The following is a 143,412-nucleotide window of genomic DNA, read 5'->3' as shown; positions in this document are numbered from 1 at the left end:
ATAGGGAATGGGGGTAGTTCTGCATTAAAAAACAGGAGGACTACAGATGCACTGTAAATTGGCTTTTTAGCTTTGTTTAAGAGCTGTGCAGTGCCAAAATGGGCAATTTACAAATGGATGAACTGAAGGGATACAATCTGGTGCCTCTTTACTCAGTTACACCTTAGGAATGCTTTTGAACGCTGAAGAACACCTTTCTTCACACAGAGGACAGAAGCAGTGATATCAGCAAAGACTGTTTTATTCAGGACCAGGATGAGGTACGTACAATGATGCATCATTAATAATGAATGGGGAGCTCATGCAGATTTGGCTGAAGATAGAATAGTCGCAGGCTGTCCATTGTTTTCTCCCGGGCCTGTGGCTGTTTTAAGTAGGACACAGCACTGCAAAACAGGGAGTGGGGAAAAAAATCTAAATTAACGTAGTCTCGGAAATGTATAGGAGTAGAACCCAGCTCTGCAGAGCTGCCCAATGGTTTTAAAAACAGTAATATTTTAAGATAATCTGCAAGCTTTCTCTTACTTTCCAGCTCAGTGCTGATATAATTACATTATCATGAAGATGGACAGTACGCAATGCTGCAGGAATACAAACTTCACACGAGTCTGTAGTACAGAATAAAAAAGCAGTTGCCCTATCCTATCCATCTTTCTGTGCTGGGGGGAAGGGGGAAACAAACGTTGCCAGGGAGAATGGACTGTGGGGTGGAGGGTGAGACTTTCGGGGTGCTAGTCCATTGCAGGACTAGGGTCAGTTTTCAGATGGGAGTTAAGCTAGCCAGCATGTCTTAGGAAAAGGGCTGGAGCATGGGAACAGCACACAGGGGCCACACAGAAGGCTCCTGAGTCTGGAATCCAAACCCAGACTCAAGAGCTGTGAGGCAGCAAAACTAATGATCCACCCAGAAATAAGTCAACTTTTTATTTTTGCTCCACATCCATCTGAGCAACACGTATTTAAGCAGCATACATCTGTCCAAGATGGACAAACTGGACAGCTGCTAAGTATCCAACTTTACTTCCTTACGAAAATCGAGGCTTTTGCCCCCCCCCCCCACCAAGCAGAAATCCTTTTGCCTCAAGGATTCTAGAAGAGCGGAAGTGCTTCAGTTTTACCCTACACTATTTTAGGTTGGCGTCCTTGACCGGAGGAACGCTGGACTCTCTTTCATCGCTTCGGAAGACATCGCGGGCACCCCCGAGGTAAATGTGGGCTGGTTGCTGGCATGGATTTGAGCTGCGTTTGGTTCAAAAAGGGCAGCCAGCTCCTGAGCACAGAGTCTGCTTCTCACTGCCAAGCTGGCAATTCAATCAACTTTTGGTTTTGATCCTAATCTGCACCCCTGGATGGGTCCCCATATTTTGACCTTTTGTAACCCCTATGTTTAAAATTCATTTTTGACATATTCATCCACATACAGTACATATACACACTTCATGCTATGATATGCCTAAGCAGAGCTCTGACCTAGAATTGTACGTGCAAAACTCTTATGATCCATTACCTTTCAAAATGTAGTCGGTTAATAAAGTTGGCACTTTCTCACTGTCTTCCTTCATTGCATAAAGGACTAAGGAACGAAAACAAAACATGAGGAAAAAAAATTGTCACATCTGTGGATTCTGTTTCCTTGCTTTAATGATTTAGGTGCAGAAATAATTCTGAGCTTTTTATCAATATTATAAACATTCATGCATTTTCTGTTTCTAGTGACTGAATTTCACTCCACCGCAACCCAAATAAATGTTGATGAAGGGGGCACTGTGGCTTTAGGCCCATGAGATGTAATAAAGGTCTTACTTTTTGTGAGCATCTGAAGGTCTTCCACTGTAGGAGGTGTGCTTCTTTTCTCATAGGGAATCACTGTGTTTAAATACTGAAGAAAGATGGGGTTATCGTTATGGTATACGCTGTTCAATAAAAGAATGAAACCACACCATGAAGTGAATAACTCTCTGCTCCAAGAGTCTACAGGCCTGTATAGAAAAATGACCACATCGGCATCCACTAACACACTTAATTTGTCATTTAGGAATATGTTTATTCACAACTCCTGAAAGAGTGGTTTGATAAAGGGTGGCGGGGGAGTCCTGCCAACCTCAAGCGCACTCCACATTTGTGAAAACTTGGAGAATTCCAGTGAGCTCTTCCTTCCTCTCCACCTTCGCATGCGGTCGCCAAAACAGCAGTTGATAATGCAAAGCTTTTCAACTTCTAAAGGCCATGCTTACATAATCTTTAAAGTCCTAACGCTAGTGTTAAATAAACTGAAATGTGCACTGTGGAAGGCAGTACAGAGGATAGCTAGGCCCCTGGAAAGGAATAGATTAAGTTCAGGTATTACCATATGTGGAGCTGTGGTAGGTCAGATGACAAGGTTGTCTAGCTCCTGACCCAAAGGTCCCGGGTTCAATCCCAGGTAGGGGCAAGTGATGTAGTTAATTCTAATTCCTTCCAGGCGGCTCCACATCACCTCCACCTCTAGTGTCGCCTTTGCCCCCCATTCCCCCATGGGCCTTTATGGCCTGTAAAGGGGCCTACCTATTACCATGTGTGCTTGTTAAAAACTGTCCTGAGTCCTGGGTTTGGGTACATTTGGCTACACTGCTCGTGGAGATAAGAGAGAAAGTATTTACCTGTTTCTCTGTCCCTGAGTTCCCAAATGTCTGTCTGATCCCTGTTTGCAGAATGTTGGAAAGCCCCTCCATACTGAAGCGCTGAAATTATCAAACCATGAACATTAGTAGGAGGTATTGACTAGTGGTGGCTGTTCCTCTGGACTTGTAACTAAAAGGCTGTTGGCCCAAATCCTGGGTGGAGTACTATTGTGAAACCCTGGAGCCAGATATGTCTCCTCGATTGCTTCCCTGAGCTGCCTTGTGGATTCTCAGATCATTGTTTTAAATGAGAACTTGCTCTTCTTTTAAACATGTAGTTAAGGTTAGGTTTGCAAGGTATTGGTGTGGAAAAAATGGTTCTTGAAAGATTGTGAACTTGACTGTATGCTATAATGAGACGCGGCTGAAAAGGCTTTTATGGGTCCAATAATAGGTTTGATACAATTGGCTTCAGTTGCTATAGAGATGTGACGTAAAATCAGAGGAAGTCGGTGGCATTATATCTGCATTGCAAAAAGTTACATTCACAGGAAAATATTGCTTTTAAGCAGGGTTTTACTGTGCTCGATGCTCATTTGTTTTTCACTTATTGAGTAATTTGATTTTAAACCTTTTTAAATTGCTTTTTGGTGAAGGGAAAGGCTGTTTTTTTTTAAAAAAAAAAAGCTGTTCTTTTAATGTTTTGTTTAAATTGGAGCAATGGAAGAAATAAATGTGCTGAAAGCTCTATGCAACAATAAAACAAAAAAATATTAGTGTTTCTCTGCCTTACAGTAAAACGTCTGCTTATCATCACTTGCGTAATTTAACAAAACACTAGTTTTCAGAAATAGCCCCTATATTTTACTTTATCTAATTGACTCCCTGAGGATATTGTGGGAGATGTCCCCCGTAACCGATGACGATGTGTGCTAATTTTTGAAAGGAAGTAAAGGATGAGATTATTCGGCCTCACTCTGGAGCAGCCATTAGCTCTGTCATCTTCAGACCAGAGGCTCATGGGTTTGATTTCCAGGTATAACGTTGCAGGTATTTCTTTAAGTAAGGTACTTAATTCAGCTTTCTCCACTGAATGTACCGCTACTGTATATAAAGAGAGATGAGAGGGAAATGAGAATCTTTCAATTGGCTCATCTTTTTAAAAATGCGTTGATAAAATAAACCGCATCTTAATCTTCCAAATCAGAACAACTATTATATAATAAAAGAATCTGTGCCATTAGTTTGAGAGATGCACCAAGCCTCTAAAGCTAAAAGCATTTCCCATTTCTGTTTTTGTTTCTATTGGTTTGTTTCCTGTAAATGCAGTTCAAGGATAAGGCCATCTCCTCAGTCCATTATCTCTCCCAGATGATTCCTTTAATTTTGCTGACTGTAATAGACCATTGCCTGAACAATTACAGTCTATTACAGTCTATTAGCATTACAGTCTGCGTGTATTCTTATTTCTACCTACCTGGTAAAACAAAAGTTCCTTCACTTCAACCTGCTGCTATTTGTGATGAAGTTCAACATGGTGATCTTTGTACAGAATGGGTTCCCGTCAGTATTCGCATTTTCATAATTTGCTTTCATTGGGCCTTCTCCTGTCTGTACATTTTATTGCAAGGCTATGGCTCGGCACACTACACTGGTAATGACTTTATCAAAGCTCTGACGTGGCGAGGGTACTGAGATCAGGGCAAAACTAAAGAACGGCATAGTGAAAGTGGTGCAAATAAGTGTCAATTGAAGAGTTAATCTACAGGGCAAAGTGCAAAAATCAATTATAATAAAGATAAGAGTTCCTTACACTTATATAGCGCTTTTCTGGACACTCCCCTCAAAGCGCTTTACGGGTGCTTAGTGCCATAGTGCCATAGCCATAGTGCGCCAGTACTCTCCCCACACACCAGCTCTCAGTGGGGAGGAGAGCAGAGTGATGAAGCCAGTTCAGAGATGGGGATTATTAGGAAACCAAGACTGGTAAAGACTTGGGGGAAATTTGGGCAGGACACCTGGGTAATGCCCGTACTGGTGTAAAGCTGTAATAATATGCATGTTTAACCCCAATGAAAAGACTGCAGGGACCCAATCCCCTCTCCCCTGCTCTGGTGCTACGGCCCTGACCTTCACAGGCATAGATCCGGCCTTGTCCGTCCTGGCTGTCCCCTGCAGGCTCATGCCTTTCTCCCGGCGCCGGCGCTTGGTCAGGTCCCTCTGCTCCTTCTGCCGGTTCTGCACCTCCATCAGCGCGGTGATGAAGGCGTTCTTCACCTCCTTCTCGAACTCCAGCTCCTCGCGGCGCGCCAGCTGGGTCACCAGCTCCTCGGAGAACTCGCGGATGGTCGCCTCCACCCGCTGCAGCAGCTCCGACAGCGCGGAGGTGGGCATCAGCTGCAGGCCTGCCCAAACCCCCCCCACGGGGCACAGGAGAGGGAGCCGGTGAGGGGCCACGTTCTCCGCAAGGAGAGACAGGAGGGCTTCGTCTTTCCCTCCTCGACACATCAATGAAACGACTACACACAAGAAGATTTCCTACTCTTTCTCAAAGCTTCACAAGCTGCTCACCTGCCACCTCTGTTCTGCTCGCTTTACCTCTGAGAGATGCGGCGCTACTCGGTCTTTATCGAGTGGTCGGCCACCTACCTGCCCGTATCATGTACAAGTAAACATTCGCTCGTAGGAGACAAGAAAAGATTGGTCGAGTTTTGGGGGATTTGGGACCAACGGCAGAATGGAAGGGTGCTAAGTAAGGCTCCTTGCAGAGGGTGAAGGCTGGTACCTTCATAAGAGCAGTTGTTGTTGGAGGCGTGAGAGAGGACTCGGATCTCCTCCAGCAGAGAGGGGTTGGGCGGGGGAGAGGACTGCAAGCTCTCTTCCTCCTCCTCTTCCTCAGTTTCCTCTGGGTCAGGGGAGTTCTCCATCATCTCCACTATCTCCTCGATCACCTGACGCATCAGAACAGAAATGTCACCGGTGGGAGGGGTGACCCTCATCTCCTTCCTCTCCCAGTCCTCCTTTGCAGACCACCAAGCTTGAAAAGTATTTACTCTGGATGTGTGCCAACGTTTGTGCAAGGTCTGCTCTGCACCAGCCATGTGAAAACTGAGTAACAATATTTTTCTAATGATGTTCATGAGATGTGGCCTCGTTATCTGGCCTTTAAAAAACTTAGCGACGCCTTCCTTTCTAAGCAAGAAATGTAAAACCCAAGAAATGTGGTTTACCAAGGGGGAAAAAAACAAACTCTCAACAAAACAAAACAAAACAAATCAAAACAAAACAAAACAGTCTTCCTTTTTCATTAGGCATAGTGAACGTTTCTTAAATATCCTCTTTTTAATCTGTAGTTTTAACTGTCAGAATATTCATGGTTTATACAGTAGTGCCGACCCAGTCAATTAAAATGATAACAGGAATGACAACACACACTGAAACTGAATTTAATAACACTGTCCAGCTGTCTGTAAATAAATGAAAATCTCACTAGTGAATATTTAGTTCTGGATTTGTGTTGCACTGGATTTATCTGCAGTGATATAGCTAGCAGCATGTTTCTTCATTCCTCAGGGGCACCTTTAGGTTGAAGTGCACAGCCCTGCTGTGCTCGTGACCTAATTAATGTTGCTCCACATTTAGCTTGCAGCAACCAGGAGATGTCAGACAAAATATCAGACTTTATATCCTGGTATCAAAGCAGGGCACTCTTCTGAATCGGATAGAATTATAAAAGTAACACAAACTGGGTGAACTTATTTTCAAGATGAATGGTTCTGGCAAAATTAAACTATTGTCTTTTAAGTCCCCGATTCTTGCAGTGAGTTGAAATAAACTTGATAAAGTTGCATCTTGGAGCAAGCAGGGGAAATCTCACAGCTGCGAAGTAGCATTTTTCATCCATGAGACAAAAGGACCTTGAGCTTACCCTTCCAAATAAGCAGCTGTACTGTAGACATGCAAAACATTGCACCACATTTTGTCTTCTCCATAATACTGCAGCCTAGCATTTTCACAGCATTATACCCCATGAGTACAAGGAGGATTTATCATGAGTTTTTTCATTGGTGATTTTTGAGAGAAAGTGCAGCTCAATGTCTGCTTTTATTAGCCAGATATTCAGACATCTAATAGCATAGTAATGATGATTCCCGAACTGTAAGTTCTGTGGCCCCCAGTCTGTTTTCCACTATTTCACTAAGTCACCTGATCAGCAGTAACAAGAGGTTCCTCATTCAGACAGTTGGTGTTGTCATTCTTCTCATTCATTTCTTCTTCTTTTTCGTGGACCTTGAACAGAGGGAAAAGTACAAGTATTGTAGTAAATATGTGAAACATGCAAGTCAGGATGGTTAAAAGAGCATATCGTTTACTAAGCCTTACCAAGCTTTACCAATATGCCAAATTATAAAGGTATCAACTTTGTAACCATTCATGTTTTTTTAATAATTGCAGTTGAGGCTGCATTATCTCTCATCTTATCATCTCAGACTAATGTCTCTCATTTTGTTATCTGAATAGCCCTCTATCTAGACTATTTTCTTAGTGTTTCCATTATCTGGAAATACATTCTATTCAGTTATTCCTGGTTGGAAAGTCTCCTCTATACTTCCTTTCCCATCACTCCTCCTCATGTTTGCACTGTGTGTGCTTGACAGCATCATTGAGATGTACACCTAGGGTGGAGGAAATTCTGGAAATCGTACAGCTGATTTTCAACGGCTGACTGGACTGAGTGAAGTGGGGTTGGTTTGTCGAAAATGATCTCGACCGATCTTTGAGTCTGGAAAAAAAGACTTTGATCTTAGAGGAATTTACAAGTTCAGAACCGTGTGAGTACTAGCTAACAAGAATGTAACTATATGCAGTCTAATCTGTAAGATTTAGAGCTTTTTCACTGCCTCTTACAGTACAGTATATATTTACAGGATATATTTAACACATGTTTTGATCCTACATGTATTTCCACAAACCTAAAGCACTGGTTTTATAATGCCCTGCTTCAGATATTTTTTTTGCTTGTTCTTAGATTTACTTAGCGGATCTGTTCACAAAGAAAAGAAAATCCCTCCCTCTGGTGATCTATACTGTTTACTCTTAATTGCAATTACCAGGTCTGGAATTGGGTGCACTTTCTAATTTTGAATATCTAACAAAATAGTAACTTAAAAAAAAATCTGGGCTGTTTCGGTTCATAGAGTGAATATCGCTCTTGACAGCTTGATGAACATTCCTGAATTAAAAAACATACTTGAGAAGTTGCTTTAAAAACGGAGGCATTTTGCCACCCTTTTTACCCATGAATGATCATGCCCCCTTTCCCAGACACGTGCTTCAGCCTCAGCTGTTTCTCCCAGCTCCTCAGATCTAATTGCTTGGACAAGTGCCCTTCCACACCAATCCAGTTCTGAGAAACAGATTACGTAGTCTCTCGGTTTAAAATGCAATGAAGAACTGGCAATGTCTTTCCTGTTACGCTCCTTTCCTTTTAAGTGCCAGGGCCTGCTTCCCAGAAGCCTGAAATGTGCCTGAATCAATGGAAACTTGATTGAGCCCATTGGGTGCTCTTCCTTCATTCATCCTGCCTGGTGCCTCTCAGACTGAGTTTTCCTTTCCTGACACTCCTCTGAGAGCCCAGGGCTTGAGAAAGCTGCATACTTCACGCACAAACACGGCTTGTGTACAGACTCCTGGGCCCCTCATTCTCTCTCTTGCAGTGTCCTGGCCTGAGAGCAGCTCTGTTCAATAACTATAATGCAGCCCGAGAGAGCAGGAGCGTTCGGGATGGATGTGGTTTCAAATTCATTAATCTGCAGCTGCACTGAAGTCTGGAGAGCAGAAAGAAGCCAATAACTAAATCGTCTTGCTTCCAAACTTTGCAGCGTTACTGTTATTAGTGATAAGTAGCTGTGTACCTTTTTTACCTGGTTCAATTTTAGAAAAGCAGGACAATGGTCATTAGCAGGTGATAAAAAAAACTATTCTGTCCTTATTCTTTCTGCAACATCTTCATAATTTCTTCTTTCAGCCGAAGTGTCACTTTGGGTGGTGATACCTTGGACAGTATTAAACTACAAAGTATGTTCAGAATCCTGTAGCCTGATTTTTATTTTAAACATTTTTGTCTCAGTGTACAGACTCTCTCTGAAATGTAGAATTGATTCTAAGGTGCTCTTGCTTCCATACAAGACATTGAATGGTCAAACTCTAACTTATATAAAGGACCTGTAAGGAAGTATAGTTCAACACACAGTCTGATACTGTTTATTCAGATGTAGGATCTCTCATCTTAACTATACTGTACCTGGCTCAAAGCTCAAAGATTTCCCTAGGTTGTGAAATTCACTGCTCAGATGCTTCAGAGACTGCAAAAGTGATCTTTTTAAATCACATTTAAAGACCTACTTGTTTTACTGTTGCCTTTAATGTTTCATGTACTCGATGATGTACTTTCTACTGTACATGTTAAGTGTACAACTCAGTACGCTGGAGTGTTTGTAAAGCAGCGAGTAAAATATTGTTTTACACCCAGTATGGGTCAATTATCAGAGTGGCTACAGCTGGGAAGAGGCTATTAGACCCATCAACATCATCTGGCTCTGTTTTTCCTTGGTCCCCTAACCAGTACTTTTAAGTCACAATGTTGGCTTTTTGTTTAGTTTTACTGTTACAGTTCATCACTCTTTCAGTACCTTGTGCAGGTTCAATTGGTTATTTTGTCAAATTAGCTTTATTGTCTCTCTCTACTCAGTGCGCTTTTATTGCTCAAAATGAGATTGTGTAGGACTCTCTGGATTCTAGCAATTTGGTCAATAAATTCCCGAGGATGCCAACACCAGGAAGAACCCAGTCTGACCGTGTGCCTTCAGGTTTCGTTTCTGAAAAGCGACAGAGGACTGTGACAGTCTTCTGTAAAAACGCGGGGTCACCGAAGAGAGAGCGTACCTCCTGGTCAGAGAGATTGCCGTTGAGCCCCTCTGTATTCTGGTCGTCCCAGCTGGAGCTCGTAGAAGACGCGTAGTTGTCAGTCAGAGCATCCCAGACCCTGCGCACACGGCGAGCAGAAGACAGAAGGGAAGAATTTAGGTTTTCTGCAGCGACTTTGAGCTGGTTTCTTGTGTGCGAATCCCCCCCCCACCCCAGACACATCCTTGAGCCCTGTGGGACTGTTGCGCAACAGAGAGGAACTGAATGCACGCAGCTCTCACAGCAGGGGCTGCCCTTGTAAGGCGCAGTGGGTTGCCTGGCTTCCTTGCCAAACCAGCCGGAAGTCTTGAACAGGAAAGCAGAGAGAGGCTGGCCTGAGTCCTCAGCGTGAACGCTTCGGCTGTGATGTGTGCTAACCACTCTCCTCACTGCAGCCAAGCTGCGATTCTGCTTTTGGCATGGCATCATATCGAAAAAGGCAGCTAGATGATGAAATGAATAACGAACGTCGGCTATTTTGTTAAAAAAAAAACAATTGACAACAATCTTTATACATTGAAAGGCATTAAAATGCAACCGGTGCTATTGGTTCCAGTACTCTTTTTTTGCCATTTCAATGCCTTTAAGTAGACATCCATCCTTTATACATTGTATTTGGTTAGTAAAAAATGTAACTATTTATGTCCTAAAATTTTCTATTTAAATTCCAGTGATAAGATATCAGGTTTTATAAAACTGGCAGCGTAATTCATGCACCTGGAAAGAAAACGGGCAATATTTGATATTGAACTGGGTTTTTTTGTAATTTTTTAAGTATACACAAAACATTACTGCTAGTCAGAAAATATACCGGTATAGAACAGCAGCATATTTTCTCATTTTAATTCTTAGTTCACAAAACTAAGAGTAAAAGTAGTGATGTACAAAAAGTGCTCAGAAAAAAAGCGTTCTGAACATATTGTAAAGGTGGATCAAAACACTCTGGAACTCTGTCAAAATTATTAAAACAAAATCTTCTGTAAAGTACAGTTATTCCTCAGTTTGGGAAAGGACACAACACCATATACAGTATAACGTCAATTATGCGTAACAAAACGTTCAATAAAATATTGATACGCCTACATCTGAGAAAAAAAACACAATATAGAGTCACTCTCTGTTAAAACTAGCTTCTCTGTAAAATACAGATCTACCTCAATGAAGTTGTGTACGCCCCCATCTTCACTTGATGCGTCTTTAAGTACTCTGTTGCCTTGTTCTGAAAGCTGCATGCCTCTCTCAGTGAGATCCATACTTGAATATGGACAGAGAGAGGGAGAAAAACCTTTTGTTTTTCCAGTCCCATCCCATTTAGTGGCACTGCCAAGCACTAAAGAGAACAACTGTCTGTTCTTTAGCACTTTCTCAACTGTTAGCCTCTCTTGTTTGTGAGCGCTCTCTCAGATGACTGGCGCTCGCTCGTACCATCACTTTCCATCAGTGTGCTCGCTTACCATCTGACAGACCCGAGAGCCTGAAGAGCAGAATGCAGGACAGAATGGAGGCCGGGACGAAGTTGAGAAGTTAGTCTAAAGCTCTAAAAGCCCACGCCCTTAAACCAGGCTGACTCCCAGTGCGGTGGTGGTCTTTGTGAAACGGGAACGTAACATTCTGTAAACCAAATCCTCTTTCAATCTACTCCTTCAAGGAGGTTTGTTTTTTTTCCCAAAAACCTTCACCTTTCGAGGTGGTTTCTACCCTTTAGACAAGGGAAAGCATGGAATTTTGACAAGGCATAGACCTGTAGACACAAATCATCAATCCTTAGGATTTTTCTACCTGTATAAATTCTCAGATTCCAGTTAATTTTTTCGTGCTGGTCATTTAATCAAATTGAACGATCTTTAACAGTGAGTCTTGGAGAAACTCAGCCAGCATTTTTCCCCATGATATCAAGCTAATCTCTCACACCCGCAGTGCCCTGAGTTACTCTGCAGCACAAATCAGACAGATTAACAGGTCGTGCTTGTATGTTTTGTATTTTAATGTTTCCTCCCTTGAACTGGCAGTTCAGCCAAAAAAATAAATTGTGGTTCAGGATCTGTTTAGACACCCTGTGGTTTTGGCTTATGAATTCCACATATAAATAAGGTTTGGAATGTCATCAATACTGAGGCCACGTTTGACCTGCTTCAGAAGGGATATGCATTGATTAGAATTACAATACCCTCAAGCCACTACAGCAGTGTTATTTTTAACACAAAGAGCTATTATTAGATGATAAGAAATTTGACTCAGGACTTTTTGACCTTTGCTGAAGTGGTGGCTTACTGTATATAATCAGCAGGACACAGCCAGGGATGAGAGAGGGAGAGAACTGAAACACGGAGAACTGAATTCGAAGAAAATCTCAGAAAATTACTGTGCACAGATTTTTTACACTTTTATGTTGCTCTGGTGGTTCACGGTCTTGAAAACTGGTGTATAACTCCATGTTGATGAGGCAAGTATTTAGTGTGTTCTTCACCATATTCTGATGTTGCTACTATTTTATTTATCCACCCGACCATTACCAGAAAGCCGCGTACCGCTGGCAAGGCTGACCATAACCCAGAGCCTATCATGGTGGAACAGGGATCAAGGCGGCCGGGGTCAGAGTCTACCACGGCTCATGAGCACGGACACATGAGGACAATTGTCCATGCCGACTTGATTCATTGGCAGAAGGAAACCGAGGCACCTAGAGATAAACCAATGTGAATGGGGGAGAACATGCAAGCTCCACGCACAGGGAGTGTGTGAACCGAAGAGATTGAGTTCCTTTAACCTGCAGTGTGAGACTGGGAACCACTCTTGATCTTTTTTCAATGTTTTCAAAGGCTACTGTACGATCGCCTTTATGTCGTTTCGTGATGCAAATCGAGCACCGTATCCCAAACAAGCTCTTACTGAAGTATCACGAGCTTGAGCACCCTTTTCCTTGATTTGTACTCCCCACTTTCTGCTACACACCCAAGCATCTCACTTGCTTTCTTTACCGCTTTCCCACACCGTCTAGATAAAAAACCCGGAAGAGTCCGAATAAGCCCCCCAGATCGTTTTCGTGCGCGGTGTCCTGCAGCTCAGAAGCACCCCTGTGATACGTGTCGTAGTTCAGTCAAGCTCTCGAGCTGGATACCCCTGCCCCCCCCCCCGCCCCCATATGAGATCGGCACTCACTCCTCGTCCTGGAGCAGCTCCTCCTCCTCCTCGATGTGCGTCTGGCTGCGCACGGGGGCCAGGCCCTCGGTCTTGGTGTTGTAGTTGCGGAAGCAAACGTTGAGCTTCTCGTCGAACTCGTTCACCAGGTCCTCCATGGACTTGAAGCTCATCATCTCGGAGAAGTTCTCCAGCTCGGAGAACTCCTCCCGGGCCAGGGGGGCGGTCCCGGCGGGCCGCGGGGGGAGCTGGCTCCTCTTCTCCACTTGGCAGGGTCTCAGGTCCTCAAAGTCTTCATCGAGGCACACCAAGGGGGCCTCCATCTTTCCTGACTCCCTGGCTGGGCAGATCCCGTACGTGGACGCCTATGTGGGGGGGGGGGGGGGAGACAGTTGTGGTGTATATATGAGAGAAAGCTCAAGAATTCCAAGCTTGTGCTGGAACCTTAATAAACCCTTAAGGATAATTTTGTCCCAAAAGCATTTTATTTGACTGGTTTGCTCATAGATATCTTTAAAACCCTCCTACAGTCCCTGTTCTCATCCTACCATCCTATGATGTGCTCATTAGAGTACAAGGGAGTACAAAATGAGAATAGTTTATGTGGAACGCCCACTTACAGCAAGCTTCCCATTTCATTTTTTCCTCCACTGGCCCGCTGGGAGCCAAAATCTGTCGCCTTCGTTATCACCCTGTTTTTACCTCATCGATCTTATGCAGCGACACTTCTTACATCCCCCGATTTCTAGGTTTTAATCGTGCTCGTACGGTATGTAAAACTTGTTTCTGAAGCGTAATTCTTTTTCTGCTAAGAAAATAAAGCATTAGAGTATCATACTGGAGAGAGGTGTTCTGGAGATTAATTGCTGATCAAGCAAGAACTAAAGCGCTTCCACATATTTTAGTCTATCGGTGTAATCACTCATTCATACAGATATATTTTTAGCAATAATGCGAGAATAGGAATGAGACAGTCCTGTCAATGTCTCTGCCCCAGGGATCCAGCCTATTGTTCATACCAAGGAACTCATTAAAGAAGTTCTAAGATAATTGAGGGAATCAGAAATTTAGCCACATAATGTAATGATGAATCTGATCTCCCCTAATGAGATATTGCAAGCTCTTTTGTTGGTCTACATGGTAATCATATGAGTGCTTGGCAAACGAACTGAGTTTGTTGATGAGGACTGTAATTATTTTCACATTATCAGTAAGTGTGTATGCTTAGTTCTTGAAGACCTTTTACGGAATCAAAAGTATTCTCATCTGGTCTTCCTTTCCCAAATACTTTCACCAGTGTTTTTCCTTCCTTACTGTGAAAAGGTACCTGGTACATTTTTACCCCAGAGCAAAAGGCAACATTTGAAGGTCTGTAGTAACTTAAAACTTAAAACCTAACAGAGTGTTTTTACGAGCACAATTAAAACAAAACTTCAGTTGTACTTATCCTAAAACATAGCTCTTCCCAATGTCTGGATTTTTTGTTACCTTTTCAATATTCTGCTATCTTCACTCTTTGTGTTGGGGAATCTGATGGTCTGTTTGATTATGATTCCTGTAAAATATTTGTCAATAGTCAGACTTCTGTCCTGTGCAATTCACCAGCTGTAGGGGTACCATACATTTTGATGCCAAGATTTTTAGAAAGGACGCTTACTGCTTACTTTTTGTTCAGTGCCAGATGCAGAGTAGTCCCTGGAGTGAATGTTGTTCCTTCACATGTAACTTTTTTTTTTGCTGAAAAGACCCACAGTACTCACAGCTTTGCAGACATAATACAGCACAATTCAAAGTATTGGCTTTTGTTCTCTTAAATGTACATCACTGACGTCTACTCTGTGCTGAAGTAACAATATATAAATCAGATTGAAGGAAAAATGAAGATAAAAAAACAAAGGAGATATTTCACAATTTAAATGTATGGCCAGGAGAAGCCAGGGTTACTAAAGTCTTGAGATTATACAACAGATCCATGACCTGACAAAGTTCGTATTCACGTTATGGAATACAGAGTAAATGAACTAAAAAATAAAAAAAGTGTTTTTTTTATTTCTTTATATTATTAATGTTAGTTAAATTATAAAATCATCGCTACTGTATGTACTGCGAAGCCTGGAAAACAGCCTTACTCGGCCATAAATCAAGGGATGAAACCCATTACTTGATGTTGTAAAGCTATTTTACACAGTGAGGTACAGAGTGCTGGATTTTATGAGGTCTGTAGAGGCTGTATCAAATTCCTGGAGAGACTGAGAGCCTAAAGCTGCTGACTTGTCTACTACCTTTACATGTTGTTAAGTTTAGCAATATGCAGTTTTCCAATGCTGGTTTTGAACCCCACACATTTTATTTGAACATCAGCAGAGCACAAATGGACTGATAGAAAAACAGCAGCAAGATGGAATATTCCAGGACTTGTTTATTTTAACCATATGAACTCAAATTGCTTAAACATCTCCTCATACCATTCAATAGATGTTCCAAGAGGTTGTTTCAATGACAGCCTTCAGAATGGTTAAGCAATAAAGTAATAACAAGTTTGCCCCGTTACATTTAAATTTGTTAACTCCTAAAGATTGCCTCTCAGGCTCTGAAGGGGGAAATAAATGAATAAGGAAAATCCTTTCTGAAGATTTTGTGAGAGTATCTTACAAAATAAGTCCTCATTATTGACATGAAATGAAATCTGTGTCTCTTTCTCCCTCTCATTGAGGCAGATTTCAGGCCAAATGGATCTGACAAGGCTATTAAACGGAAGAGCATTCCTCAGAGCAAATCATGAGGCTGTAAATTAGTCAGGGACTATGGAAAAAAAATATTTTCAAAGTAGGGAGGACTATTTTACTGTAATTGGCTAGGGAAAGAAAATTCTGTGTCTCCTTCGTGACGCAATCTTGCATTGCAGTGGTTTTAACGAGCTATTTTTCGGTCACTGAGAAAGTCCAAAAAAATGGGTTTCATATTGATGAGGACGACCAAAAAGTTTCTGTGCCGTGAAAGCGGACCACTGCTGTCGAGCACGGAGGACAAGAGGGATGTGCGAAGCCTTCTGGCGAGGTGCCGTTGAAAAGGATCGGTTGAAGGAGACGGTATTCGTGGTGCCAGAGCCAGACGAAAAAAAACAAATCCACCTCCTTTTGTTAATCTCGGCAGAGACGTGCAAATCTGGGATCTGGGGGCAGAGGGGGAGCAGGCAGCAGACACGGCTGTCCGTGAGGGTGTGCTGGCATTCCAGGGAAAACCATTTAACCTTCACCTGGGCCTGTTGTGTGTTTCATCATCACCTCCTAACCCTCTACTCCCTGCTCGGTCTCCCCCTCAGCGCCAAGACCAGCCCAGAGTGGGGAGTATGCAGGGAAAAGGAATAACTGCCCCCATTTTAAATGAAGACAAAATACGTCAGAGAACAGACAAATGCCTCCAATTCTATCAATATTTATATCGTGGTCATTTAATTAAAAATGAACAGCGATTGTAACAGTTTAATTTTGGTATGGTGGGTCTATTACATTATCTGATATTTATTATTAGTAAATACCACAGTCATGTGCATGTTTGTGGCCCTGAATACAGAACTAATATAAATCTGTGTTCAGTTTAGTGATCTACGTTAGTGCTGTCATCACAATCAGCACTTTCACGCATATTCATCCTTTCGAAATATGGACCACAAGCAGGTTTTCAGCCCAATATGTCATCGGCAAATCTCACTGAACACACACATCGGGGTTTTACAAGCTACTGAGAGACACGGATGAGAGACATTTGGAAAGATCGCTACAGTCAAATGAAAGGACTTTCAAAACATCCACCTAAATTGGGAATATTCCCAGGTCAAATCATTTTAACCGCAAAAACCGTGTGTATAAACAGAAGGTAAATAAACGGGTGGATATTGCAAGTGCAGGGAGGAAAGGAGGGGAGCTCTGTGGCTGTCAGAAGTGAACCAGCAGGGATGGAGGGGATGAAAAACAATGGAGGCACACTGAGACAGAGAGGGGAATGGAGAGAAGGGATACGGTACCTGCGATGGATGTGTTTTCCGTTCTCTCGCCGGGGGAAGAGCCCCTCCTAAGCAATGCAGATCTCAGCTGCGCTGCCCGCGTCTGCACATCTCAGCACCAGCGAAGCAGAGGCAGTCAAAGGCATCCCCCCCTCTCAGTGCAGGAATGAAGGGAAGACAATGCGAGCGACGTGTTCCTTTTTTTTTCTCCTTTTCCCCTTCTCTTCTCTTTCCTCAATGTGCCGTGGCCCCCCTTCTCAGCGTAAACCTCTCTCTCTCTCTCTCCTGAGCCTGAGGGGCAGCGGACGGTGTTTTTGAATCAGTGGGCAGCCAGCCTCCACAGCAGCCCTATAGCAGACGTCTCCGCTGTGGAGCAATGGAAGCGTCACCACGGCGACGCAGAAGATCAGCATCCTCCTCCCCCCCCCCAATCACTACCACTCAGGGCTTTCAATATTCATGAGCTCGGTGAGCTGCGGATGTGGGGCCGCTCGGTACAGCAGCTGTACAGTGAGCCAGGCCTTGAAACGGTTCTGAGTAGCATCGTTAACCTTCCTAGCTGGAATTGGAATTGAACGGCTGTGAGGCATAATGTCTTCCCCTTTATTTAATTCTCTGGAATGCATCTGTGGAGGTCGTTTGCGTTTGCAAGACGGAACCACTGAACCGCAGCAGAAAATACAGATGGCACCCCGCTGAGCACAATGGACCAGTTTTAAAAATAAACTGTTGACGGACTGACTCACTGTCTAACGCTTTATAAGCACTATAGCTGAACGTCAAGACAAGCTGATAAGCACATCCACATCATTTAGAAGTGGTTTCAGAAAGGGACTCCGTTCACGGTTCGAGTGAAGAACAGCTCAGCAATAAGATACTGTAACAAAACAGTGGGTAGTAAATAACTCGAGCTTTCTGTGGCACGTTTGTTCTTTTTAACTGAACAAAAATGAATATTTTTGAACAATAACTTGAACAACTGCACAATACACTCCACACCCCACAGACTTCCAGAATTCCATCCCTAGCAGGCCAAATAGAGAGAACCTCTTTCTTAAGAAAAATTAATCCTACCCAGGAACCCTATACAATTGCCTTCCCTAAAAACAAGTGAATGGGAAACCAATTTCCCTGTTTTCACAAAAAATGGGAGAAAATGTTTTTAGCTTAAGGATTCCACAATACAGGCGTACAGAAGGTTGCAAGTCCTCTTATACAAATGCTCAGATTACTTATTCAGAATCTGGTTCCCAGTGTGTTTAGAAAAAGGGTCTCTCCCTGAGAGATGAGATGATGATAATGGTGAGACATGATCTTTGTTCTCCCTTCCTCTTCTTTCCTCTTTCCATCTCCTCTTTCCTTTCTTCCTTTAATTTCCTGTAATTATGCGGTGGTTCTTTCCAATGGAGTCTACCTCAATAATTTCCCTAGGAATGGCCCATTATTGTTGAATGTTTCAATCAATGAAGTACATCATCAGGAACCACTTTTGATCAGCTGTGTCCATTACTTTGTTTACTTGTCTTTTGGCCCCATGACAGCTAGGTAAACTCTGCCAAACAAAACTTGTTCAAAAAACCTTTGGAGTCGGGCAATCCAGCTGGAAAGTGAAAACTTTACCCCAACCAGACACAACAATTCAATCAAGCGTGCCAGTAGAGCACATCTCAGTGGCTATCGATTTAGCCAGCTCTGAAATGTCATTGTCAGATCGGTCATGTGAACAGCATGAGCTGCACACTGCATTCTCTTTCTCCTTTTAACATGCCTTTTAACATGCATTTTCCGGTTCAGATTGTTGAGCGACAGCATTGGGTGATCGTGCAATAGCATCTTTGGTGTAGCCAACTACTCAAACCACCCACAAAAAAGTACTTATTTGTGGTGCTTGTTGAGGCAATGTGGAGCCTAGGCTAGAAATATGAGGTTCAAGAATGGACTGGTCTTCATGTTGCATGTTGCCCCTCGTCTCTACGTCTTTGTCTGTCTCGTGTTGTGGGCTTGTGGACATTGGATCGAGAATCTTTAAACTCAGTCATCCTGGTTTCTCACTTTTCTCCCCCCTTCCCTCTGGCCAGCGTTATAGGAGCATAAAGATACGAACTTCCAGACTCAGAGACCAGTTTCTTCCCACAAGCCGTCAGATTACTGGACTCTACCCCTACCACTGGCTCACACTGAGGTTTTGTTTTTAAGTTGTAGGTTATTTAACTTGTTGTTGCTCCTGCTGCTGCTGTTCTGTGTTTATGTTATTTTGGTGATTCCTTTTAATGTCTTTGTATTGGAGCACACATGCAAATAAGCATTTCATTGCACTTGTGCAGATGACAATACACTGAACTGAACTGGATGGAATGTCAGTGCATTGCAGGAACATGGAGGTAATTCAGAAATGCCAATTACCGTAGCTGGCTTGTATTTGGTAGGTAGGATGAACCTAGGAGAGGTTCATACAGATGGTGCCCCTAGCTGCAGTCAAACCCCTGACCAAAAGCTCTAAGGCAGCACTGCTAATCACCCAGAGACCATGCCAGCCCTAATCAAGTCAGCTGGGCCGCAATGCTGAGATGAAATGAGATTAGAAATCCAGTGTTATACAAAGTGACATGTAAAAACAGACAAAAGATATTGATATGCTAAATGTTAAGAAATGAACGGATGCCCTTCATCCTTTTCAACCCTTGTGCAAACTGTCAAATCGGCGAGAAAGCACACACCTATCATGTTGGGGCACGAATGCAAATGGGCTGAAGATGCCCTAACCTAGCAAACGTAATGATTATTTTTACATTTAGGTCTCATCTGATAGGAAGGATTTGCTTAATCCTTCACTAGACTTAATCTTTGACATGGTGGCAAAAATCCTGCGATTTTATATTGTGAGATACTATGTCACCCTCTTTTTAAAGTAGCACAATGGTTAGCATTACAGCCTCACAGCACTGGGGCCCTGGGTTCAATTCTGGACCGGGGGTGCTGTCTGTGTGGAGTTTGTTTGTTCTCCCTGTGTTTGCATGGGCTTCTTCCCATAGTCAAAAGACATGGTGGCAGATTACTTGGCTTCTGGGATCTGTGGTCCTGGTGTGAGTGCGCGTGTCTGTGTGTGCCCTGTGATGGACTGGCGTGCCATCCAGGGTGTGCCCTGCCTTGTGTAATTGGATGGAGTGGCTAGAAAATGAGTGGATGAATAGATAAAATACTATATTATATATCTAAAGTCCTATTAAAGTAGAAATATGACAACCATCGTAACACATATGACTCAGTTGATTAGTGGGCTTTAAATAAAGCCATCGGCTGTTAATGTTTTAGTATTTGAAGTAATCTGAGTTATTGGTGAGGTATGTCAATTCATGGCATGGTGTGTTCTCTTAATTGTGCATATTTTATTGCAATCACAGACTATCCTTACTTCTAACATTCAGTGACTGTAGCACCACTTGCAGTTTTACCACTAATAAGGAGTGGTTTTATGCCTTTGTTGTATCTCAGTACCATTGAGAACAGCAAACAAGCACTTGTTTTTCTTATTTCGATTCATAAATTATTCATGGATTTTTGACCTAGGCTGAAAGGTAGATTTATTTTCCACCATAAAACACCCGTTCTATGATGATAGATGTTGAGCTGATGTGTGTAAAGGTGAAGACCTTGTTTTATGTTAATTTAAGAATTTGGTTGCTCTACACACCCATCATACCATCGATTTTATGAATTCAGAACTGAAAGAAATTGTTTCACTGGCTTCGGTGTGTCCTAGAACTGAAATATTGTACACAGATCTTCCTGCTCCTCAGTATTATGGAACAGGGTAATGTAAAATAAATGTATACATGTACCTGTATAAAGTATTCCCTTTATACAGAAAAGGGAAATGCTGAGAAGCATCTAATATTACTGTATATGAATTCAAATGACCATTTGTCTGGGTATTTACACTGAGATTTTTGATGTCTCAGGAAAGACAAAGTGTGTTAATGTATGGCAAATATCTGGTCTTAGGTCTACATCTGTATTCTGATGCTGATAGCTGAGCACACACTAAGGCATGCAATTCGATTTGACCTGAAGGCACGAAATGCATAAAATATTGTAATGAATTCAATATGTTTTGCATGTACTGGATAGGAACAATTATCCAATTATCTGAAAAGAGAAAATGTAACCCACCCAATGCGTCTTGTATTATTGCTGTGAGCATGTACTCATCAACTACACAGGAGCTCATCACAACTACCTCTGCAATTACGGTCACCTATAGCTGTTTTGATTAGAGCTGGATGTCTGTATATTAATGGACTGCCCTTAGGTGGATATAAATGCACTTGCCTATTGTATGAGGATAGTCTGAGTGCTTATTAATCCAGCAGTGTAAACAGTACAGCGCAAACTGCATTAAAAAAATTGTTTGATTTGATTCCACTGACATCAGAGGGGAGGCACTGGAGCTTTAAGAAAAATATGCAGTTGGACAGCAAACATAGAGCTTAAAAATGTAAATTGGGTTTGCTGAGCTATTACAGACCTCTGGCTATCAGTGTCATTCTCCAGGTGCTGCTCTGTCTTGGCCTTTGGGCTTGTGCTGTAAAAGCACAAGCACAAGCCTGCAGCTGGTTTTGTTCGGTATGTTTTAGGAGAAATATTCATCTCCGCACCTTGGTTTGCATTGTGAACATGGGGAAGCCAGGAGCCAGGAGGAATGAGAGGAAGGACAGAGAAACAGGCTGATGAGCTGGGAGGGAGGGACTGGGCTACGAGCTCACAGCCAGAAATGACTTCATCTCTTCAGAGGCTTTCAGTTCACCTGCAGAGAGAGAGAGAAAGAGAGAGAGAGAAGGGAGGTGTGATGTAATCTTTTTCAAAACGAAACACTGATTGTGAGCTTACCTCTCAACAAATAGACTAAACCGGGATGTGTAGATATTTAATTATTTCATTTCCAGGTAAAGGCGGTGTTTTGAAAATGACTAAACGAGGTCCCCGCTGTGTCTCGGCTGTTGGTTTTAGTGGGATTCACGGGTTTAGATTTGATGACTTAATGGCCCTTTAATCACAATAACATACCTTCATAATGTATTGTGTGTGGATACCGGTATCAATTATTCATGCAGCTTATGAAGCAAGAATCAATTTCCCTGGATATTCAAAGGTTGACATCAAGGTGTTTGATTCAGTGGGCCACTGTAGTCATTTCTGTTAAAGATATATTAAAATAATAAATATGGTCTTAACACTTCTTTTGCATAACAACTGGATTTCATTAGATTTTGGAATCGGCGCATGTCATAGAGAATATGGAGAGCCTGTTTCAGAAAGTGAATGAGAGAGCATTCGGCAGAGTCTGACCTTTCAGACTCTGATGTAAATCACACTTCCTTCACAGATGAATGACCTGGTTTATCTAAATAAGCCCACTCCCCTCACACACACACACGTAAGCACTCACCACCCACCACAGAGAACACTCGAAGTGCTGGAGAGACCTCGTTGCCGTGGCAACTTGGCCTGCACTGGTGAATGTTGCACGTGAAGCGGTTGCCGTGGTAATTAGCGAAGGAAGAGGCTCAATGGAAAAAAGGAAGCAGCCGCAGCTTGGTTCTCCGTCATCCTCTCAAGTTTTCTGCCACCGAAGGAGATGGGTTTCGTGGGGGGGGGGGGAATAAGTGTTATGTTTAAATTGTGAAATTTACCATTTCCTTCTTCTGGGCTGTTCAATTAAATGGCTTATTCACTTGATGAACGACTGCGGTTGCACTGTAGAAAATGGCTGCTCCAGAGCTTGTAAATTGCCACCCTCCCCCCTGGTGTGTTCCAAGACCTGCTTGTTTAATTTGACTTAAATTCAGGTTTGAATCCAGGCAGAGTGAACATTTGTTTTCAATTGCTCTTTCCATGCTGAAGAGCCACACAACATCTCCGACTCTTCCTTGCTGCTTATAATCAATATGGCATGAAGCCTCTCTTCGCTCGAAGTGATAAAGGATCTCAGACAAAACCAATTACTGGCAGATCAATACCAATAATCATTACAAGCAGCCTTATGCATTTCTTCATCGTGTACTTCAACCAGTATGTCTGTTTTTTCATCATTGTGTTTTGTATCATCAAGGTTGTTTTTTTGTTGTTGTTCAAGAGCACTTTTTTAAAAGACAACCGGGTCAAAATCAGATCATTTTAAATCTGAAGCAGTAGCTTACAGTAGGTATCTGGAGCCACGGAAATAATAATAATAAACTGATAATAACCTTTAAAGGTGGCTTCTTAAAGCGCTTTACAGAATAACAACAAAAAATAAGAATAATACACAAGATAAAAACACAATTACGATATACAGAGGAGACCGTGGATGGTGGTACTAAGAAAAGCAGAGAGGTGAAGAATGGAACCAGGTCATTTAAATGTCATTTAACAAGTATTCCCCTCCTCATGTTAGTGTGTCAATGGTGTGTTGCGTGTTATTTTTGCCCATTGAAGAGAGTCATTACCAATGAATGGGATACTACAGATGAAATATATTGTGTGACAATATATTTGTCTTACCAAACATGTCCTCATTATTTTATTTACAGGCTGGCGACTCCTGCCCCAGACAAGTCGGTTGAGAAGGCACACAGTGGTAGCCATAGTAACACAAGAACATAAAGTCAGAAATGAGAAGAAACTCTTTGACTAGTGTGCTTGCAGGTAGCTTCATTACTGTGTCTTGATAAAAGCCAGGATGGAGGCCTAAACAGCATGGCCTGGGGCAGGTTGTTTCAAATGCCTGTGAGGCCTTTTAAGTGAAGAGGAAAACCTTCCTGCAAATTCCTAGACATTAAAGACAGAGATTGTTGATTGAAATCAGAAATTTTATTTTAGTGTGAAACCATTCTTATATCACAACTTGTTACTTTTACAGGAAGCACTTTGTACAATATGTCTGTCAAATGGAAATACTTCACCGTTATCATGGACAGAGCAAGTGGTCTAACATAAATATTAAAAACTGTTTGCAGAAGAAAACAGTGACCCTTAGATGATGAGGTATCTATCAAAACAAAACACCAATTTCTTTCATAAACAAACGTATCACAACCCAGGAGAGGGCATGAGGTTGCAAAATGAAAGATGGTGCCCATTTTTCAGTTTTGAAGGTGACGTGCTGGATTTGATCCTGGGAGTGTGCTCAAGCTATAGAGGTTTATTGGTCCATCAACAGATTCCTTGAAACAATCATACGCATCACTTCATTGGTGCCTAAAAGAAAAAAAGAAAAGTTGGGGATCAGAAAATTGATCCTTTAACATGGACCCAAAGCAGACTGATCAGGCCTGATGAACAACTGTTGCACTGCTTTCTTCATATTAGCGAAATGGATGCAGGAACAGTAATATTAGACAAAGATTGTTTGGCACCATTGGAACATGTAGTAGAAGAAAATGAGCAGGTTAAAAGTAAGTTCTTAAGGAGCAGTTTAAAAAAAATGTTGTGCTGTAAGCAGTTGATAAATTTGGATATGGGCAATGGACCTGTTGAAGAACGTAAAAGCTCTTGGATTAATGAGGGATCCAAAAATTTCTGTTTTTGCTTTATGTCATTTTCAGACATATTATTCTCCTAAAGTTAAATTGGTCTAGTCCAAAGTTCTGCAAGATCAAGATCAAGATCAAATAGCACTCATTGGTTTTGCACGCAGTCATTTTTCATAAAATTCCTCTTCATGGTCTTTCTCCTGATTTAAACTGTTCCCTCGAACATTAGAAAGGCAGTGAAGCAAAACCAAAGGCAGGAAGGCATTATAACATTCGCCCAAAAGGGAAGTGGTTATTCACACTGAACCAACTGGGAACCTGCTCCGGCTTCCACCAGTTCAAACAAATTGCATTCGCGCACCTTCTAAAATCTGATGCACTCGAATGTCCCGGACGAACTGCTGCACAGCATAATCCTTGAGGTAGCCATATCCTCCGTGCATCTGTAGTGCTTGATTACAAATCTGCATGGAGATGGGGAAGAGAAAAGGCAAGATCCTAAACCAGCAGGGTAAAACCTACAAACAACGATGGGTGACTCACTGACCACTGATCTTTCTGTTCTTTCTTCTGTGCGGACAAGCAGACTTCGATAAAAAAAAAAATGATAGTTATGTCTGCCCTACAAACTTGATGAGAAGGATCTAGAAAAGTGAAGACTTTCTGGAGCCTGATACCCTTTGAAACATTGTCAAAAGGCTACATGCTAGTCATCACGGGCCTGAAAGAACATTGCTATTCATAGAGGAAATGAACACAGGAGTGCAGGAGCGCATGGAAACAAGCCCTGCAAGTGGCAAGATAGGAATCTGGAATATGAATCTGAAAACTGGCAGCGCTCAGACGGGCTTGCGCTCAGCGAAACACCAGTCGTATTACATGAGGTGACCACAAAGTCCAGTAAACCCCTATGTTGGACTTGTGATGAAGAACGATTCAACAAAAGCTCCAGAGATCTGTTTTGCTTGAGCCTGCGAATTTAAGAACTGGGAGATGTCACTGAGAGATGTTTTTTTACGCGTCTCTCCAGCGCTTGCTACTACACCCCCTGGGTAGAGCACGAGACCTGTCGAGGCCTCCTCCTGACAGGCTCACCTGGAGAGCCCAGCAGCGCTCCAGACCACGCAGGTTCTGTAACGCCTTACAGCAGCGTTCATGCCGGACGGAGAAGCTGAAGCAAATCTGCTCTCGGCGCACTGCGGCCTTCGTCCCGGCAAGCTCACCGCCCGCCCGAACGCCCCGCCGGTGGTGCCGTGCCGCGGAGATGACAGGACTTCGGCAGATTCCCCGAACGCTGCCGGTTGTGGCCGCCAAAACTCACCGAGAAACACTCGTCGGTGGCAAAGAGCTTGGCCATGGAGCAGAGGGACACGGCGTCGTCCCGGTCCTCCTGGAGGGCCGCCGCCGCCTGCCGCACCATGAGTCGAGAGGCCACCAGCTTGGTCGCCATCTCTGCCAGCCTGAACTGCAGGAACTGGAACCAGCAACGAGACACTGAGGCTGGAGCAGAAGGAAGGTGAGAGACAGCCAGGGGACATCGGGCTCATCGTACTGAGCTGAGGATCTCATTCGGCCACTTCTGGAAGAGAAATGGCTTCAACGACAAGGCTGGGCAGCTTGATCCAGCCCCTCAGCCATGCCTTGTGGGAAGAAGTACCTTCTTCAGGGCTAAAGGTAAACAGCCTTTTTTATTTATTCACTTTTCTAAAAGATTTCCACACTTCCATTGACCCAAAACCCCCAAAACGTCGCCCCAAAACATTATTCCTTCCTTCCTAATGGCAGGAAATGGGTAATTTTGGTTTTTATTTTTATCGTTTTTATCACCTGTTGCTTATCATTTTTGTATCTCGCAACGACTAAATTCTGTTGGGGAAGCCAGGGTAATTGAGCAAAAGTGAAAAAGGTTGTTAAAAGGCTCAGTCTGGGCCTTGTGTTGGACTTGTGTTCCGTCGAGCATGTGGCCCAGCCTTGTGTCCTACACTTTACATTTTGTTTAACTTTTGAAGTTCTCTTTTCTTCCTGCTAGACTAAACTAAGATGACCATGAATGGGGTGCAGAGTAGTATAACGGGTCATTTCTACAACACATTTCTACATTACTGCTAAGCCACCCCTCCTTGTGAAAAATAAATGACACAAAGCTTCCTGCCGGGACCTTACGCGGATGTAACATAACATGGAACCTTTCAATGCAATAAGAAAGTCATGCTCCACTATTCAGGTAGTGGATGAACAAAAGGAGGTTCTACACCAGGGTTTATTTCGCTCTTCAATATGAGTGACTGTGTCGTGTAGATATTAGTCAGTCTTGCCTGGCTGTTGGAGAGTGGTTCCCCAAACTGCTTGCGCACTCTGAGGTGGTCTCGGGCCAGGAGGACACAGGCGTGGGCTGCCCCTAGCGAACAGGAGGCTGTGAGGAGTGCAAACGAAACAGGGGTTTACAGACATGTCTGTATAGATGGAGTTTAAAATGAGAGTGATCGTTTAGAGAAAAGACAGCCTGTGATTTGATCAAGCGGAACTGGCCCGTGGGTGGAGATGAGGTCGGCAGCAAGCTCACCGATGTTGATCCTTCCCCCGTTCAGCCCCTTCATGGCCATGTTGAAGCCCTGGCCTTCCTCCCCCAGCCGGCTGGCTACGGGGACCGCGCAGTCCTCGAAGATCACCGCGCGTGTGGGCTGGGAGTTCCACCCCACCTGGGGAAGGCCATTTCCAAAATAGGACACAATGCGTGACTGCCCTGCACCTAAAACTTACTTAGATCCTTAGAAGGGCTTTCATTCTTTATTCTTTAAAAGTCCGCCTCCTGGTGGACACATTTCAATACTGCCTTCTTTGATACATCATGTAAAAGCTGGTGAAAAAGCCAATGAAAAATATCAGACTTATTTGATTTTTCTTTTGTTCTCCATTACTACCCACGTGGCTTTCTTTACTTAAAGGATCAGCATCTGCCTTTTACACGTGGGAAGAAAGTTCTGCCCTCAGAGCAATTACTCTGAAGATGCCCCAGTATGAAGAAACGCCACAAGCAGAGATGAAGGGCCTGTTTTTTTTCCCCCCTGGAGTCACGAAACACAATTACCTTCTTTTCTTTTTTGCCAAAGCTGAGTCCCGGTGCTCCTTTCTCCACCACAAGGCAGGATATTCCCTTTGCTCCCTTCCCCCCAGTCCGACACATGACCACGTACACGTCCGTATCGCCGCCCCCGCTGATGAAGGCCTGACAGCGGGATGACAAAGAAACTTCCGTCTGAACTCCGTACACTTCACCCAGGCGCTTACAGCTTTCCCCTTTGCTGTGCGCACCTTCGGCATTAAAAACGTAAAGCTCTCTGGGAATCGTCTAAGCCGGACATTAGCAAGAACTACACTACCAGTAACCCACGCGGCTCACACGTGAGGTCACAAAATTGGACTGGTTTAGATGTTCTCGTTACGTCCCTTCAACTCCTTTAAGGGTGTCTGATGCTCTGTTTCAGAGCTCCCCCGACCGTGGCTGCGGTGGATTATGTTATTTTAGAGTTACCCCAAATCAAGATGGACAGCTCAGGTATGAAAAGGCTCGAGCTGCCCGAGCTGCTTCGCCTGCTGTTGAAAGGGCTTACCCCACTACGTACCTTAGAGCCGTTTAGGATGTAGTGATCGCCTTCCAGTTTCGCTGTTGTCAGTAATGAAGCTGCATCACTTCCACTGCCTGTGGAATGTACTGAACTGTTATTTCTAAGTCGCCCAGTGAAAGCATGAAATCAGACTTTGTTTTACTCCTCTTTAAGGAAATGACGGCGATATTCATGTCGGTATTTGTAAAACAGCACAGAAAGCTCTGGCTCTCATAATATTAGCAAATGAATGACTGGATAAACAACAGACTACACTGGAGGAACACATTGTGAGCGGGTCAGCTCATGACCAACAGCTCTGCGAATCCCTGAATATGAAAACAGAGCTGTTGCTGCACGTAACGGAAGAACACACTTTGTGTCCAAAACACCCAATAAGCAATAAGTAGATCTTCAAACAATGGAAATGCCGTTAGCAGATGGTATGTTCTCAGTGGTGAATTCATCCTAAACTGCTTATCTTACTGGGATTTGGTACAGTCTCATCTGGTTTTAACACATTTTGGATTTTGCTATCCCTTTTACAAAGGTGAATTAAGTAACTAAGCAGTACACCTGCGTTAGACCGACCTGGCTCCGTCAGGCAGTAGGAAGCAAATTTTTCCATGGTGCACAGCGCAGGACAGTACTTGTGCCTCTGCTCGTCATTCCCGAAGGTATCGATCATCCAGGCACACATGCTGTGTTAACGAGACAAGAGTGGATTGAGAACAAGCTGACTGAACGGTTCTTTCTCCTTTTGGTCAGGAGGTCTTTGAATCATAAAGTTAGGCCTTCTACAAAAGAACATCTGCCCACTCATGAATCTCTATTACAGTACACAGCTGTTAGTGCACAGGGTGCTGGACCAGTGGGACCAGTCCAGGTGTTTAAAGAGACCGACCAGCTATAAGGCATCCTGTAAGTTCAATGTAAATTACTTCAGTAAAGTGCGTTAGACACAATGCCAACGCAGACTTGCATTCAAGAACAGTTTATTTCACACAAAAGCAAATTTAAAGGCATGGTGTTGAAAATTAACCATCCACAATACAGGATTGTGGGGGGAGCCGGATCCTATCCCAGCAAGCAACAGGCGCAAGGCAGGATACCAGTCAATCACAGACACAGACCCACACGGGGGCCAAATTTCCCAGAAGCCAGTTCACCTACCAGTATGTGTCTGAACTGTGGGAAGAAACCAGGGCAGCCAGAGGAAAGCCATGAGCACATGGGGAGAGCGTGCCCCGGAATTAAACCCCGGACCCTGGGCCGTGAGGCAGCCATGCAGACCACTCTTCCACCCTACTGAAACTGACGTCAATCCAAAATGGCTTAAAAAGTGCCTTATTCCCCCCCCCCCCGTGTCCAACAGAACCACACAGAGGAAAAGACCGGGCCTTTCTCTCTTACTTGTGAATGCTCATGTAGGCGGTCGTGCTGACGCAGCCTGTGGACAGGGCCTCAAAGATGACGGAGGTGTCCAGCCGAGTCAGGCCCGAGCCGCCCACATCGGGCCGAACGTAGATTCCCCCAAAACCCAGCTGGGCAGCATTCCTCATGGTGTCCACTGGAAATATTTCCTGACGTGGGGGTGGAGGGGGGAAATAAGAACGCGTGAGCACTTTGGTGCGATGCGCTTCTGTGGTACTGACTTCATGCTGCGCTGCCTTGTGAATTATTTCAGGCGCTGTGAAGGACGGCCAGCATCTTCCATATCTACCTTTTCGTCCCATTCTGCCATGTGTGGCGCCATTTCATTGGCAGCGAAATCAAAGGCCACTTTCTGAAACTCCTTCTGTTCATCGGTGAGACCCAGGCTGGCTGGAGAGAAGAAAAAGAGAGGAAATTTTACAGCCAGCAACACAGCACACCGCCTTATTGGACTGCAATGCTATCCAGTCAGACAACTGGTATGTATAAAATACTGGTTCCCGTACGAAATTAGGCTATAAATCTTGTACGTTCGAAGGTCAGGTCACTTCTGGGAAAAAAAAATTCAAGGCACTTTTTAGACGAGGAAAAAAAATCTCTTGACGAGAATGCAAAACAATTCTAGGAATTATTTTTTGTCCAGAAGGATAACATTGTCACAACCTGACGTTTTTATTTTATACACAGTTAGCAAGCAAAGCAAATAAGGCAATTCCATAACACAGCTCCACTAACCCCCGACTTGTGTGATGTTGATGTAAATCATGTAAACAAGTCACTGTGTGAAGCAAAACAGGAAACAGTAACCTTTTTAGCAATTACCTATTTTAGCAAATACCTATTAGCAAACAAATGGTGATAGCTGGATTTTGTTGATCATAATACACGCACCACTGTATAAAATGCGAAATGAACAAGGTCAGGAGAGCAGGAGTTACTGTGAACTGCGGCCAATGGGAATACTGAAATAACACCTTCATAGAGAATATTTAAAAAACACGAACGAACAATTTAAAAAAATCGCTAGAATAAACCAGTTAATTCTCTTTGCTCATATCAATTCTGTTCTGTAATATCTGTTGAAATCTGCAGGACAATTAAAAAAAAAAGTTATGTAAAATATGTTAATAAGAGATAAACGTCTATCCATAGAGTAAGGAGTGCAAGGAGTCAGGGCAAAATTATTCTAGGAACCCTGGAAAATAACGTTAAAAGCACTGCATCTAAGCAACAACTGAGGACCATCAGGAATACATTAATCGACAACGAGTGTAAAGATGCGTGGTATAAATATGTCAAATCAATCGATCGCATATTTAGGCTGAGAACACGATGCAATGAAATGATAACCCAGCTTTTCAACTCCTAACACAAAGGTTAAATGACGATTGGCACTTGGCTTGCAATGCAAGCAGCATTAAAATAAACTACCATCTGTCAAAATGTAAAAAAAACACTTCATGGTAACAATGACCGAATCGTTCCTGATTTGTATAATGCAACAGGGGAGAGGACAGTGAGATGGGACGTCAGCAGGCGCAGTAGCTGAAACTTACGATCAATGCAAGATACTACACTTCGTCTGTGTGTCCTGTTTAATATTGATCGACGCGTTCTGCAAACACACGACCCAAGCCTGGGTAAGAGCCCGAAAGTCCGAGTCGCTGTCAACGCCATGACCGCTACAACGTGTCTGTGCGTCGAGAACCTAGAAAGACACCGACATGAGCATAAGGGTTTCTGGGTAATTGTAGTTTATTTTTATTTTTTGCAGCCTTCTTTTACTGCAACTACGGCTGCCTGCAAGCCGTGCCAGTGAAAATCTTTCAGGAGTAGAGATTTCCAGCCAGTAACCACGCATTTGTATGGCAGAGGCAAACGTAAAACGTATCAAGTGGTTCCAGTCGTTAAACCTGCACCTTCATTTATTTATTTATTTTAATTGTCGTGCTCTTTAGTGTCGCGCAATCTCCAGATCACGTGGCGGTGCCCACCTGATTTGGAAGTTCGGCGGCTGTTGCGTGATAAGGGCAGGTAGGGCGAGAGCGAGTGTTGTGACGATTAATGCAATGGTTGAAACATGTTGTTCGCTCATGGGTTATAAGAAAAAAATTACATCACGTGTAGAATTGTGCAAGCCGGGGAGGAACAGTAGCAACACCAGGTCTAATTCCCCAATGTCAGGAAATTGATCAAAACGTTGACGCTTGCCCATTACTGTTAGAAATGCAGTGTGTTGTGTACTTCTTGCGTGTGAAGGGTGATTTTCTGTTAAATTGATTTCTGCCAAAGGTGGTGAAATCTCTCTTTTTTTTTTTGGCGTTGTGAGCTCGAGAAATAGGATTTGGCCTATATTTAAATAAATCCCACGTACAGTGCTTACAGATTGTTTGAAGAGCAGAAGTACAGACGTGAACGGACGGCGAGTTGCCGTCTGATGTGTTGCACAGTAGTCTCAAATAAAGCTGCATGGAATTAGAGAAGTGGTTACAGGAACCAAGCCATTTTTGTCAGTTTAAACAGCCACTTTTCTTTCTGCCACAGATACTGCCAAAGGATGCCTCCTAAAAAGAGAACACGAGGCACGACAGTAAAATCAAGTAAGTGTCCAGACTGTACGATCCGAGATATATCCAGATGTGACACATTGCAGACGCCTGATGTTGAAATATATAATTGCATGCAAATCGATAGAAATCTCAGGTTAAGGATAACAATTGCCCGTGCATTAGTAGCAACAATTATATGACTTGTGATTCTATGACAGTATTTCGTTTCAGACGTTACAGTATGAGCTGCTTTTCAAAGCGCACTGCGTGTTTCTCATAACTGAAAAAGGCAATTCCCTTAAAGTACAACCAAGCCATATTTCAGGAAATATTAGGAATAGATCATTCCCATTTTGGGTTTTAACATAAAACCATTTTTACTAATGTTATTCTAATTTTCATCTAACTTCAGTACATGTGAGGGTGTTGGTGTGTTCAGTGGCGTGTTGATAAGGGGTATCTCTTATTATAAGATTAATATACCCTCATCTGCCTTCCCCCAAACAAATGTTAGAGGTGTGAAACTCACTTTGTAGTTGTCTGGGTGGCAGCATCTCTCTGAGGTCAGTAGGAGAGTCAATTAAATGAAAATTATCCAAAAAGACTGCCTGGTGGTAGTGTACAGTATGTGCTTAACATTATACCCAGTCACCATTTTTCTTCTTTTCAACTTCCAATTCTTGTCTCTGTCCCTTTTTTCCCCCATTTTGATACGATTGTATATTTGGACACGAGACAAGAACACAACAATCAAGACAAGAAGCTCCCACTAACGAAACCAATGCTGCTGTATCCAACAGCTGTCGATTCATTTCTTCTCTTAAAGAAGTACTCTTAATCAAAACATGTAACATTTGAAAAATGTTTAATTTCTGTTCTGTATGGTAAATCGCCTCGCCTACTGAAGGTCCCATTTTCTGCACGCAGAACATGAAGAGCCAGCTGCTAAATTAGCAAAGAAGGACGATGATGAAGAAGACTCCTCTGCAAAGGGTGCTAAGGGAGCACCAAGGAGAAGAGGAAAGCCGGAAGCAGGGAATTCAGGGATGCAGGAGGACAAGGGTGCAGCAGCAGCCCCCGCTGGTAAAGAGGTCTACTGCCATTGGCTGATGAAGTCGGAACCAGAGAGTCGGATCGAAAAGGGGGTGGATGTGAAGGTAAGAAAAACTTCACTGGGAAAGTTCTCTAATCTCCATAGGCTCCATAAAGTCCACGAAGCCTTCCCGTGGACGTCTAAGACTCGGAGGTGTACATACTGGCACCCTGTGAAGTTAAAAGCTAATTTCGCTCTAATGTCTTAACACGTTGCCACGGTGAACGCGTTCCCTAAACATTGGTATGACGTCACTGGAAGAATAAGTATCATTTATTATTTATAGGGATATGAATGGGTAACATTTGCAGGTATAGGATGTTAACAAGGGCAGCATGGAGGCTCAGTGGCTAGCACCAGTTCCTGGGGTGCTGTCTGCGTGGAGTTTGCACGCTCTCCCTGCTGTGTGGGCTTCCCCCGGGTGCTGCTCAGGACAGGCTGCGCCCCCCCCCGCCCACCCTGTACTGGATAAAGGGGTTAGAAAATGGACCTTAACACTACCCCTGGAACTGCATACATAACAGAAAACGTTTTGCTGTCATTTAATAGATGATCTAAATAGCAAGGCTATTTTACTTTTTTTTTGCCGCACATTTCAAGTATTTTGTTTTGAACGCTGCAGTTTGGAATCGAGGACCTGAAGGCTCTGCCCAAACAGACCGGGTGCTGGGATGGAGTTCGCAACTACCAGGTAGCTTTGCGGTGCAGCACCCACGAGGCGTGTCAGAAATGGGAAAAACGAAATATACACTGAAATTAACCTGCAGCTGTGTCCTGTTTCACAGACATCATTCTGTTTCCCTGCGCTTGTGGCAGTATAGGGCTATAACAAAACTCGCTTTGTTGATAGTACTGCCTTGTGGCCGATGAAAATTTCAGTTCCACTTACACACAAATAATCAGTTTCATATCAAATTACCTTTGATAAAGGACGGAGCGGTGGCCCTGTGGCTCAGGATCTGCGCCTGTGCCTGGAAGGTTGCCGGTTCAAATCCCGCGGCCGGCAGAGGAATCCTACTCCGTTGGGCCCCTGAGCAAGGCCCTTAACCCCAGCTGCTCCAGGGCCCCGTATAAATGGCTGACCCTGCGCTCTGACCCCAAGCTTCTCTCTCCCCGTCTGTGTGCCTGTGTCTCTCAATGAGAGGAAGCTGGGGTATGCGAAAAGACAAATTAATGCAAGAAATTGTATAGGGCCAATAAAGTGATCTCTCCCTTGTTTCCCAATAGGTAATTGCAACATTGCTTGCATGTCTAGGTAATTTCTTACTGCAAAGAAGTATCCAGGGCTGTAAAACCCATAGAAGTAATAATCCTGTAGAAAGGATGTCATTAATTTTTAATTTTAAAGATTTGTGTTACTCCTTGTGAATCCAAGAGGCATGAAATCTCTTTAAAACTTCTTATGTTACTGTACGTCCATCCACCAGGTTTTTAAAATTCTTTACTTGAACACTGAATTCAGTAAAAGCCAATGCATGTACTTTACATGCACATTTTCTGTATTTCCACTAGAGTTTTTTTCTTTTTTTTACAGTAATGGTTATGGATACTGACCTTTAAAATTCAAACAATAAAGCTTTACACAAAAAAAAAAACGAATGGGTTTTTGCCAATAAATCTTTGCTACATCCGCCAGGCTCGTAACTTCATGAAGGACATGAAAGTGGGGCACGAGGCTTTTTTCTACCACAGCAACTGTAAGGAGCCTGGGATCGCAGGACTCATGAAGGCGGGTTTGATATTTTTATTTTCTTCCTTGCACCCATCAGAATCCTGCATTTTTAAGTGTTTTTTTTTTCCCTTAAGGACTTGTATACGACCGAAAGCCTCAGTCAGAGTCCGTTCTGGCGTTCTCACGTGTACAAATGTTCGTGCTTCATTTCTTAAGATTGTCAAGGAGGCCTATGTGGACCACACCCAGTTTGACAAGAAGGATGCCCACTATGACCCATCCAGCAAAAAGGACAACCCAAAGTGGTACATGGTGAGTACATAGCTGTCCTTTATTGGGGTGCAATCCAGTATCCCCCATAAAGATTGCTGATTAAAAGGGCTTTATCCCAGGTTTCTACTAAAATTCCTTTTTAAATCTCCAGTTATAACGGGTGTCCCTTCATTCTGAAAGCAGGGCCGGTCCCAAAACGCATACCTTTTTTAACTAGGGGGTACCTTTCTTGAGCTGCTCATGTTGCTCTCACGCCCAAGGAGCACTTTACAGGGGAAAGAAAAATAAGGGGCAATTTTCCGGAAAACCTTTTTGGAAAAGCTTGTTTTTAAAGAATCTCTCTTGAACTGCAGGCTTACTTCAGTGTTTTGTTTTGTTTTGTTTTGTTTGCCGTGTCTTGCGCGGCCTTACAGGTGGATGTGCAGTTTGACAGAATGACCAAGAGGTTCATCCCCCTGTCTGAGCTGAAGAAATATCACCAACAGCACAAATCTAACGGTGGCGTGCTAAAAGGCTTGGCCCTCTTCACCAGAGCCAGGCTTTCTGTGCAGCCTCTCTCCAAAGGTGAGTGTGTGAGGCTGTGGGAGTCCAGCTGTGTGTGACCATGTTTGACTGCTGACAACGGTTTTTGCTTGTTTTTTTTCCCCCCCTCCACGCTCTTCTTAGCCTCATTTTATTTAAGCCTGATCCGTCTACAAACAGCGAAGAACAAAAAAAAAGTAGTGAATATCACTGTATGTTGCTATATCTTCTGAGAAGAAGTCCTTTAGGTTGATTGTGTACAGTATGTGAAGGCACTTTGTAATGACTTTCGTCCTTTAAATAAAAAAACAACAACCATACAAATACTTCAGGGCTGAAAAATGGAGCTCATACCGTGTGTCTAAAGAAGCTGCAGTCTTTTGCGTTTTAATTTACAGTGTAGGTATGGAATGGCTGTTATAGATCTGTATTCTACAGGTTTCCTCTTGTCAATTCTGATTTTCAGAAGAGTTTGACTTTGTCCTGAGCTTGGAAGACAAAGAACCGATTTAAAGACTTAACGCGCTGGTGTTGGAAGGTCTCCAGGACAGTCTGATTGACGAGGTCATGGGACACAAGGACATCAGGTGAAGACCAAACATTCTTTGCATGAGAATAAATCTCTGCTCACAGCTTCATCTTGGGATACTATAATGTGTTGTAAGCCTGGATTTACGCTTATTTCTTCAGTATCGTTAACAGAAACAATCTGCTTTGTTTTTTTTCATCATTAACTAAGAACGGGGATGAATTGTTTAATTTCTTCCATTGTTTCTCATATGAATAACAGAATGAGATTCTATGGCTTGTAACAAGGTGGTGGAAAAATAGTTATTGGTTGGGACAGACTGTTTCTAATTTAGTAATGTTGGTGACAATCTGTCCTAAATAATGCATTGAGGGAAAAAGAGAAATAGTCCACAGGATTTCATGCCAACGCTATAGTGAGTTTTCCATCCTGTCCTTGTAGCCTTTTTTTTAAAGCAGCAGCCTATATTGATATATATTTTTTTTTTAAATGAACAGCACTTCAGTTGTGAATAATTCAAAACTACTTTAGTGTTTTTCATTCTTTTGTAATTTATGTATTGTTTTAATTCACTTGTAAAGACCACAGAGATGGTTTTGTGCCCAGCCCTTGTCATTAAAAACCATTTGGCCATTTTTTGTGACGTTATTGCGTTGGACGAGATGGAGATCCTTGTCAGAACTACATTCCCCATAATGCTGCAGGGAATGAGACACTGCCCTCAGTTGCTTAGCCAGTTCTGACCAATTGATCAGGTGAGAACTTAAAAAACCAGGAAGATGAGGACAGAGGGCAGATCCTTTGTGGTGCAGAATCAACCAAGGAAGAAGTCTTTGGAAGTGACCGACGTACCGACGAAGAACCGTGTGGGTTAGGGTGAGTATCTTGAGAAGAGTTTTGTGCATGGTCTGAGCGACATGTATTTGGAAGCTGTTTGGGAAGCCAGTAGTGAAAGACGTTAGATATCTGGGGCAGAAGCTCAAAGAGGACCCATGTTTTTGTTTTGTGGTATTTTTATTTCCTCACACTGTGAATAAAAAGCCCTGGTTTTATATCTTACACCTGCAGTTTGTCCTTGGCCAGCCTAGTTTAAAGATCCATTATGGCACCCCAAGCATATTGTGTCACAGTATGAATACATTTCAGGGCGAATAGAGTATAAAGTAGTCTTAACAAACCCATCTTTTGGTTAATTAAGTAGTTAGAGCAGTCCAACCTCGCTTTGAGTACTATAATAGTAGTTACATTTTATTAAGCCTAACATATTAGCTGTTTGGACTCCAGGATGCATAGGTGGCAGAGATGAAAGTTGTTTACTTTCTTAAATTTGGAATAGCTATTAATTTAACAAAATGGGTTTAACAAGATGGGTTATGGTCTTATTTTTGCACGAGTGAACTGCAAAGGCAGGTGGTGGTGAAAATTCAGAATGAGTGCACACACTTTTTTTTGCCAGATTCGATTATAATAATTTCTAAAACCATCTTCTTCTGGTACAATCCTGGGTAATAAGATATAAAGATGAATCCTTAAGCGAGAAAGTTCAACCCACCATGCTTATTTCATTGTTCAAAAACAGTGAAAGCACACAGCAAAACAGGAAGATGGCACACCACTCCAAGAAAAAGGCTCTTAAGGTAGCTCTCTTTTAATCGGAGAAATAGGATTAAAAACAAATTTAAAATACAGAAATGCATAATACAACTATTTAAGAAAGAAACCAGTAATCAATGTACTTTAATATCCCGTATTAACATCTAGACGTTTATTACCATATACTCTTTATTTTTGTGCTGAAAATGTACAAATTCCCTTTCACAAACAGGCTAGTACCTTACAACTTACTATTAAAAGAAATATAGTTAAGATCTATTTTGAATCATATATATACCTACAACTCTGTAAATATATATTATGTGATTACAATTGTAAAAGGAATGTTGTCTCTATCGCCATTTTAATGGTCTATTTTTCTCTGTTAGCACAAGAATGTTAAGGGACTGAACTGCATCCCCTTAGAAAGCACAGAAAAAATTAGTTTTTAAGGACAGAATTCAGTTAATAGTACATAAACGCACACATAAGCTGCATAACTCCAGATGTGAGCTAGCAAAATCATACATATGAATTGAGTTCACAAAACCTTTCCAGGTGGAAAGATGGTTGCTTTTTTTTTTGCCATATGACCTGTTCACAAACAGCTTGCACACAAGGAAATGAAAACCTATGTAAACCTCTACTAGTGCTTTAAAATGTGCACCAGAGAATATAAGTGCTGCTTACATTTCAGTCTTCGCGTATTTAAAATTTAGCATGATGTTAGAAGATAGCACACACAGAAACTAGGCATTCATGTAAGCAAGCAGTATTTGACACACTTTCCATGTTATAAACTGTCACCATTCAGGTAGCATTGAGTCCTAAAGGTCAAAACCCTTTTATGGTTCAGACTGTGCTGCTTGCCAAGTCATTTGAACATTTCTCCAACCCTTCGGAACATGTGAAGTCTTGGCTCAGGTGAAATAGAGCTCGAGAGAGTGAATATCTACAGGTCTGCAGATCTTTAGTGCCCATAATGCTTCCTGCTTGTGATGTAATGTCACTTCAGGGTGGTTGGGCGACAGTAGTTGTGGCCAAGAGTGTTACGCAACGATACAGTCTCCATCGTTACTGTTACTTTTTATATATCACTGCTAACAGCTGAATAAACCATTTTGTGAAACATTTTTTCAAACCATCTAGCCATCGTGACCTCTGCAAAAAGCCAGCGTATGCATCTTAAGGGACAGAATTAAAAAAGGAACATCATATTCTGCTTATGTCCCGTTGACCTTGTTAGATAAAATAATCCACAGAAGACTGTTTTCTGTACCATTTATGCTTTCTTTAAAAAAGGTTGGCATAGAGACCTGAACACACTTAAATGTGGAAGAACGACGCTCAAGTCCTGAAATAGTACAACACAGGATGGTAAAAAGGGACACTATACGCTATAGTATAAACCAATTAGAGGCATTGGACTCAACACATGATTTTTGGCAGATGCTTACACTGATAGGCACAATGTCAGGATAAAAAAAACCCAAAATAAAGGAGTGTATTTGTATTACACCTTAAAGAAGTGTCGGAGCCTTCAAGTTCATAATCACATGCAGTTTACAAGCAACGAAAGCAGCTATTGTTCATTCCACAAGAAAGCAAATTGCTGTGAATTACTCCCAGTTTAAAAGTTAACTTTCAGCATGTAGCAAAAAAGCAGCATTGTGGCAGTAGTAAGAATTGTGATGACAGTTTAATAAAATCTGGGCTTTCCAGTTGCTAGGATTCAGGGAAATACTCTGAGGCTTTTGCTATCTTGGTTATATTATGATGATTTTCTGTTATAACACTGACATTTATTATGGTGGAGGGGGATGTATCTTGTAATTTAAAGAGGAATGAGGCATATATACAGTATAATGTACAAAAAATCATCTACTGTTAGCATAGTTCCGAATTGTTTTTTTCCCCCCTAAGGGAAAAATAAAGCCTGCACAAAATAACTTGGAAACAACTGGAAAATGTAAGAGCTACAGTATGCCTCCTCAAATGGTTTTCTTCTTCATTTTTTTCATTCCTTCTTTTCCCTGATACACACATGTAAACTTCAATAATTACAAGACAAGAGATGACCACTTGCTGGGTCATTTTTCCTGCTTGCAGACAAACGCTGTTTAAGGTAAAAGTTCTTAAAACAAGAAGGTGACAGGCTGTACTCTGGATCCCCTTGTGCAAGCTCAACCCCTGCTTTGTGTGCTCTCCGCCTTATAGCCCTGCAGTTTATCAGCAGCTGCACTTGATTTTCGCAAAGTGTATTTTGATCTGATAAACAGGAAAAGCATTCCCCCATCCAGCCTCGGCAGCTGCACTGTAATTTACTTTTATTTTCAGATTTCCTCTTTCAGATTGTGACGTCTGTATCTCGGACACGGCTTCAGTCTGGATTTTTCTTTGGAATGAACAACAAACCCCCACTAACACAGCTGACAGCAGTACAGTACGCCCCCCACCTGAGCGTGCAGTTTTTCAGCACTGCATTTCTCAGACTGTAGGCTACCCCCATCCCCCATGTGACGCCTGCGAGCAATGGAAGGTACAGAGGTTAAGTAAAGGAAATGTCGGGTGTATTCTGCAAAGCACGGTATTTCTTATATGAAGCTTCTGTGGTGGCATAGCCTTTAAAAAAAGTAGATCACGCCATGTATATGTGATATTTTTTGTCGTTTGGGGTTCCAAAGTACACATCATCTCCCGGAAGTCTGCTTTATACTCCTCCCTTTCTGATCCCTTCTTTTATCTGCTGTAATGAAAGGAGAAGGTTCTCTAGCCAGTGTTGTTGGTGGGTTGTCGGGCTGCAACACATCCTCCCTGCCGCCTCTAGACTACGCACTCACTCACTCACACGCACGCATCCAGTCTCTCGTTTTCGGAGGCGCCGGGGGGTGCGGACGCACGCGTTAGTCGTCCTCCTCCTTGGCCTGGGCAGGCACCTTGTTCTCTGGGTTGGCCGAGCCCTCGAAGCGCTGCGAGGCGATGGCGGCCTGGTGAGACATGCTCTTCCTCACGATGTCCCCTTTCCTCCAGAGCGTGATCTCCTGGAAAAAGCCAGAACCGGCTGCTGACTGGCCCCTTCAGAGGTAGAGTCCCACCCTGCGTTCTCTCTCCACCACATTGTTGTTTCAGTTCCAGTATGAAAGTAATGCTGGTCTAAAGTTTTAACGTATAATACAAAACTATAAACACTACTCATCTTGAACGTAACCATTGCTTTGGTTTTTCTGGAATGGGGTTCTGGAACAGAGATATCGCTTCGACTTACTACTGATACACCCCGTGTCCTGAAGCAACAGGACTCTGAGGTAAACAAAAAATGAATAAAATATGACATTAACAAAGATTTCTTCTCTATAAACAAGCAAACAAAAGTATAATTAACCTCTCGCGTGGCTACCCTTCAAATAACCATAACAAAGTCTGCTATTAGATGTCTAACTTTCCAAAAAAAACAACAGGTAATAATAGAGCACACTGACGCACAGAGCTGGAGGCACGGTGAACGGAACGGCCTTGTAAGCAGTGTGTTTTTTTTTCTACCTGCTGTTTGAAGTAGCGCCTCTCCTCTTCGTCTATGAGGACCAAGTTGAGGTAGTACCGCACGGAGAACTTCTTGTTAATGTCTCGCATGGTGGGGGTCAGCTCATAGCCTGCCAGGAACAGTCTGATGGGGATGGACTCTCCTGCGCACACAGAGGAAACGCACATCGCATTTGAATAGCTCCATCGAAATATTCTCTTTTCTTTCCGTCTTGTAGTCGTCAAAGAGTTTCTCACTGGTATGCTACGCAGAGCAAATCGGTATATATGCTACTTTCGTTTTGTCCGCAGGTGAAACGGGCATCAGGCTCGTGAACACGATCAACGACAGCAATACCAAGGCAGAAATCTTGAGGAATTAGAAATTGGAGGACCAGAGGGACACATTAAGGGTAAGCTAGGCAATGTGTGTTTTTATGTCTGGTTTTCTCAAGGGAACTCAGAAGTGCTTTACACAGAGTATGGGGCACGCAAGCATTTAACAAATTTGCAGTACTCACCTGGGTGACACATGGCAGTCATTAAACACCAGCAGTCCCACTACACATCCGTTCAAGCAGAGAAGGGAGAATTTGCTTTGCCAATTGAATTAAGAGGGAACTTTAGGAGGCCTAGAATGTACTAGCCCAGAATCGAATTTAGGTTAACACCCCTACTCTTTTAAAAAGCACCATGAGATCTTTAATGACCTGGGCCTTGTGCTCCTTACCACTGTAAATCTGTCTTCCCACTATACACGGTTATCCAGTATTTCAGAGCTTGTATCTGATTTACAGCCTGAGGGGACAAGGAATGGACACACTGGAGGTGAAGTTATTATGGAATATAATTCTGAACTCAATTAGTAAAGACAATCTTTAAGCTCCTTGTTTTACTGAGTGATACTCACTGCACTGCCACTCCGACTTGTTCTCTTTATTATGGCACATCTGTGACTCAAGCCACATGGCATTTAATGTGTAAGCTACTAAAAATTAATTATTAACATACATCATCCTTTACCTCTTAGCCTTTTTTTATGGCACCTACAAGTGTTTCAGGTTCTGAAGGAGTGTTGCTGGTAAAATACAGAAATGCCTTTGCGTTTAAGACCTGAGCTAGGTTGAATCTATAACCAATACAGTGTTATTAAGACAACACAGAATACAGTACTTCCATGCAATGCACACCAATGTAAGAGAGAACTCAATATCACGAACTGGTGATCCCAGTGTCTGCTGGTTTTTGATGCAGCTGATGTCTTTATTACGCAGTCGAACTATTAACTGAAATTCAAACTTTTCAGCTCATAAAATGTTACAGGATTAGAGTGTTGCAGGATTACTAGCCAATTAAGTTTTGTAAAAATAACAAGTTTTAGCAGCTGGAGAGGGTGACAAATGCTGAGTTAAATCATTAGTTTTAATCAAGCAACAGAGAGATGAGCTGGAACACAGCACCAGAAAGTATTCAGCATTGGTATAAAATGAAGAATAATCTTAAAAAGCTCAATTCTTTTATATTTCAATGCTGTTATTGAATATTATATATTTAATATGTACCGTATACTATATTACATGAATTGCATGCCTGTTGAGCAATATTTAATATTACTTATAATATTAAGCGATAATTACTTAATAGGCATGCAATATGAACATTTTAGTCATGTGAATACAGTAGATGCGTACCTCTCACTGGTGCCCCATCCATGATCTCGTATTTGGCTATGGTATCGTTTTCGTGGTACACGCTCGGACCCGTGCCCGTTGTTTCCCGTTTGATGATGTCGATTTCCATGTGCTTGATCTTAATCCGGACCAGCAGGAAATAAATCTTCCCCACTATGACGTCTTTTAGGTGGTACCTAGGGTTTTCACGAACACACTTCTTAATGATGGTTTCTTGGTATTCCCAAGTAAGATTTTTATTCAACAAAGACAAAATAAAAAAAGAAAAAGAGCTTGTTTGCTGAGCTTTTGAGCCTCTGCTAAGCGTCTCAAGTACCTTATGTGCTTTTTTTTACCCGGTTGCATCCGAGCGACTTACTTTGATTTGTTGTACTCAAACTCGATGTGCAGGCAGTCTTCAATTCCCACCTCCATCTTGATAGACGAGTTCAGCTCAGGGTAGGTGCTGAGAGTGTGAACGACAATGTCCATTTCCTTGGTTATGTCATTCAGTCTCCGGCTAATAGTTGCCCGAAGAAAATACCTGGAAAGGAAATGGCACACAGCACTGTTTGAAGAACTCTGGGTATGTTGGATGAAAGCCACCCTCATCCTTTCGAAGCTTGATTTTCAAACTGCATCTTTGCTTACTAATCAAGGCTTAAAAGACCCGATACTGTGTCAGATATTTTATTTATATCCTAGAGCGGCTTCCATAATAGTACTTTGAAGAAGCCCAATAAATTGACTTTTAAGTTGCGAACAGAACTAAAATACGTCTTTTTGAATATAAACTGGCTAGAGGAAATTACAGAAAGGCTTCTGGGATTAAAATGGCATGAAAGAGGCCACATTTATTTAAAAAGAAAAAAAAAACCTGTAAATGTTTAACTTCTTCAGAATTTGTTTTTTTCAAGTAGAATTCACTGTCAGGCTAAACTTACCCACGCATTGGAAGGAACACAAATGCATTTCATTCACAACTTTCCACATCAGTTTAAACTTTCATGAGATGTACTCTTCCGCATTTGAAATACGACCCATTAAATATTAATTTACTTGTCACCGTTTGACAGAACCCTTATGGTTTTAACTCAGCATATTTCATAAACTGAGACTGCAGTGAGACACTAAGACACTGATAAACTGGACACTACACAGCTGTCTAGATGTGTCCATTTAATAAGGTTTATGCCTTTGCTTGTGGTGTAGTAGATTTCACCATTGTTCATGTGGGCTGGTGGAGAGCCAGAAGATTACCACAGCAAAAATCCTACAGCCCTTTTATGCAAAAAATGAAAAACACTTAAAAACCCAGTATTACGACACTTGAGTGAACACGAATAAGCAGTTTAGTATAATAGTAATTTAGGAAGGTGGATATGGTGTTCATCTTCAGATGCAGCACACGCCTACACAAACAAAGGCAAGTCTCGTCTGAATAAGAAAAGGCAGACAATTGTAAAGGTGGCTACATGACAGAAAAAAACATCTTAACATTTTCTTTATGTAAAAATAAATCATTCTGAAAAGGGAGATGTATACAGTACAAGGAAGAATGTGCAAAAGCTATTGCAGAAAATAATGCCAAAAACATCAGAAAAGATGGTGATTTCACTTTGAATGAAGAAAGTTCGCTTGACTCCCACTTACATGCTCAAAGCAAAGACTAATCCATGCGTTAAAACGCCACTCAGCAACTGAAGAGAGTTGGAAAGGTCACCAGTATTCATCCTAGGTATCATTTAATTCTGGGCAAAATGGATAAGTAATCATTACGGGTGCCCCCACTGCTTTCCCATTACAATGACACTGATTTACCCTTGATTGCAATAGATTGAATAGCTATTCAGAAGGTAATACCGTTGCCTTCTGAAACAAGATCAAAGTCCACACGGGTTGTGTGCAAGTCAGGCAAACGCTGGACAAGAACTAATCAAGTAAAATTCCAAGATGCTTGATTTATTCGCACTTCAGCAGAGGGTGAATTACTTTCCAAGTCTCCGACAGATGCAGCAAAAGGAGTTAAAAAAAAAGTGTCTTCACAATACAGCAAAAGTATTAGTGCTTTAGCTTTATCGATTTACTTATGGGGACATTAGTGACATCAGTAACCAGCAGGGAAGTTTTAATTCCATACCTTTCAAGCAGCATGCAGACTGATGATACAGAAGCAAACCTGTGGTCTGGCGTTGCCACAACCAACATGTGCATCAAAATAATGAATACAGAGGGAACTGTTTCCCAAAGATGATCATTCTACAGTAGCCCAGCTTCCAAAACAGACTAATGGATACTTCTGAGAAAGAAAAGAGTTCGCAGTAACGGACTTGGATAAAGGAAGGCTCAAAGAGATGTTTCCCAAAATAATTGCACATCAGATTGCAGGTCAGGAAACAATGTTTTTTATTTCCATTACTCAATAATCCCCCCTGAACAATGTCTAAAAGATGCAGTTCTAAAAGATGCTGGCAGCTTCTGTGCTCTCCACTTACCGCAACTTGACATTCTGGCCTGTGTAGGACTCGTACGGCTTCTCCACGTGGGTGAACTCAAAGTCAAAAGTCTGGGACTGTGTTAGTTCCCCCGGCCTCGCCAAGTCCTTCACCAGAGAGACGAACTCGTGGTGGTTCCCCCTGTCATAGTACAGCTCTGTGCAGAAAGAAACGTTGCTTTTTAATGCCATGAATATAAAATCAGTAAGTTCCACGTAGGACGTTAGCCACTTGTTAAAAAGAGTTGCCAAAGGACCATAAGGGATAAGCAGTCAAATACTGTGCAGAAATGAAAAGGGCCAGCATTCCCCCACAGCTTGATAAACCCCTGAATTGTCCTCATACAGTGAAGTTCATGTTTACTTCACCGTTGTCAATGGTCACTGTCTGGAGAATCGCGTGTTGAACTACCCACTGCAACAGAAAAATTAAACTCGCTTTGTTTTAAAATTGCATGTTCGTTTCATATGGTTTAGTTTTGTCCATATCTGCTTTCCGGGTGGGGAAATTCCCTTTGGAATGTAAATTGGCATTATATATGAAGAAATTTGCAATAAATAGATGATTTATGGCTCAAAGCTTTCTGAAAACAAACTTTTTACGAGTGTTAGTTTACCTACTCTTTTCAACATAACAGGCCGGTATACTAAGGAATTAGTATGAAAAAAGTCCTTCTCCCAAAAAACTGGATTGATGCAAAGATTCAATTCTAGCAGGCATGCGTTCAGATGATGGGGGCAGCGGTGTGAAACGGGCTGGGCTCTGGACTGATGAGAGGAGGGCTGTGGGCTCAAACCCTCTGTGGGGATACAGCTCCAGTACCCTAGGTAACCAAGATGTTATTGTGATCCCTGCCGACTCATTCTGGACCATCCAGTTTAATGAACAGCACGCCAATGCCCACCAGCACAAAAATAAAACAAACACTGCCTGAATGGAAATCGAAAGGCTTGTGAAAAAGCAGAAGTTACCACAGTTCCAACCGCTTCTGTGGGGACCGAACAGAATACAGTGCCTGTTGACTGGCAGGCTGTAAAGAAACCAGTCTCTGTAAAAGAACAAGTCTGTCTGCACCTTCAGAGGCACTAACAGGAGCCTGCGGTCAGCAGAATCTGACCAGACACAAGGCAGATAGCTCTGATGAAAAAAGTCCTTTTGGCTGGGTATGAAACAGTAGTGGGAACAGAAGGACTAATATGTGTCATGCCTTAGATCAGAGAAGTTGTTTGAGTGAATCTCTCTGGTCCCAATAGGAAATTTCTTATCATTCTCTTACAGTGAAAATAGTCTACAGAGAGTCAGGTGATGGGTTTGGGCACTCCAAATAGCTTTAAGCCTCAAAGCTTCAAATAGTCTACATAACTGAAGGCTTGCTTTGGAGTGGGCTTTAGACATAGAACTGATCCTTTGTGGAAATGATTAAACTTTAAACTGCAGATGGAATGGTCAGTGGACAAAAAACATCAAGGTTTGCAGATATTATAGGGCAAACGGAAATATTTTAGAAATGTAAAGGAGATTTTTTTTTCTTAGATGCTCTATTTTATGTGAAACGTTGTATCTAGCATTCTGTACGGCTAAACTGTGTGGCGTTCAACTGCCAGAAAAACTGGCATACAGTAATGTGGTATATCTCACTTTTAAATCCTAATTTCTGCAGAGAGGAAAAATAAAATGAAAAATCGTGCTGTTGACCATTTCAGAACATCATTTACATGGATTTAATTCTCAAGGAATCTCTGTTCATTCTGCCTTCACGCAAAAATAATATTGGTCTTGTTTCAAAGGTAAAATAATCCAGTGTTTGTCAATCAGGTAAATTACAGCTACAGCACAAACCACTTGAAATGCACTATTTTGGATCTCACCCAAGACTGTTTTCACTTTTAGCAAAACATTACAAACAAATAATCTTTGACATACTTGGAAATACTGCTACCTGTGTGCACAGTGTGTGTACAGAACATTTCACCCAGACTGGTACCTTGTCACAGTTCTGAAACCAAGACAATACAGTACCTATTCGTTTTCTGCAGGCTAATTTGTAAAATAGACATAGATTTGCCTCAATATTCGTTTACCTGTTGCACATTGAACCCGTGACCTTTCACATATTGTTCCCTGAACATTTAAGTGTGTATTCTGCGTCGTCTCTGCTAAAGTAACTATGCATCTCTGTAAGAAACCATATCAGATGTGCGCAGACAATATCTAAATAATATTTTAGGTCCACAAAAATGGTGGTGGCATCTGATACACCCATGTACACACAAGGTGTGTAGGGAAGCTTTTGTCTGCCGCTGAAAGTGACACCAGGAAGAAACAGCAAGAACAACAAGACGTTATTAACTTTTATGTGGATCTTTTATTCATAAAATTTCACTTTGGAACCGATACCACGGTGCTGTCACCAAATCAGCACTCCCTTAGGGGGTACAGTAGGTACTGTATCAGCTCTTTTCTGACATGTTGGGCCATCGCCAACATGGTATTATGTTCTTGTTTTTTCCCCATATGGTAAATATTAACCGCCAACCCCATTTGATTAAGATGTCCCAGTGAATTCACTAAAAAAAAAGGGCATAGGGGAAGTTATCATCTAAGCACGTCAGTCGTCAACATTCAAAACAATTTGCAAACATGGTTCCTTTTTATCATAGGGTTAAAGAATTGCAGGAGGTTTGAAATAAATATATATATATATGCATATTCATAAATGCAATTCGTCTGCGCTTCACTTGGTGTGAGTTATGAGAGGGAATGAACCCAGTATGGGAAGCGGTTAAGCCTCCGGTTTCAGACCAACCTGTGGGACCCACACAAGAGGAACTCCGAGAGAAACCGGTTCAACGAAGCAGAAACGTGCAATGCCTTCGCTTAAAGAAAAAAAAAATACAGATGACATTTTCCGCTCATGCTGCAAATGCTGAGGACAGGCTTCACCATTTCTGCCGAGTCTTGTTAAGTTAACTGAATTATGATCGCAGTGTAAAACGTTTTTTGATGTTTCTTTTTAAATCGGTGATTTGTGGAAAATACGGTTCTGGTTTCATTTTCATTACACTTGTCAACTAGACCAGTTTATCTGATCCCAGGCGACGCTTGATATCATTTTACGCTGCGTTTCTGTATCGCATTGCCTTCTTTTTTTTTCAGGCAGTGTAATATTTGCTCGGCATTTTCTTTAAGCAGGTTCAACGTGAAACAATCGCGAAGTTTATGCAATATTTAATCCCGATCTAGCGATGGTGCATGTTAGAAACACTTCGGTCCAACACCCTTAATAAACCGGTTTAGAAGAGCACAGCTGCATGCTACCTGCCACTTTTTAAGAAAGTAAAAAAGGGACAAATCGTGCATACATAAAGGCGGGCGAGGTCTCCTTCGTTGCGCTGTAAACAAGTAAAAAGCAATACAGATTGCACGGCGCTTTTTTAATTATTATTTTACGTGCACGATCGTGGCAGCACTGTCTTTTCCGACAGGGCCTGCAACGCAGGACAGCCACTTACCGATCTGCCCAATAAATTCAATCTTGATGCCCTGGTGCTCCAGCCTCTTCCCTGGGTGTTTCAGGGTAACGTTGACTTTGCCGGAAACCGTCTCGCCATCGTAGAAGAGAAAATACTTGTCCTTCTTCCCGTCCTCCGTCTTGTGCTCAACTTTCTTCCTCGTCTCGGCATCATTCAGGACGATGTCAATTTCCGCACTTTGACCGAAACTAAAGAAGCTCATCACTGCAGCCTTTCCCTTTGCTTTGTTGTCTCTTTATTTTTATTTTATTTTTGTGCTACCCCCCCCCCTGTCTTTTATGATAACCCAGTTCAATCTCGCATGGAGCACCTTTCCCCCTCTGTGACCCCTTGGGGAGGGGGGGGTTATGGTCTGATTTTTTTTTTTTTGTTCTTTGCCCTCCCCGTGAGCTGCGCCTCCTTGAATTTTGAATGGATGAGGCTAGTGGTGGGCTGGAGGGCTCCGGTGTGGCTCTGCGGTGGCTGTCAGACTGGAGCAGCGTCCAAAGGTAGCGATTCCGCACTGCTTCCCCCTTCACCGCGCAGGCGCGCACGGCCGCCATGGTGGATCTTGGGAACGGTGCAGTGTGGGAGCTCGCTGTAGTTTCCACTGTAAAGGCGAGAAACAGAAACTGTTAAAGCGCCGAAAGACTCTGGTCTCTCCTTGCTTATTGCTTTATGAGCTGACGTTCTGTTTTTTTCCCCTCTCTCTCTCTCTCTCTCTCTCTCTCCCCCCTGTGTCATTAAGTGGGATTTGTTCCGAGTCTCTGCCTTGCTTTGACCCTGGGTAAAAGGGCCTGCTTTGCCGTTCACACGGTCACCTGCCATGAAGGAACACGCAGGACCGGAGGGAGGGGGGGGGAATTATATTTAATAACAATCTATCAAACAAATCACACACAAAAGTTAGCACGGACAGCCCCCCGCCCATGATCACTTCCAGTTCACTGGAGAGCGACGTGAAACTGCGTGGACATGTCCGCCATGTTGGCTCAAAAGCCGCCTGTCATTTCTGCCGATATTTAGCCGGCCGGTTTGAGCCGGAATGGAGGCCGTTTCAGACACGTCTGATTTAAAGTAAAGTTTTGAAAAGCTAACCATGAATCCAAAATAACAATAAAAATAGAGGGGAGGCAGAAAATAAATTTATCTGAACAATATTAAAGCGCAGTGGGTGTGTTCATACGTAATAAAAAAAACCGAACCGCGCATGCGTTGTACTGTTTGTTTTGGCGCGTGGATTCAATTTTGACGTTGTCCGGGAAACATGGATCTGCTGGACTCTTTGCAATTACTGAGAATTAAAGAAATTGCCAGTGGTATGATTACTTTTTTTTGTTTGTTTGTTTTTTTTTACATGCATTTAACATGATCAAGTTAGTAGCGTGGTGAACTCGTGCTGAAAAACAAAACGAACATCTTCGGTTGCGTACGCCTGTGATGTCATGTGAACTTCAGTTAAGTGTAATAATCTCTCTCGGATAAAATCAGCCGATTACGTTTAGTGATACTTAGGTCGTTGAAAACGTTAGTATTCACACGGGTATTTGCAAGAAGCTCCAATCTTGCCAATCGTGCTACAAAAAAAAGTTATCTTTGAAATTTCGTTGTGGTCCAGGATGCTTGATTTAATACGTCATAACACGTTTGAACTACTTTCACCCCATGAGAGGGGCAGACAGGAGCTCCTTGCTGCGTTTTTGCTGAATCGTGGATATATGTACTGTATGCACTCAAAGACAGTTGCCTTATCTTGAAGTATATATATATATTTTTTTTGCTACAGGTTAATCCTTTTTATTTATTCTTTAACGCAGAATGGGTCGATACTGTGTGGGAATCGGATTTCACTGAAACAGATCCGCTGGATGCTCGCATTGAGGGAGAAGTAGCTGAATATGGACCAGACGCATTCCGAAATGTTTATAAGTGCCTGCTGCCCTTTGCTACAGAGCACAGAGAAGTTACTGAAGTAAGTGCGATTGTAGTGTTTCACAAGGAACCGACCAAGGTGTTTCTTGTCACATGTAGTTTTACTAGTACTTTTTTCGGAATAAAAATATGAATGAAATGTATGATCGCTGTTCCTACCACGAACATGTTCTGAGTATATCTCAGTTCGTGTCAAAATGATATTATATAATGTCAAACGCTCTTCACAAGGTGAAAAAGACATGTTTTAAAAATAATATCAATATCAAGCACCCAGAACATTGCAGTGACAGACATTTAACAGTACAACAGCACCCTGCTTGGAATGGTAGTCTTACCTTAGACATGAAAATAATAAAGAAGTATTGAAGAAGGTCAAGTAGGGAGATGCGACAGCATGTGTGGGCTGCAAAGGAACAAGTCAAGTTTCATTCCGTGCTGAAAGGAAAACAAAAAAGAGACAGAAAAGTTTGTAAATCTGGGTATCATCATTATGCAAGTGAAAGGAAACTCTGTGACACTGCAGATTTGTCATAGGAAGGCAGCATGCCCATCCTAAAGATCTCACTGGTCAGGTATAGAGCTCAAGAGACTCCAAGCTCTTGACATCTTGATATAGACTATCTACCTCTTCCACTGTCACAGGCTCTAAAATCGCTCTAAGCAGAGAGGTATGATATCAGCCAAGGGAAAACGACACCAGAAAGCCCAATGGAAGATTTCATTATATTGTGAAAAACAAAATATACACAATTGTGAAAAAGTGATGAATTATATTATTAAAATGTGCTAAAAAGTGCTGCAAATGGAGACCCGCACAGTTTGCTTTATTTTTGAAATAGTGTTCCTTGTGCTTTGTCTGTTTTGTTTTTCATAGCCCTTTGTACTGTATATCACTGCACATATTATGCGATGGAAGGTGTTAAGGGTATTGACCTTAGGATTTCCATTAAGTGTTAACTCTTCATTGCTAGATATATATTTTTACATATATAAGATTTTCACAGGGGCACGGTGGTTCTGTGTGCGTGAGTGTGTGTGTGCCCTGCTATGGGCTGGCACCCCAACAAGGTTGTGCCCAACCTGTCGCCCGTTGCTTGCCGGGGGGGGCACCAGCTCCTCCTCAACACTGATTTAGATGAAGCAATTAGAAAATGCACGGATGGAAGATTTTAATCCCAATACCCTCTCTGGTATTGCTAGTTGAATAGGACGCAGTGTGTATTCCATAAGGTTTTGGAATATTTTTCCCCACCATGTCCCATCCGGTTCTTGTTAGATAACTTTCAGTAGAGCTCATGAGGATGCCTGGTGCAAGACCGAAGTGCTTGGCCCTCCAACTTGAACTTGAAGTTTTTTGCCATATGTACCCGGTACACGTACTGGTACAATGGAATTCTTACTTGCAGAAAGTCTCTCGATTGTTAAAACAAGTGTAAAAACACAAAGTGCAGACAGTGCATCAAGACAATATACAAACAAACAGTAGACCATGTACAAGTAAACAAGTAAACAGTTTGAATGCAAACAATGCAGACGTGTAAACAACGACTGGAGATGTGCAATAAATAAGAAATTATAAGGATGTAGATGGTGTAGGTGTGGTCCGAGGGGCATAGCTAAATGTGTTCGCAAATCGCACTGCTTGTGGGTAGAAGCTATTGAAGAATCTGGAGGTGAGTGTCCGTATGCTCTTGTATCTCTTGCCTGAGGGCAGTCGGGTGAAGAGCTCATGCCCGGGGTGGTGACTGTCCTCTGTGATGGCCAGAATTCGACCACGGCAGAGGTCCTCATAGAGCTGTTTAATCTCGGTGAGACCACAGCCGATGATTTTCTGGGCCATATTGACCATTCTCTGCAGTAAGTTGCTCTGGCCAGGGAAGATGATCGAAGCCTACGTCGCGCGCTGACCTCACCTGAGCCGTGCGAGTCCTGGCACTGGCGTGCGGCTTGTAGCTGTGTAATATTTCGGCCACCGAGTGACAATAACGTTTCAAAGTCGCTGGTGACGGGTATTCACCACGAAAATCCATGATGCGTTTTAGCCGCGTCCCCTTACTAACGTGGAGTGTTTGTGATTGGCAGAGTGTTTGGACTCTTTTCGCCGAAAGTGGGGTCCCTGCCAGTGCGCTGGTGGCACTGCTATCCCACTTCGTCCAGGTGGCTCAGGGTCGGAGTGCCAGCGTCCCCCAGAGGGAATGTGCCCTGCAGGCAGCTGCCCTCTACTTCCTCCTCTTGGAAATCCCAGGCAAGGCCGTTTCCTGTTTCATTGACTACAGCTGTACTCCCTTCACCGCTCTGTGGTCACTGTTCTGCCACTATCGTCACTGAAAATGTCCAAGGATATTATTGTTATATTCTCATATTATTAAACATAAGTGTTTATTATTAAGTAACTGTCACTTAGACAATAATACATACTGTTATGTTTAATAATAAGCTGTTTGTTATAATGTTATAACACCCCTTTAGTAGAACGTTAATAGACATTGGCTACTGCCACATGTTTATTTCTGACTGACTGCAGTACACGCCCTGATGAGGCTTTTAATATCTGGGATTTGATCAGAGGAGTTTTTTAAACAACAGGTTTGTGACTGTGAAGATCACTTTGTGTTCTGTGCAGGGGTAATGAAGTTTTTTTTCCTTTAAGTTCTTTTTTCCACTGTGCCTTACAATGATTGTTGAAAGAATTGCTGTTTCTAAGCTGTGCATGCCTGCATTACACCTGCCAGGGCAACATTTAATGATGCTTTTGCTTTATCCAACAATGAAGGTAGTGTAGCCAACAAGCTTTTCCACGCCGTGCTGTTTGACAAGTGTCTGGACACTGTAAAGAAGAGCTGGCCTCAAGCCTTGGATTCAGGGAGGAAACGCAAGAAGGATGCTGCCAAGGGCTCCCAGGGGGATCTCAAGGGCAGGAAAAGGCCCAAACCCCCAAGGAGTGAAGAAGCAGAGGTACTGGAGCAGGAACTCCGAAAGCTGTGGAATGCCTTTAGCATGGACTTGGGGGCGCTCATCTTATGGTTTCTTTGAAGAGATGTTTCATTTAAAGTATATTACACACATTCATTTTCTTCTTTTCTTCTAAATTAAAATCAATTGGCGCTCGTTTCCCCTTTGTTCTGCATTTTGAAACTTTTCTGTTTTCCATTTGTCAACATGCAACATGCAGTGCACCCTTTAACGTGCAGTATTATACACACTGTGTAATTCAGGGAAACTGTTTTGTTCTCTTTAGACCAAATGTGGCAGCTTCAGCAGAACTGTGCTGGAGCTGCAAGAGCTGTTTAATAGATGAGATGAATTGATATTTAAAACATGATGAATTTGAAGTGTTTTTTCATGTTTGGGTGATTTCCTTCTCCAAAGATGGAGGATGAGCTTGAAGAGGAAGAGGAAGAGGAAGAGGAGGTCTACATGTCTGGAAATGACCTCTTGCGAATTCGAGAGAGTGTCTTCTGCCTAGTGAAAAACTTCTTCAGGCTGCTGGAAAAATTCCCTCTGAAAGATAAGCCCCAGAGTGTTCAGCACTGCATGCAGGTAATCAGTGACAGGACACGGAGGCCATGAGAAAAATGTGCAATCCTTTGTATGTGGTACTCTTCGCAATGTAACGTTTTTCTTTTTTTACTGAATATACAATATATCATTAATTAATTCAGAATACCTATAATGCCTGAAAAAAATTGTATTTTTAAAACAGAATGGTTTTTAAATTGTTTTAGTTTTGTTTAACCTACTCAAAAGCACGTGGGTGATGCAAACTGGATAAGCTGAATGAACTGAATGAATAAGCATTGCGAATGACCTGATCGGATGTTATTGTTCTGTTTGATCTTTTCAGATTTTTGTCGATCTAACCGGTTTTGAACCAGTGATTGGAGAGGTGATGTTTTCAGAAACACCGTAAGTTTGATGAACTGTTCAGTATTTGGCAGCTCTTAACCAAATGTGTTTTGGAACAGCAGGACTTGGTCCTCTAAGCGAAATCAGTTAGTAGGTCTTGCTCACCTGTTACTACTTTCTTCTTATTTAATTCTGTCTCTTCGTGAGGATGGGTTGATCCAAAAGGCCGTATTGGTCTCGAAGGGTCCATGGTTTTAAAACTTGAGAGTATCAATTAACAGTGAAGAAAGATGGAGTACAGATTGTAGATGTTCTCTGGAATAGTGTATTAACATCATTTTTTAGGGATGTTCACAAGATGAAGACCCTCCCTGAACTGGCCTATCATGGACTGAGGCTGCTCTATTCTCCATCACATGGGGACCGAATCCAGGTAAATAAACACCAGAACTGCACAGAGTGTTTTGTTTGAACAGTACCGATAACCTACTTGAGTAGGAATGTGAAAGAGTAACATAATGCTGCAGAAACATTTTGGATCTTTTTTTGGTTAGTCTCTCATTTTGATGAAACAACCTTGTTTACTCAGTTTCTCAGAAGGCAGTGTCCTGTATCAGTGTATTTAGCCTATTGTGTTTGTCTTCTTCCTTTGCTTGTCTAAGTAGATATGAATGTTATGTGCATGTATCAAGTCTGAAAATGCTCCCAGGAAACTTGTTCACAGACATTTGTAGATAATGCCGTGTTTTCAGGTCTTTTTCCATCGGTAGAAGTACATTTTCCATGTGTTGTTCTGTGCTAATGGAGTGTCACTGCCTCTGCTGGAAGAAGAATATGTTTTGTTTTTGTCAAGTGGGTGATCAGTTCTTTGCTGGGCACTACGCATTTCACAGAGAGATGTAAAGTACTGGTTTCCTCTCATTTGTAACCTCATGTTCTTAATTAGCTTTAAACAATCAAGATGACCATTATGTTTACAGTGTGGGAATCCTTTCAATCCCTTTTTCCCTTATTCATTTTTTCCTTTTTTAAAAAATTATATAATGTTAGCGTGCCCAAAGGGGTTGGGCAGCCAGTTGACCTTGGACCCCTTGAGGTTTTTTTTTCTCCTTCCTAAGGAGTTTTTGGTTCCTCTCCTCCGTTGTCTTCTGGTCTTTTCTGTTCTGTATTCACAACATGCAGGGTCACTTGCTTTGTTAAGCGCCTTGGGGCAACCTTGTTGTGAAAGGCGCTATATAAAAATGAATTGAATTGAATTGGACAGTGTGCGTTGGTTCTCAGTATGTGCAGCATATCTGCCCAGAAATTTCCGTTCCACCTGCTAACCTGACAAATTGTGTCTTTTCAGACGGTGCGGAGAATCTTCCACAAGCTCCTGTACGTCATTTTAATGATGAGCGTGAGGGAGGGGTCCCGCCCTTCTCTTTTGACTCCGACACAGCATGTAGTTGGAGCGAGGGATTTGGCCATTAGATTTGTGAGGTGAGAAAGAAGGCGGTGTGACCAAGATACATTTCTTCAGTTAGAGGTAAAAACCGTACGAGATTAAATGGCAGACATGCCCAGTTGACTGAAAGAATTCCTTTTTTTTAAATTTCTTTCTCAAGTCACATTGCTGATGAGCTGAAGGACGCCGTGCTTCCACTTTTTCGGATCCTTCTCCAACACATCTGTGCTAAGGTAGAAGTGCAGCCAACACTTTGAGAGATAAACCGGGAAGTGTCTTTTTCAGTTTAGGAACACCTCTGGAACCTGATTAGTTCATTGTATGATTCATTTCCTCGTCCCCTGTTGGAAGTACCTTCGTGTTTTTGTCAGAAGAAAACTCTCAGCCCCACATTCAAATATTTTGTGGGTGAGTTGATGAACACTGACTTAGAAGTGCTCTGTTAAAGTATGGATATTTCCTATTGAAGTTACCTTCTCTGCCAGTGATATTCCTCCTTAGTCATTTTCTGCAGCTTTCAGTTTGTACTCATGATGCCTCCCCATGACCACACTTTATCTTATTTAAATCTACATGTGCTGTCCTGGCTTTGGATTGCAGGTGGCCGACAAGACAGACTACCGCACACACGGAGCTCAGGCTCTGGTAAAACTGCTGGATAAAATGCCTTGTGCAGAATACGCTTCCTTCATCGAGTGGCTGTACAAATACTCCTGCAACAAAAAGGTAAATCGGACTGACGTTTTGTTTGTTCTTGGATTCTCAAGCATTCAGCTGTCTGTTCTGGAGCGTGTGGCGTTAGATGTTTCTCCCTGTATCCTGATTATCTTTTAAAGTGTTGACCTGGACTATGTGCTCTTTAAAAGCAGATGTGGAAACTATAGTATGGAACCGGAGCTCATAATTGTTAAAGACAAATCTTAAAACATTTGAAATGTGAAAGCACAGGCTATTTTAAACTTTTTAGCGATCATCCCCTCGGGCCAGTTGTGTTGACATGGTCCTTCATCACGCCTGTACGTGTCTTTGGCAGACCCAGTACCGGGTGTTTGCTCTGGACGTGGCGATGGCTCTGATGGAGCGGCCGGAGCGGGCTCCCGTGAGTTCGCTGTCCCCGGAGCAGGCCGCGTTCCTGCAGCACAAGTTCCTGGTGCAGGTGATGGTCTTCGGCCGCTGCTCGGACAAGGCCCCCACGGTGCGCAGCCGCGCGCTCTCCGGCCTGGCGCAGTGCCTGCAGCTGCAGGTGCCCAGCGCCCTGGAGGGCATCCAGGAGCTGCTCCTGAGCAGTGAGTGAGCGACCGACTCCGGAATCTCCAAGGATGCTTCTTGATCTATTAAAAAGAACTACAAAGTTCAACCTGGTTTACTCAGTTTCTCAGAAGGCAGTATCCTGTATCAGTGTATTTAGCCGATTGTGTGTGTACACACTTAAACGGCATGGTGTAAGAGAGCTGTTTTGTTCTCCGAGAACACATTTAGGGGTGCATTTGATTTGTTTTGTCGGAATGATCCTTTATAGTCAGGATCAATTTGATCTCCTGTCAAAAATGCCGCGTTACTGAAATACAAGGAAGCAGGTTTTTCCTCTTTTTTTAGGGGGAATTGCAGCATTTTGTTTCTCTGCTGTTCATTTCAGTTTGAGGATTTTAAAGCATCATCAGTGAGTTTCAGGTCAAGTCAACACTCTTATCCATTTTTATTTTAAAGGAACATGCTCAGTTTGACTTGGCATTTTGTATATTTTTTTATTATAATGACAAGATAACATAGTGAGGTCCCTCTGTTGCAGTCACTGGGTGTGTTGGATGTGTTTTAGGTGCTACACGGACAGTCCTTGATGTGAATCAGACAAACAAAGTGGACAATTCTGAAGGTAATGAAAAATCTTGATGGAAATATCAAGATGCTGTTGCTTTTCTGTAGGAATCTGTGGAAAATGCAGATTTATATATTCAAAAGTGTCTGAAACCTAATAAGTTCATTAAGAAAAGATTAGTTTTATTAATAATTGTATCTTTGCAGTTTGTTGTATTCTTTTTTCTTTTTTGTTTTTATGGTATTCCTTTGAAATACATGCGTTTTTTAAATTATAGTGCATAATGAACAGTTTCTCGTCTTGCCATTGATTAGTAGACTGCTTTCACAGTGTCCAGCTAATTTGTGGAATTGTGCAAATACTTTTGCAGGTACCCATAATATCTCTGGAACAAACACCCATAGGACTGCAGGAATATTCAAGACCATTGAAATCACAAATGAGGAGGACAGAACAATTTTTCATTGTAAGTCATAGCTCCTTCTAAACTGCTTTTTCATAACAATAGGAATCTGAATTATTGGGGCTTTGGAAAAGCCCACCAAAAATATATTCTCTATTAATATTTGTGCATGCTACTTAGAAGTAATTAGAATTAAACTTGAATAATTCTTAACTGAAAAAAATGTTCCAGTGCATCTGTGGGGAAGTTATTACTCAACCACTTTGCCAGCAGTACCTTAGTTATACTAGAAGCTTAACAAATAAAATCAACCTGTCCTCTTTCTTCATGCCTTAGAATTAAAATGCACAGTTTGATTACACTCTGACAGTTTAATGTACAAATGGCTGTTTTTTGACATCTTTTTTGAATGCAGCGAATGAAACTATTGCCATCCTCAGACAGCGAGCAAGTGATGAAAATACCACTGTGAGAAAATCTTCTCTGCAGGTAAAACAAAATCTAATCATGGGTGATAATATCTCTTTTCCGTGGCTTCTGATTTACTTTACTGCTCAATGCACTGTTCTGGAGTGCAGGTTGAGACCTGTGGTCGGAGCATCACTGCTCGAGTCCCTGGTCAAGTCACTTGCTGACTGTGCCAGGGATTCAACAGTCAGGACAATTAGACAGGACAGTTTTAACAAAGTCACGTTTTACTGAAACTCTTGAATCAAGGGCATCTTTAAAGTCACCAACTGTAGGAAACTTCGTTAACACTGTGGGACTAAATAATCAGTTGGATCAGTAATAGTGAAGGGGAAACCACAGATGCTTGTAGCGTTGAATGGAGATTTCCACTTGTGTTGTATTGCAGTTCTGATGCTTGTGATCTCCATTTCTGCCACCTTGAGTGGAAGCTGTATTGTCCTCATTAAGACCTGGATTGTGTATGTATGTGTGCAGGTTTTGATGAATCTTCTAAAATACAAAGTGGTCCCCTGCTCCCCAGAAGATCTGTCCATTCTCCAGGATCACTGCCGAGACCCTGCGGTCTCTGTCCGGAAGCAGGCTTTGCAGTGCCTCACCGACCTCCTTACTGTAAGTCCCCGCCAGCAGAGCATGTGTCCCTTCACTGCTCCACTTAGGCACAGGCCCATTTCATCTCTCTCTCTGTGTTTTTGTTTTCCCTTTAGTTTCATGCAACCACTTCCTATTAATGTTGGCATATGAGCTTCTCTGTCTCTTCCCAGGCTCAGCCAGAAAACAATTTAGTGCAGAAGGCCTGGCTGACAGGGGTGGTACCTGTTGTTTTGGACACTGAAAGCTCCATTCAGGAGAAAGCCCTGGACTGCCTAGAGCAAACAATCTTTCGCCACATCAAGAACTACAGCTGCTTCAGTGATGCGGACTGTGGACAAAGACTGGCCTGGGATCTCCTGACACACCTGTGTGGGGAGAGTGAGGATCTTTGGTAGGATGCTGAGCTGTACACATTGCTCCCCTTTTCTCTTTGAAACTTCCTGGGAAAAGGTTTATCTTGGCATCTCAAACGTTTGACATCTCTTTGAGAAACTAAAGCCCAATCTGTGAAAATGGTAACATAAACATTTATTAAAATGAATTAAAAATATATACTATAAAACACAGAAAACAATGTTTCTTATTGTGTTTTAAGCTGACAAAGCCCGCCGAATGCAAATCAGATGTAGCCAAACATAATTTAAAACAATTTTATTTGCTTGTAAAATGGAAATGAAAATCTACTGCGCTCATTCATTGTGGTTCCACTTGTCTGTTTGGCTTTTTATTCTCAGTCATTGGAAAATAGCAAGAATATTTGGCTATAACAGCCATTTCAATAACATCATATAGTATTTGTTATCATAGTGCTTTAAAAATGTTATTCAGTAACTGTAGTGATCGACAATGTATTTTAATTATATGAACCTGTAATCTGCTGTATTGTAATTGTAATACATAATAATATTAAGCTGTATTTTTCTAGTGTTGTTAAATTGGCTGCTTTCACTGTGAATGAAAGTGACTTGTAATGTAGTCTTATATCATTCTCATTCTTCCTAATCGTGTTCTGTAAGTAAAACATGCACTGATATTACTCTGTAATGCAAAGCAAGTTGCATTGCTTTATTAAGAAGCTCTTAGTTTTGTTAAAGATGACTTAATTGGATATACAGTACCTTTATTGTGATTCACGTTCTTTACAACTCAGATTGATCTTCCTTTTTACCTCCTCCTCTGTTTCTTGCAGTCGTTACATAAACAAAGCCTTCAGTGTCTGGGCCAAGCAAGATAAATTCTCCTCTGCTTTCATTAACAACCTGATCTCTCACACCAACACTGAGCACTCCACCGCAGCCTGGCTGCTGCTCTCCAAGGTGGCTGGATCTGCCACCAAGCTCAACTGTGGCAAGATTTTGGACGCATGGGACAACATTGTAAGGTCAGAAACTTCAGTATTGTGTATTTTGTGACTTTTTGTGTGTATGGATCTTCAATGCAATTTTGGACTTTGACCCTGAACCTCGTTACTTGTGTCGGCTCGTTTTTCTCCGTTTTGTTTTACCATCATGCTCTGCTTCTAATATGCGATACATTTTACAGTCATTGCAGGTGATCTGGAAACTGTCTTGTGCAGTAGGTTTTCATCATTTTAAATGCTTTATTTTGACAGTAATCAAGCTATGGCCAATTCAACAACTTGCCACGTACTGCGTGTAATCGGACACATTGCTAAACATCTTAATGAGGATACCAAGGAGAGACTAATTGGTATGTTATTACTCATCTTTTCTTGGGGGGGGGGGTTGGTAATTTAGATGAATGAATATTTGGAGGGATATGACTATTATTATTTCACAATGATTTTTATGTGTAATTATGTGATGCCTTGTTTCATCATATTAAGACTTGATATGGACATCATATGTATTATTTTTTTAATTGCCCCCTGTATTTGTTTGAGTTTGTCTTCAAGAATGTAACATGTTAGAATTGGAATAGTTTTTTTCCCCTAAAAGACAATAGAATAATTATGATGCCGTGGGCCTGTGTTTTTATATCAGCCACCCTCTCTGCTCCTCCTACATCCCTGTTTTCCTTTTGCAGATGACATTATGAAATGGCTGAAGAGCTTCCTGGCCCCCTTGATGGTGATCAGCGCCTGTGTCAACACTCTGAACAGCCTGGTGCAGCGGGAGTCTGTGGTCGACACGCAGGTAAGTGCCCCATTTGGGTCACCTGGAGACTCAGAATGAAACCACAGAGAGGAGCTCTGTCTATTTTTTCAGTTGTCAATCACAACAGGTACGGGCCGCCCAAGTCCTTGAAGGCCACAGGATTCTCTTGTTTTCTTGCCCATTTAAATGATTTAATTTATTATTACTATAATTAGACACAATATGAACTTTTTAAAGGCTTACAGCTGCCAGGTGTAAAGAGTCTGAACATCCTGCAGGACTCTAGCCCTGCAAGCTTTGAGATGCCCATTCCTGCAATAATAATTATATTAATCCAAATGAGAAAATATTAAATAATTTGAGAAACTCCAGATATTATCAAATTTTCTAGAAAGCTGACAAAGGTAGAACCGTCTCCTGTAATTGTTAATGGAATAGATGGCATTAGGTGTTAGTATCTTAGGCATTGACTCGCCTTTGAAAATGATCAAATGTTGAGTACTGCCTTGCTTTCTCTGCCCAGAGAGTTTTGAATCAGTACTGTGGAGAGGTGGTCTCCCTCTGTGACGCCTATCTGTCAAAAATGATCCTGAGTGAAAGAGATCAAGATATGGATGAAGACCTGATGGTAAGTTTTGATCAGCATCTCAAGCTTTTTTTTTCATGCATTTTATCCATAATTTCATACTTATATAACCATTGAACTTAGAATAAATGCTTTGAAATGCGATGCTTTCCGAATGTAATTCAATGTTTGATTTTCATATGAACAGAATATGTAGTATGTATTTTTAACCTTCCTGTAGGTGAAGTATGTCTTCACTCTTGGGGAAGCTGCTCTGCGGTGTCCTGCCAAAATAGAGAAGAGAATCTTTCTCCTTGTTCAGTCCATTCTGGCAACTAATGTTAGTCTTGATACAGGTCAGTGAAATAATGTGTATATCGTATATTTGTAATTAATTTATAAATTGTATTTCAAGAGTAATTATAACTCCACAGAATACTATTCTCCAATCATTGAGATCCTGGCAGCAAAAATGCACATGATGATCCAAAGACATCCTCATTAACATTTTTTTTAATCTTATATTCTTAGTGGTTGCAGTGTGGTTTTCCAAGATGTATTTTGTTTAGGTGTTGTTTCCATATTATATAATATTTAACTGAAGCAGTTTACTTTTAAAATAATGGCATTTTCAGTCAAATAACGTAGCTTAGAATGAGCACCAGCAAGCTTGACAATTTTGACTGCAAGTTTGGTCAGCATTGTAAACTTGAGACTTTCAGATTTCAAAATTCCTTTTTCATTTCCGTGCCGATAAATATCATTCTCAGATTTAGGTTAATGATCACTTCAGGTCTGAGACCGCAAACTCTGGTTTCTAGAAATCAGATCTGTAAAACTGATCTTCCAAAAAGACAAGGCGTTTCAGCAATTCTGTAGTTGGAATAAGCCGACGAAATTTGAGAAAACTAACGTACGCAGAAAATGGAATGCCTAACAAATTAACAGTGTGCGATTTTGCCTGAAGAAATCTGATGCATTTTGTGCACAAAACACAACATTTGTTTTATTCAGCAGAGGGGAGTGGGGAGCTACCTGCATCACAGCCACTGTCCCAGTTCAAGGCCTCTGCCATGCCTACCGCAGTCCGAGCTCATGCCTTCATCACTCTGGGTAAGGCATGGCTGAATGGGCTTCACCGAGGAGATGTTGTGTTGTCCATAGATTATTCTGGATCATAAATGAGCTTTAGGATAGGTCACAAGTCATTTTCTTAACTTAACAAAGATTTCAGGTCTAACAAAATGCTTTAGTAAATCACAAGCACAGCAAAAGTCTGATTGTGGATTTCTCTTGCATTCTGGCTGCCAGGGAAATTGTGTCTGCAGCACGAGGACCTGGCAAAGAAGTGTGTCCCGGCTCTGGCTCGTGAGCTGGAGGTCAGCAAGGAGGTCCCCATCCGCAACAACGTGATCATGGTGATGTGCGACCTCTGTGTGAGGTACACCACCATGGTGGACCGCTACATCCCCAAAATTGCCGCCTGCCTGAAAGACAGGGAGCCCCTCATCCGGAAGCAAACCCTGATCATGTTGACACACCTGCTTCAGGTACTGTATCTCCGGCTGTCCTGTGTTGTTCAGTCTGCTGTTCCAGCTGAACACTTTACCTGTGAGACTAGAATACTATTCGGTTTCAATCCCCCCACACACATCCACCTGAATGTACTCACTCAGTGATAAAGTCAAACCTCTGTTTTGTTTGGAGTGGCTGATTTTTTATTTGTTTGGGACAAAGTGCTATGATTTTGTGCCAGCGCAGGGAATCTTATTGTGCACTGCCAGCTCCAGCACCTGGAAAGACTCAATGGGTTTCTGAAACGGAAGAATCGTTTTCATGGCAGCCTTTCTTTGCTTTCAGGAGGACTTTGTAAAGTGGAAAGAGTCTCTGTTTTTCCGGTTTGTAGTCGTATATGTCGACCCTGATCCCAGCATTGCCAGGTATGCTTGTGTGTTGTCACTTTTCTTTTTCTTATATATTGAAATACACATCTGCCTGCTCCAAAAGGTTTTTTTTTAACATTTTCACATTTCAACAATGTTTCATATCTTTGTTTTCCAGCCTTTGCGAATTCTGTTTAGTTCACCTGCTGCTTAAGAGAAACCCTACAATCTTCTCCCAGAATTTTATAGAGTGTATATTCCATTTCGTTGGCTATGAGAAGCATGACAAGTACAACAAGTTCCCGCAAACAGCACGGTAGGTGTCTGCCCCTGGACTGTAGGTGCGGTCAGCTGTGTGTTTGTGCCCTCTCGGAGGCACCTTCATTTAGTTCTCCATGCTACATTTTCACACCTTAGGTCTCAAGTTAAAAGTCTTAACTTAGAATAGCTAGAATATTTGTTCATAAAACATAAATGTTACTGTCGAATAAGTATATTTCACAAACTGTGGATTAACACAGCTCGCCTTTCACCCATAGAACCTAGAACTCAACTTTTTGTTCCCATTTAATTATTTTGTAAATTACTATGGGAATTGTAGATATTTATATGTAAATGTTTTGTAAAGCAATTTCATTCATATCTACAGTATACTGTGTATATTGATAAGGCCGTGTTTGCTCTTGGTAATCTGAAGTGAAAGGTACTGTACGGTATTCTGAAGATTCAACAACTTGAAAACAATTTGAGATTTTTATAAATTATCTGGATATCTGTGTAGCATGGTCAAAGTGAGAGGTTATACTAAACTTTATGAAAAACCATAGCTCTGCTTTTCTTAGTTTAGAAGGAATCCGCTTTATTGCATGTTACATTAAGGATGGATTACTGCAATGATCTTTTTGTCAGGCATTTTTGAAAAACTGCTGCAGTATAAACTGAAACTCGAACACCAAGTCTTAAAACAGTTGTTTATTCCAGACTGGATGACTATATACAGACCAAATTAGAACTGAGTTTTGCTGATTCAGACTATTCATTTAGAGTTTGTTGCTGTGCTTGATGGTTTGTGTGACGTGTCTTGACATAGTTGCTGTAGGTACATTGGGATTTCCTCTTCACTAACTCCTTGCACCTTCGTGGTGTGTATCCTGCAGTGAGAAAGAAGTGTTTTCTTTGAAAGGATCTCAGAATAAACAGAAGAGGTTGAAGATTTATAAGTTCCTGTTAGACCATTTCACTGATGAGCAGAGGTTCAGCATCACCACCAAAATCAGCCAGAATGTTTTGGGTAAGATCTCTGACACTAGATCTTTCACTCATTCTTCTCATTTAAGAACTTCAGCAGGACAAATTAATAGTGCCTATTAATTATACTGCACTACAATTTTGGATTTTTTAAAAAAACATTTTGTAAAGCCTTTGTCTTTCTTGAGATCCCCTATTTGTGCACTACGAGCATATTTTATCACTGAGTATTAACATTGAACTTGCTGGCATTATTGTCCTCTGGGCTCCCAAGATCCAGCAGAGAATTTCTGTTTTATTCTTCTCGAACACTAGACACTGAACAATGCAGACAAGTACGTTTTTTTTTTTAAAGCTTCTAACTAACCAGCAGCTCAGAACAAGTCCTGCATTTGGAAACACCTGCTTCTTGTGATTAACCTTCCTTCCCTCCATCATTTTCTAAGCGTTTTATCCCATACATAGTGACCAGGGAGCCAGAATCTATCTACAAAGCGATTACAAAATTATAACCTTAATTTTGTGATTTTTATCCCCTCCCCCCCATGGTGAGCTCGTAGAAAAAACATTTCATTGCCAGCAACTGCTGCTGCACGCTGTATTGTTGTGCATTTGATAAATAAACACTCCTGGACCCCGGACCCCAGTGCAGCAAGGCAGCAGTCATAGCCACTGTGCCACTGTGCCACCCACTCCAGCGATCTTAGTTTGCTTGTTTTCCCTCAGCCGGTTTTGTGGATGGCGTGGTGCCCCTGGACTCCGACGCCTGCGAGCTGCTGTCGGACACCTTTGCTGTGCTCAGCTTGAAGGAGATGAAGCTTTCGGCGCTAAGGAGCCAGCCGGAGGAGGAGGTTCCGGCGGACGACGAGATGGCCGTGGCCCACGCTGTAATGCAGGTGGCACAGAAGAAGCTCATTTCACATGTGAGTGTGTAGCCCGTGGATCTGCTGTCAGGAGACCGAGACCACTCGGAGTGAAACCAGTGACATGATAGAGAAATGAGGTTCCTCTTCTTTTTTATTTTGATTTGGTGCTATTTAATCTTAGTTTTTATGGTTATGCAGGGGTGGTGGATACAATTCCGATAAACGTGATCAGAAAAAAAGACAAGTGAGCATAAGTAAGGTTACGACTGAGAGGAGGCCATTGGGTACTTAGTGTGTAATGGGACCAAGGCTCTTGTCCACTTATTTTTCTAAGTCAGCCAGCTTCAACAAAGTGGCTAGATAGCTTGTTCCATGCTCCCACAACCCTTTAACTAAAAAAAGCACTTTCTGTTCTCAAATATTAAGAACACTTGCAATTGTGTCCTGTAGTTTGTATTGTATTCAGTCCCAGTCCCACTGAGTTGACTGTGTTGGTGCCTCTGAGGATTTTGGACACTTGTATCAGGTCTGCTTGGACCTGACGTCTCTGTTCTGTTCATTTAGCCTGTCTAGGACGAGCCCTTAAGCCCTGGAATTGCTCAGGACTGATTCCGGAGAAGCAATGTGTTCTCTATAACAGGGTCACCAAGTTTATAAAGTACACAATATTCTAAAAGAGACCTTACTTGTACATCATACATTTCATTTTTAACATTGCATCACTTTATTCAATTCTGTGTTGTTAACTATATATCCTAACACTGTTCTGTTTTGCTTCACCACTTTGTCAGAGTGAATCAGAAACTACAGTTAAATGTTCATGGACAAATCTACTGCTTTTCATATCATTTTCTTTTTTGTTGTTTTTGTTATTATCCAGGTCCAAAAGAAGAATTTTATCGAGAATGTTATCCCTATCATCACATCTCTGAAAAATCTGCTAGAGGAAATGCGCATCCCAGTACTGAAAGACCTGATGGCTTACCTGCGAGTAAGAGCTCCTTATCTTTTATTGGACAATATTTAGAGGTTTAAAGGGGATCCAGAGAGCACTGCCACCTGACACACTGTTGTATACAGGTATAATTGTATACCTGTCACTTATGGGTGATGTAAATACTGTGCTGATACAAATTAATAACACATTTTAACATAACAACATTTTGCTTCTTTGTATCGCCATTTATAGGATATTGTTTTTTTTATTATTGACAACGTTTTTTCATATTTTTAACTGTTACTTTTTCTAATGAGCTTATATGAATGTGTGTAGTTAAATGTGTATTTCATGTGGGGGGAGGGAAAAAGAGCAGAAATACTTCCATTGTTTTCCTAATTCTCATATTTTCATATATTAAAGATACTTGAGGACGGGAGATAATTTCATCTTGTAGCAACAGTTCAGAATGTCTGTGGGAAATAGAACAGGAAACATTGTTATGTTTCAGGACTGATTTGTCTCTTGTTGGTAGGAAATGATGCAGGACTACCGCAGCGAGGTCAAGGAGCTGTTTGCGATGGACAAGCAGCTGGCAGCAGAGCTGGAGTACGACATGAAGAAATACGAGGAGCAGATGGAAAGAGAAGGAGAGCAGGAGAAAGCCAGCGATGCTCAGGAAGACCTCAGGGTAGGCGGACATGGAGTCTTCTCTCTCTTCAAGATGCAGAATTCCAGCCAGTGGCAAAGAGCATCAGACCCCTGAAGTCTGGCTTGGAGAGCTTGACGCAGATTTTGGTTAAGCCTGATATGTGATATATAAGTGTCACAGTGGGAGATGTCGGGAGAGAATGAACAAATGTGATGTGTACTACGGCCTTATTATCGGTTACAGCCGCATCTGCCTGCAAATAAATTCATTGCTGTAGGTGGTTATGTTCACTTATTTACCGAAACATAAGGCTGAGGAAACGATCAGAAAAAAAGCATCACCGTGTGGTTTAAAAAGTATTGCAGACATTCGTTCAACATAGCAATCTGCTGAGTGTCCACCGCGGTTTATCAGTGCCGAATGTTTCTAAAACTCTTTTAAGACTGAAAGAGAAAACTCTGCTTTCATCCTGTTCCTCTTTGTGTGTTTTATTCTCCTGTAGCCTTCGCCTCAATTGTCTCCAGCTCCAACAGCTGCCACTGGTGCGCAACCTGTCCAAGCCAGGGTCTTGCCTCACACTACTGCCGCTGTGACTGCCAGCCCTCAAGCCGCCTGTCCTGCAACGCCAGTCTTCATGTCACCCAGGGCTCTAGGAGCAATTACAGGCAGGCCTCGGTCAGTCATGCATCCCTGCATTTTATGTTACCTGGGTACTTTTCTAAAGCTTTTTGTATTCTTAACTGCACAACAATCTGTCACACGGATCCAGTGCTGTGAATGGAAGACCGCAACGTTTTTTTTAACTTATGTTTTTTATTGACATACAAAGGTAACCAGAAAAAAAAAGAGTTGCCAGTCATCTCAAAACCTCAGGTATTACAAATATAAATGAGTACAAAATCTGCTATCATTCTTTTGCATCTTTACAGGGGGTATCATAATTCACCTCTCCCAGTATCTCTCAAAAACCTCCTTCTGGAGTCTTAACTGAAAGGTTAATTTTTCCATTTCATAAATCTCTGCAACAATAACAATCCAATTTTCTTCGTTTGGGGGGGGGGTCTCTTTGTAGCCATTTACGTGTTATAGCTTTCTTACTTGCTGCCAAGAACACTTTTAGCAAGTATTTATCTCGTCCCACAACCTCATCGGGCAGATTACCCAGATGCACAACTGAACAGCAATTTCTAAACAATAATAATAATAAACTTTATTTCATATAGCGCCTTTAAAGGTGGCTTCTCAAAGCGCTTTACAGAATAAAACAAACATAATATATCTTGAATCTGAGACCAGAAGACTGCAACTTTGAATGCTCACAGAATACAGTTTTGTTACATACAGTATATATGTAAATCAAAGCTGTGCATGATGTTGCCTTTTTCTTTGTTGCCATTTTTTTTTACACTTTTTATTCTGAATTATTACAACAGTGAAGAAATTGAAACATCTTCCTGTAAGAGGGGGGGAAAAAAAAGGCAGTGTCTTGAAACGCTTTTCCCTCCAGGGCGATGTCTCTCAGTACTGCTGCAGTCCTCAACTCTGCCAGGAAAGCTGCCGAAAGTATGAGGGACCAGCGCAGGAAAACCGCAAGCTCGTTGTCCTCTGCCTCTGACGGAGTGAGCACACCCCGTGGCATGACAGGTAATTGACACACTCCTCAGGGCAAATCAGAAACGGGGCAGGTTAGAAGACGAATCGCCAGGTGCTGTACCTATCAGAGCTGCGGTGTGAATATAGAAGGTGTACGCGTATGAAGATGTTTCGGTGGGGAGCGTTGTCGGCACACGCTAGCTGCAAAGAAACAAGTAAATGTCAGTTCCACACTGAAACACAACATTGCCGCTATAGAGCCTTCTTCAGGTCATTTGTCAAATGCCGATTCACAAAAATCACAGGGTGTGCACCGTCCGATACAGCGTTCACGTGTTTTGGGGGGGGTAACCGAGATCACATTACCTTCGTGTGTGCACGCTGTCCTTTTGCTGGAGTTTTCAATATTCAGACTAGGACATTTTTTTTTGAAGGGCGGACTGCAGGTGCGTTTTTTCATTGTTTTTTTTTCTTCCCTCCACAGCTTCCTTTGAAAACTGTGACCAGCCTCCTGGCAGCAGCAGTTCCGCCTTTGTCAACAGGGCCATCAGTACTCCAGAACGTAAGGCTGGCTGATGCTTCTGCTTATTGTCTTGTTTCTTTAAAGAATCTCGCCAGCGTGCAGCAAGGTCGCTCAGTATGTAGGTGATTCAGAGTCCTTACTGTAGGTATGCTGTAGTCTCGCATCAAAAGGAAACTTTCTTATGCTTTTTGTCAGCTTTTGGAATTCATGCAAAAAACGGTGCCGTATTCTTTTGAGAACAGTAGGGCACACTGTGAAGACTGGAAGTTCTCATTGGACCTGTTGATTGTGCCAGGACGAACAATTGTGTAAAGAATAATTGTTTTGTTTAATCTCAGTTTCCCTCTTGGTTGCTTTTCAGTGAAGTATGCGTGTGTGTGCTTTGTCCCTTTCTTTCAGAGACCATTCATAATGTGACATTTGGGGCAGGAGTCAGTTACATCTCCAGATCCCTCAAGTCCTCTGAAAGTGGTACGTCTTGGTTTTGCAGACATTTGAGGCAGATGCAAGAGATCCGTAAGGAGGGTTTAGAATCCCTACACTTCTACCTCCACAAGAAACTTGTGTGTGGAGAAGAGTAAACTGCACCCACTTGTAGAGTATAGCTCTACGCATGTGTTGCTGTTTGCAAGATGGCTCTTATTGAAAACGCCACACCATAAGCATTGTAGTTTGAAATTTTAGCTATACACAAGGGTTTTAATTGACAAAGTTTTAAAAGCTGCAGGCCAGTTGTGACCAGGCAGAATGGGCATACTGAAGTTAACTTCTGGAGTTCCTGGTACCTGCCATGTTTTTGTTTCAAAAACGACAAACAATTACACACTGCAAAAGTGACCTTTGGTACCCTGAGTAAAGAGTAAAATTTTCTTTATTCAGATGCTCAGTTTCTGTTTTTGGAACTAAATATGATTTAACTTGACTCTCTACTCACACTTTTCTCTTAGCTTGTGTGTCACAATGAACTAGATTTTTTTAAGAAAGTCTACAACACCTGTGCTTTGATAGTTTTCAGCTTTTAGCTTATACCAAAATCATCAAAATCACAATTTCTTTTTTTGAATACTGATCAGTACTCCCAGCGGGAGCATCTTGTGATCAGCAGCACATGACTTTTGTACCCTGAGCTCCACTGCCTGCCACTTCAGACATTTAAACCATCTGCACATTGTTGACCCTGATGGCCAGTGTTGTTCACAAATGGTCCTTTTCTTACAGAGCTGAGCTACTCTCTGGAAAAAGAAAAAGATGTCCTTTGCTTAATGTCTCCAGATAAACAGTAAGTAATATATATTGTACAGTACATGGATTCAAGAAAATCCTCATAAATACTGTATATACATACCTGTGTATAGTATTTGGATAATACTGATGTAAAAAGAATGAACGGTATTGAAAGATGAACAGTAGTGAAATAATAATTATCAGTCTTCCTGAGGCTCCTGTAGTTTCTGTGAAGAAAAAATCACTCTATTCCTTATTAAACTAACGATTGTCATGTGTTATACTCGTACTTTAAGAGATTCCTATCGGTGATATTATTTTCTGTCAGACCAGCTCTATGTCTGAGGGTCAATAATAGTTTTTACCAATTAATTATTCTTTAAGTTCTGAACCATTTTGTTAAAAATGCTGTTAACAGGAAGCATCATCTCTTATCACACTGTGTTCTCTTGCAGAGTTCCTCCACCCAGACAGTGGAATGTAGATTCTCCTGTTAATCGGAGGAGCATTAGAATCTTGGAGAAGAAAACTCCCTTAAAACCTCAAAATTAGGACTCACTGGGGCTCCACACTCTCTCTGTAGCCCCAGTTTAACGATCCTATTTCGTATTTTCTGTACCGGTTTGTTCTAGTTGAAAAAACCCAGCATTTGCAGTTCTTGTTTATATGCATTTAAATAGTTTTAGCATTATAGCCCCTGTAGCATAAGGCTTGCTTTTTATTTTTGAAAGGGGCCTGCTAATTACTGTTTTAAAATACTGTGGTTAATGACGTCGCCACTGCAATATTCAAGTGTAAACTTTATTTAACACACTGGACATTGGTGGGAACAGGTACAACAGAGACAATGGGATTCAGAAGCATGAGTGGTCAAGTCTAGTTTCTTAAAGCCCTGTTCATCTTTTGATTATGTTGTTATTTATGCATGCTTTTTGGATTATGACGTTTTAAATCTGCTTATAAGCTGTACAAGAATCAAAACTTTTATCTGTATCATAGCTTTATCTGTATGGATGTCTGCTCTGGGAAATATCACAGTTGTCTTCAATGTATTGCTCTAGCACCAGTTGTATGAATAAACACTTAATAAATCATATTTAGAAGTGAGAATTTTATTAGTCACAAACCTACAGTTTTGAAGTTTGCACTGTGGGTTGTGTACAAGGGTTTGCATTTACAACCAGACACCTGCTAGACATTTCAGGAACTATAATGCCAGAGCCGTTCAAATATCCCTTTTATAACATTAAACAGTTTAACCACTACAAAAAAATGATGAATACATCTATGTCATCTGCAACACATCCAGTATTTCCAGCTTACATTATTCGTGTTGTATATCGGCCTTAATAGCATTTAAGTAATAGGTTATTGTTCTCACAGCAGTCGTAAAAGTGACTTCTGTGGTTATCTGTTATGTATTCCTCTACAGTTGTTGGTGTTTCCAGTTAAATCCAATGTCCAGTTTTATGCACTAGAGGGCACCCTTTGCCACAATCTGTGGGTTGTGAGCTGCCGCACTTTGTGTGGGAAAATGTCTCTCCAGGGTTAACTTGTAATGATGTGGACTCCCTGTGCTAAACTGCTGCTGCTATTGATCCCAGTCGTGCTACCTTCATAGCTTCTTACACACTGAGATGTGAGAAGGGTGTTTTCGGTAGAAACGCCATGTTGACTAAGTCCAAAGCTGTTCTAATAGACTAAAAGCTGACCTGCAAAATTGGAAGGAAACAGCATTGACTTCCTGAAGCGCAGCACCATTCTCTTGGCTTGAAACAACCACAAATCTGAGCTTCATCTCGCACAACACGCGATAACAGGGCCACTGAAATGAGCCATGCTTCAACAACATCCTATACAGTATTTCCTCTACGTGTGCCGCAACTACAAAAAATGATGACAAAGCATGTATCTGGTTTTGCTGAGGCTTTCAGATTTAACGGAAAAAATAATGGCAAGTGCTCACTGCTGGGGCTGGCTGTTACAGTGAATGCGAAAAACAAGGTTGGTTTGCTGTAAATCTGCGCGTTTCTGTTTCCTTCTCACCGCAGCGACATCAAATGACGAAGGAGGATTTGTGATGAGTTATTTGTGATGTGTATTTTGAGAAGAGAGCCAAGCTTCCTAAACAGGAACAGGAAAGGGGCATCCATTGACATTTTAAACCATCCAAAGACATTTTAAGTGTTTGATTAAAACTGCACCTTGACAAGAATCCAGGAAAGGCTGCAAGTGTATTCAGCAGCTGAAAGCAAATCGTAAGTCCTCGCAGAAAAGCGCTGGGAGCACGTACCACAGCTACGACTGGTTTAGCTGGGATGCAGAAGCATCGAAACACAAGAAGGGAAAAAACAATTTCAATTTCAGATACATGAGTATGACAGCAGGTGCCAGCCCAACCCAACCGAAGCTAGGAGGTGGCTGACCCTCATTTGACTTTTTCACATTTAATTGTGTTACAGTATGGAATCATAATGTAGTTAATTGGGATGTTTTTGCCACTGATCCACAGTAAACACCACAATCTCTAAGTGAAAATAAAACTCTACATATCCTCCTAAATTACTTTTAAACTTTAAAACGGAATAGAACTGATTGTGTACCTATTCACCCAATTTACTAAGACACACCTACTGAAAATAGGCTCTGGTGCAACAGGATGTCTTTAGAAGTCACATCATTTGTTGGATGGAGTCTTGTGTACAATTAAGCTGTTTCACAGTTCAGGATACACACCCATACGGTGCAGCTCCCAGGACAAACTACATCATAAAGATGCAAAGTAAATCTGAGATACTTTTCAGCAAGTGTAAGTATCCTGGTACTTTTACACTTTGAAATATGTCTTTGAATTCCATATAAGTGTTGGTCATATAAAGTAGGGAATACACCTGTAAATATTGTATTGTGTCAGGAGTCGAGTACTTTGTTCTGATAAGGAACTTCAACACAAACAAACCACCACTTCAGGCTTCTCTTTCCACGTCTTAAAGAGCGATATTTCACTTGGCAAATACTTCTAGCAGTGCTAACTTCGCCACTCGTGACATTGTTATTGGCAAGGATTAAGACTGTATATAAACTCTAGGCAAATTGTTTCAAAACTATAGCTGTTAGGAACAAAATCACTCTATTTGTTTTGGGGATTGCAACAGATGTGGACAAATTCAGGATGTTTGTTTTTACAATTACAGCTATTGTGTAAAAATGCAAGGCATTTGTTTTCAGAAATACACCAGTCATGGACACATTCACTGTTTTTATTTTTGCGATTGCAACAAATGGGGATAAAATGACAAATTCAAGGCATTTGTTTCCTTTTTAAAATTCCTTTAAAATTTATAGCACAGTTTTATAGATGTATAGATGTGTTTTGGTCACATCTTTATCCAAAGTAACATAAGATCTCAGTTTCTCAAGGAAGTGTAATGACTTTAAGGGTAGGAGTAACTAGGTTACTACATGCAATAATTAGAGAGAGTTATTGAACTTATTGATTAAACAAAAACAAGAAATCCTAATTAATAATTCCTTAAAACACTTGTAGGAAAAACATTACTTTGCAAAGAGACGCTACTGTCACACATGTCTAGCAGCGCAGCCAGTAAATGCAGGATTTCAAGGCAATGCAACACTATGCTTCTCTGTTCCTCATACAAGTGTGATGTATCTAAATAGTTGTCTTGTTCAGTACACAGGAGGTGAAACCTCAGGGAAATGTAGTATTACTTCATGTAACGTGGTGTCATGATAAGAATAAGGCTTTCTGCACACAGGGACAGACATGACACTTGATGCTCTACCAATGCAAATTCATGGAACTGATATGGCTCTGAATGAACCAGGTCTGCGGACATCATTTTGCTTGGACTCAACCTTTCAAATGACTACCTACTGCTTGATTAAAAAGCCTATGTTTCAGTAGGAATAATGGATAGGTCACTTTGGAAACCTTGAAACTATCAACGTACAGTACAGTACAATCTGGTTTTTCACACAGGAATAAAAATAACAGCTATTAGTTCACTTGCAGGCAAATGATATACAAGCAGGTTCCCTAAGAAAATAATCTAATCTAAAGGTTTTTACAGACTTTATATAGAACACTATAAATAGCACTAAAAAAATAGCAACAATACAATTGTATAAGAAAAGACAGAGACAACAAGCAGTGTGCAAAACAACAAAAGGTAACAGGTTATGTGCAAAACAACATGAGATGTGCAAAAACATACATTAACAAAATGAAATTAAAAAAATATGGGGAGTGAGCTTTTTGACATACAGATACTGTCTCTACTATTTTTTTTACATTATTTCCATCACAAAGTACAAGCTCAATCTTTTTCCCTTTCTGAAAGCCATCCAGTTTCATAAGACATTAGATTAACAGCGATTCAAATGTTTCATTTTAGAAATATGATTCTAAATTTTTTTTAAAAAAGAAATGACCGACTATAATTCAAATAAGATAAAAATGAGGTCGTGCGCACCGGCCAGGTGGCGTAGCGGGCAAAGTCAGTGTCACAGCTATTGAGAACCAGGCTCTAAGCCCTGTGGCTTAGAGTAGCCTAGAGCCCCCCCGGTACGTCTTCGCTCCGAGCGGGTTCGAATCCAACCCGGGTACGGTCCGATCACGCTCCACCGGCGAAGTGCGTTTTCCAGCTGCCGGGTCTGCACCGGGCCGGTATTTTTAGGGGGGTGGCCATTCTAGGTCACACCCCTAAGAATGGGGAAAATTGCACGGGATTAAAGTACTAAAAGGGGTTTACAAAAAGGGGACGAATGACGTAATTGCAGAAATTGGCGGCGTTTTACGTCACTGCCACCTGGCGTAAATTCCCCACGAGTGCGGCTCTCTTCCCCCTCCACGCGTGGGTCTGATTCAAGATGGCGGTGCTGGCAGTTTGCGAGGTAGTGTTTCTCTTTTTAAACACTTTAAAATATTATTTTCTACCCCAAACTGGCTAGAATCCAGTGTTTTTGTTTTTGAGGTTTCATTCAGGTACGAGACTTTTCAGAAAGATGTCCTTTTATTGAATGAACAGTGCATTTCTGCGCTGTTTGAACGGGGGTGAAGTTTCCCTCGGCAAGGAAAGGAGTTGAAGCCATTTTCTTAGCCAAACCTTGTTGAATACTAATGCATTTTTATTGGTGTCGTTTTGCAGAACTTCTGTCTCCCATCCAGTTGCAGGAACCGAGACCTGAAGCTGTTGGGACCAGTTAATGATTATTTCTTTGGCGTTGTTGGACATTGTTCGGAATTGCCGGCGTGGTGCGATTTTCAAATATAAAATGGTAAGAAAACCTCCGTTTTAGAATCCGCTAAATACGCTTTATTTTAGCTAACCATTGTGGAATAAAAGGGTGAATATGTTTTATGTAGGGACTTGCCTACCTAGAGATTTTGCAACTCTGTGCTCTTTTCTTGTGCCCCACTTGTTAACTATTCTTATTGTTTCTCGTGTAGATCAAGTTGTGGTCTTTTTCATTGGATCTGTAGACGTGGTAAGTTATGGTTTTTGATAAACCCCGAATTGCAAGCGTTAGCACTACATAGGAGGAAACAATAGGTGATATTTACCACATTGCACCAAAAAGCTTAAGAATTGTAAATAGTACTGAGCATGAAAATGAATAGTGCATAACTGCCATTTTGCTGCAGTTAGTCGTCAGGAAAATGGCATTTTTTTGTAGCTGGTGCACTGACATTTTATTTATTTTATAGGTCATTTCTGATTAATGCTTACTGATGAATGTTTTTCATCAACAGGGGGTCTCCTTTGAAAGGCGCATGCTAGTGTCGTGTGTGGACACACATTCCAAGCTGCACATCTGCAGTGCCTGTCTTGCAGCGTGGTGTGGTCACTGTCTAGAGGGATTCAGTTCTCTCTCCCAGATCCTGGACAAGCACCTGCCCGTTCACTGATCACTGAAATCTACGTGTTCAGTGGAGCTTTTGTCTGGTGAGTAGGACCTTCATGGCTTTGACTGTCTGGTTCTCATCCTGCACGTCAGCTGGGTTTACAAGAGCAGCAGGAGAACACGCACTGTCCTGCTGGCATGTTGTCACTTCAGGATGAGTCTGCATGAAGGGCAGGTAGTGGGGACCCAGGACATGGGCAGTGTAGCACCGTGCAGCCAGGGTACCATCAAGCACTACAAGAAGAGTTTGATGGCAGCTGGACTGTCACACTTGGGCCTCATGGTGTTTGGCTGTGATGTCTTGATGGGTTAGAAAATGATGTTGAATGGAAATTACTGTAGAACAGTAGAAGACAGTGAACAATCTGGCCTCCACATACCAGTGACCGAAAGGCATTGTCTTGATGTGTGAGGCATTTGGGTTAATTTGTGCTTTTCTTTCTTGATCTTCACCAGGCTTGTTATTCCACAGGACAGATCACCATGTTGTGAGCTGACCAGCACTCTCCATGAACAGGTGAGTTAGGGCTCATGCAACAGTCACTCTAATCATGATAACATATTAAATCATTTATTTTGTATCATTTGTCATTATTCATGATATTGATACATACGTATTTTATGAAAGTGTTTCCTTTGATACAATTAGAACTTCATTCTTGACTGAGTGGCACACCAGGTGTAAAGGAACTTCAGGCCAGCCACAGTAGTGCAAAGTGGAGTACAGATGTGTTTAGGCCCCATCCATGTTATTACCGCTTCATCAAATTCAGGGTCGAGGTAGAGCTGCTGGAGTCTGTATCTGCAAGAAATAGGCTCAAGGCAGGGTACTCCCTGGACAGGACTCCAGTCCATCGCAGGGCACATTCACACTCACAGCCACACGTAGGGCCAGTTTCCCTAGATGCCAGCTACCCTACCAGCATGCTTTTGGACTGTGGGAGGAACCCGGAGTGAACCCGCGTGAGCACAGGGATAAGGTACAAACTCCATGCAGATAGCACCCCAGGTCCGGGTGTGCATAGGCAGTGATGATTAAAAATCCTCAATATTGCACTTGGCTGTAGCCACCTGAATTGGTCTGGACTCATCTTGCCATGAATCAGTGACTTGCCTGAACACCATTGCTTCTCTTCTTACCTGCAAAATGCATCTCTTTGTGACACTACTTCATGTACATGTAAAATCATGTTGGTATTTTAAGAAGCAGCTCTTTATTGAAATATTCTGAAGGAAGAACTGAAGAAAAGCATCATGTTTATTGACTGTAATGCAGAGCAACAGTGCATGTGAACTGGGGAAAACAGCTCTTGAAATATTTTGTCTAAGACATGTGTTGTCTTCTCCTTTAGACAAAGAGAGCCAGTACTTGGTGAACATGGCTGCTGCAAGTCCAGTTTTGCCACGACCTGCCTGTTGCTGAAGCCTCACTCCAGCGGGATTCACTCTGTTTCCACAGCCGGTAAGTGTTGTCACTGTGCTCTTGGTTTGTTGTAAATTGTATAGGTACAGGACAAAAAAATGGAAACACTCATGTAAAAGGTTACTTAAGAAATCTTTAAAGAAATTGCACCTGAATTATTGTGGTGGAAAACAATGTCTTGGCCGTGGTTCCAGAATATCCCTTTCTCAATTGGGTTTCGATCTGGTGACTTTGAAGACTGTGATACACAGATGACATCAGTGTGATGCTCGTCAGACTGCTGGGTGACCACACATGCTCTGCAGTTGCTTGTGAAACATCAGCAAGTTGAGCAGTCTTAGTCACTGAAGCTCCTGCAGAACATGCCCCAACAATCGCCCCCCCATTCAAAGTCACTGTAATCTCAGCTTGTAGCCATGGTAGCTGTAAATATAGGCAACTAGTCCTGTCTGGTGTTTTTATATATGATCTTGAGCATGCTTATTTGCTTAATGCATGAGCCATTGTTGCATGGAAGCCTTTGCTTACAATATTGTTGGTGTCCCTCATTTACCGTTTCCATTTTTTTGTCCACTACCAGTAAATAAGGTTCTTGAAATGTAGCTGTTGCATTTTTAGCTATTTTAGCTTTTGATTTTATTGTATCACCAGTCGTTGTCTGGTGCCACGTAACCCACTTTCTGTTTGCATGTATTGATTGTATCTGCCTTAAAATTCACTGGTGTCAGCTGAGTTGTTTATTTGTAGTGACATTTGACCTTTTGAGCACAATTGTTTTAAACTTGTGTGAACTGTAAAGCATTGACTGGAGCAATGTTAACATGGTTATTCTTTCTCATCTAGGACACTGATGGCTACTGTGTAATCTGGCTCTGCTGCTGAAACCTCAATCCACATGTCCCAGAGATGGTTCTGCTCCTGTTGCTGTCTGTGTTCCTTTTGCACTGTACTCAATAAACTATGGTATGCTCCATTTGTTGCCTCTTCATTGGTTGCAGGCTTTGCTGCTCTTTGTGCAGAGGAGGAACCAGGGCAGGAAAAGTCAGGTGGGTCTTTTTTGCATATGCAGCAGCAGGAGGGGGGGCTTAGGCACAGCTCCTCCCGCCACGACCATAATTTTGGAGAAAAGCTCGAGATAGACAAAATTTGAGTTGGTTTCTGGGGGAAACAGGTGGGGAGGGGGGCGGTGGCTGGGGGAGGGCTGACTCCTCCCCAAACAGGGAGACAGACAAAATTTGAGCAGGTTTCGGGGGGGACACGGGGTGGGGTTATGGGAGGGAGGGGGGCAGGGGAAGGTCTGGCTCCTCCCCAAACAGGGAGATAGACAAAATTTGAGTTGGTTTCTGGGGGAAACAGGTGGGGGGCGGTGGCTGGGGGAGGTCTGGCTCCTCCCCAAACAGGGAGATAGACAAAATTTGAGCAGGTTTCGGGGGGGACACGGGGGTTAGCCCCCCCCGAAACCTGCTCAAATTTTGTCTATCTCCCTGTTTGGGGAGGAGCCAGACCTTCCCCTGCCCCCACCCCCCTCCCTCCCATAACCCCACCTATGTCCCCCCCAGAAACCAGCTCAAATTTTGTCTATCTCCCTGTTTGGGGAGGAGTCAGCCCTCCCCCTGCCCCTCCCTCCCATAACCCTACCTATGTCCCCCTAGAAACCAGCTCAAATTTTGTCTATCTCCCTGTTTGGGGAGGAGCTGTGCCTAAGCCCCACCCCACACCCCCCAATCACCACCAGAGGGCAGACCTGGAACAAAGCAGAGAGGCGGCCCCAGAAATAAGACATCCACAACACCATAAGGAAATGAAGCACTTTTGTTTATTAAAACACCAAAGACAGACTCAGGCGTGTTCCCCTGGCAACAAGGCTCCTCGAGTCTTGGGCACCGTCTGAAACAAAGACACGAAAAAGACTAATGTTAGTGACACCTCATAAAGAGGAAAAGTGCAAGAAAATGCCTGCTTTCGCACACAGCATTGAAGTGAAAAACATCTGTTGACAACACATTTGACAGAATGAGGGGAGAAGACTAATAAAAATCTTAAACCTGCTAGTCAAATTATTTCATTTACTTGTCAACAAATGGCTTTTTCGCCAGCAGAGATGGCGACGCCAGGCAACTCAACACTTAAGATTTCAAAAAGCACCAATTAAAAACTTTAGCAAGCTAGAAGATTACTAAATAACACATCTTGGATATGCATTTCCAAACAAGACTGCACAGTTCATTTCCAACAAAATACATTTCTCATCACAGGTAAAACTCTGGGCAAGCACAAAGTTCTTTTCCTAAGACACTTTCCATGGGCTGGATAAAATGAGTCTAGTCCTCAACTGTTAACATGCAGGCTGTTTGGAAATGTGCCACCATAGCCACTGTACGGCACTGTAAGGTGTGGAAAGATGTGAAAGAGCCCCGACGACGTAAAAATGACAGGAGAGCCTGAATGTTCTGAAGTACGAGTTGAATAATGTACTGTAGGATTCACGCAGCAACCCTTTATCCACTACGAGAAAAATCAGTTTCACAAAGACTACGTGGGTTGCTGTTGGAGACGCTGCATATGGATCAAGAAAGCATCTCTTAGATCTAGCTAATCTGACCAGGTTCAACACGGAAATCCCTCAGACACGTGTGAACGATACAGCGGGGTGACAGCTGTCACAGAGGCCTCTCTCTTTCACCACACAAACTGAAGAATCAGTCTGGCAAGAGCTTTGTGATTCTACAGGAGCTACAGGTTTCTTTTTTCGACAGAACCAAACCGAGAACTTCCAGCCCAGGAAGACTATACCGATATTATTCCACACAGTTACAGCAAAAAACTAATGTCTTACCTGGCATAAAAGGTCCTGGGAAACACTTTGCTTCTCTTCGTGGTGAATCAAGCTTCAGGGGCGGGCTGCGAAACACTTTCTGCACCTTGAGAGGCAAAAGTAAACAGGGTGAAATTAAGCCAATGACCTCCAAGTCATACCTACTTGTTCCCAAGCTGAAAGAGTCCTCATGCCCTCACCCAAGGAAACACTGTTTCCACTTAAGTGAAACTTCAAAACATTACACTAAAAGAAATAAACACGTGGCTACAAAACCACTTCAAGTGTCTGTTTCTCTTCAATTATTTCCCATAATTAATGCATATTGTTGTGGTCTGACTGATTGGCAGAACACAGCCTCATCTCACTATAGATACACCATAAAATTCTATGTAATAGCAGTAATGTTCATTTCTTCACCTTCAATTATTTCTTAAGAGCAATATAACTTTTGGGGGTCCTGCTATTTCTAAAACCAAAAACACAAAACGTATGCCTGGTTTCAATAAAGAGCTGCTTCTAAGCAAACCACGAGCACAGTGACAACACTTACCGGCTGTGGAAACAGAGTGAATCCCGCTGGAGTGAGGCTTCAGCAACAGGCAGGTTGTGGCAAAACTATAACTGGACTTGCAGCAGTCGTGTTCACCAAGTACTGGCTCTCTTTGCCTAAGGGAGAAGACAACACATGCCCTTTAGAATGCAAGTCTTACACAAAACGTTTCAAGAGCCGTTTTCCCCAGTTCACATGGACTGTAATGCAGAGACTGTTGCTCTTCATTACAGCCAGTAAATATGATGCTGTTCTTCAGAATGTGTCAATAAAGAACTGCTTCTGAAAATACCAACATGATTTCACATGGACATGAAGCAGTGTCACAAAGTGATGCATTTGGCAGGTAAGAAGAGAAGCAATGGTGCACAGGCAAGTCACCGATTCATGGCAAGATGAGTCCAGACCAATTCAGGTGGCTACAGCCAAGCGTAATATTGAGGATTTTTGATCATTACTGCCTATGCACACCCGGACCTGGGGTGCTATCTGCATGGAGTTCCTCCCACAGTCCAAAAGCATGCTGGTAGGGTAGCTGGCTTCTAGGGAAATTGGCCCTACGTGTGGCTGCGAGTGTGAATGTGCCCTGCGATGGACTGGAGTCCTGTCCAGGGTCTACCCTGCCTTGAGCCCATTTCTTGCAGATACAGGCTCCAACTCTACCTCGACCCTGAATTGGATGAAGCGGTAATAACACGGATGGGGCCTAAACACATCTGTACTCCACTTTGCACTACTGTGGCTGGCCTGAAGTCCCTTTACACCTGGAGTGCCACTCATTCAAGAACGAAGATCAAATTGTTAGTTCAGTGTTTATTATACTAAACATCAAAAGAACCACTTTCATTAAATATGTATCAATATCATGAATAATGACTAATGACTAATGACACAGAACAAATTATTTAATATAATGTGAGCCCTAACTCACCTGTTCATGGAGAGCGCTGGTCAGGTCATGACGTGGTGATCTGTCCTGTGGAATAACAAGCCTGGTGAAGATCAAGAAAGAAAAGCACAAATTAACCCAAATGCCTCACACATCAAGACAATGCCTTTCGGTCACTGGTATGTGGAGGCCAGATTGTTCACTGTCTTCTACTGTTCTACAGTAATTTCCATTCAACATCATTTTCTAACCCATCAAGACATCACAGCCAAACACCATGAGACCCAAGTGTGACAGTCTAGCTGCTATCAAACTCCTCTTGTAGTGCTTGATGGCACCCTGGCTGCATGGTGCTACACTGCCCATGTCCTGGGTCCCCACCACCTGCCCTTCATGCAGACTCATCCTGAAGTGACAACATGCCAGCAGGACAGTGCGTGTTCTCCTGCTGCTCTTGTAAACCCAGCTGACATGCAGGATGAGAACCAGACAGTCAAAGCCATGAAGGCCCTACTCACCAGACAAAAGCTCCACTGAACACGTAGATTTCAATGATCAGTGAACGGGCAGGTGCTTGTCCAGGATCTGGGAGAGAGAACTGAATCCCTCTAGACAGTGACCACACCACGCTGCAAGACAGGCACTGCAGATGTGCAGCTTGGAATGTGTGTCCACACACGACACTAGCATGCGCCTTTCAAAGGAGACCCCCTGTTGATGAAAAACATTCATCAGTAAGCATTAATCAGAAATGACCTATAAAATAAATAAAATGTCAGTGCACCAGCTACAAAAAAATGCCATTTTCCTGACGACTAACTGCAGCAAAATGGCAGTTATGCACTATTCATTTTCATGCTCAGTACTATTTACAATTCTTAAGCTTTTTGGTGCAATGTGGTAAATATCACCTATTGTTTCCTCCTATGTAGTGCTAACGCTTGCAATTCGGGGTTTATCAAAAAACATAACTTACCACGTCTACAGATCCAATGAAGACCACAACTTGATCTACACGAGAAACAATAAGAATAGTTAACAAGTGGGGCACAAGAAAACAGCACAGGGTTGCAAAATCTCTAGGTAGGCAAGTCCCTACATAAAACATATTCACCCTTTTATTCCACAATGGTTAGCTAAAATAAAGCGTATTTAGCGGATTCTAAAACGGAGGTTTTCTTACCATTTTATATTTGAAAATCGCACCACGCCGGCAATTCCGAACAATGTCCAACAACGCCAAAGAAATAATCATTAACTGGTCCCAACAGCTTCAGGTCTCGGTTCCTGCAACTGGATGGGAGACAGAAGTTCTGCAAAACGACACCAATAAAAATGCATTAGTATTCAACAAGGTTTGGCTAAGAAAATGGTTTCAACTCCTTTCCTTGCCGAGGGAAACTTCACCCCCGTTCAAACAGCGCAGAAATATACACTGTTCATTCAATAAAAGGACATCTTTCTGAAAAGTCTCGTACCTGAATGAAACCTCAAAAACAAAAACACTGGATTCTAGCCAGTTTGGGGTAGAAAATAACATTTTAAAGTGTTTAAAAAGAGAAACATTACCTCGCAAACTGCCAGCACCGCCATCTTGAATCAGACCCACGCGTGGAGGGGGAAGAGAGCCGCACTCGTGGGGAATTTACGCCAGGTGGCAGTGACGTAAAACGCCGCCAATTTCTGCAATTACGTCATTCGTCCCCTTTTTGTAAACCCCTTTTAGTACTTTAATCCCGTGCAATTTTCCCCATTCTTAGGGGTGTGACCTAGAATGGCCACCCCCCTAAAAATACCGGCCCGGTGCAGACCCGGCAGCTGGAAAACGCACTTCGCCGGTGGAGCGTGATCGGACCGTACCCGGGTTGGATTCGAACCCGCTCGGAGCGAAGACGTACCGGGGGGGCTCTAGGCTACTCTAAGCCACAGGGCTTAGAGCCTGGTTCTCAATAGCTGTGACACTGACTTTGCCCGCTACGCCACCTGGCCGGTGCGCACGACCTCATTTTTATCTTATTTGAATTATAGTCGCACATTTATTTAAAAAAAAAATTAGAATCATATTTCTAAAATGAAACATTTGAATCGCTGTTAATCTTAATGCCCTTATGAAACTGGATGGCTTTAAGCACACCCCAAAGCACGACGAAATGTAATTCTGAGGAAAAAATCAAAACGTTTAAAAACATTTTAAGTTTCATCATGTTCTCATATAGTAAAAAGTAAATCGCACTCTTTCAGCGTGATGCTATATGCAGTCTTATTCGGGGGTAATTGCTGCATTTATAAAGTTGCACGCTAGGTTGTTAGTCTTTTATCAAAATATTTCCATTTATAATGCCAGTTGGATTTACAGAATTAAAAAGCCTAGATTTGAAAGGGCAAATTCACAGCTTCATAATTGTGGTGCCTTTTTCAATAAAAAACGGATGTTTCAAGTGGAGAGCCATAATCCAGCAGGCCTTTAAAATTGTGTTTATAGTTTGAGAAGAGTGTCACCTTTCTTGGGCAGTTAGCACTGCTGCTTTGCTGCTCCCTGGTACAGGGTTCAATTCTGTCCTGGAGATGTCTTTCCGTGTGAAGTCTGCATGTTTCCCTCTTGTGGCTGCACTGGAGTCAGATGAGCTTGTTGCAGGCACCCTGGCTGAGAGACACTGTGAGCAGGCACAGGACTTCATTAAATTGGTGACAGGCCCGAGACAGGACAGAGGAGGACTGAGAGACCCAGACAGACAACATTGTCAAAGCACTGGACAGACACTGTCAGAGGTCAGGTCGGAGAACCTGGAAGAAGACCCACTACATTGATAGATGACCTCATCCCCTTACCCACCTTAGGTCATACAGCTTCGGGAGGATTGCTGGTAAACAGGAAATGTATATAGGCTGCTGAAAACTTGCATGATGTATCTTTCCAGTCTGGAGGCAGTTTGCTGGATACGATCACTCCATGTGAAGCCTGGGGTGGTTGTGGAAGAGAGTTAAAGTGCCTCTACAAGAGCTGCAGAGAATACAGATGATGACTGTCCATATTCCCATGTCCTGAGAGTCATCTTCCCCACTACATGCAGACTAGGCTGACTGACATTTATTAAATGTGCCGAGATGGACTGGTGTCCAGTGTGACTCCTGTCCTGGATTCGTTATCTGCTGGGATAGGCACTGCTTAACTGTAACCCTGTATTGAAAGTGCTTTGAACACATGTCGCTTTTCATTAAGGTTCAGCGGTTCAGTGAATTCGGGAATGGCCGGTTGTGGTCCTTGAGATTAGCAGAGTATTAGCTGGATGGATCTGACTGGAACAATGAGGGCAACGAGATCTTTATAATTCAATCAAATAACTGCTTGTGAATTTGCAGTGCACCAATGTTTGTCGTGTTGTTCATAGTAGAAAAAAAGTAACTGAGGGAACTATGAACACAGTAAACGCTATAAAAAGCAGTCCTTCTCTGTAACTTGCTTTTGTCGCGAAAGCATTGGTTTTCCATGTGCCACGCCCTGTGCTTCAAATTTAAGCGCACATCTTCGCAAGGGACTGAATTACCTCACAATCATTGCAGCTCAGTTTCTTGGGCCTCTGCATTTCATTTATGATCTTTTTCATCTCCCCGGGAATATTTGCTTTTTACTGTACCCCTTTTCTCCCTTTTCTAAGCTGTTTTGATGACGGCCAATTAAGACCTGCGTGAAAGGGTAACACAGCCCCTTCCCCCAGAAAAAAAAAAAGGATTGATCTGTAACCCCGAGTTGCACCGTTCTGGAGGGAGCAGTCTACTCACCTTCTCGGTATTTCCTCATCTCCAGCCCTGGAGAGAAACCAGCCGCTCCGATTCGTATTTGAGCGACTAATCACCCGTAGTCAGGTCTCAAAACACGTCCCGAATCGCCGGGGTCGAGTGACACAGTAACCCCAAATTACAGTATGAGGGGGAATCAACTATTCGCCTCTCTAGAAGCGGACGTGAAATCTTCGTCCGGTATAGCTTATGTGTTTTTCACAAGCTTAATATTACGTTTTACAAGCTCATTTTATTTGCGCAATAATTACGATTTTCAAAGCATGCGTGTCTGTATTGCTGCACTAATTCGGTACATGCTATGCAGGAAGGTGCGGAAGCATGAAGCTTTAGGAATGAGCTAGCAGTCCCTTTTCACCTGAACTCCGAATATCATCGGGAAGCACAGAAAGTATTTTATTTTACAGATGCGTGTCTTTTAAAGTTTGTCTGTGGGTTTGTGAGCAAGTAGTGGGAAGCAAATATCCCCAACAGCATTTAATTTTGTGCAAGATGCAAGTGATGATACCTCTAACGGGTGAAAATAAGAATTGCCAAAGGCTTCCAACCTGTCGAAATCCGAGTAACAGAGAACTTATTGTCACTCCAAGTGTTTTTTTCCTTTCCCATTTTAGTTTTAATTAGATTATTGGTTCTTCTTGCAGTTTTTTCTCCATCTTCAAACGCAACGCCAGGTGTGTTTTAAAGCACAAATACACCATGCTACGTCATCAGAAAGATAAAATGGAGTTTTATGTGACGCTTGCATGTTTAAATCTGCTTCTGTTTTGTTGCAGGGGAGGAAGGATGGGACCAACCACCTGGAGATCGTAAACATAGGCAAGTAAGCTTAATAATTGATGTATCAGAAGCCGTGGGAAAACCTTTTAGGATGGTTGATCCATCCAATGCACACTGGTATCATGGGAAAATTGTAACAGAATTAAATGTTACTTTCAGTTTTTCCCCAACCTCTGTCAGTCCATTAAAATTTCATGTTACATATCCATGTCTTGATGTGAGGAGTCTCAGTATTCGGTATGATGCACGAACTTGAAAAAGAGGAAAGTGTTCAAAGTAAATTGTAAATTCAACATCGCGTTGTGTTTCAAATGAGTATCATTTCAGTTGTGTCACTTGTAGAGTACAGTACATATTAAGGAAACGAAAGAAAACAAAAAGCTCGGAATATTAAGCAAATTTAGGAACTGACCAACAGTTACTTGGAGCTATTGTGTAGCCTCTGACACATTCAAAGCCAGTAGTACTCCAAGTTTTCCTTTCTGCTCCAATAACAAGACGCATGGACCAAATCCTGAAGTGGATTGGGGCCTTTCTGGTAAGTTGTTATTTATGCATGCTTTTTGGATTATGTCATTTCAAACCTGCTTATGAGCTGTACAAGAATCACACATTTTATCTGTATCATAGCTCTATCTGTATGGATGTCTGCTATAGAAAGTATCGCAATTGTTTTCAGTGTATTACTTTATCACCAGACGAATGAATAAACACATAACACATCATTTTTAGAAGTGAGAAGTTTATTAATCACAAAACCTACAGTTTTGGAATTTGCACTGTTAATTTTGTACAAGGGTTTGCAATTGCAACCAGACAACTTCCAAAAAAAAATCCAGGAACTGTAATGCCAGTGCTGTTCAAATATCTTTTTATAACATTAAACCGTTTAACCTTTAGGAACAACAAAAATGATGAATGTACCCACATCATCTGCAACAGGAACATCCAGTATTGCCATCTTACATTATTGTTGTATATCGGGCTGTGTAGCATTTAAATGTCAATCAATATGTCAATCAAATGTCTATCAATAGTTCTATTTCATGTATTCCATCATAAAACTCCATATTGCTGATTTATGTTCTTGGTTTTGATTTATCAATATTTTGTTGCACAGCTTTAATGGGTAATGGGTCCTATTATTCTGAAAGCACTTGTAAAAATGCCCATTGATATCCATTATATATACCTTTAAGGTGGTTGGGCTTTGGATTATAAAATGTTTATCTTATTACTTCACCTTTTTTGAATGTTTTCCACAGTTCTGTTATCCACACGTATTCAGAATTTTGCTTCATTCTTTCAGTAAAAAATGGATTGAAAACTTCGACCAAACCTAATAAGGTATTGAAATGATTGCCATGCCAAATGCTTCACCAAGTGGGACTCAAAATCCCAGTTTTCAGTGTGAGAAATTCACAGATATTCCTATCGTAATAGTGAATTCTGCTTGCCTTAACCACTTCAGCTTAAGGATATGCACATAGCTTGAAATTCACAGAACACTTGACAGTACTTTTCTATTGATTTTTGTGGTACAATAACTGTTTCGGAAATGGAACAAACATACAATGAATTTGGCATCACAATGAGTGTGAAAACTTAGTCACGTATTAGTTATGTATCACACAATGCCACCACTTTCCAAAAACAATAAGTACCAAAATAAGAGTAGCAAATTACTGGGAGACTATCAATAGTTCTATTTCACGTATTCCATCATAAAACTCTCCATATTGCTGATTTATGTTCTTGGTTTTGATTTATCAATATTTTGTTGCACAGCTTTAATAATACCAGTAAAAGTGGTCTAAAGTCTGGTACTCAACAAAGCATCTTGATTCTAACTTCTGAGACTGAAGTGATGAAGAATATTTTGTTTGTGCTGTTAGAAAATGAACTACAGCACTGGAGTAGCAACATATTGAATAATGAACAGGCCCGGTTCATTTTATTTTGTTTTCAGTGAAATCTAAACTTGTTTTTGTTTAATTAACTTCATATAAATGAAATAGAGCTTTACTCTCTGATTTAAAATGTGTTCAATGTCAGTTTCAACAAAAGTTTAAACTACAGTACGTTAGGCACTAGTATGTCATAAAAATGTATCTTTCCTCCATGGAAAAATGAGTACAATTTATTAAATTCTGTAAAAATGATGGAAAAGTGAATTATTTACAAAAATGGCCATGAGATATGTTGCACCTTTTGTGGGTAGCAAGGAATATAAAGTGACGATTTCTCCAGCACAACATTATGGTCACTGCTTGGCTATTTAGTGGAAATGTCTGAATTTTAAGTGGTCATTCCTCTCAAAAACCTAACCTTATTATGAGCTTAACTGAATTTTGTGGTAAAGATTTTGGCTTTATTCCCAAGGCGACGTTCCATATTTCTTCATGAGCTCTATCAAATCTGTATTCTGGACTTTTTAAAATGCATTTTACAATAAAGTCAGTAACCTTGACATACAGTACAGTAAGTACAAATGAAAGCACAGTTAGTTAGTGCCCCATTAATTTATATAATGTCTCCTAAGCTTTAGAGATGATTGGAAAGTATACTTCTATAGCGCCTTATTGAAAACATCAATCTCCACTTTAATTAACTAGATATCTTCCTCAAACATGAATTTGTTTCAATTAAATGTGAATCTGGAGCAATGAAAGGCACTTTGAGAGGAATGAGTGAATTCTACAACTATACTTTGTCCAGAACATCCACTGCTACAGTGTATACAAAACATTACTTCAGCTATAATACAGTATAATGCTTATGAAAGTAACTTCAGAACAAAGTAATTGGGTATACAATGGAAAAGGCAGTTTTACAAAAGGTAGTCTTTAAAATGGTAAGAACGAAACGTTTTCATTCCTTGCAATTTACAGATATTGAAAAGCCTTTTTTTCTGCCCCTTGTATTTCCTCGATGACAAAAGAACAAAAAATGCATTAAGAAAGAAAGGTGTTTTTTAGAACAACTAAATGAAATGTAAAAATCAAAAGTCCAAATCTAAGTGTGAAATACATTTTAAAGTTCTTGCATGCCACACAATGCACTCAGCTAAGGCAAATCACAAGGAACTACTGATTGTGAATACCTAAGTTTTTTTTTAACTCTTTCAGGCATGGAATCTTATATGTTCGTGTTATTTGTGAATCATTTCTAATGCTGTACAAAATCTGGAAAACCACAGTGACATTGGAACCCCCTAAAATCCAAGCCACCAAATGAAATCCTATTTTTTGCAAAACATATTAAATCCACCCTGTTCTGAAACAACGACTCATTTTACTGTTAAAGAGCCTAGTTCTGCAGTAATGCATGCAGAGCAGCACAGCTAAGACTTCAATTATTTTTTTGGCTTCCAATTTTATCCAATACAGGACACCCTTTTCCACAAACCACAAGCCGTGTTCTCGAGTTGAAACCTCCCACAATGTGTAAGGGAAAATGTCTCCAAAGGGTTAATCTGTCATAATGTGGACAGTCAGTCTGTTGTCAAAAACTCCATTGGCTAATCCTTTACATGCCAGCTCATTGTGACTTGCCTTTGTGCTAAACTGTTGCTGCTATTAATCACTATCATGCCATCCTCATAGCTTCTTACACACTGTATATATACACCCAGTAAAATACTTATTAACGTGCACGATAAAAAAAAAACAAAATTTTATTATTCTGCTCAGGTTTTTGGATGTGTTCTTAATACTGAAATATCATCTTTAACTTAAAACTAAAAATAAAAGCCAACTTGGGCCTGTATATTCAATATTTACAGAAAAAAAGCATAGAAGGTCACTTGAAATTAAGAGTATACTGCACTCCTTGGCAGTGTTCACCAGCGTAGAACTGGTGCCTTATAAATTCTACTGTCCATAAGACTATCTACAAAATTACACTTCTTACTAGTCCTTCATATTAACATTATTTAAATCCCAGCAGTTTAAAAATAGTGTAAGACAGTTGTTCAAAAACAAACAATACCTTGATATGCTGCAGCATTTTTTAATAAAGAACATCCACCTAGTTATAATTACTTCCATACAGTCTAACTCTAATGCACTTTACTAGTGTGTAGAATACTGTGTGGTTATAAATGTTAACTACATTTGTTAAAACCAAACAAGTAAAATTTAACAAAAACAAAAATATCGGCTTCAATGTTAGTATTTTACAAATATTAAAAAAGTAAACCTTTATCTATAGGCATTTCAAAATATATTCCATCAAAAATAGTTTGACAAAATTTGTTGGTACAAAAAAATGGTACATTATACTGTAGAAATGACAACAATTGGTTTTGAGAAGGGTGTTTTCGGTAGAAACGCCATGTTGACTAAGTCCAAAGCTGTTCTAATAGACTAAAAGCTGACCCGCAAAATTGGAAGGAAACAGCATTGACTTCCTGAAGCACGGCACCATTCTCTTGGCTTGAAACAACCACAAATCTGAGCTTCATCTCGCACAACACGCGATAACAGGGCCACTGAAATGAGCCATGCTTCAACAACATCCTATATTTCCTCTACATGTGCTGCAACTACAAAAAATGATGACAAAGCATGTATCTGGTTTTGCTGAGGCTTTCAGATTTAACGGAAAAAAATAATGGCAAGTGCTCATTGCTGAGGCTGGCTGTTACAGTGAATGCGAAAAACAAGGTTGGTTTGCTGTTAATCTGCTGTGTGAGAACTGTTGTCACCTTTGGCAAAGTCAAGTCTTTTCGCTGCAGACGTGCCTCTTGTAGAAGGGTCCTCTCCAGGCAGTTTGTTCATTGCCTCCCAAGCCAAGACGTTCATCAGAGGAGGTATTTGCCTATCTGAGCGTTTCTTCTTCCTTCTCACCGCAGCGACATCAAATGACGAAGGACGATTTGTGCCGGAAGTCTCCCTGAATGGGACGTGCAGGACAGAGAAAGGTGAGAGTGTGGCTTCAGAACACAACTTATCCTTCACTATTGATTTCGTTGTCTTAAAGAACACTGTATTTTGTATATCCCCCCGTTTCACACACAGCAGCTACAGTACATTGTTCTGCTTCACCTCCTCATCTCCTTTCTGGCTTCTTGCCTGAAACGTTTGCCTCTTCATACGCACCCCTCAGAGATCGCTACAGGCACTCGACACAAGACACGGGACTGTGTCAAACGTACGAGCATGTCCCTCGCCTTTCTGGCTGTCACCGTCTGCTGCAGCCTACTGGAACTGCTTAGCAACAGAGAACCACTGGTACAAAAAGGACTTTGTTCACTGCTGCTAATGTTCAGTGGTTTCGCGTGGTTCTCAGCTGGTTTTGAATAGTTTTATTCAGAACGCCTCAGTCCTCACCTCATAGCTAAAACCAAAAACCTTTGTCAGATGTTATACTTTATCTTATCAGGGCTTAGAATTTGTTTTAGGTTCAACTGCAAGGATTATTTTTTTTGTTTTACCTCTTCATCTGTTCTGACATAATCCACCCCATCACCTTTTGCAGGTGTTTTATAGCTGAAAGAAAAAGGAATTCATTAGTTGAATCTTATCTGAGAAAATCAATTGCTTTTATTCGACTATTTTAGATGATAAAAGCACCAACAAGGAGAGCTTCTGTTAAGCTTAATATAAACACAGGTTGTCACCTTAAAAACACCTTGCAAATACGACACACATATGCATCATTGCTGTTGGCTTGAAGAGGCTAAAGCCAATTTATCTTGAAATACTGTTGGAAACACTTACTTGTTTCCTGTCTGCTTCTTGCTGACTAAGTAACCTCTTTTATATGCGCAACAGATGCCTACTGTTATGCACACAAGAACCACCACTACCACCAGTACTCCCAGGATGATCCCTGTGATGTTTAAGTCATCTGGGAAAAGAAGAGGCAGAGAAACGTATGACGCATTAAAGAATCATTCCATGTGAGCACTGACTCTTTACTTTATATCCAGTAAAACATTATTCAGAGTTGTACAGTAGGTTGTCATCTTCTGAAACAGATAAATAAATGCAGGGAAGAAAAGAACTGGTAAGGTGCCACCTGCCTAATATTTTTATTTCCAGTTTTTAACGTAGGACACCAACAGGTGACCTGTTAAACGCACACAAACCCAGTCATGTGCTGCTGGATGCGACCGAATGCTTTGTTTATGAGGCTTTTCTTTTTGTTTTAATTTGATTCTCAAAACTGACGCCTACAGCCACGTTTCAACAAAATGAATTAACTCGTGTCTGCTTATTTTACACATTTTCACTGCCTGGTGCTTTATAAATAACATTTGATAGGCGAAAGAGTTTGCTAACACAGGTTAATTAATTGTGATGAACTGTAATGTACAGTTTTGAGGATTTGTCTGGATCTGCATCAGTTTTTAAGAACAGTGTTTGTAAAAACAATTGTTTCAGCAGTGCAAAGGTTTACGACAGAATCCTAAGTTTTGTCACTAAATGTCGGTATTCTGGGAACGTTGTGTAAAATAAATGTCCACCCTCACTGTTGGACTAAGGATATGCTTCCGAATGTTCTAAATGGATCAACGGGGTGTTTGTTTTTTGATGAAATCACAACCAACAATGAACCCTGAGAACACAAAATCAACACAATACCAAAAGAAAATGATTCGTCACCTCCTTCTTTGTATTGGCCAACTGCCTAAGTAGTAGATTTACAGCATCAAGAAATCAATGTAAAACCACAAGAGAAACTCCGTTTTGGGTTCATGTTTTGAGTTAAATTCATTCTAATATTGCTTCGTCAAGCTTTTTTTTGTGATCTTTAGATTAAGAAGGCTAAACAAGTCTTTAAATGTTTTTAACTTACCTGCAATTTACAATGGTATGTCTATCATGCTGTGAAACTCCTGACTGAGGTGAACTTGATCTACCAGAGACCAGAGACCAGTCAGGGGAAATGTTAGAGATATCTAAGGCTTTCCTTATGAATTCAGAGTACTAGACAAAGCTTGCTGTACTATTTTAAAACCTTTCTTTGCAACGGTTCAGAATACATGCTTTTGAGTTTGTGTTTGCCATCCATTGCCAATACAGTCCACTGACTTAGCTAGTTCCGTAGTTTAAGACTTACAGACTTCCATCATCTGTGGGCCACACTGTGCCTCTCCTGCTTGGTTCTTGGCTCTGCAGAAATACTCCCCTGCATCCTCCTTCCTTACAGCACTGAATTTCTGAAAAAAACAACAATACCAATTCACCCACAATGCCGAACACAATAGTGCAGTAAGACAGCGAGTGGAGATGAAACATGAATAAATCTCTTTCTTGCACAGTACCAGTTTTAAGGTAATGAAACAAAACTAAATACCCATTAACATGAATGAACCTGATTGCAATTTATGCTTCTTATGGTGTACAGAAGTTTTGTAATCACTGCATAGAGTGAAGTTTTCCAGTTTCACTATACAAACTGCTTTCTGAGCATGCAGAGCTAGTGTTTCTCCAGGACATCTCGCTGTAGCTTTTTGAAATAACTAAGATGCGGCCAACTAGAAAGCAGAGAGAGCACACAAATGCCCTTAATCAGTCTGGTTTCTAAAGGAACACAAAGGCTAGGGCTGTGACCTGGTTGCAAATTCATCACTGCGGGAAAAAGGAAAGTCAGGAATATCTCCACAGCTGGGCTTCCATTCCCTTGAGCTGGTTCAGTGGGCCTCAGCTGTGGGCTTTTACTCCTGCCACACTGTGCTGTAACTTTACCAGAGTTCCGCTTCCTAAGTTCAGGGTGTATGAGGAGTTGACGTATCGGGGGCTGCTCTTGGGGTCTTCGGGAATTTCCTCCCTGTTGCGGAACCACTGGTACTGAGGTCGCGGATATCCCTCGCTTTCAGAACACTTCAGCTCAGCCGACTTCCCCACGGGCACAGACTTGGGCACGGTACAGGTGGGTGCTACAGGCTTCACTGCGGTCGGCACACACACACACAGAATAAAAAAGACAGCCGTAAATTTAAGCAAGGCTCAGTGCAGAATGAGCTCATCGGAGACCGGCCTTCCAACATTGTGTTAGCGACGTTCTTCCAGGAACTCTGCCCAGCGTTCCAGCTAAAATAGGCCAGGAAGGGGCATGACAGAGGACTTGCATAAGACAGAGCGAACCCCTCTGAACCAGCCACGCAAACACGGTGTCATGCCAGGGCGTGTTGTCCAGCGCTTTGCCTTTCCATCTTTAGTCATCTCATCAATCCTGGATGCGCTTTCAGAGGTCTTCCATTTTTAGCCAAGACACGCCCTCGCACAGTAAATGGCTAGACCAGATCATGAGTACACGCCAGGAACTGGCATGATGCTTTACACGGTTTCAACTTACAGCATCACAGGTGGAGAACATTAACACAGCTCCAACTGGACAGAAACTATAGTGATTCCTGGTAGAACAGCCCCAAGATCCACTTCAGGATTTGGTCCATGCATCTTGTTATTAGAGCAGAAAGGAAAACTGGGAGTACTGGCTTTGAATGTATCAAAGGCTATGCAATTATAATAAACTTTACAGAAATAAGCTAATGGATTGAAGTATTAATCTCACAGTCACATTTGTTTTTATCAGCGACTGCTCGAGTTTGGCACCCTCTGATTATACAGTTAAGTTCTTGTAATTCTAGTGTTGACCAGAGTGTGGCGGGCTTTCTCCGGCTTTGTTTTTGGACATTTATTATTCTTGTATATGCACTGTACATGTAAGAAGAGCAACACCCCAAGTAATTGTTTGCCAGTTCCTAATTTTGCTTAATATTCTGAGCATTTTGCTTTCTGTCTTTTCCTACTCTATGTACTCTACAAGTGACACAACTGAAACAATACTCATTTGAAATGCAATAAAATCTTGAATGTTCAGTTCGCCTGCATCGCTTTTTCAATTTCTACATGACCATGAAACATAGAATACTGAGAGTCCTTACATAGATACAGAGGTATGTAACATGAAATTTTAATATACAGGCAGAGGCTGGGAGAGTTTAAAAGAATTTACCAGACTGGAAAGTAACATAGATTTCTTACCGAATTTCACAAATCTTTCAAAAGCTATTTGAAATCGTACATGAAATAGAAAACTAATAGCTTTTTTTTAATGTAAAGTATCTTACCTTGTACTACAAGATTGATTAAAATTTCATCAAACGATTTCTGATCATTGGCAGCTGTCACTTCACATCGGTATTTTGCAGTGTCTGACCGGGTTGCATTGGTTATCACTAAAGTTGCTGGTTTTAACAAAAAGGCCCTGTTTTCCAGATCTCCTGAAAAATAAACACACATTACAAGCCTTTGGATTTCACTTTATCGTGACCTTCGTGGATAAAAGCAGCATTTAACCTTGAAAAAGCAAATACACAACTATGTTTAATGGCTACAGTGCACCTGTATGTGTTTGCTGAAAAACGCCTCTTAGTTGAAGTTTTTATGTGTCTGCACATTTCTTCCTCTTCATCTGCGTGGGAAAAATGGTGATCACTCTTTAAATTCAGTAAAATATTCCCTGAACTGTTCACCTTTAATGGAATTTAAAAGACTGTGTTGAAATTATATGAGTACTGAATTCTGATTCTATACAGTCTGCAGCAAAGCTTGTTCTTTCATGTTCAGAGAAATTGTTCTGCGATTCTACAATGTGTGAGTCTTGAGATATCACTGCACATCTAAACACAAGTACTACTGTCTTATTCTTCTGATGTACTGACCTGAAATTTTGTTTTCAAAATAAACGTAGCTGGGTCCCTCACTGTGGATCTTTTTCCATTCAATTCTGGGATTTGCAGTGGAAATTGAGTGTATCAAGCAGGACAGCTCAGCCCCTGAGAAAGTGAAAGAAGAAAGTTGCTTCAATCCGTGTTTGCAGATTCTCATCTAGCTCTAACAATAATAAGCTTTATTTACATTCTGTCTTTCTTGGCACGTCAGCCACTGTAGAATAAAATAATCAAACTTAAGAGATGGGTATGCACAAAATAAAAGGCGAATGAACAAAATTAAAACCTAAAGTATCAAGGTGGGTTTTAAGACAGTATTTAAAAATGCTGCCTGAAAGTTTAGTTTTTATATGGGTGCTCTCATTGAAAGGAACCAGAATTTTTTGGAATTCAGAATTTGTCTGGTAAATTACATTCTACAGAATCATAATGATGTGGCAGTAAATGTGTAATGTTCCTTAATGATTTAAGATCTAAACTGTTTATGTTAATGAATATATCAGAAATATGGTGAAGACAAGCACTAGAGGCATTAGGGGTGTCACAAAACAAATAAGGTTTCTATCAATCAAATCCTTAAATTATAAGCTCAAATGAGGACTGAACATCAAGTATTAAAACTAGTGTTAAACTAAAGAAGGTTTCACTGTACACAAAAGGAAAAATGCAAACATGAGCCTAGCATTATGCTGGCAAACCACACTTGTGCTTCCTGACAAAATGCATCATAGGACGTGGCTTTGAATCGATTGTCTATTCCGCAGGCAAGTAAATGTTAGAAAACCGAAGCAAAAAACTCAGCACCATCTATACTCCGTCTAGTTACGGCAGGTGTACAGATTGGTATTCTGTTATTTTCAATTTTTTTCTTAGTTGAGCATGTATATTTGTCAAGCCTATAAATATATTGTTTGCCTGTGTGCACTGGAAGCTGCAAAGTCACGTCCTATTGTCCTTTGAAGAAGTGCAGTTTGCCTCCAGAGTAACAGGTGCAGGGTTACATTTATAACCCTTAGAAGGGTTCATACGATTTATAAGATTTTTAATCATTTAGAAAGCCAAAGTCCGGAAAATGACCAAATACATATAAATCACTCGGTGGTTGTGATAAGTAAAGGAATTTAATATTATATCTATAGGTATAAATCAGTTCTTTAGAACTGGGCAGGTAAATACAGTGGCACATGAATTTCAGTGTATATCATATTACATACAGGCAGAATGTACATTCATATTACAAAATGGGAAGCACTGATCTTGAGGATATGACTTCTGAAAAGGATGTTTCTATGGACCCAGTGTCCTTATATTGTGCACTGGAGCTGAGATACAGGCTGAGGAGACGCCAGTGCCCTGTTGTAATCAAATCAAAGAAATCGATGCTAGGATTATACAACACTGCACAGAAACCAGCTGCCCAGGAACACATCTGAAGCAGATTCTCTGAGAACCTTTAGGAACCAGCTGGGTGAGACTATGAGATCAACAAGTTACGTATGAGAAACAAAGATGGGTGTAAGATGGGGCCTCCACTTGCTTATAACCACGTGTTCTGTTGTTCTGATGGACGACTTCTCGGCTTATCAAGCAGACGGCCACATCTGCGCACTTACGGTCAAACTCTTTAACCACAGGGTTCTCATTGGCACTTTTCAGTGTCACTGCAAGTACCATGCTGCAGCCTGCAAGACACAGAGAAATTGAAAAGCTTAAAACAGGGTAAGGCATCATGAAGTCGTGCACAAACTCAGCACTCAAAAAGGATATAGAGATCATGATTCAGACTTCTCTTGGTGTTTGTCTTCCAGCTGATTTGTAATTCCCTTGAGGGGAAATGGTTTCTCCTTTAAATGAGAAAGATTTTTTAAAGATCTCTGCATTCTAATAAAATGAAAGCTGTTCAGCACTGCCTACATTTTAGATTATTTCGAGAAAACTCTTCCAAATTATTAAACAGTTCAAGCAGGCAGCTGCGTCAGCAGGTGTAGGCTGCAAAGGAACAAGTACAGGTTTATTCCTTGCTAAAAATGAGAAGAACAGAAACACAACGTTTCGGCTGTGGAGCCTGGACACCCGAAGAAGGCTCCACAGCCGAAACATTGTGCTTTTCTTCTCTTTTCAGCCTGGAATAAACCTGCACTTGTTCCTTTTGCAAATTTGTAAATGCTACATTCGTGATTTTCAGTACAGTACATGGCTGCCAGCCAAGAGGCCAAATAGTGTATGAATCTCTGAATACACATCATGAGGGTAATTTAGGGTTAGTGGAAGAATTGAGGACCTAGGTTTAGGGACAAGCTCATCAGCTCGTCAGAAATGTCACTCATCAGCTGTGTCTCAAGGCAATCAGCAGTTCAATCAGAACAGAATCTTTAGAAGCCCTAATAAGATTTAGAAAATGTGTGCACCCTCTAGTGGCCCCAGGTGGATGTTACCAACCACCCTGTCCCAGTGTTTTTAAATGTGTGTCTGTCTTGTGATGGACTGGTGTCTGATCCAGGATTTGTCCCGCTTTGAGCCTGTTGCTTGCCAGGACAGGCTCTGGCTCGTCCGTGACCCTGAAATGGATCAAGCGGTTAGAAAATGGATGGATTTATCATAATAAAGATGAGGTGCTCAGCAACTTTAGTGCTGTAACATGTGGTTTGCCCAGAGCAATGTTTGTAGTAATTCAATACTATTACACGTGAAAACCATCTTCTGTTTTCCAGAAGAAAATAAAAAACAAGGGAGCTTCTTCTGGAGCTTTTGTGCATCTGAGGATTGCTTTCTTTCATAGTATTTTGAATTTTACAATGCGTGTATTATTCTCCCAATTTATAATGATGTAAATCAGACAAACTTGTTCAGAGCTCTGAAGTGAGTTTAATATGCTTATTCATACGTTTGGTTTTTGTTACTGTGACTTTGTACCAACTTTAAGTGCACACTTAAGGATATAGTCACCAAATCCAAGAACTACACAAGAAAGGTTTTGTGGCCTTGGACTGCCATCTTTCATAACAAGTGGTGCACTCAGGTTTCTCAAAATGATGCGTCTTTTATAACATGAACCCTCACGTGAGTTCAGAGCACCTCTTGAGAAGGCTTACTTTTTTGACAGTGTTTTAAGCCATACACATACAGATTTTAAATACTTTACACATTTTCTCAGACTGAAAAGCATCTTTGTCAAATTGGCAAAACAGGAGCTAAGAGCTGTACTGAGCCAAAATATATTTATATGAAGCCTTAAATTCACCCAAGAAACACCTGAGCGTATAAGCCCATCTCCGGTTGTCACTAACTGTGCTTACACAGCCTAAGTGTGCTTGCATATCACTTTGTGTTGCCCTTAATAGCTGCATCAACAGAAAAAGAACTAAATTAATATGAATTTTGTGAATTTGTCTTGTTCTTCTTATGTAACGCAGGTCTGTCATAGTCTCACATTAGCTTCAGTCTATACAGGAACAGACAGCTCTGTTTAAATAAGAAATCCCTCTGTCCATTCTCTTTTGAGGTCTTTCTGTGACCTGCTTCTTGCAGATGTGGCTTTGATAACCTTTAATGCAGTGGAAGAGATGCTGAGGAAGATGTTTACATGCTTTTGGTCTGTAGCTATATCCTGGGTTATTGTCCTATACTGTATGTCCTATTGGTCAATATACTGTATATGGTTTGGTTTAAGATTTTACAAGTAGTTTATAGATTTACAACACAGCTGTAAAAAATCAAAAACAGTTCAACAGAGAGATACCTGATGGATTTATTATAAAATAATCTCTTTTCATCTCTATCTTGCATTTCAATATTTCTTTCTTCCAAAAAAAGAAGCTGTTCTTCAAACTTTGTGTTTGTTTTTTTTTTGGAGGTACAGTATCTTCCTAAATCTCGATTCAGTATGACACTTAAACACTAAGAAACGTTAAGATTATACACTTGTTTTGTTATTCAAGCCTTCATTAAGCAATCATAAAAATTTTATTCAGAGCACCAACTTCTCTTTCCTTTTTTAGAATGGGATGTAAAGGCATTGCACTCTGTAACTTTCAGTCCTCTGAATCTTTAATGGCCCCTTGATACAACAGATAACTTTATTTTTTTTAAATTCTTAACTGAGCATTTTTCTATATGTTGGCCATATCTCTGAAGATCTGTTCTATTTCGTACAATTGACAGGATATAAAAAACAAAAACAAAAGTAGCTCTGACTTTTGAAGATATTAATCAAAGGAAATGACAAGGCTATGAATTAGGCTGGTACTGTAAATCTCCCATAATTTCTGAAGCTACATATCAGATGAAGAAAAGGAATATTGTTGTATATCCTGAAAAACCCAAGTTGCATTTATTGGGACCTCATAATACCACAGTATGAATAACTGCCAGGTTTCGGATCAGATTATGCAGTCACTAAACACTCCTTTTTTTAATAAGGTAAAGACTTTAACATTTTAAACCTCCAGGGTTTAAAAAATAAATTTGTTGTAACACATTGTAATCTCTCAGACTTGGCTTTTGAAGATTTTAAAGATTTAAACAATTTTCATGTAAAAGAATACTACAGTGCATGGGCTTGAAATGCTTTCACCTTCCGTCTGATCCATCGAATCAGAAAGTTTAGAAAGACAAGATCCACTTGGAAATGAAAATGCCTGCCTACCTCCGGCCAGGAGGAAGTGCTTTTATCTGACAAACTTGCTTAACTGTGCCCTTTTCTCAGCATCATCAACGAACAACACCGAACAGGAATAAAATCCTCCCGGATCCCAAGCACTCACAAAAGCATTGTGGTCTTCAGAGAAAGGGTCTCACAGTATAACACACCTTAGGTATTAAATCTAAATGCTTGGTAGTAATCTATTGACCTGAAAGTGACATAGTTTTGTGAAAGGTCTTAGCAACTTGGTTTTAGCCTCTCATCGTACCAAGCGCTAAGAAAATGTCTTTATGCACACAATTATGCACACGTTATGTCCGTTGCGCGTGTCGCACTGTAAAGTATTATGCATGTGATGATAACATTTTATGTAGGAGCTGTGAAAGAGCTAATGAAGCCTTTATGCAGCAACATTCAAATAAAGCATTGCCAGTGTTTTGCACAGCTGGTGATTAGTCTTCACTTCATGCTCTTTAATCCCCAAATCTACAAGAAGTGAGCCCATTTAGATTCACTGCCTACTGTAACACAAACATATTTAAGCGTGCGTTTCCTGTCAAGGGCAGGTCTTTTGGTGAAAGGGAGCCAATCAGAGAGACCTAGATGAGGGCACAAGCCCAGGAGGATCTCAAGGTTCTGCTCTGGACCTGGACAGTGATGTTTCTGAAGGCACATCGGAGACACAGGAAATCAAAGACAAAACCAAGACAAAACCAAGGATGAAGCAGAGGACATCCATGAGATTTCTGCTGAGTGTTAGCAATGTATTGGATGAAAATGAAAGCAGTGATGATTAATAATATGGATGATTCTAATCATTCTCTAATAATTCACTAATTAGGAAGGTTAATTAGACTCCTCTGCAGATTATATTGATGTTCCAAACAAAATTAAGCGGACTCAAGCAGTAGTTGTATGGGTCAGGCTTAAAAAAACTCCAAAAAGATATTATACCTCCTAGAAGGTTGTCTTGTGAGGATGAGGGTTGATAACCTACTGTTATAATCTAGCTCTTCATGAACGATTTGCCATATACAATTGGAATGATAATTACCAGTGCTGTAATAATATCGTATATAAAGGTTGGCAGTTTGGGTCCATCAATGTCCTCAGCTACTGCATACGTGGAGTCCACTTAGGAACCTCACATCAATGTCTGAACTTCAATTAAAACTTTGCCTGGTTTGGAGTTCATTCTTGCAATGTCTACTAGTATATTAACAGGCATCACATCTGTTACATTAAGCAGGCATTCACAACAGAGAAGCAGATCAGGGCTCATGGAATGCTGAAACTCTTGACACTCTTATTATATTTTGACCCTCAGAGCTAAGATAACACCTAGATGGGTGTGCACTGTCTCAGCTACTTCTGGCCGGCTTGTTGACAGGTTCACAGCTGAAACAAGCAACGTTCCTGTTAGCTTTCTTACCCAACTACATAAAGTGAAGCGTATAAATAAAAATTAAACCAGGCAGAACAAGGAACTGTTACAAAAACGTCTGACAGAGCTTCTGCTCCCCAAGGACCAATCTACCACCTTTCCTTTACACTGAGGAAGCATTTAGACATTTCCTGAAACAAAGGAAAGCCTACAGATGTGTCAAACACATACAGGTATAGAAAATATTGCTTATACACTAGTACAGTACAGTATTAATAGAACAGTATTTAGCCCCAACTTTGGTTTAGAAATGGCAACCATGTCTCTGTATAAAGAAAATAAAGTGAAATTATGTAAGTGATACCTTTTTAATGCTTAGATAAATAGATAAATCTAAGACTTGTCTTCTCCTTGTTACCATATTAGTATTTTATAAACATTAAGAATACATTAATATTATATATTTATATAAGATACTGTAATAATTTTCACTTTACATTTTATGGCTTCTTTATACATATTTTTATGCATGCATTAAGAAGATAATTTCATCTTTTAGGATTATTATTCAGTTCACAAAGTCTAAACTTATGTCACACATATTGCAGAATGTCTTATTAACATATTTGGCACAGTACTTATTACTGTAACTCATATTTTGTTCTAAAAACAGGAAAATAATTGTACAAACTTTTTGGTAATGTGTTCACCTGTCTTGCGTACAAAGGCAGCCATCCTGTTTTACTCACAAAAGTGTCTACATGTTTTTCAGTGACTTGTGACCATTACTTGCAGTGTAATTTAAGAAGGGCTGCAACATAGCCTGGTTATTTGAAACTAAATTCTCACTTTAGGAAAAAAAATCTTTATAAAGAAAACTAGAACTTAAAGCCTTTCCCTTTTCATGTCTAATCTGATTAATTTGTTTCATTTATTCATTTTTCGCCAGCAAATTAAACTAGTCCATTTCTAAATCCTGGTTTAAGAGTGGTGTCTTCACTCTATATTTTAGTTTATATATTGGAAGTAAGTTACAATGTGAAGTCCCTTTCTACATATTCACTGTTTGTGTCTTTTTCCATTGATTTAAGAATGCTTTTTTCCCCAAAGTTTCCTTTCTTCTGTATTGACGCAGCAACTTCTTTCCCTTGTGTGAAAGAGAAAAACACAAAAGGGCAGCAGAATAGCTGTCTGATCCCCGCTGTCCGCTCAAATAGCGTTAGTGCAACACTGCACTTTAAATGAGCATGACAATCAGTTAAAAGGTTGTAAAGACTGTCCTGGAAAAAATCGTATCGCTCCAGGATGGCGTGAAAATCTTCAGTCATCATAAATCACATCTTAAGACCCATTCTTTAACGATGTAGAGGCCACACTGGCCAGCCAAAGTGATACATAGGTGAGGAACAGGATTTATTTTCATCTGAAGATTGCATTACACAATACAGTACGTGAGACTGGGGGGGAGTCTCTCACATATAATCTAGTGTCTCTACTGCACAATAAATTCTCGATATAATTAGGTCCTGCTCAATGTCTTCACAGCAGCAGCTGCAATTTATGGAATCTGGAGCATCTTTTGTTTGCATAGCAAGGAAACCATTTGTTTTTTTTTTTGGGGGGGGGGAGTGAGAAATGCTTTGCATGTGGCCAAGAGTCTCTCCATCATTTTTCTCCTCCACTGTTCAGTATCCTGCCTCATTCCACCTTTGCTTCCCTGTCATTTCCTGCACCTAGCGCGCAACACAGCAACCGTTCAGCTGTTCCTGATCACAGCGTGTTCTGCCGTTTAATTTAAGAGGACAAGACGTCTGAGCTTGCTCTGGCGCTCTTTGCCAGCAGCCATCTCCTGTGTGATTTGAAGACTGGGAGGACTGAAGCTGTCCATGGGATAATTGAGCCCTGGAACAGTGCAGGTGCTTGCTGACCTACATAGCCTCTATTTTCTACCCTCGATCTGCTCAGCAACTGCAGCTGTGTGAAATCTGGCAATCTGTCTAAAGTTCTAATCTTCCACTTTCTTTCTTGGTAAAGTGTAACTGTTTGTTTTTGTGTGTGTGTGTGTGTGTGTGTGTGTGTGTGTTAATCTCAATGTAATACTCTTCCAAAGCTTAAAAAAAAACAGGAACAACAGAATGGATTTTTAGGACATTTTTGTTCCATGAAAAGGAGGTTTTTTTTTTTGCCATCCAAACAAGGCAGTACTCTGATACTGTCAGGACATCCGTGAACTGACTGAGGCTCTGTGTAATAACAATTTCCATGAGAAGGTTTTCCTTTTCTCTTTAAGTAACTTCCACTGCACGCACACTCCAGATACAGTAAATGCCAAATTCCTCATGCTCCAGCTTCTCTAGAACTGAAGACTTCTGATTACTAACACAGGGTTTCTACATGGCTGGATATAAAGATCTTATATAAGCTTGTATCAGTTGTGCAAATTATGTGTGATCTTTCTTAAGCTTGAAACTATTGAGACGAACAGAGTTACTCCTCAGTTGCATGCATCTGCACAGCTAAATCACATTCTTCAATTCAAAAAAGCATTCCTATGATAATTTTTAAAGAAAACTTCTGACCAACAGAGTCTATGAAATTAGGTTTGCACAGCATTGACAGGGCGGCTCCAAAAGTATCAGTATTCAGTTCTATGCCACTGTTTCAATTTTAAAATTTCAAATTGGTAATTCCACAGACAGAGGGGAATGCTTGTAAATGTGCTCATTCTCTACAGAAGGTGAATTCATTTTCACCTATAAGTTGACTGAACTGTCAGCACCCTGATTCACTCTAATGTGGTTTTACCCTATTAGCTGTGCTGAAAATGATGCCTTAGGTGTAATGTGAACACATGGTATCTAGCGATGATGCTTAATGATTGAGAGTGCATTAGACATATTTGCAATTCTGGAGGTTCTTCTGTCAGAAATGTTTTTTGTAACACTTATATAACAGAGCCCAGATGTTCTTTATCATGACATTAAAAAAAAGAAAAGAACTGCAATTTGCAGACACAGATATGGCTGATGAAAAAATCATGACAGTATAATCTGGTGTTAAACACTGCAGACAGAAGAACTGTTACTGTTGATTGACATATATCAGGTACACATGTAGTTTCCAAATGAGGGTCTATAGTTGATTCTGTTGTATGTTTTAACACCCAGTTCAGTCAGTCTGAGAATCAGTAGACTCAGAATCAACTCGTCTCTTTATGTCTACAAGCTTAAAAAATAAATCAAGATTGTACCCATTCATTTTAATCTAGCAAATCTTTGGCAGATAGACAGTAAGTGTTATCCCTCCACGTGAGCATTGTATGGTATCGGCACAAGGCTGAAACATGATGTCGTATTTTTGTCTGCTCCATCCTGTGCATTGTGTATTGCTTTGCATATTTTCTGTGTTTCAAGGCATCACGGTTTAATGTGGAAGGTTGTAGGAGTTTATTCTGAGACACAAGTATAGGTCTCTATTGGACGTCACATGGTCCACTTCAAGTAAAAAACAATGTCCCCTTCAACAGGCTCCTTGTTCCGGGTTCCTCTCCTTTTCTGGCCAAGACGCACAAGGAATGTCAGGCCCACGGGCTGACCTCTTGTAATAACCCCATACTGTACGAATCTGCAAGACCAAAGGACACTCTGTTGCACACAACCAAAAGTAGCCATTTTCGTGGGAGTATACAATTGGCTTGACACTCCTCAGCTCCTTTTTTTAATAAAAAAAACATGGCAAACAAAAGCCATTCATTGAATCTTCTTTCCCTGCCACAGTAACATTTTCATACTGAAGAAGAAAGAACTTGTCCCAAGTGCAAAACAAAAAAAAGAGGAGTAAGATAATTCTGGGATGGTTAAGAACCTAAGCCAAACTAGCTTAAAACTAGTTCTTACTGCACACACAGTTTTGTCTTGTTATTTTTTAACCACTACATTGATTTATTTTCCCTGAGGAAATAAGTTTTTGCATTTGCTTCTGAATGTGGTCCACAGTCATAAAATGTGCACAGTCTACAATGTTAGGTTTTAAACATGGGCCAGAATAGCTCAGTATCTTTTCTGCATGCTGTTTCACAATTTATGCAGGCACAGATATAACATGCTTGATTTCCAACATGAAGAGATGCAACATGCAGAGAATATTCCTCAGATACGCTCCAGCTGTTTAAAAAGGAGGCACAGAGAAGAGACAGGGGAAAGACTAGCCCTATTGGAGACTGACAAACGGTACTTCAATACCCCCACAGGGGAGCGAACAGAGTGTTTTTATTGTTCTTCAGTTAGAGAGGCTGCAAGCGCACTTGTAAGTTTTCATGCCAGGGAATGTTATCTCTTAGCAAACCGAAGCATGAGTGCAGACAGCTATCTGCGAAGACAGTGAAGACACGAATAAGACATTACTGGGGAGAAAGACCAGGCAAGCTTGGAGTGAGTCTCAAGGACACAGACGTCTGCCTGACTGGCTTCGCTGACTCACTTTTTTCAGGTTATTTGCTTATACAGTAAGTTTGATAAACCATACATTTGTCATTTGCAATCAGGATTGTGCACTCCTAATAAACATATAAAGCTTTCCATAATACTCAACATTCACTCCACACAAGAGTCAAAACAGTCGAGTACAGAGTTCAGCCCTCTCCTATCATGACAACATGACTTCAAAACACTGGTGAGCTATTGAGATCACATGGTCTGAATTACCATTTCTATACAGATAATACCCAGATCTACAGCCAAACTAAACCTGACACTAAAGTGGCTGTCTCTGCGCTCTGCATCTCTAACATTCTGTAAAATCCTGGATGAGTCAAAATTTCCTTCGTTTAAACTGCGACAAGACTGAAGTCATGCTTCTCGGCAGCTCCCATCAACTATGTAAAGCCCATGCAGAGACCTATGTGTGGATGAAATTTCAATCTAAACTGAAGAACTTGGGGGTGATATTTGACAGGCTTGACACTTAACACAACATGTGCAAAATATTGTAAAAACCATCATTCTTCCATCTCAGAAATATCATCAGACTATGTCCTATGTTGTTTGTGACTAGCTGAAAACCCGGTCAACACATTCGTCTTCTCTAGAATTGATTAATACAATGTCCTAATGACTGGGGTTTCTAAATCCACACTAAACAAACTTCAGTATTCCAGAATTCGGCAGACAGAATCCTGACCAGATCCATTACTCCTGTCCTGGAGACCTTGCACTGGTTTCCTGTCAGGTTCCGAGTTGACTTCAAAATCTTCATGCTCACCTAACAGACTCTACATGGCTTAACACCTCAGTACCTGTCTCACCTATTACCTTCCTACTCCCCACCTTGCAACCTTAGTTGGTCTGACTCTGGTCTCTTGTTTGTCCCCCAGTTTCGTCTACATACTATGGGTGACTGGGCCTTCTCTGGATTTCTGTCCCCAAGGATATCAGAGAGTCACCTTCTCTGAGCGCTTTCACATCCAGACTTAAAGCCTTTTTTCTTCAGAAAGCCTTCTATATCACTCATGTCTGTGTCTGCCCCTTTGCTTCTTGCGTAAGGATGATGATGAGTTAAACAGCTTCAATCCTATTATTTCTTTTTGGCTTGGCAAATGTCTGAATATACACATAGAAGCTAACACTAGACTTTAACAGTGAACACACATGAACAGGGGTCTGCGGCATTTCAAGCAATAATGGACTTAACGATGGACAATGCTTTTGCAGTTTTCGAGGAGGGGGTGGGGGTGGTAACATCTGATGTCAAACTGGCCTGTTTCAACGTTTAATCTGCCGCCAACCAGCAGCAGCAGCTTAAAAACGAATCGTACTTCTGCACGCGTGCAAAACAATGGAAGGGACGTCCAAATGATGAATTCCATCCATAACAAGTCTTTTTGCAGCAATCTACCTACGACAGCAGCAGTCAGAATGATCCTATAGTTTTCCTCTTCATGGGGAGGTTTAGTTATTGGTCAATAAACCCAGATCACAGGCTTTCAATAAAAATTAGTGACAGTGGCTTTTAAGAAAGTTCACAGGCTAATGGCCAGTTGTCTAGAGGTTTTGTTATTACAGTTGTGCACAGCTGCGAGGGGTTTTTGACTCCCAGGCCACAGCCCCACAGCCCATACAGCTGGTTACCAAAAAACCTGGTCATCTGCTGCGTGCTATTTTTACATCCTGTTCTCCAAGCACTGTATATTCATTATTGAGGACAGGATGAAGCGGGCTTCACAAAGCCTCTTTGCATAAGCACAAAGGATTATCATTTCAGCAGTACTAAGACCTTTTATTAGGGGTCTTTTGCTGTTATTCTCCATCTCTTTATGCTGGGATTGGAAAAGAAGCTTCAGAGATGTGAGAAAAGTGTATTTCAAAGGAGTACGGTCCAAGCGTTCGGTCGCCCTGTGCGAAAGGCATTCTCACACATAAGAATAACCCTACAGAAAATCAGAGCTCTCCGATCTGTACGGTGGGAGTGTTTTGAAAAGTTTCACAGGTAACTTGTTTGACTGAGGATGCTGCTCTCCTCTCAGGTGACCATGATCATTGTCATACTTAATACCGCAGCACTGTCAGTTTGGAGGCATTGATAGTGTTTGAATAAATGACTACTGACTTGCTTACTTTAATTTTGAAAAGTGATGTGAAAAAAAAGGCTCTTCACCATTCACTCTCAAATTTGATTTTGGGCACAAGATGCTGGCAATGTTTTGTTCTGGGATGGTTAAATTGCACCCTATTTAAAGACATTCATTAGACCAAACAATTATCAATCATATAAATGACGAGGAGAGATATTGCCTTAATGTTGATCATTTACAACAAATAGTATAGTTCAAAACAGATATTGTACCAGTAGAAAATCAGAATTTTCAAATTGTCAATGTAATTTAATCCAGTGTGATGTTACAAAAAAGCTAATTTTTAGTCTCTTTCCTCTTTTAAAAAAAAACTTATTTTGATGAGAGACCCACAATATGCTTCAACACAATGCTATTATTCTGAACTCTTTGATGAGTACAGTGAGTCACTGTGACAGTACACAAAGACTTCTTTCATATTCTACTATATATTCCATTCAGCTCACAAAAGTAACCAACACCAAATCAGAAACAATGTGTAAGAAAACATACCAGTACCTTCTGAATCCTGCTGTTTTGAAAGTAAACAAAGAGCTTGTTTTTGCTAAAAATATTGATTGTATACTGAACCACAGCATAACCAAGCAGTGCCAGACAGTATTGTACAAAAGGGCCATCCAGCTGAACAGACGATACTGTGAACTTACTAATAGCCTTTTACTGGGTTTTTATCTTGTGACAGTACTTGCTGTGTTCTGTAGTAATTTTAGAGAGTAATTATAATTTAATTGTTTGTTTGAATATTTATTATTTGTAACATTTAACAGGAGACTAAGAGTGCACAAGAAACACCCCGTGGGTATAATTATGGCTCAATTAATTTCCACAATTAGTCACTTGCTCAGATGTTTGTTCATCTTCCCGAGATGTGTAGGCTATTATGTAAATATACTAGGAGGCCATACTTTTTTATAGACTGTAATAGCTAAGCAAATTCCTTTATCTCTCCAAAGTCCAGATACTGAAACATGTAAATATATGCAAACTGTCCATCAAAGCAAGGTAACTGCATGGCCATCTGCCACTTGACAAATGCAATGAACTGCATGCTAACAGGCCAAAGGCATCAAACAACCCACAAGGATTAGAATGTTTTTTCCCTCTGGCCTTCAAAAGAATGTCATTCGGCCTAATCTCATTGTTAAGTGCTGAACTGCTTGACATCACTACTTAAGAGCCAAGGACACTTAAAGACTGTAACTGTAACAAATGTCTGAGGGTACAGTTAATCTAATGGCAAACTCACAGAAATAACACATCTGTTCTGTTGTTAAGCTGATAAAATCAGGTCTCAACAGGTTATAAGGTTATGTATTACTTTTGTCTTAATTTAACTTTGTATCAATAAAGGTGCAGTTCTTTTACTTCTAGGTGAATCTAGGTGAGTTGGTATGAACTTTTTTATTTTTTTTATTAGGAGTTTATTTTTGTTAGGATTTTTTAATGATAATTTGTCATTTTCACCTCTGGCTCAATTATGCACCTGCTATTGATTTGCTTATGTTTCTAAGCATCTTTCTGCTGAAGTCTAAATGAGTCTATACACAGGTCAAAGACGAAGAGAGAACAAGCCCACGGAGAAATGGCTGTGTCACAGGGTGCCTGGGAACATGTCACTTTGTGTCAGAGTTGAAGTCTGCACTAGCATCTGTGGAAAGCAGTCCCGTATTCCCGCTTATCTCCGAGCATCCACAGACTCAACCCCGGCGCGATGAGCTTCAATGTGTGATGTGTCAACGTTCAGCCACCACTCTGCACTTGCCCTGCGTACTGTAGGCCAAGAACAGACCTGAGTAGATAAACTACACAAGCTGGGAAGTGCTACACATGCAACCGTTTGTAGAGACGATTAAATGCAAATGACATAGAATATCTAGCGAGACGGTTCTTCTTAATGTTTTAACCAGTCCACAGGTTAAAATTCCCACATCTGAAAACACACTTCACTGTCCTGATGTTGTGTAATTCGGGAAATATTTATCTCCATACATATTCATGGAAAAACCAACGCTTTTTAATTGTATAATATATACAGGACGTAAAAAATCAAATCACAAAAAAAGTAAACACAAGCATTATATCTGATTTTTAAAAATAAATTTTGCTGAGAACCTATTAGACATTAGCTGATGACATCGAAATAATAACAATGCCATAAAATTCCTTTCATATTCTTTACATACTTTATCACATGAAATGAGAACTGAATTTCGTTTGCAGAGGGCTAGTCAATTAGATCGCTGTCTTGCTTTTCCAGAGGAATACCTCTGCTCCTTCTAGTCTGTTGTCACACTGTTTCGCAGCATCCTGGCCTCAGTGAACGCCAATCAGGACCTTTGTCCTGCGGCACAGTTTGTTGGCTGTGGGAGTGAATAAATGCTAAATAAAGAGGACAATGGTGTGATAGTTTTTGTCCACCAGAATGAAAACCTACCAGGCTTGCACTATAAAAGAAAACCCGGGCCATGCGACTTTCAACAGACAGTAAAGACATTTTCAAACGGCACAGTCCTGGCACTGTTTATCATTCTTTGCTGTTGCAGAGCAGGGTCAATCCTTAAAGAAAAAGAAAATATTGTTTTTTAGATGAAAATCAAAGTAGGTTTTGCCAAATAAAGCTCAGAAGATAATGTACAGTCCTGTCAGTAGACAGTGTGAGGCGGGTTCTTTGTTGCCGTAGTATCGCTCACACAGAAAACATTCTAGATATTTTTTTTTCCACCTGTCAGGAACTGAATGGAAAATGGAAAAGATGCAGAATTTATTCTTTAAAGGTTCTGACAGCCAACAACAGACCACCTGCCACAGCTAATAGTTCTTTTCAAACTTTTAAGATTAAAAAATCCAACAATATCTTGTCCCAAGTATAGAGTACCATGTTTGGTCCCATGTAACCTTGTTGGCAGTATGGTTTCTGTTCCCCTTCATGCTACTGTATGTACAATGCCTTATGACTAATAAGTTAAACCCCAACCCTAACTGACCTCTTCGACAGTAACGACCGTGGCTGACTTAATGGGTTAATTCGCAAGATTTTGAGAGCTTAAAATGGCAAAGAACAGGGCTCAGATCAGGCTGATTTCATGACGTCAAGCTAGCCCTCGGCAGACGGGAGCCGACATCAGAAGTCACAAGATAAAACGGAGAGGAGATGGATGGACTGGGCACTAAATCATTCCATGCCACGTTCCTTGTGTGGATGATCTCTCCAGGGCAGTGCATGGGATTTCACTTTGAACCTGTTGTCCTCATTTTGAATTCATTTGAGAAATAATTTGTCTATAGAGCAGATTATGGCAATATGCAGAATAGGTAGCCTTATCGCGTTACTTTCATTATTTATCAGCAGAGTACAATGCAGTCTTATTCAATGAAGTGATTACTGCTTTATGTGTCACTTTCTAAGCTGGAGAAATAAATAATTGTGTCATTTAGGTTATGTTCCTGAGTGGCATAGATGGATCTAATGCTTACTTGCTTTCAATATAAGAGGAGCTCTGGCCCTGTATTGACTCATACTGTGACTGCATTTGCACCTGTTGTTAGGGAGGAAAGGGTGGATCCTTGAGACCTGGTGTCCTTTTTTGACAGCTGTTCAAACAGGCTTTTAAACCTGCAAGCAGACTGAATGAAAAAGCTTGTCAAAGGCGACATTTTAGCTTGAAAAAGGTCAAGCCTACGCTGATGGTACATTTTGACGGCATGCTTGTGAAACAGGGAGGTAAGGATCACTGTGCATCTGGGATTACAGCCGTGACAAAGGTGCAGAAACGCTAAAGCTCTAAATCCTCACTCAGCCGTTCAATCGACAGTGACCCAAAAGGTTAAGTTAATCTTACTGAGCGTGAATCAGCCCACGTACAGTACAGGAATAAAAAGGAGCTTGTGTCTCTGAGCCGGAATCCAGATCTTTAAAAACTCAAGAGTCAATCTGCAAAACAAAATATCAGCGATATTCCTTTCACATAACATAAGCAACAAATAGATTTCTTATCAGTTAAGCCATGTGTTTTATGAACATGTATTAAAGATATTTTCTCTACTTCTGTTGTTCACACAGCAAGACAGCTATCACCAGGCGGAGTCTACAGCAGAAGTCCCCAGTCCCTAGTGTGTATACAGGTTTGCAATTTAGATGAATCAGCCTGAATCCGTTTATTATTGGCTTAATTTACCAAAATCACCCAGCTCCCCAGGTCCAGCTGATTAAAAAAAACTACAAAGTCAACTGCAGAATCACCAGTCATCCAGAACCAGGGTTTTCCACCCTTGTTTTACAGGTTATTTACAAGTATCACAAGTATTTACAGAATTCCTTTTCTATAAGCCAGCCAATGACTTCATCTCTGAAAAGAGTATCTTAAGACAGTAGAATAGTTGAACTTAAAAGAACACTGTCCCTGTAGTTTTTACATAACACATTTTTGGTTTTAATTTAACCTGAACTGAAAGATACACAAAGACACTAGAGAAGATTTGGCCAGATGGTGTTATGTTGCAAACAACCTCTCTTCCCTATAAATGAAACTAATGGTTTTACACTGAAGGGTTTGCAATACATTACAGGCCCACATGAGTTAATTTCATGAAAGCCTAATGGTTTTTAGAAAATCCTTAAGGTAATGTATATAACATTATTTGTGTTTATATAACAAAGGTTCAACGGTTCTTAATAAAAGATTATAGCTTACAGGATTTGTGCAGTATTTCTCAAACCAACGCTTATCTTAATGTAGTCATTAAACCTGCTTTTACAAAAAGAGGGACAACCCACTTCTTAAGACAAACATGAACTGAATACATTTAGCGTAGTGACACGAAAAAAATGCCATGTCCTTATGTAAAAATTAAGGCCCTCGTGGAAAGGAGCTTAATTGATATTGCAGTATTAATCTGTAGCTTCTGAATATAAAATAAGCTTGGCAATTACCTTCACCTCACCACTAATGTAAATGTATTTCACTTTTGCAATAATTGCCTGCCACTGGCCAATAACAGACCAGCTGCGTTTCATTTCTATGTGATTCAACATGTACAGTTCAGCACGGTGGCATAATACACAAGAGAACATTAGCTGACTTCAAGCCCATAACATAAATGGAGCCCATCTGAAGCTTACAGGTTAGCAAAGGCAGGGCGTATAATGATAATAAGAAACAAGAGAGCTGTCACTGAGTTATTCTTTCAGATGGTGTGAACAGGTTAGCATTTTAAAAGCCCCAGTTATTTATAGGAGCTGTCAACACTTGCTAATTAGCCGCAGTAGGTAAGAGAAATGGGCTTCAATTTATCATATGTTCATAGAGTATATGGTCTGGCACTCAGAGCCACAAATCTCTCTGCTCCCATCTGATTGAAACAGATCCATACTGACTATTAATCACTTTACAACCTGCTGGCTCCCAGAGCACAAACAGTGCCATTTTATTTCCACAGTACCAACCGTGCATGGAAAACTGGAAATAATGGAAATGAGAAACAGGGCAGGAGCAAAAAGCTTAAATGTTCTAAGTTACTTTCAAATAAAAAAATTCCCAAAATAGGATGATTGTAATCGTTTAACATTTAGCGTCATGTTCACTTCTAAGTGACACGATGTCGAAGTAAAGTACAATATGAACTGGACCTTTTGGATACATGAGGTTTCAGAAATAATTTACTCAATAAATATATTCTACAATGAAGTTAAAAATCCAACAGAAGAGACATTTATATCAACTGTGAATATTATCACATTGTAATATGCAACAAACAGGTGTTATTTAGGTACTTCATGTTTCTACCACAGATTCAGTTTTTGTCCAAAAACTGAAAGCTCTGGAAAGCATTCAAATAAAACCTTTCACAGAACTCAATTTTATCCAGCTTTACGTTTCCGACTGCCATTTAATTACTTCTTCTCAAATCAAAGAAAATGTATTGTATTTAAAATATATGAAATAAAATGAGTATGGATAACCTGTTTTCTACATAACTGTTCGCTCATATTTTGAGTTCTCAGTACTACCAACAAGAACTGATTAAATGCCTGTCACAGTGGAAACAAACAGAGGATTTAAAACTATAGTGGAAACCAACGCCACGATCATCTTATCATAAGATGATCTTACTTAACATTTGAATGCACAGTTATGTATAATTTTAAATATGGAAGAAAGCTCTCAGAAACTGCTTTCAAAGTTTGAGGTTACGGTATCTACGGCAGAGTACAGGCTAATGTACTAATAATGTACAGACAAGACAGCTGGGAGCACTGCAGACAAGTGTTTTCGACCACTGAGGCCTGCTTGACAAGCACTTTATTTTGCATTCCTGGGACGACGAGAGTTTATCACATGGTATGATGAGATGGCAAGGTCATCAATGAATTATGTGTAAATACAGCCTTCAGTTTTATCTCCAAGGTCTGTTTTCTTTCTTATTTGGAATGAACTAATGCCTCACTAACGCACATCTTCACATATAACCTTTGACGGAAACACAATACAGATTTCCAAGGAAGATTATAGCTGCCAACTGGGCTTTTAACCCATCTTAGAGCCTGTGTCTGGGACGCGTTTTAAAGGGGTATGAGGCAAGCAGCCACTATTTTTCCACTTCAGCCAGCCTTGCACACAGACAGAGCACAAAAATCTTATTTTTAAACAATGACCTGTTTCTGCCTTGCACTGAAGGCACTGAATAGTAAGTAGCAGCAACTCCATTTTTTAACAGTGAACGAATCTCAAACACAAACCAGAGAACACAAAAGAAAACTAAGAGGAAGTGCTTTTAAAACTGTGAACAGGAGGTACTGCACTCCTTTACACAAAGGGTTGCGGAAGCCTGGAACAAGCTTTGACCTTGGTTCTTATGTTCAGACACCTTGCAAGAGATATTTAAACTCTGGCACTTCATGAAAAGTAGAATCAGAATGCACTACAATTCCCACAAGAGGTGTCACATGTCACAGGTTTAATGTTTATCATACTGTATGGATTGACTGACTTAAATAAACCAACTTATTTTCAAAGTAATTGCTCTGAAACCTTTGATCGCAAGCTGAAGAGGTGAAGTCTAAACCCTAACTCAAATAAGTACTAAGTCCCTGGCTATACACGAGTTCCTGCCTTCACTGAAGCCACTGCCACAGAAATCTGCAAATCCTGCTGCCTTCAGTGCCAGAATTAGCTGCTTGCTACTTTCATTCCAGATGGCCGCTGCACCAGTCACTGCAAATTGCTCACATTCTAGTCCAAGTACAGTGACCTCTTCCTTAATCCCAATTAGGAATGTAATTCCAGAGTGTGCCTTTTGCTGTATCGGGAAGAAAGTAGTTTAATGTTAAAACAGAGCAGTTTGGAGCTTGGGGGTATTGTATTGAATGTAAAAGTTTAAAGGAACAGCAGAACTTGCAGATATATGGTGTTATGAACAATGAAGAAACTTAAATGTGTATCCATTTAAATGTGTTTCATGTTCTTCAGATAAGAACTGGTGTCTATTTTAAACAATACATCTTAAAATTATTTAGATTTTCAGCTGTTCACAATAACACCCAGGTTCAGAAGAATACGCCCATACCATTTAGAAAACCTTAGCAAATTATAAATAGCTTCTGAAATGGCATAATTACTATGTTTTTAAATAAAAAATATCATGTTTAGCTATAAGTGCAAATCAAAGCTCTTGAATGCATAAAACGTGGGGTAAAATATGGGTTAGCTTATCTCTGTAACCCAGAAAATCTGCCAGTGTCTTTTCCTTGTTACCTTAACTCTATCCTGTAGCTGCCTGTGAGTGGAAACCAGTCTTTAGTCATGTGTATTATAAGAGAATGCTCATTGTAAAAGCTGAGGCAAAGGATGTAGATTTAGGAAATTACAGATATCGTGTTTCCCAAGAGTGTCAGAAACATCCAGGGAAGTGGAAGCAGAGTTTCATGACAGGATTTGAACTAGGGATGTGAATAACATTTAAAGAAATGTTAGTGTAAACAATTTGATTTTTATCAGTTAATTGTCTAACCAGAAATTTGTCGTCTCACGAAATGAAAACTTAAATAAACCCACAAATCATGATAAACTTAGCTTATACCGTACATTGTTGCACTATAACACAATATCATTCGAGGTTTTTAGAGAAAGTGTGAATTGTTTAACCTGCTGTGCTTGTTGAACGTTTCACTGGAACACATTAACATTTGTGCAGACTGTGAACATTCTCCACCTTACTGCCTGACGCCACGCTCACTTGTGGGCACTTCCCCGTAACGTCACAGGACAAAAAAATGATGTGAAGTGAAATTTGAGCCCAGTGTCCATGGCACGGCACAGCACAGCGCCCCAAAGCAAACACTGTTCCATTATATTGTGTGATCTTCAGCACAGAAGTCCAATTCAGCTACATCCTTACAAACCATCTTGGCCTTTCAGGGTTAAAAGTAAATAGTTAGGCGTAAACAGCATTTTTACTTAACCAAGTAAATCCTTCAGTTATTGCATCCCTAGTTCATACAGTCTGTGTCAAAATGCTAATATGCCTGAGACACAGAAATGCTGTATTTGAGTTACCAACAGATGTGTGTTCAATGGAAATAAGCCATTGATATTCCTGTTTCCATATGTTTAATACAACACCCAATGATGCGTACAAAACCTCAGTTTTTGTTATACGGTAGCTGCTGCCTCTAAAATCCTGGCAGTGATAATTGGCCATTGTAAAAGGCCATGAGGTAAGACCCATCTGACAGCTGAATAATGCAGCGGGACTACTAGGGGAGACTGTTGATTTAACAAAGGAAAGGCCGTAATCCTCCCAACTTGCTGTTCCAAACGTCAGGCCTCAATGGAAAAAGCTGAATGTTAAGTGTGTAACAGTAGAGAAGCCACTCTTTTGTGAATGACTGCACTCGTGGGGTTTAAATGTGCACACTCAGAAGCAAGCTAAAACAATCCGTTTTGCATTTTGGAACGGTACTATTTATAAAAACTCCAACTGCTGTCCAGAACAAAATAAACAATGCATTAAGGAACAAACATTTCCCAAATAACCTTCAGGAGATCTGTCTTCTGACTCTGTACACTGAAGGAACCGAAAAGCTTATTACCACTAATCTGAGTCTTATTTTGAAAGTTCCTCAAAGAAGCAAGAACTAATACAACCAGGTAAACTTCTAGTTTTGTAATTATGATAACTCCACAGAATACCTCGTCATCAGAATTAAAAAAAAAACATCTTAACCTTGCAATAAAGTAAGACAGTTTTAAGTCAGACTTGTAGAAAGATATAGAAACTTACAGACTACACTGATACTCTGACAGTATCTGGGACAGGAGAAGGGCCTTCAATACCTCAGATCTCCTCCCTCAGTTACAGAAAGCAAAATGGCTGTGAGGGACCCTATTCCTCCCCAGAAAGCAAAAATGCTGCAAGCACCCATCTTTCTTTCCCAGGAAGCAAAGAAGGTACTCTGATCTTCCCTCACCTAAAAGAAAACAACAAATCCCTCCCACTCCAGTCCTAGGAGAAAGGTGCACACTTTATGTCTGTGAATTCACTGTGGAAACAGTGGTATTTCTAATTGCTGGCAAGGCACTGTGCTGCCTGGATATCACAACAGTAAAGGACGTTTTCCCTTTACCCTTTACAGAAGAAGTCCAGAAATACCAAAAGCAGACAACACAACAGATCCTATGGTGAGAAAAATTAAAAACTTGTTTCCTCATTCATTGTTCACCATTATTCAGAAAAAAAAAATCTACATTTGTCAGGTTCTTGTAATACAAAGACTTTCACTGTCTACAGGAGAACACAACCTACTAATGCTGAAACAAGAATTCCTCACTGCCTAGGCTATGTTTAGGCATTTAGGCATTGGGAAAAATGTATTCTGAAAAACGTGTTCTTATGCTCAGTGTATTTGAGAGTTTACTTAACCTTGATAGTTTCTGCTTAAAAAAGCAGGAGTTTTGCTGAAAAGCAGGAGCTAAGGGTCAAGGTTTCGTATCATTTAGGTAGCTATGGGCTATGAGCAGCTGCACCAAAAAAAACGGTCACATTTGTGGGATTTCATCTGGAAAATCAAAATTGATGTATCCTTCAATGAAAACCTGGGGGGCTGTAAAGATATCCGAAGGGCAGGGCAATCTTAGAGATGATGTGCAATAGATTTTGACAAAGCTGAACAAGGGCAAACTTTCTTAGTCATGTACTCTATAAAAGGGCCACGTACTTCACTTGGAATAAATACACCTTAGGAATACATAGACTCAAAAAAGTCTGGAAAGTTAGGAAGTTCATGATTTCCTACTGAGTATGAAATATTCGCATGAATTGACTCTACATGCTGTAGGATTTTAACCTCTTTAAGATCAAATCTTCTCTCAATCTCACTTGTTCAAAACTGAAGAGATTTAATTCCTTTAACATTCAAGCTCTTCTGTGCACAACGTCCCGTAGCTCAGAATTACCCCCACTATACATATATAATGTACTGTATTTTCATAGATACTTTGTGGATTGTTTTGTATTAACATCGACTTTAATTGGCCAAGTCTCAGCCCACTTCATGTGCTGACCGCATAAGTATTCGGAACTATGAACTCAATATCTGCAGGAAGCACTTCTGGAAGTAATTAAAGCTGCAATAGTTTTTGTTAAAGTCTCTACCAAGTTGGCACACTGGCTTGACGTCATTTCTGCCCATTCTAATAGGTATGCTCTCTTGGATCACTCATGGACAGCAGTCTTTCCACATATTCTCAATAGGATTCAAGTCATTTAGGGACTGCATTTAGGATCCAAAGACATTCATTGTTCTTATTCCTAAACCACTCCAGTATTGCTTAGGACTCCGGATCACTGTTCTGCTGAAAGGTGAATTTGAGTCCCAGGTTTGGGTCTGAAGCAAGTTTATAAGTGCTTTGCTCCCTCTATAGTCCCATCAGTCTTGACAAGCTTTCCAGTTCCTTCTGAAGAGAAGCAGAACTTTAATATAATGATGCCACCGTCATGCTTGATGGGGTGGGATGGTGGAGATGGGGTGACTATAATTGGTTTGCATCAGATGTAACACGTCACATTTAGACAAGTTCTGACTGTCTTGCCTGACCACAAAACCTTATGCCACATGTTTGCAGTGTCACTGAGGTGCTTTGTTGCAAACCCATGCAGAATCTGATATGGGAATTTTTTTCAGTTCCAGACAAGCCCACTATGATATTGCTGACCCATGGATATTTTCCTCTGTCTCAGCCAGTGAACTCTGTAAGCCTTTCAGAGTCGTAGTTGGGCTCAAGGTGGCATCATTGATTAGTTTCATATTTGCCTGGCTGCTGTTTAAAGGAATGAGAAGAACTTAGGCAGTGTCTGGATGCTTTCCACTTTTCAATGATCCACTTTACTGTGCTCAAAGAGATAAAAAGGGTCTTTAAAATCATTTTTATGCCCTTAACCTGAAGGTTGAAATTCTGATAGAGGAACATTACAGAGACCTTACTCAACTCACTGTGTGGCTTGTTAAGGTATTCTTTGCACCTAAACTAATTTTAGCAAACGGCTTGAATACTTACGCAATCATGACTTTTCCACATTCATCTTATTACAGTATGTCTATTTCTTTTTGTTTTTTTTGCTTTGAATGTGCTACATCAAAGCAGGAATTCTAGCTTCACAGCAACAAAATGTAAAAAAATGTCAAAGTTCTGAATACTTTTTCGTGTCACAGTGTGACACACTGTGTTCTCAATCCACCTGACTTTGGATTCCTACGGATTTTCATTGGAGAATCCATCTTTTATGAGGAACCTCATGATAAATCTACAGTAAATATACTGAACACTTCAGGGATATCAACTGTACTTGTTGCTTGTACACCATTGTTCTATCAGTGTTTTTCTAGTTTAGCTCTGCCTATTGTCTCCAGTAAGATTAATCGCTGTATGGTTTCCTGGTGGGTACAGCTCCCATTTTAAGTGAGGACTGAAATATCCTCCCTAGAGGCCTATGAATAACACTTCTCATTTCCTTAGGTATGACTGGAACATACCACCAGGCCCTGGCAATTTATTAGTTCTAAGCTAAACTAGCTTAACTAAAATTACCCAATGCTTTTCTGTCTGACTCTTCTCTATCTCTCGGTGATTCTGCTATTTTCTCAGCTGTGCCTGCAGCTCAGTACACACTTTGTCTGGCTATGGATCTTGGTCCCTTATAACCTGTAGAGCTACCTCTTCCTTCAGGATTTGGTCTTAATTTAATTTTTCCATTAAACTCTTCCAGGATTTAGGTTGTACCTACTCTGGTCTTTTGCCATTCAGGGAACAATTTGTCTTTCCCGCAACGTTATTTTCTGAGGTGTCGTTCTTCTGTCAAGTCCGAATGCATTCCCACTCCACTGCGGGCAAGCCCTGCGTGTTTCTGTCATAGTCCGCTCTTCTAAAATTATAAACCCTAATTTTAGACTCAGGCTTTACAGATTTGAAGCAAATATCAAACGTTATTATATTCTGGGGTGGTGAGCATTGCTGCCTCACAGCGCTGGGGGCCTGGGTTCAGTTCCTGGGGTGCTCTCTGCACGGAGTAGAAAAGTCCTCCCTGTGTTCGCTTGGGTTTCCTCCAGGTGCTCCACTTTCCTCACAAAGTCCAAAGACAAACAGGGAGATTTGCTGGCTTCTGGGAAAACTGGCCCTGACGTGAGTGTGCGCGGGTTTTGTGTGTGCGCGTGCCCTGTGAAGGACTGGCATCCCACCCACGGTGTGCCCTGCCCTTGTGCCCGTCGCTTGGCAGGACGGGCTCAGGCCTCCCCCACGAACTTGTATTGGATTATACCCTGGTTCTTTGAAAAGATGAGGTCGATAAAAAATATCTGCCCTAGTACCTGGCTTTATAAACTGGGAAAAGAAGCATGGCGATCATAAACCATTTCAAACATCCATTTCAGCTTTGTACTCCCCATTACAATAACCCAGTTTATGCATGAAAAACAGAATACCCAGTCACATAAGAAATACCTTGTCACATACCTTCCCGGTCTCATTATACAGTATATAGTATCCTCCTCCTATCGAACTGGTATAGATTCTAAACTGTCTGCGTCCTCTTGCTTCACTTCCTCAGCGAGCAAGTTCTATTGGGCACACAGCATACACCCGCCCCGCTACAGATTCTGGCCAGCCAGTCTTTCTGAAAAAGTCCGGCTTTAAGTTTTAATGTGAAATTTGTCCCCATCGTCCTCCCCCAGACACGCATCCCTTGTGCCCACTCTGTCACAGTTCCACATCTACGCAGATGCCTGGAGTGTTTGCTGTTTGCGTTTTATTCCTTACGCTTCTCTCCAATGTGTTTGAGGCATTGTGCTTGTGCAGTGAGCTCGGATAATCAGCCTTTTGTCTCTTCTGTTTTCCGTTACCCATCCACTTTTGTTCTTTTTCTTCTCTGTGTCTTTACCATTGCTTCGGCAAGATTTATTGCAGCCACATACTGTACACAGTGTTCGTTTTCCCCACCCTGTCTATATGCTACGGACACATGCCAATTAAAACAATAGTACAATATATTTCATTTCGATTGAATGGTTGAATTTGAAAATAAATTCAGATGTAAGAAACGTCAGGTCGATTTCGAACGTGTGTTATTTAGCCCCCCAGTGCAGTGTAAAGAGCAGTGCGTACACAAGTGCGATCTTTTGCGAGGGTCATGGCCAACAGTGTAAAGAGGCACTTTCTCTCTCTGTCATCCTCCTCCACACGGACCCCTTCGTGGCAAAAATAACCAAGACCGATGCCAGACTGAGTTACTACTACAATAGCCTAACCTTTTCAGGATTTATCTGCAGACTTTTTGTTTTTTTCTGAAGAGCGAAGAGTCAGCTTCTGAGAGAAGACACCGACGTCTGAGTGAGTGTATTTTTTATTTAAAGATACAGCAAAGTTCCTGGTGGGGTGGGGGGGTTTAAAAAGTTAAATCTTGTTAAGATTTACAGATGAGATTTAACTTCATCATGGAAAAAAATCAAGCTTTAAAGGCTACAAAAGGTTAAGAACAAGTAAAAATACAATCGGTATTGATATACTGTACATATTGATGTATACTATACAATGATCGCATTAAGGATGATTCTTAAAAGCACATAAATATTTCTGATGGAAATGAAAAAGATTGGTAAATTCCACACAGGAAAAGGATCCACATTTTGCAAGCTGTGACTTTTACACTCCTGAGACCAGACATGACCTCTGTCCGAAACAGGGAAGCCTAACATCAAAGTGCTATCCCTAGTAAGAGCAAGGTAGTGTTTTTATGCCCAAACAAGGCTGCCAGGCTAAATTTAAATTGGTGTACGCCCAGTGGAGCACAGTGCAAAATGTTAGCTGGATCCTAAGAATGAGATGTTTCTACTTTATATATGATAAATCAGTATGTACACAAAAATGAGTGAAATAGCAAATTAGCTCTTCACGTTTCTAAGTATGATGCAAATATCCATCCATCCATCCATCTTGTAATCCCCTAAACCAGTACAGGGTTGCGAGAGGAGTATTGCGGGATACACCCTGGACAGGACACCAGTCCATCACAGCACACACACTCACACACCCTGGACAGGACACCAGTCCATCACAGGACACACACAGACATACACTCACACCAGTATGACTTGGGAGTATAGGAGTAAACTGGAGTACCAGGCTGGGACCCACACAAACATGGGAAGAACATACAAACTCCACGCAGATAACACCCCAGGAATCGAACCCAGGGCCCCAGCACTGTGAGGCAGCAAAGTTAACCACAGTGCATCCCATGGTGCAAATAACCCTGCAAATATCAACATTACTACAAGAGAAAAATACAGAGAAACTTTGGACGAAGAAATTGGTACAGTAACCTGTACTGTACGAGGCACTGAAGCTGTTTCAGAGTTATATGGTTTAAAAGCACTGGTGGTCTGGGAAGTTGGTTTAGGATTGGAGCTGAATAACAGGTGGACAGGACAGATACAGTAGGAACAAAATTCTAAGGCTGTCTCCCTCAGGAGAATGTCCGTCACCTGTTCAAGAACATACCATTCTCTGGGAAACAGTGCAATCTCTCTGACAACACTTTCTCAACGGCTGAAAGTGCAAGTTAGCTAACCAACAGCTTTGAACAAAAAAGGCAAGGTCTTTGGCATTCTGAGGTTTATTCTGGACTCCTTAAACACTTGTTATGACCATTACATGGACTGTGTGTTTATATACTGTAGGATTACAGAAACAAACCAGTTTGTATTCAAATTCAGTGACACAACAACAAACATTATTGGTGTGAAAAAACAGATCCTAAATTTATCTGTCTCTGTTTGAGTCAGATACATACCCTCCTCTCTTCTCTGTTGATCAATACAACATTGTTTTCTTTGCTCCTGTCTAAAATCATTACATTTGTTTTGGATTTAAATGATTATAGGTGTTTTGTTCCATAGGAAATTGCACATGCTGTTACAGAGCATCTCTATTCAAGGAGATTCAGAAATGTCCTTACGAACATCGAACCTCCTCGTGAATGGCATTTTCACATCAAATGTGATTGCTGCCCAAGACAAAGGCTAGTTCTGTCATTTGGATTTTCCCTTCGAAGATGGATCTTCTCCCGAAGACTGACAGGATTTATCAGATTACAGGCACACTTGGGACAGCAGAAAGCGCAAAAAGCCTTACATAAAACATCTGGAGTTTAATCCAGAGTACAAACCAAAGAAACCAGATTTAGTTTTTAATCTTCGTACACTTTATTGATGTATAAAAGCATATTTTCTTTTCTCTATTTCTCTTCTGTTTAGTATCATTTACTTTCATAAGTTCATCAAGCTGCTACAATGAGATACCTGTACAAAGGGTTTAGAACTGTAGTTGGTATTCGTGCAGATTATAAATGTAGTGGGGAGTTCACTCCTGATGTAAATCTGAGTAACTCTGAGGCTGAATGTAGTTTTTTAGTTCTCTCCTTAAGTGGGAAGGGAAAAGGGAGGACAGTGACATTCATGTTGTATAACTCAGTAAGGGCTGAGTCTAATTAAAGAATTAAACTGTAGCAAAAACACATAATTATGAAACTGATGTACGGTTTTATTACTGTTCATCGGAATGTATGAATAAATATAAAACACTGCAGAAGTGACGAAGTTATAAAAAATTATGCAATATTGAAACATTACACAAAAATGCTAAACCACAGGAAACATCACATTTGCTCTTTGAATACCTAAGAAATATTTTGAAAACAAATTGACAAAAACTGCATTTCTTTTCCTTACAGTGTTTCCTAACACAGGTTCAATAATTCAGAGCAGATTTGCTCTTAACATCAAGCAGAAAAATCATGCTTTTCCTATGTGAACACAAATTGCATTTGGAGTCAACATAATTTCACAATAGAACAAAGGGCAAGGAAAATTTAATTTAACCTGTGATTTCCTGTGAGACCTTTTCAACAGCATATCTTTAAAAGACACTCATTAGTATATGAACCCCAAAAATTAAAGGCAAAGAAAAGGCTTTTGTTAGGATATAAATGCTATGAAATGATAACAACACTAAATGCAGTCCACATCTTCAGACTTGGGTGTTTCTTTAGTGTCTGTAATTGCTTATTTTTTCTTGGACCACTAACTGAGCTCCCTAGATTCATGTTGTTGCAAGAACTAACAACCCAGTGACTGAACAGAATTCGTTTTCTAAATATTTTATGAAGGAAGCAGCAGGTTTGTTGTCAAATGAAATAAACTAACAAGTTTGAAGTATTTAATTTTGCACCTCATATTCAAGTTTTGATTTTCATTTGCACTTGAGATTTTGGGTTAAAACTCTTTGTATTCTTTGGTGAAACAAATGCATAGGGAAGCTTCAACAGCATTTCAAATGCATTCCATATCACTTTCAAATGCTGAAATTAAATTCACCTACTGCTCATGAAGATGAAAACTGAAATTACACTTCAGAGTGCAACATGCACTCAACACAATCAAAAACACTGTTAATGACCTCTTCATCCATTGAAATAGAAGAAACGCACAAGCATAATGAAGAAAAGGCAATTTCCATTACATAACTGATATTACAATATGATGTTACAATATCTGACGATGAGTTATATTATCTTTCTCTTATTTACATATTTTATTTCTGTACCATATACCTTTTAGTTATAAATAGTTCACACATATTACTATACTGTATATCAGTGTGCATATATTGTATGAACTGTACTTCTGTTTAGCTTTGATGAAGACAGTAGCCAAATTCTAAACAATAAACTATTATTTCTACTAATGGTTTTGTGACCACTAATGAACAGCTTACATTAAAGAGTATTGAACTGTATTTGGAAATAATAAGTGACATACTGGCAAATATTTATATCTTTAATGAAGTCGCCATTTGCACTTTCATTTTCCAGTTCTTTTTCATATCAGTTTTGCATGTGGATACATGTGATCGCAGGTCCGGTTAACAGACACCAGACGGATACAGAACCACAGATCAGATTATAATATAATACATATGGCTGTACTGTAGCACTTTGTAGGATTGAAACTAGCCAGCCAGAAAAGACCTGCACACGCAAAAAGCTTTGCAATGTCAAATATGGGCCAACATATTTCTGTTGGCAAACTCTGCTTGCTATACTGTCAATGGGCATTCTATCAGCCATAAATACCATATTTTGGACGGCTGTCACAGAACATTCTGACTTTGGCCTGCTCCTTGTTACTTTATAAAGGACGTTCTAGTGTCACTTCATAAGCCAACCATCAAGGTTCACGACTGTGATTCAATCTCTGCAGCTGTCCACAGCAATTACAGCCCACCCCTGATAAGCACTGCACTGCAGCCGGCAACGCCTTAGACGGTTTTGATAATTGTCTGATCTGATGAACCGGTCAGAGGAAATGCTCACTTCAAACTGGGCTGGAGAGCTTAACCCGCATAAACTGTGGCACATCTGGGGCCTGTCGTTCTTGGGGGCGAGCACGGCAACAGAGAACGCAAACACTGCCATTTTAAGACACTGCTGGAAAGAGGAACAACATTCTCCTAACATCGCCGAATGGGGGCAGAGGAGGTAGAAGAGCAACTCGCACGCACTCGGTGTTTGACACACTAAATCAAACTGCACCAGCGTGATTGCATGCTAACGTACAATGCTGTTGGATGCTCCTTTTTACACTGCAAAGGCCTTAAAGTACACTGAAGAAAAGTAATTTAACCACCTCGATGGAAACAGTTTTCTCAGATTAAAAGCAGAAAACACAGAGACTCCCACTCGAAACCAGGTTTTACAGAAGTTACATTAAAATGCTTTCCCTTTTAACTTTTAACTCCTTTCATTGTTCAATAAATTATTTGTAGGCTATATTCTTTCCCCACTATTTTGTTTAATATTTCATGCTGCACACATCTGGGCTTTGTTTATTTTAAACCAAACAACAGAAACAAATATAGTGCATTTGTAAGTCTCATTTTCCAGAGGCCACTTAAGTTGCTGGTGTCGATAGGCTGTGTTTCTGGGAGTCTCTTCCACTTTTTATCAAGAGTTTTTTTAAGACCAAACCCATATCATGTGATAAAGAGTAAAGGTGAACTGCGTGAACAAAATGGTCATTCCGCGTTCTCAATGCATTTCTACATTTAATCTAATATAACATACTACAGTATCCTTACTACATGAATGACCAAAGTTTTACATTCACAGAATACAAGTCCAGCAAGTAAACATCTTATACCTGCAGTACAGTGCAGACTTTACAATAAGTTATGCATGGTATACACACAGCAGATGCAATTTTATAATTTAATGGACTTAGTCCTAATGATTGAGCATCACACAATAATAGGATCTCCCTTTAATATTGCGGTCTAATCTCTAAAGCCAAGATTATGTCAATATCTTTCAGCAGTTTCAATCCTTGGCTATCCTTTTTCGAAAATACTGTATTACTCAGTTTGTACTTCTAAAGCATTTGAAAGAAACACATTTTAATTTATTTTCTAAATGTAAAGAAATAAATGAATGCAATAAATTAACTTCAGTCCTGTATAATACTACAACACTGCATAAAAAATACCAGTGGAATAAACCTGAAATAATGATATTGCCTGACTGTCATGTTAAGGGATGGAAGGATAACCATGCCATATTGTTCCTGAATTTAATTCATTATTAATGATTCTATGCAGATTAAACTAACAGTTTAAATGGACATCTTTAATCTGATTGCATCTGATCTCCAAAGTTGTCTGGTTGCATTTGCTTGAGAGATTAGCATCATAAAATACTATGCCCAAAAATATGTTGTTAGAGTTAAAATTGTTTTAATTCCTTTAAGAATATTTTTCAAGTATACACAACTGGATAAGTCTTTGTCAAGAACCCGAGGCAGGAATTGAAGTCAGTATTGACTGCTTTGTTTTGATCAGTGGTTTCAAATGTTTAAGACTGAAAATCTTAAATCAGAAGGGCAAGTTACTTTCAGTGAATTGAACATACAGTAGGCAACTAGCATCAGTTTTGAGTCTAAGTGAAATGACTGTTTAAGAAGACTGCATTTGTGCCATCATGAAATCAACTGCTATATCATCCTTATACCATCATTATACACTTCCCATTGTCTTCTTTTTTATAAATGTAGATGGCTAACAGAGTATTGACACATTACTGATACCGACACTTTCCGAGGCATCAAACCTATCGCAGCATCCATGTAGATATACTACAACTAACATGCCCATAGAAACACTTTGGTCTGGAAACAGCTGTGGTCACATGAAACAGATTCGTAGAAAAGGTTAAGTGACGATATATATTCATAAATTAAATTATGACTGCTCTGTCCCTGATTGTTACATACAGTCTGCCTGCAGTACGTTTTTCTAGGGAGGGGATATATCATAATGAGTAAATAAGCTAGATAAATAAATAACACTGTAAGACTGTAGGCATTTTACACTTATTTACACACTGCATTGTACAGTATCATTTCTAATATGCTGAAAGGTGATCTCATGACCCTTTCAGAATGCAAATGCTTTAATGTTTTAGTTTTGTCAAGGTTCATAAATATTCTAAAGGATAACGCAAAAACACCAGCTCTTTAGCAGTTAATTTTGCACTCCACTCACTCTTAGCTATTATACACATAGTGGGGGGACAGTTGTGGCTTCACATTTGATCAGTAAAGTTGATCAATATCTAGAAATATGATGGTATAATGTGGTACTGTATAGTGAATTTCTGTTTCATACTGCATTTCCCCTTTCAATTTGCTCTACAATGACACGTAATGCAGGCAGTGAAATAATGCAATAAACAGACCCAAAAGAGGTCTCCCCTTGACCTATTGTAAAGGTAACAGACTCACTTTAAAAGTGGAATCTCCTTTCAGTCAATGCCAAGGGGGCTTCTTCTGAGGAGGGAAAAAGGGTGGGGGGAAATATTCAGGACCATACAATACGTTCATGAAAACCTAATCATGTTTAGGCTCATTCTTAACGCCTAAGTAACAATGCGCTCGCGTAGAGAAATCGGAAAAGCCAACCGACGTCCCAGCAGACACCACATAATGGGCATTTAAGCTGCTTTCCAGGAAACAGTGTGAGCTCTGATTACTGCAATCGTGTAAATATTTTTCTGTTGAGTTCACTTATGGTAATATTGTCAGTCATCCGGGAAATACTTCCCGGATGCAGAAGAAGCCAAGTGATCCACATTATTCCCTTCTTCTTAACTCAGTGAGTAGGTAGGTAGGTTAGGTCCCCTTTTCAGGCCATCAAGGCCCATGGGGGAATGGGGGGCAAGGGCCACCATTTTTCTTGACCATCCGACACTGGAGGAGGAGGTGAGGTGGTCAGCATCACACTCCAGCTGGCCTCTTACCCCTGGAAGGATTAACCCCCGGTACTCACTTGGAAAGCAGGCTGAGTGGACCTGGGAGCCGTCTGGAAGGAGTTAGAATTAGCTCCATCGCTTGCCCCTACCTGGGATTGAACCCAGGACCTTCCAGTCAGAAGCTACACGCCCCTGCCATCTGAGCTACCACAGCTCCTAAACTCAGTGAGTAAAATCACCGATTCCATTTAACATGTATGTCATGTGAACAGTGACATACATTTAAAAATCATTTAGCTAAATTATGTTTTTTTTTTCTTGGGATCATATCCCACCATCACCACAAGGTTAAGTGGATGCACATATTCATTGAGTACAGGGCTAGCTGCAGTGTAAGCCTGGACAAATAATTGAAAAGAATATCATTCCAATACTGGATGATGCAGCTAACTATGGCTAGGACATTAGACGCTCTGAATCAATGAATGGCATGCCAAGAAAAATGTAAAACGCTTGACTAGTTGAGCAAGCGCTTTACTAGAAGCAGCTGTACGCATGCCATGACTAATTCATGCGTCTTCTGTTCTGCTTAAAAAATTAGCCTTCGTTAAACACGCAACCAGAATTCCTTAGCTTCAGAGGAATACATGTCCCCATGCTCAATAAAATCACCATGCAAAACTTAAAATCCCAGTTAAGTATTTATGAATACATATTTAGAGTAAAACGATTTGGAGAGAAATGGAAAAATCAGGAATCCCAGAGAAACTGATAAGACTGACAAAAATGTGTGTTGATGGCTCAAGATGCAGAGTAAGAGTGAATGGGCGACTATCAGAAGTGTTTGAGGTAAAGACCTGCGTCAAAAAGCAGACTGCCTGTCCCCACTGCTATTCAATTTAGCGTTGGAAAGAGCCATAAGGAAAGTCGCAGAAATGGAAATGGGAATTAAGTTAGGCAGAAAGATCAATATTTAAGCCTACGCAGATGATGTAGTGCTCATAGGTCAAAGGGAACAAGAATTGAGAGACATGACAAGGGTTTTAGTGAAGGAGGCCAATGGAGTGGGTCTAGAGATCAATATTGACAAATCTAAATACCTCCCTGTAAGTAGACGAGGAAATACAAATGGCTCCCTGGAAGTAGAGGGAATGTCCTTCAGGAAAGTGGAAGATTTTAAGTATTTGGGAGGTGTGATTCAAGAGAAAAATATTATAGAGGAAGAAAATTCCTGGAAATTCTAGCGAGGATTCAGGCTGGAATTAGATCCAGATTTGCTATGGGGGAAATGATGAAGTCAAAACTGCTGTCACGAACAACCAAAACAAGGATAAACAAGACAATAATCCAGCCAGCAGAACTGCATGGGGCAGAGCTGTGGACTCTCACTAAACAGATGCTTTTGAAAACAGTGTCTTAATTTTTGCACCAGTGAAAGAAAATGAAGAATGGAGAAGAAGGAAAGACAGAGAATTAAGAGAGCTGTATAAGGACCCTGACATTGTTGCTACTGTCAAAGGAAGAAGACTACGGTGGTATGGCCATGTGATGAGAAGAGATCCAGACCTACTAACAGAGCTAGCAGAAGAGGATATTGAGGGAAAGAGGCCACAAGGAAGACCTAGAACAAGACGGCTTGACTCAGGGAAAGCAGATGCTGGCAAGGCGGAAGCTGGCGTACAGCAGATGCCTGGAGAGACAGGATGTGATGGAGGAGGCTAGTGGGTGAGGAAATGGACTGGCTTCGGTTCGAGATGCTATCTCAGTAAAAAAGTAACATGGTAGATCATCCTGTGGCACTGAGAATAGCTTACTAAAATATTAATTTTGCACAGCACAAATTACATAGCACATCTCAACCGAAGCTTGAGTTTAAAACTCTAACCCATCCGTGATGAGCATTTTCTCACTCTTCTTCACAACGGCTATCCCTGGGAGATGCCAGCCAGTGAGATGAACTTCTTCCACACTGTACAAAAAAAATGATTCAAAGGGGATCAAAACTCATTTCAGTTTAATGTTGTTTCAGATTTTTAAAGGCCAAAAACACTTGCCAAGTGAATCAGTCTTTTGTTGTTCGCTCAACCTCGCTTTGCAACTGGACAGTTCTGTACCCAGTGCCACACAAGGATGTCTTTTGTATTAATACAAATTCATGAGTTAATAATGAAGTCATTAAAGGACTTCTGGAGGGGAATTCTGCAAACATAGACATTTCACAGGATTAAAAACAAATGTAGTCTGTATTGCAGACATTAATCAAATTATAATCATAAAAAAGATGAAGATATCCATTAACATGTACCCATGAGGCTATGAGGGCAGACTGCTATTTGAGTTTAAGTTATTTCTTTGAGAATCTCCCCCAACCGTGTTTTTCAAAATCTAGTCTTCCAAAGTAAGATTTCATTATTAATGCAGCTTTAAAATGTGGGCAAATCTTCTCAAGCAGCACTTAAATGTGTTGTCAAACCCATAAAGGGTATGACTGATGACCAGGACTGCATTCTTAAATTCCAGCCATTGTCACTGAGACAGAAACCTGAATGCTGTTTGTCACTTTCTATTTTGAAAGTTTCTCAGTTGAGATGTGAGAAGGTTGTAGGGATGTTGCTGAAACAGATTTCATAAGCACTTACATAAAATATAATCATCATAATCTTGATCTCTAGCACTTCTTCCTAGAAATCTTCCTCTCTTTCTACTGTACATCAGATTCCCACAATTGTGTCACTGGGCAGGGTTATAAATATAAATATATATATATATTATGGTCTGAAAAATTACGATGTCTACTGTGCCTTACAATTAGCAGAAAATAAATGTTTTAGGGAAAAACAGCTTGATATAGTCTATTTTCCTGCTTTCCTACTGCTTTAATCCAAGAACATAAAAACAGTAAATCAGTAAACCCACCAGTGTACTCATGTGTAGACCCCAAAAGTCCCTTTTCATGAATCCAAAAAACTTGTTTAAGTTTAAAACTTGTTTTGCATCGTCTTTTAATCACAGGATGAAACACCTATTTATTAAGGCTAAGACAAAATATCAAAGAAAGACTTCTCTGGCGACCCTAATAAATATAGACAGATGCTCACATTCCAATTTTGTCACCACAGCGGCAGCATCCTAACAAGGAGATACAAAATCGTGAGCAGCACGAGGCACTATTTCTGTCGCCCTTTTTCTTTAAATAAAGAACACCTTTGGATGTCAACCAAAATGCAATCACAGGGGGACATCAAGAATCAGACTGAATCTTCCGATTCCCGCGGTGTCTTCACGCAAACACAACATAACCTGTAAAACCTGTAGCCTCAAAAATACTGTATCTAGAATTTCTGGAACATTACACATTGGCTCTGTACCACCAAAAAAAATGACATTTGATTTCACACTTCATGTATTGGTGTGATGTAAACATGAAAATGCAATTTTTCCAGTCATTTCAATGAAAGATCACGGAAGAACGGTACTTATACTATTTATAATTAGATCGTTCCATCTGTTCCAAGGACTATTAAAGATGTAAAATTGTTCACCAAAGACTGTAAACACATGAATTTCATTCTCACTGAGTTTCACAAAAAAGCGGTCGTTCAAACAAATGAAATTGCAGCTTTCAATGCAGATACCGGGGCTGGCACACAGATAAAGCTGAAAGCAACAAAAATTAGGGCTATCATATGGAAGATACTGTAGAAACCACTGCATCTGTTTAAGAACTAAAAAAGGTTAAAAAGGTTCCAATATTGTTTTTCTTTTTCCAGATATCCTATCATAGTTAATATATACATAAACTCTTTACCTACAGGGATAGAAATCATACTCCTTCACATCTAATGTCCATCTGAGAAGTGCTTAACTTTATTAGTTCACTAATTCAATAAGTAATTAAAGGTATCAGAACAAAACGTTAAATGAGTTACAGTTAAGAATCTCAGATGATTATTACTCTGCCTCTTTTAATTATGAAGCTTAAAAACTTAGAATAAGACCAAAATCCAATGAAGTAAATATCTAATTTCATGTAAAGGCTTGGGATTTGACAGGACACAATAGGGAAACCAAAAGAAAATGGAAAAACAACCCCTCCACTTAGTCTTGAAACTCTTGATTTTTTTAGTTGTATTTAGACATAGCATCTTCATACTCTTTACTTTCAAGACATAATTGAAAACGTTCCCTGTCCTGCCAATGTATTTTGGCCAATACATTAAATTCCCCACAGCAAGTCAGAACATTGTCACTTTACCTTTGTTCCTGCTAGTAATTACACTCAAACTGTGTGACAGATGGCTAAGATCCCCGCTTTAAGTGCGCAGGAATTAAATCACTTTTCTGTCAGTTACAGCAATATTGATTAACCACTCAAGCCAAATGCTATAAAATATAGTTGTTGAGGCTTTTAACTTTACTTTTAGCTGACTTTGCAGTTCTGACATTTTAAGATTACAGCATTTAAGTACTTATCTTATTTAATGCTGTTGGAAAACCTCCAAGCAGAGAATTCTCTTGGAATGTTTTCAGGGGAAGCGTTCTTCATTTCCCTCGGAAAAGCGAGTTTACAGAAGTCTTATCAGTGCTTATATTTAAAAAAACACTAGTTATCAAGGTTCTGTAAACAGGTTTTAAAAGAAAACAACCAACATTCGCAAAAGGCCAACAAAAGCTTTTTCTTTTCATTCAGATCTCAGAATTGATACAGTTATTTTAACACTAACCACAATGTTCACTTTTCCAGCAGATGTGGTTTGGTTGGTCTTATGATACTACTGTACATGTTTTCCCTTTAGGATACCAAAAACAGAAATTTCAAGAGGGACAAAGAGTGCTGTGAGATTTAGGGGTTTTCTCTCCTTGTTAGCTGAGCCAGTAGATCCCAAAAATAAAGATACTTGAGCGACCCCCATTAGGATTAGGAGCTGTAATTTTAAAATAAAAACCCATTTGATCCCATTTGGGATCCTCACGATAGAAATCCAATCATGTGTCTGATGCACACATATACAATTCCAGTCACGCCCTTCCCCTGAGGACTGAGGTACTGTACTGCCAGTTTGATAGGGGTTTGATAATGCAATCAAAATTCATGTAACGTTGAGCCTGTGTTTTAAGTCTACATATACATGCAGACATACCGTACATGTTACCCAATGAGCCAAATGTTAGGAGAGGGTGACAGACACTGTATTCATATGTTATTCTAACACTGAAAATGTTTCCGTGGAAAGTTTCACTTTCGGATGATGAGACTAGTGGCACTTTTGTAACCATTTCAAAAGAAAGAACTCTGCTCACTGCATTTTTTATGCATTAGAATTATCTGATGGGTTAACTGATCTGATCTGATAACTGTACAGAGACTAATAAATTAGAAAAAATTGTAATAAAAGTAAATTTCCTTAAGAGCAAAATGGTGTCATAAAGATGTCTAATTTATTCTTATTTCTTATTTTGATTTCCCTTGATGTTATACAAATCTTCAGAGCTCAAGTAGATCAACTACTATTTACAACTCCATGTTGACAGCATTTCAGTGCCTTTTGGATAAACTGCAGCTCTCTTTGACTTATTGATATGCTGTAAATTTCAATTCCATGAAATGCAAATCTTACAATGCAATTTGTTAAAATATTTTCCAAATGTAATTAATTTGGAAAAGTGTGATTTACAAAATTAGTTACAGACAGTTATATAGTTATTAGTTGTCTAGTTTACAAAATTAAACTAGACAAAGAGTGAACATTGCATAAATAAAGGAATTTCTTGGCAAAATAAACAGTAGCTTTTAGCTCCTTTTAAAAATGTACTGAGAAGGTTTTCAAATACTTTTCACATACACTATAAGACTTTTCTCTAGTAAATCATTCTCATTTAATCTCTAAAGAAATGGAGACTAGACATAAACATTTTAACTAGAAAGGAGATATCTGTGCATTTTCACCTGAATATATAACCCATTCATGTTTTATGTTAAGACTGTGGAGAACACCTAGGTCAGTCATGCTGAATATGACAATATTAGCGCAGCTTTCTTGTAAATGTCATCAACATTCAAAGAAATGCATTTTATTCGACTGTTTAAAAAACCTGCCAACATTTCAATGAAGCTGCTTCACCGCTTATTTTCACAGTAGCAGCCAGGCACTATTTTGATCAATGCCCGTCTTCCTCATAATATTCTTACTGACATCCAAAGAATGCATGTTTGCCATTCCTGAAAAGCCACTGGTCTAGCCTGGCTTTCCCTTCTAACATCTGCTCCTCTTTGCAAAAGAGGGGGAAAAAAGCTTTTAATAAAAACGGGATATGACTGAATAAAACCAGCCTTTCGAGTACTCGGTGAAGAATGTACAGAGAATCCTGCTTATGAAACAATAATAGAATTCTGATGCTTATCTTCAGAACCTTCAGCTAATCATCGGCTATGTTCTAGGGAAGACCATTTGGTATGTTTTTATATTTTAAGGAAGGCCTGACTAATCCATACGTTTTTTTAAGGATCGTAAAGACGTGCTAATGGAACAGGGCCAGAGGAATCTCTTCTAAATCTTTAAGCTTCCAAGCATTTGTAGATCCACTCGTGCAATAAGGTATGTGCTACACATCCCATCTGCTACCCACAGGAACAGCCTGCGACTGGGAAAAATGTAGCCAGAGTTCTGCTTGCTGTGCCGTTCCCATCAGCTTCTTCCACCCCACCGTTCCTCAGCTGTTCTGGTATATTAGAACACATGAGCTACAGGACATGTGCAGCCTTCTTTGGTTCAAAGTCTAAGCATTCCTAGCTCTGGTCTGTCATATATACAGAGCAATTGGATTTCTAAAGTACGTGGCTGGCCACTGAACTCCTTTTTTTTTTTAAGGAAACCACACTTAGGTCAACCAGACTGAACCTGTGGATTAATCATCACCATCTGAAAACAATAGGTTTCTCCAGACAGGATGTGTCTCTGTCTTACGAAAAGCATTAACATCTTCTCCCAAACAAACTGGTGCACCGAATGTACTCATTGTCATTTTCAAATGACTACCAGCAGATTATAAGCTTTATAAAGAACAAAAGAGACTCTTACTCTTCATTTTTTCCCAGTTTTTCAACTTTGTCCAGTAAAGTCATTGAAGTGCATGTGTCATAAACACCTTTTCAAGCCCTACATAGGCCCTACATACTCCTATTCATCCAGCTGTACCTTTTCTGAGACAAATGCCTACACTAACAATTTATTGTTTTTTTTCTAATCCTTCTCGTGTCAATATTTTCGAAAACAAACTTATTTCCAATTGTAAGGCCTCATTGGAGACATGGGATTTTTTAAAACTTGTAATCCAAAAGGAATGTAATGACCAGTACATGTTGTAATTATTATTGTTGCCCTATTGTTACTAAGGAAACTATTGAAACGTCCATTAAACCCCCTGTTTTCCACATTGTACAATCTGCTGAGGAAACGCTATCCAACATTCAGTTAACGGAAAGCCCAATTAAATTGGGAGAACACACAAATAACCAATGAGACATTTTAGCTACTCTATAGAGGTCCTGAGAACCAAATAATCTAGCAACTACTTCAATTTTCTGATTTCAAAAAGGGTCTATTTTTTAGCGTGACTCTGTGATAATACCAAAAACAGTGGCCAGCTTCCACAGAATTTTATACATGCTGCAAACTGCAGTGTACTACATAAAACTACTGAGATTCAGCACTTTCATCAATGTGCCAAGCTCCTTGCTTGTGTTTTGATGTCAGAGTATGTACTCATCTGGCTAAATCCCTAGAATTATTTCTCTGACTCCCAGGAAAAGTTCTGCCAGTGTCTTTCACTTTGACCTTTCTGATCAAAAGCTGTGGGAAGGAGGAAAAAAGCACTTAGCTTCAGGTGCTTCTTTAAAGCAACTTGTGTCATTGTTTTTACCAGTAGTGAAGCTTTTCGCCAGCAGTCTGGAATAATGCCACAAAACTACAGTACAGTGTTTCACCAGCTTGCGTGCCCATTACAGCATGCTGTGAGTTGCTCTCTAGTTCTGGTCATTTTAGAGATGCACTGCATGTGGCATCCATAAATAGACCCTTCAAGCTGTTTTTCCATGCTCTTGAAAAAGTCTAACACACAATAATAAATATCACAATTGTTCATGAATCTTTGTCAGGACTCTGACAAACATAAAGTACATAGAAATTGGGTGAGATATTCTTTTGCACATTAGAATGAGGAACTCCAAATGCAGCTTCACTTTCCCATGCCTGAATATGGTGGGACACAGGCAGAATGCCTCCAATGTGTCAGCTACAATACACTGGCATCGCCATAGAACCATATTTTGCTTCAGCAGTTGTCACAGAGCTCTTCTTAGTCCTCCTGCCAACCAATTTCCAGACAGTTGCAGAACGGAGCCCAAAGTAAAGATTACGAACTGCGAGAAGTCCGACAGTCTTCTGGAGATCAAAGCGCTCCCCCTCGATGTACAGTATGAGGATCATTCCAGCCTAACATCAAGGAGAAGGCAGGAACAAGAAGTTAAGCACTTTATATTCTGTTGCAAAAGAACAGGGTGGCACCGTGGCAGTCAGTGGAGACTCTGCAAGACTTCACCAGCACAGTGATAAAAATACAAACAAAATATTCTATAGCCTAAGGTGATGCGAAAACAAATCCACTTACCAGCCAAGTCTTACTTATCCTCTCCAGAGATTCTAAGGCACAGAAAGATGCAGGATATTTGACTATTATTTGAAGACGTTTTAAAGGTAGCTTTCTCACCTTCTTGAATCACGGGTTGACTTGACATCGATGGACTTTCATTCTGCTAGATATGCTTTAGCTGAAAGGGGCAGACTTCGAATGATTATTTTTTGCCAACCTGAATGTTTTATGTCAACATTAAAAATATAGATAAACAAAGCTTGAACTATTCATACACTATTATTTTACAGGTTTTCCAAGTGTCTTTTTGGAACATTTACCTTTCTGACCAAAAGATGAAGTTCAATTAATTCACACAAAACTCTTAATGGAACCAACAGGCTAGCAGAAGGGGGGCTTTGCTACCAGTAATATTTGTTTCTGGTTTGTCGCTCTGCGTAAAAGAACTACATTATCTTTTCTCTGATGAGGAGTTAAAAATAAATGACAAGTGCCAAACCATCAAATCTACTGCCAATCACACCTCCCGACTGGAATAAAAAAAAAAATCTTTAAAGCCTATCTCTAAAGATTGTCCCGGGACAGGTCACTTCAGAGGCTATAAATAAAGAAAAAGCTGAATCTCTAAACATGGCTTTACACTAGTTTGGAAATGTTCCACTGAGTATCGTACTGCTTCAAAATATCTTGGCACCACGTTGTTTTGGCTGGAGGTAGTATTAAATTCCTCTCTTCAAGAAGAATTAAATCTTAAACAACAATAGAAGCAGTAACCTCCACAGTGTCATAACAAACAAAACGAAACCCAGAAACAGCTTCATCTTTAATTCCTTTTCCCTGGCAGGAAAAATACATAAAAATGGCACAGCACAGCAGGGAAGCTCTTTCGGCTATTGAATCTGAAGTTATGAGCACACGGCCCAAGTATTTCAGACTCAGTAACTATATTTAAAAAAAATATTTTAGAGTGTCTAACACAATAGCTCTTGATAACCACAATGGACACATTTCTGCAAAATGACTGTTGGCAATAACGTGGGCCTGCTTTTCCACACGCCATGTTTGAAGACAGATCAGCAGAAACTGTGCTGCAAAAGGATTTTTTCATTGTTGAAACATTTTTTAAAAAAAGGGAACCCGTCAATATTGTTTTAGTTTAAAGTTTAAGTTTAAAGTGGGCTTTTCATGCCTACATTATTTTGATCGTTGAAGTTAGAAAAGAAGCTTCTAGCCCGATTTGTAAAGCCCGATAATTCTTTTTAAAATGATAATATCTTCAAAGGCTATTTTAAGAGATGCAAAGCAAGCAGGAAAAGAAAGTCATGCCAAACAACTGCTGAATCATTGATCTACTTGTAGATACTGTATTTAATTTTTCAGGCTATGTGAATGTCCCTAATTGAATTTAGGGTACAACATTTAAATGAATGTAAAACATTGAGAGTTGTTTTCAAACTCCTAGAAAACACATACCAATTTTTATTACTCTTTAAAGTTTGCAGGTTTACAAATGTCTATATATATATGTTATAGATAAAAATATAAACATATTTAGCTTCGATGAGCACTGAGTTGACTTCCCTGCTAATGTCTGAGTTATACTTTCATTCAGCCTTCATCAGTGCTATAATTGGGTAGACTACCCTAAAGAGTATCTGCACAATACTGAAATTACAGATGTACAGTAATTAACAAGAACCAGCTGATTATGCTGATAGTTGTAGTATAAACTATCTTTCCTACACACGACCCACGCTGCTTCGGTTAGGTAGTCCAATGACACAGATCATTAGCTTCTTCATTACTGAATTGCTTGGTGTGTCAGGACATTAATTACGAGGTGGTAACGAGGCAAGTACGAAAATTTCTGTTTAGCGGCATCAACACACAGAGTTAGGGACTGTAATGCACAAGACATTTTCATGCCACTGATGTTGTTGCTAATTAAGCAGCAAGATAACCCACTTCACAGCAAGCAAATTAAACTGACGCATTTGGTATGTTGTGCTGTTTTTTTCTTCATGAAAGTCAAAGCTATAAAGCCTTCAAGAATAACATTTTCACTCCTGTAAATATGCACAGTAGGCTTTTCAGAATCAGCATAGCCCTGCTAGTGAGAGGTATAATCAGTTGATTGAGTTTTCAGTTCTCCTTCTAATTCTGTTAAAGGCGTGGGTGGCATTTTATTTAAGTAAGATTAGATGGGACTACCTACAGTACAGTTACCCGCTCCGATTAACAGCTGCACTGAAGAATCAGAGCAAAAAGTGTTTTAAAGCACACGACCATAAGATACAGCATGTTTATGAAGCCGCAACACTGAAACTTTACACTATTTACAGTGAGAAGCTGTACTTCGGGGACACCTTGGTGCGCTGTTTACATTTATTCTTCTACTGCCTCTGAAACACCTACTGTATTCCTTCTAAACTCACAATAAACTACAAAACATAATAAACAAGGCAAACTACTGCGTTGACCGTCACTGTGCTCTGCAATAATAATAACCACCACCACCACCACAACAATAATAACAGCGAGTGAAAAATATTTACATTCTGTTTCATAATATTTTTAATATTATATTAGTAACATTGTAATGATATTTTTATATTGTATTACAAATGCCACATGACTTGCCACAATACAAAAAAACAAGACAGACCGCTGCGGGGCGGAGGGAGGAGGGTGACTATAACGGACTGAAATCGCCTGCTGTCCCACCGGCCACGCATGCCGGCTCCGGCTCAGCCCTGCTGTCGCACGGAGCGGCGGTGCGGGACCGCTGCGGGACCGGTGCGCTCAGCCGGCGACCCCCGCCGAGCCGCGGACCGTCCGCTCCAGCCGGCGCTCCCGACCGCACGGCCGCTATCCTGCATCCCTCGCACCAACTTTTCTCCCACTTCTCTCTCTCTCTTTCTCTCTCTCTCTCTCTCAACTCCCAAGTTTTATCCGTGTACTCCGCGTATCCCGGCTTCAAAACACGCGTGAAAATGTCCCAGCCTGAGCTCTCTCTAACCACACAGTCACCGCGATTCGCTAAATAACGTCTTGCTACCAATCACCCGACAAAACTTGTTTTTTTTTTTTTGTGGTCGTCGTCTTTGTCGTAGCTGAGGTTCCCCAGAAAACAGACGGCGAAACACCCGTCTCACATCCGGACTTCAGATATATATTAAGTTAAGAAGCAAGCAAACGCCACCTTTACTTTTTTTTTCCCGACCCAGAGATTTCAAAATGTAACGTGCAGCTCAGAGCAGATATTTATTCTTCGCTTTTGGGGAAAGCATATTAATAATAAGAGCCGGGGTGTCCCGTTATCTCGCGAATATTGCCTGAAGGGTTCAGTATGTACCGTTATCTTCCCCCAAACCCAAAGCTGCAATAAAGACAGCTTTTATCACTGCACACTCGCGTTTCTCTTCAGCGTTGCAGCAGGATAGGTAGCTAATTGTAACAACAATAAAACAATAAGGAACCCACGTTGAGTTCATCTGATTTTTTTTTAAAAAAAAGCTCTATAGCTGGGTCTTTCGAGCTGTTCTTGTACCAATTTCGTGGAGCTGCGGATAATGGAAACGCACACACACGCACACCCCACAGTTCAGAGGGGAAAAGAAGAAAATAACGTTACAGTTCAATACATGAAACAGCCCATTTCTGCATAGACTCACAGTGTGCAGAGAAGAGGATCAGAAATCCTGCCAGCCTTGCTTTCGCCATCTTGTTGAGTTGCTCAATGGATTATCTGCCCGTACATGCGCAAAATAGAGGGGGTAGCTTTCAGATGATAGGGAGGACCACTGGAGAGAGGGAGGGGAGAGTCTGTTGTAGAGAGTTTCCATAGCTACATGCATCGTTTTTAAGGACAGCCTTTCCAAAAAATTTACTTTTTTTCCCCTCCCAAACAGGATTGGTGGTTTTTACCGTTACAGTTCTTGATTTGTAGTCTTACAGTAGTGCTGTAAATGATTTAGACGATATTTCTCACGCACTGGCTGATGAAAGGTTTTTTTTTTGGGCTTACAGGACATTTTTTTAAGTCAAGTATTAACCTCTTCCTGCGTGAATATTTTTCTCGCCCGCAGTTATGTTTCAAAGGTCTAAAAAAGTGGAATGCTCTTTACATTTATATAAATGCCTAGTAGATCCCACTAACCTAGTTCAAAGCTTAATCTTCATAATCTTCATATTATGGACTAGAGAGTGTGCATCAAGCTTATTTTTATTGTTTTGATCAATTCTTATTGGACAGCACCTCAGAAATGTAAGGTGTGTGATCTTTTCCCAATTATAGTTCTTCAATAAACTACTTTAATCAATTGTTTTCAATTATTTGTTTTGATGTTTATTTTCTGCTGAAACATTGACACAATACACAGATAAGCACATTAACCAAAGATATAACATCAATTCTAATTATATCAAGGTAGTATAATTTTTAGTACTCTTACTGTCATAATAGAAGATAGAAACTGTATACAGTATATGAGATTCAATTCACCCCCCTTATACTGCAACCAGCAATAGACTCAGGCACACTGTGCCTAAGCAATAATTTGACTTTTCTTCAAATAATGCCAGGCTGGA

General features: G+C 40.7%; 6 protein-coding genes and 2 long non-coding RNA genes across 12 annotated transcripts; 3 read left to right on the top strand and 5 right to left on the bottom strand.

The window, feature by feature from the left end:
• Positions 1–226: 226 nt before the first annotated feature.
• Positions 227–17,113, bottom strand: fez1 (fasciculation and elongation protein zeta 1 (zygin I)). Its single transcript, XM_088939445.1, has 10 exons — positions 16,729–17,113; positions 12,726–13,069; positions 9,546–9,645; positions 6,807–6,890; positions 5,386–5,551; positions 4,731–5,005; positions 2,640–2,720; positions 1,804–1,879; positions 1,508–1,573; positions 227–386 (listed from the first exon to the last, which is right to left on the bottom strand). The coding sequence occupies exons 2-10, from the start codon at positions 13,025–13,027 to the stop codon at positions 370–372; spliced, it is 1,167 nt and encodes a 388-aa protein (XP_088795571.1). The 5' UTR covers positions 13,028–13,069; positions 16,729–17,113; the 3' UTR covers positions 227–369.
• Positions 17,114–23,541: 6,428 nt separating this feature from the next.
• On the bottom strand, positions 23,542–31,091 carry acad8 (acyl-CoA dehydrogenase family, member 8). 2 transcript variants are annotated; one of them, XM_088939438.1, is made up of 11 exons: positions 30,814–31,091; positions 29,547–29,647; positions 29,237–29,406; positions 28,415–28,524; positions 27,842–27,918; positions 27,307–27,444; positions 26,782–26,917; positions 26,534–26,631; positions 25,540–25,692; positions 24,580–24,682; positions 23,542–23,943 (listed from the first exon to the last, which is right to left on the bottom strand). In XM_088939438.1, exons 1-11 carry the CDS (start codon positions 30,932–30,934, stop codon positions 23,888–23,890), a joined length of 1,263 nt encoding a protein of 420 aa, XP_088795564.1. In that variant the 5' UTR covers positions 30,935–31,091; the 3' UTR covers positions 23,542–23,887. The 2 variants fall into 2 exon arrangements, with proteins under 2 accessions (XP_088795564.1, XP_088795565.1); XM_088939439.1 differs by lacking the exon at positions 25,540–25,692.
• thyn1 (thymocyte nuclear protein 1) lies at positions 31,012–36,528 on the top strand. Of its 4 annotated transcripts, none has more exons than XM_088939443.1 (8): positions 31,012–31,291; positions 31,802–31,857; positions 32,734–32,963; positions 33,522–33,590; positions 34,536–34,628; positions 34,788–34,883; positions 35,258–35,408; positions 35,833–36,528. In XM_088939443.1, exons 2-8 carry the CDS (start codon positions 31,815–31,817, stop codon positions 35,877–35,879), a joined length of 729 nt encoding a protein of 242 aa, XP_088795569.1. In that variant the 5' UTR covers positions 31,012–31,291; positions 31,802–31,814; the 3' UTR covers positions 35,880–36,528. The 4 variants fall into 4 exon arrangements, with proteins under 4 accessions (XP_088795569.1, XP_088795568.1, XP_088795566.1 ...); XM_088939442.1 differs by lacking the exon at positions 31,012–31,291 and adding an exon at positions 31,315–31,421; XM_088939440.1 differs by lacking the exon at positions 31,012–31,291 and adding an exon at positions 31,372–31,436.
• A 998-nt stretch (positions 36,529–37,526) lies between these two features.
• Positions 37,527–49,229, bottom strand: LOC148816845 (vacuolar protein sorting-associated protein 26B-like). The gene is made up of 6 exons (XM_088939437.1): positions 48,685–49,229; positions 45,173–45,329; positions 43,057–43,221; positions 42,699–42,874; positions 41,029–41,171; positions 37,527–40,529 (listed from the first exon to the last, which is right to left on the bottom strand). Exons 1-6 carry the CDS (start codon positions 48,905–48,907, stop codon positions 40,392–40,394), a joined length of 1,002 nt encoding a protein of 333 aa, XP_088795563.1. The 5' UTR covers positions 48,908–49,229; the 3' UTR covers positions 37,527–40,391.
• A 722-nt stretch (positions 49,230–49,951) lies between these two features.
• On the top strand, positions 49,952–71,887 carry ncapd3 (non-SMC condensin II complex, subunit D3). Its single transcript, XM_088939436.1, has 35 exons — positions 49,952–50,003; positions 50,502–50,656; positions 52,702–52,864; positions 53,393–53,574; positions 53,989–54,159; positions 54,464–54,525; positions 54,811–54,898; positions 55,814–55,947; positions 56,073–56,145; positions 56,513–56,638; positions 56,946–57,198; positions 57,729–57,785; positions 58,099–58,194; positions 58,547–58,620; positions 59,077–59,211; positions 59,364–59,584; positions 60,383–60,574; positions 60,806–60,903; positions 61,240–61,349; positions 61,834–61,938; positions 62,117–62,231; positions 62,890–62,988; positions 63,187–63,425; positions 63,736–63,815; positions 63,937–64,074; positions 64,916–65,049; positions 65,733–65,929; positions 66,753–66,863; positions 67,345–67,500; positions 67,964–68,136; positions 68,969–69,105; positions 69,539–69,616; positions 69,977–70,048; positions 70,796–70,856; positions 71,257–71,887. The coding sequence occupies exons 1-35, from the start codon at positions 49,952–49,954 to the stop codon at positions 71,351–71,353; spliced, it is 4,434 nt and encodes a 1,477-aa protein (XP_088795562.1). The 3' UTR covers positions 71,354–71,887.
• Positions 71,888–75,662: 3,775 nt separating this feature from the next.
• On the top strand, positions 75,663–79,122 carry LOC148816843 (uncharacterized). Its single transcript, XR_016094677.1, has 7 exons — positions 75,663–75,715; positions 75,970–76,099; positions 76,272–76,309; positions 76,575–76,767; positions 77,183–77,243; positions 78,079–78,188; positions 78,993–79,122. It is a non-coding gene; the product is annotated as an uncharacterized LOC148816843 (long non-coding RNA).
• An 879-nt stretch (positions 79,123–80,001) lies between these two features.
• On the bottom strand, positions 80,002–84,018 carry LOC148816842 (uncharacterized). The gene is made up of 8 exons (XR_016094725.1): positions 83,976–84,018; positions 83,590–83,719; positions 83,383–83,417; positions 82,925–83,117; positions 82,449–82,509; positions 81,518–81,633; positions 80,986–81,070; positions 80,002–80,036 (listed from the first exon to the last, which is right to left on the bottom strand). It is a non-coding gene; the product is annotated as an uncharacterized LOC148816842 (long non-coding RNA).
• A 3,691-nt stretch (positions 84,019–87,709) lies between these two features.
• Positions 87,710–142,582, bottom strand: LOC148816841 (junctional adhesion molecule 3B-like). The gene is made up of 9 exons (XM_088939435.1): positions 142,497–142,582; positions 98,286–98,354; positions 96,664–96,777; positions 96,070–96,222; positions 94,682–94,884; positions 94,053–94,152; positions 92,708–92,837; positions 92,422–92,476; positions 87,710–91,880 (listed from the first exon to the last, which is right to left on the bottom strand). Exons 1-9 carry the CDS (start codon positions 142,543–142,545, stop codon positions 91,845–91,847), a joined length of 909 nt encoding a protein of 302 aa, XP_088795561.1. The 5' UTR covers positions 142,546–142,582; the 3' UTR covers positions 87,710–91,844.
• Positions 142,583–143,412: the final 830 nt, after the last annotated feature.

The sequence above is a fragment of the Atractosteus spatula genome, chromosome 22 (genome assembly GCF_055471065.1).
Source record: "Atractosteus spatula isolate fAtrSpa1 chromosome 22, fAtrSpa1.hap1, whole genome shotgun sequence".
NCBI classification, from domain to species: domain Eukaryota; kingdom Metazoa; phylum Chordata; class Actinopteri; order Semionotiformes; family Lepisosteidae; genus Atractosteus; species Atractosteus spatula.
The sequence above is the reverse complement of the archived record's forward strand: the minus strand, read 5'-3'. Positions and strand labels throughout refer to the sequence as shown.

Coding starts and splice junctions, on each gene's coding strand:
- fez1 (XM_088939445.1), bottom strand. CDS start 13,027: ATGGAGGCCCCCTTGGTGTGCCTCGATGAAGACTTTGAGGACCTGAGA. Junction 6,891..9,545: donor GCAATCTCTCTGACCAGGAG/GTACGCTCTCTC, acceptor CCTCTGTTCAAG/GTCCACGAAAAAGAAGAAGA. Junction 1,880..2,639: donor ACTCAGGGACAGAGAAACAG/GTAAATACTTTC, acceptor ATCTTTCTTCAG/TATTTAAACACAGTGATTCC.
- acad8 (XM_088939438.1), bottom strand. CDS start 30,934: ATGGCGTTGACAGCGACTCGGACTTTCGGGCTCTTACCCAGGCTTGGG. Junction 24,683..25,539: donor CCACCGACGAGTGTTTCTCG/GTGAGTTTTGGC, acceptor ATCTCCATGCAG/ATTTGTAATCAAGCACTACA. Junction 23,944..24,579: donor AGTGCATCAGATTTTAGAAG/GTGCGCGAATGC, acceptor TTTTTCTTTTAG/GCACCAATGAAGTGATGCGT.
- thyn1 (XM_088939442.1), top strand. CDS start 31,327: ATGGTTGAAACATGTTGTTCGCTCATGGGTTATAAGAAAAAAATTACA. Junction 34,884..35,257: donor ACAACCCAAAGTGGTACATG/GTGAGTACATAG, acceptor GCGGCCTTACAG/GTGGATGTGCAGTTTGACAG. Junction 35,409..35,832: donor TGTGCAGCCTCTCTCCAAAG/GTGAGTGTGTGA, acceptor TCTGATTTTCAG/AAGAGTTTGACTTTGTCCTG.
- LOC148816845 (XM_088939437.1), bottom strand. CDS start 48,907: ATGAGCTTCTTTAGTTTCGGTCAAAGTGCGGAAATTGACATCGTCCTG. Junction 45,330..48,684: donor TGAATTTATTGGGCAGATCG/GTAAGTGGCTGT, acceptor CTTTCTGCACAG/AGCTGTACTATGACAGGGGG. Junction 41,172..42,698: donor GGATGGGGCACCAGTGAGAG/GTACGCATCTAC, acceptor CTGTGTGCGCAG/GAGAGTCCATCCCCATCAGA.
- ncapd3 (XM_088939436.1), top strand. CDS start 49,952: ATGGATCTGCTGGACTCTTTGCAATTACTGAGAATTAAAGAAATTGCC. Junction 57,786..58,098: donor CAAAGTGGACAATTCTGAAG/GTAATGAAAAAT, acceptor ATACTTTTGCAG/GTACCCATAATATCTCTGGA. Junction 59,585..60,382: donor GGGGAGAGTGAGGATCTTTG/GTAGGATGCTGA, acceptor TGTTTCTTGCAG/TCGTTACATAAACAAAGCCT.
- LOC148816841 (XM_088939435.1), bottom strand. CDS start 142,545: ATGGCGAAAGCAAGGCTGGCAGGATTTCTGATCCTCTTCTCTGCACAC. Junction 94,885..96,069: donor AATCAATCTTGTAGTACAAG/GTAAGATACTTT, acceptor TGCCGACCGCAG/TGAAGCCTGTAGCACCCACC. Junction 92,477..92,707: donor AAGAAGCAGACAGGAAACAA/GTAAGTGTTTCC, acceptor TTTTTCTTTCAG/CTATAAAACACCTGCAAAAG.